This window comes from Dunckerocampus dactyliophorus, chromosome 4 (genome assembly GCF_027744805.1).
Source record: "Dunckerocampus dactyliophorus isolate RoL2022-P2 chromosome 4, RoL_Ddac_1.1, whole genome shotgun sequence".
NCBI classification, from domain to species: domain Eukaryota; kingdom Metazoa; phylum Chordata; class Actinopteri; order Syngnathiformes; family Syngnathidae; genus Dunckerocampus; species Dunckerocampus dactyliophorus.
The window spans coordinates 10,651,620-10,795,798 of NC_072822.1; the positions used below are offsets into that span (position 1 = coordinate 10,651,620).

The 144,179-nt window shown below is 40.4% G+C and overlaps 1 protein-coding gene across 1 annotated transcript; it reads left to right on the top strand.

Annotated features, from left to right (window-relative positions):
- The first annotated feature begins 35,857 nt into the window (after positions 1–35,857).
- Positions 35,858–106,038, top strand: rtn4r (reticulon 4 receptor). Its single transcript, XM_054773125.1, has 2 exons — positions 35,858–36,316; positions 99,050–106,038. The coding sequence occupies exons 1-2, from the start codon at positions 36,295–36,297 to the stop codon at positions 100,429–100,431; spliced, it is 1,404 nt and encodes a 467-aa protein (XP_054629100.1). The 5' UTR covers positions 35,858–36,294; the 3' UTR covers positions 100,432–106,038.
- Positions 106,039–144,179: the final 38,141 nt, after the last annotated feature.

Here is a 144,179-nt window from a genome sequence, read left to right on the forward strand (position 1 = left end):
ACCTTCATGTCCTCTTTCACTACATCCATAAACCTCCTCTTTGGTCTTCCTCTAGGCCTCCTGCCTGGCAGTTCCAAACTCAGCATCCTTCTACCTACAGTATATATATTCCCTCTCTCTCCTCTGGACATGTCCAAACCATCTCAGTCTGGCCTCTCTGACTTTATCTTCAAAACCTCTAACATGTGCTGTCCCTCTGATGTACTCATTCCTGATCCTATCCTTCCTGGTCACTCCCAGAGAGATCCTCAGCATCTTCATCTCTGCTACCTCCAGCTGTGTCTCCTGTCTTTTCCTCATTGACACTGTCTCTCGACCAAACAACATCGCTGGTCTCACCACAGTTTTGTACACCTTTCCTTTCATTTTAGCTAAAACTCTTCTATCACACATCACACCTGACACTTTTCTCCACCCGTACCATCCTGCCTGTACACGCTTCTTCACCTCTTTTCCACACTCTCCATTGCTCTGGACTGTTGACCCTAAGTACTTGAAATCCTCCAGCTTCTTGATCTTTTCTCCATGTAAGCTCACTCTTCCACTTGGATCCCTCTCATTCACACACATGTACTCTGTCTTACTGCGGATAACCTTCATTCCTCTCCTTTCCAGGACAAACCTCCACCTCTCTAGCTTCTCCTCCACCTGTTCCCTGCTCTCACTGCAGATCACAATGTCATCTGCAAACATCATAGTCCATGGAGATTCCTGTCTAACCTCGTCTGTCAGTGTGTCCATCACCATAGCGAACAAGAAGGGGCTCAGAGCTGATCCCTGATGCAGTCCCACCTCCATCTTGAACTCCTCTGTCACACCTACAGCACACCTCACCACTGTCTTCCAGTCCTCATACATGTCCTGTATCGCTCTAACATACTTCTCTGCCACTCCAGACTTCCTCATACAATACCACAGTTCCTCTCTGGGCACCGTGTCATAAGCTTTCTCCACATCTACAAAAACACAATGCAGCTCCGTCTGACCTTCTCTGTACTTCTCTATCAACATCCTCAAAGCAAATACTGCCTTTGTAGTACTCTTTTTTTTTTTTTTTTTTTTTTGGCATGAAACCATACTGCTGCTCACAAATGCTCACACATGCTTACTCTTTCCCATAACTTCATTGTATGGCTCATCAGCTTTATTCCTCTGTAGTTGCCACAGCTCTGCACATCTCCCTTGTTCTTAAAAATGGGCACCAGCACACTTCTCCTCCATTCCTCAGGCATCTTTTCATGGTCTAAGATCCTGTTGAACAACCCAGTCAGAAACTCTACTGCCACCTCTCCTAGACACTTCCAAACCTCTACAGGTATATCATCAGGACCGACGGCCTTTCCACTCTTCATCCTCTTCAATGCCCTCCTCACTTCATCCTGACTAATCTTTGGTACTTCCAGGTTCACAAAAGTCACCTCTTCTAGTCTTTGTTCTCTCATTTTCCACGTTCATCAGCTCTTCAAAGTACTCTTTCCATCTTCCCATCACACTACTGGCCCTTGTCAATAGACTTCCATCCCTATCCTTAATCACCCTAACCTGCTGCACGTCCTTCCCATCTGTGTCTCTCTGTCTTGCCAACCCGTATAGATCAGTCTCTCCCTCCTTACTATCCAACCTAGCATACAAGTCATCATAAGCGCCTTGTTTGGCCTTTGCTACCTCAACTTTCACCTTACGCTGCATCTCCCAGTATAGATAGTAAATCTATACTGCCATACGAGATGTACACTGACTATTCTGACGTGAGTTTCATTTCTGTAGTATTGTCCATTGAGAAGATTTACAGTCATAAAATGGTTGCTGAAATGTGAGGTATGTAATAATATTGATAAGACTAGAAAAGCACTCGGAGAGCGCAGACCTCCGCCAAGCGCCATAGTTCCCCCCCATATTTTGATTCACACCAAAATAATAATCCAACATTTTTTGGATCAGACTTTGCTATTTTGTAGAACATTTTGGAAACTTGTACTGTATTTTTTTTCCAAGTACTCTGACAATTTTTTGTGGAGACAAATGATGAAAATGGTCCTATCTCGCAATGTTAAAGAATCCTTAAAAAAAATTCCTGGATCTAAAAGACGATCCGGATCACCCCCAAAATTCCCATTTCTGACAATTCCTGAACATTTCATCCAAATCCATTCAGAACTTTTCAAGTTATTTTTGAACACAAACAGATAAACACCGGCAAAAACATAACCTCCGCGCTTGCATTTGGCGGCGGTCATAATAATTCGATTTTATAGAGCTTTTCAAGGCACCCAAAGCGCTTCACAACAAGGTGAACCCATTATTCATTCACTGCTCAGTCACAGCGGTGGTGGTAATCTACATCTGTGCCCACAGTTGCCCTGGGGTAGTCTGACGGAAACATGGCTGCCAATTCACGCCTACCTGATCACCGCCAAACATTCATTCACATTCATACACAGCAGCACTGGAGGTAAGGTGGGTGAAGTGACACGACAGTGACTGGGTGGTGGGAGCAAGGATCGAACTGCCAAGCTTCCAGTGTCTGGACGACCTCCTGAGTCTCTGATGGCTACTGCTACACTGAAGGATATACACATAATGGTATATATTATAACTAAAAGCAATTGGGGGGTAATAACAGTATTAAATCATAGAGGTGGTATTTCTCCTTGGTTCCAAATGACAATTTTTTCCACTGGCTAGCATATGTTATCAATAGTGGCTTCAGAGGACAAACTGTACAAAAAAAGTCTATATTTTTCACAATTACAAGTTAAACTGAATGAGATTTGTCGTTTGACCTGAAAAGGGGGAGTGGCGTTAATGTCTGTCAGTCACTCACGACTTGTGCACAGGCACAAAGACATACACCACACAGTGTCAGAGAAGCTATTAACAATTAGCAGTCATGTCTGAGTAGAAAGAAGGCGGGATATACAGTTGTAGGTTTGAACTCTAGTGCCCCCATTACAGTCCCTGACCAGGACAGACAGCACGTTTAAGCCTTGAGGAGAATGGAGGATGTATCCTTATAATATCTTAAAGGGATAGTTTGGATTTTTTTGACATGAAGTTGAATGACATCCCCATCAGTAATGTAGTCCGTTAACAGCGACTTACCCCCCACTTGGCCTGCTAAGTCCAGTTCTGGTCAGATTTCTGTGATGAAGAACATAGTTCCGTGTTTTGTGAGGTCAGATTTTTATTTGAGGAGGCATTTTTGTGATGTGTAGGTTAATATTGTTTTATTAACTTGTTAGCTGAGTGGGTAAATAATTATTACAAATAGATATTAGAACAACTGTTTGCATTGATGTTTATTGATTGAATTATTAACTGAGTACCTTGATATAAGTACAGTATAAACATAACTGTTTTATGATTAAATGAGTGAGTGATTACAAGTAGTTTATAGAAATAATGCTTATGGAAATAATTAGCTATGCTCACACATTGTGAAGGTCAGCCGGGACCAGCAGCCAAATATGGTAACATAAACAAGTCATATAGACTGGGAAGTATGTGATGTTTGTGCTAGAAAAGTGTCAACAACTCAGCGAAGGCTCCAAATATCACCTGCTGGCATCACACAACTTCGTCAAGAATCCGGGGAAAAGTTATCTTTGGAGAGACTTGCGCCAATGGTCTGAGGAAAACAATTATAAAAAGGCGTAAAGGACCATTGATCGGGACCTGTCTCTCTTCCTTCTGAGAGGAGGCGGAAGTCATCCATGGGAACAGACAGTGATGTGAAATTGGCTTAATTAATTTTCTAAAGTGGTCCTTTTGACCTTCAGTAGGTTGCGGAGAATTTAATCTCCAACAGATGCAAATGTATGAATCTTTTGAACGCATATTGTTTTGAGAAGCCAAACTCTTCACTTAATTGTCCTGAGCAACTAAGCGGAAGTGCTTCATCACAGAAATCTGACCAGAACTGGACTTAGGAGACCAAGTGGGGGATAAGTCGCAGTTAATGGACTACAATGCTGATGGGGATGTCATACAACTTCATGTCAAAAAATCCAAACTATCCCTTTAAGACCTGGCTTCGATGATGTCTTGAATTGTCTTGCGATATTAAATTATTGCAAGTTGGTGTCCCAGGACAATAATTTTCTAAACTTAAGTCAGCGATGCATCCACGTCTGCTTCCACGTCTTCGAATCACAGACCATGTCAGGTGTTATCTCGAGAGCTCTAATGAAATGACCATTCAATGTGAAAGCCAGGCTACACCATCCAGTAGCTATAGCAGCACAAATGTCAATGGCTAATTACTAATGGTAGCCTTAGCGTGGTTCCCAAGGTCCCAGCTAATTGGCTATTTAGACCCGGTGAAATGGCACTGCCTCGAGGCCAGTCACCCCTGGATACCTGGGAATGAACATTGTTGCTTTCACGAGTAGGAGGCCAAGGTGGATTAATCAGTCAAGTGTGAGACAACACCGTAATGGGTTTGAAGATTACAACATAAGTACGATATATCTCCCAAGGTTACAGCGCAAAACCTAATGACCCATTAAAATAGCAAAAAAAAGGGGTTAATGGAACCTGGTGTTGTAAAGTTGAGTTAAATCAGCATGATGTTAATTGCAAAGTTCACGCATTTAATTTAAAAAGGCGTCCAAACACATAAGAGGATTTATGGAGACGGTATCACGGGAAAACAGAGCGGAAGGAGCTGACGTGGCTGGAGGCAGGAGGTTAGGGTGGAAGATGTTTTCTTTTAATGCACCAACTAATTCTAAACTAGAATAAGAATAATTCAAACCTAATCACATTTCACCATGCTGTAGTGCCAAAAGAAATAGCCTGTGATCAAACTAAAGTCACTGCTCCGAGAGCTTATTTTGCTATATACACTGTCAGATTTTCAAACCACAGACAAAATATATTAGATGTGATAGCAAGCTGCTTGTGATGTAATCAGTTCTTGCTCTGTGGTGAGGATTATGGATTAGCCGTCAAGTAGAGGAGCGCATTCTGTATGCAGCTCCACGGAGATAAGTAAAGCATGCGCAAATTTTGTTTTGACTATTTATTAACGTTGTCAAATGATTACAAATTTTTGTCAGATTAATTACAGTTTTCAAATGAATTAATCATGATTAATCACCATGTTTTCCCAGGACATCACCTGTTTTCACTTCCTGTCCTGACCTGGGGTGTTTCTTAGAAGGTGGTGTCAAAAGACAAAGAAAAATCAAAACCTATGCTTGTTGATATACGCTTGCCGAGTTGAAGTCTTGTAAAATTTGGGACGTCATGCACAATCCATCCATTTTTCTTCCACTTATCTAGGTCTGGGTCGCAGGAGAAGCAGTCTCACTAGGGAATCCCAGACTTCCCGGTCCCTGGCCACCTCTTCCAAATCCACCGGGAGGCCACCAAGGCGTTCCCAGGCCAGCTGTGAGATCCCCCCACCGTGTCCTAGGTCTGCCCTTGGGCCGTCTTCTGGCTGGGCATGCCCGGAACACCTCACCAAGGAGGGGTCCAGCATTTACCCGTGGGGCCCGGCCGAGCCAGCCTGAAGAAGCCACACGGCATAGCCCCCCCCCCGTAGACCCACCACCTGCATGGGCAAGCATAAGGGTCCGGTGCAATGTGCGTTGGGTGGTGGTTGAGGGCGGGTGCCTCGGTGACCTGGTCTTCGGCGGCAAAATCTGGTCATGCACAATGGCAGTTGAAATTCCCATGTTCTTTCAAATTTCGAGGGAGCGCTTTCCGCCAAAATATTGGTTACATTCCAAAACTTAACTATCATTTGACCTCAGGTTCCTGAGTCATTCTGTTTTTGGATTCATTTTCGTGCAGGTAAATTTTCTATCCATACAAAAGAGGCATGCGTTAAATGTATTGAAACTATAGGGCATCCTTGAGTAAACATCCAGTATCATTTGAGTATCTCATTGCTGGGCAGAGTGTCCTGATTTTGGATAATCAATATGGTCGCCCTACTCTACTATAGTTTATGAACAGAAAGTCAGGTCACGATTGTATATGTTTGAATGTATTAACAGCTTCAAATGAACTGAAAATTTAAATCAACTTAAAAGGTATCACACATGTCACACAAAATCTATTTGCTTAACACTCAGTCTAGTCAGTCTAGTCTACACCAGTAGCAGAACATTTGAATCACCCTTTTTTTGGCCCTTGTCCTGTCCAGGCAATGGAGCAAATAGTATTGTTGATCGAGACGTCCTTACATGCTAAACAGATTTGCTCTGTCAGGGAAAAGCGTAAGATACTCTTCTCCTGTTTCATAGTTTATATTTGACTTTATTTGATGTTATTGTAATGCAAATTTGGAGCAGCCGGACCGGAGCAGGGGGGTATAGAGAAGAAGCGAAATGGAGACAGAGAGGGGAGTGTGGGGACAATACAGAGAGAGACAACAACACCAACAGAAACAACAATTGCAAGAACAACAACAACGGAAACAAACAGGACTACATCAGGCAGAAACAAGACGCCCCTTCTCCCCGAAAACACCAGCAAAGGTCTGCGAGAGGGAGCCCCGATCAGAAACATTGTGCCGGTGGGATGCCTATCACGATTCATTTTTGCCAGTACGATTCAAGGATGATATTGGTTCATTTACAACGATACAATCCGAAATGATTCAGTAATTTTAAATCAATTCAGTAACGTTTTAGCCAAACATTCAACCATTGTGAAATAAATACCTGGATACTGGACAGGTGAAGTCTTCTAGATTTTTGTAAGGGAATCACGTATAAATTATTAATAATGCTGACATAGTTAACAATAAATTATCAATGAGTAAATACATTTAAAAAAATGCAATACAAAATCAGGATGAACAGAGGGTGGTATAGCTTGCCATGATTCATTATTTACTTTAAATAGTGCAATCCCAACCTGCACTTTGCAGCCTAAGGTGAGGGATATTCTGCTAATTTCTAAGCAAATGAATGTGGTATGGTATCTTCAATTAGGTGTTGAAACTTTCTCACTGTACGAGCCAATTAAAGCAGGGTTTATTTTGTGATGATAATCCTCCTGATCAGAGCAGCCATTTGAAAGAACGGTGCAGCATCTAGCAAGTAATGTAGCCTCCTTGAACCTTTTGCCGCTGAGAGGGTGCAGATGCGTCCTCCGTCTTGATGACATGCTTAACAGAGCCACTGAACAGGATACCGTGGTGTGATGGGTTCAAGATAAGTTTTAATAATGATGAGACCAAACTGGGAGAGCAAATATTATTTGCATATGAAGTGATGGCAGATGGCGTGCAGCAGTGTCAGGAAAAGTGGTAATGCAAAAGAACAACACATAAACGCCAGTGTAAATGTGTGAGAAAAGGAACAAAATGTCAACAAAAATTACGGCTTCACAGCTTTTCCTCTCTCCTCCTTCCTCCCCGGCACAAGCAAGCGCGCGCCATTTATTCTTTCCGCGTACGTAAGCGTATGTTTTGACCTGGACATGCTGCGCTGGATGATGACATCCGTAAACTACCGTCTGTAGGCGTATAAAACATCCTTACTTTGCATATTGTACCCACCTCCGGGGAGCACCCCATAACCCAGCCCCCGACCCTGGACTAGCCCAATGCTGGACGAGATACGCCCATTCACACAATACTATTCAGTGCCATAAGCAGAGATAGGTTGACTGGATGGATATTTATTTATTTATTTTTTATTTTTTTTTACGTTTAATCTATCTAAAAATAAAAAAATGTACACCCTAAAATTGCTATACATGATTTGTCTTTCTTATGGTCTACCACATTAACATTGTCATTGGGTCCGATTCTTAACTTTCAGATGTTTATAGAATGTTTGACTTTACATGTGAATATATGGTCTGCTCTGAGGTCGGGAATTCATAAAATCTCAAAATCTCTGAAGGAGCAACATCACTTAATTTTATTGGACTGGCTTGATTAAATTGAAGTAAGTAAAATATTGAGATCGTTACAATGTCTAGGACAGGGACCGTATTTTGATGATCAAAAACCAGGACACTCTGCCCGGTAATTAGATACTTAAATTGTATTCGAAGTCCACTCAAAGATGCCTTATAATTTCAATACATTTAAAGTATGCCTCCTCCGTATGGATAAAAACATGTTATATTACAAAATGCTATCCATAACCACAGACACAAATTCAGATATGCTTCTCGTAGGCTACTCAACATGTTTTATGATGCCTAAAATAATATATCTTTGATCATTTTCAATGATGCAAAAATAAAATCTAAAATAATATTTGCTATATTAGTAAAAACAATGAAAACCAAATCACTTTCTACAAAAACAAAACAGAAAACAGGACAGGACAAATCCTGGGAAAACAGGACGCTTGATCACCCATCACTTGAGTTGTATGCGGTGTTTTTACACTAAAATGTGTAGACAATGTTACTTTTTTTTTTTAGACTTTTTAAGAGTTGTCAGTCAAAGTTGTGAAAATAAGTGGGCAAATAAGTGAACTCTTATGTTAGAGTCCACTCCCTGCTTAGCATGTGTTGTTACAGTAATTAAGCTGGTTGCAATCGGATACTCAGTGAAGTCCATTATGGTTGGCAAAGGAGGACTTATGTTACCACAAAAGGCTGCTGCCCCATCAATAGAGAAATGCTAAATATGGGCTTTTAGTGTGAAATGATGTGATGCAGTATGGAAATGTACATTAACACCCAATTAAGCTCAGTCTTATTGGATGGCCTTCACTTCACAGATGGATCTGCCATCTCATGCTACAGGGTGACACCTCACATGGCGCCAGGATGAGGCTCAGAAACATTAGACCTGCGCGCAAGTGGAGCCCTGCAATCTGGTTCGCGTGGGGACAAGAGTGACAACAGATCGATACCTGTGATTAATTAACTTTTAATGAGTTCAGCTGAGCGTTGAGAGACTCTGAACTTTGGATGCGCCCCATCCTGTCTAAGTCGGACCTGTCTCTATTCATCCATCCTAATATCCAATCATTTGTGGTTTTCCATTTCTGGTATGTTTTTAATGAAGGGTTACACGACAATAAACTACAATAAAGTAAAACCCACAGTTTGAAGACCTCTAACAAACACGTAATAGAGGGGGAACAGCAGGTTGTTTGTGATATTGTTTTATATGTATTGCTGGAATTAATAAGTGAGCTTTGTGTTTGCTTTGCCAAAAGTTTATACTTGCACACTGTTGATTATGAAATATTAAAAACAAAAATATTAGGTCTCCTGTCTGTAAAGTAAGAATGTGTCATTTGTTGCTTCTCATCATTTTCATGCTAGTCATTAGCCAACTATTTTGGCTGTGTTGAGTCATTTTCAGTATACAGTATTCCCTCATTCAACACAGTTAATTGGTTTCAGACCCAACCACGATAAATGAATTTCTGCAAAGTAGGATTCCTTATTTATAAATCTAATTTGTTTGTAGTTAGAGCATAGCATACCTGTTTACGACCTTTTATGTTTTTGTATGTTATTAGAGCCCTCTAGACATACAGTAACACCCCTACAGTCACCTTTACACTCATATTGCTCAATATATTATGTAATCAGAGGAAATAAGCCATTTAAGACATAAATAAAACTCGCGCTTGTGTGTGTGTGTTTCAATAAATGTCGTATGGAAGTGTAGACAGGAAGTGACGTCGGGGATTCAGAGTTGAGTTTTAGCTGGAGTACGGCCACAACAGTACCCCGCATTATTATTATGATTATGATGATCATGGTTATTGTTACTATTGTGCCTGTTTGAGAAAATCAAACCTGCAATAACTGTTGTTGACAGTGGTGAGGGATGACTGCACTGACATACACGCTGTACACTGGCTACTCTAAAGTATGTATATCCAAGTTTAATTTGTATAGTATTGTCCCTTGAGAAGATATACTGTAATAATGTGAAGGGTGTACTCAATTTTTTGATATACTGTGTAATAGAATGACTGTCGATGTTTAAGCTCTGTAATAACCCTCAAAAAACTGTTTCCAATTTGTGATCAATAAATGTGGCAGCACAATGGAGTTGCTTCATCGTTCACCCTTCCAATTGTTGGGCATCAAAATGGTGACTCAGGGAAGAGCAGCTGCTGTTGAGCTGCTCACCTGATTCTCCTTCGCTGCTGCAGCCAGGGCTGCACGAGTCGTGATCAAGTCAGTAATGGTGGGCACACACATTCCCACGTCCGATTCCCTGACCATCGTTATGTGAGTGCAGTGAAGGAGAACAGCGTAGAAGCAATGGAGATGAATGGTCATGTGAATTAAGAAGTTACAAAATGTTGCCCACGTTTCCTCTTCTCGGCTCAGTTGTTGGTTGGCAATCACAGCGCCATCCATCATTGGCTGACCCGGCATTGATCGCTGGGGGCACCTTCTCTTTTTAACTAAATTATATTACAAAAAAAAAAGAAAATAACAAATGCTCACATGCTTTTAACTGGTCCGTACTTTTGCACTTCTCAGCAGAAAAAGAGCCTCAGAACGAAAACAAGTTAAGTCTTGTGTTTCTTTTTTCTGCTCACCCAGATTAAATTGCTGTTTGGAAGGTGACAAGTGTGGAGCAGGTTGACACACGGGGGATTTCATCTGGCACGCCTTGTTATACGCCAGTGACACTTCTGTGACAAATGTTGTGGCTGTTTCCTTGTTCTAAATAATATACAGAAAGGAACATGCTGATCCCAGCATCTGCTTGTAAATGTTTCAGGGGTGAGGAACATGACCCCCCTTGCACAAAGAATCTATGCTAAATATAAAGAGTTGCAGCTGAGAAAACTTAATGTGCAGCAACATTTTTTAAAAAGCCTTTTGCTCGTCCGTTTCCATCACACAGACAAGCTTTCTACCACTCATGTGATGATTAAAACATGCCCTGTGGTTCTTTTTACAGTGGAACTTTGGTTAGCATCTTTCATTCGTTCAAGAAGGTCAGACTCTAATGGAAACGGATGCTAACCGAACAGAAAGCCAAAAATGTTAACACAAAACACGTTTTTATAGTTTTAAATGAGGAAAATAATTTGAAATGCATAGAAATACATAGAAATGATGAATGAAAGGGATAAATCAACATTTAAGGTTACGTTTACCTTCATTGAAGACATGATTCTTGACGTGACGGAAGTCAGGAAGGTGGTGGTAGTTGACCTCGCTGCCACATCGTGTTTGTCACACTTAGAATCCTGTGTGCGACTGAGTTTGGAAACCCTGGACTATACATTCTGTGATAGCTAACGTTAGTAGCAAAACTGTCATTGGCAGACAACAAACATAACTAATGCGTGCGTGTGCGTCACATGGGGCATGGCTTACGTGCTCTGAGCAGGAAAAGGGCGGGATATGGTGCTTGCAGCTTGCAGTAACTGTTGCAAACAGTCCCTTTTTAAGTTCATTGCAACAACAGTTGTAAAGGTTAAAATCTGATGTTGCTGGGCACATTAGCGCTACAGTACATGAGCTGTGCATTAGTGGACAAACTGAGTAATGAGTGTAATTCACGTATTAACACTGACCCAAAGCACTGAGGTACAATCCCTTTGCTGTTTTGTATCTTCCCAACAGGCTTCTTTTGTTCTCATTTTCCTATTTGCAAATTCCTAATGTGTAGCACCAGAAATGGTACACGATAGTGAGGTTCTCCATCATATAATCACAGCAAAGTCATTCTGCAGACTCCATGTTCGTTCTAGTGAGGCGTACATGTTTAACACACAGCTCATAAGCACCGAAAGGATACTCCATACATCATGGCTCAGCCTTGAACGCATAAACTTTCTTCCCTATGCAGGTCCTGTTTTATCCCGATCAGAAACCTTCAATTCCTCTTCTGGCTTCACATCCCTGTGGATTATACTTTCAGTCACAGTGTCACTCATCTTCTACCCTTGCAGTGCGCCCCTGGCACTCAGCAGGGACCTGCGAGGGCCTTTGGCTTGGCCTCCCATTTATCATAACTAGCCTGCAGCCATGAAAATACTGACTACTGTACTTCCATCCAGCACCATGTTAGACTCCCTGCATTGATCCCATCAATGGGCCTTTTAGGTCCAGTTGTTGCCAAGCTGCCAGCAGACAAAGTTTACATATCGAGAAAAACTCCTAACATGGATTGCACTTCCAGTGTATGGTATACTTATGAAATTACTTCAACAAGTCAAATATAAGACTTTTTTAAGACTTTAATGGATACATTTGAATACCCATTTCACATCCATACTGGCAAAGAAGTACAAAAGACATGAAGGCAAATCGGAGGCCCGGAATCGATGCTCCAGATCCTGGAACAACACTGGCTGATTGAAAATGTTCTGGTATAACAATACTGGCATTTTATAACCGCTTGTTTTTCTGGTATTCCATACCATTCCAGTGTGTTGATGTCCAATGTTCCAAATTTTTATGTTCTCTTGTAAAAGGTGCAGTGACTTACCCATCCACCAGCTTCATCCATGCATTAAATTGTTTGTTCTGAAGTCACAAATCGCTGAACTTGCACTTACCCATCTTATACAAGTAATTCGGCTTTGCTGTGGGCTTTCGTTAACTTTCCTCCACTTCTCCGCTCTCACACACGCGTTGCACGCACAGCACACTAGCTGGTTATGTTCAATAAATTCTGACCGGGCTGCACAGGTACTTTTGTTCCGATATTTTGTTATGTTAAACCATCTGAAGCTTATATATTTCAAAATCATATTTAAGACATCTGATGACATTTTAAGATCATTTGTCACGACACAGCGGGCTGGGTCTCAGGATGCAGAGACAGAATTCGGTTGCAGATGCACAAAAGTTCTTTTATTAATAGCAGCAGGCAAAAAGGCAAAAAAGATGGCGTGCTCCAAAAGTGGGAACGAAAAATCACCGGCAACAAAAGATGGAAAACATGGATAGCCTGGAGGGGAACACTAGAGAGGGAGGCACTACGAAGCAGACGGCGAGAGTAACAGGGACATAAAGACTTAGAGAAGTTCAGGGTATAGGCTAGGCAGCAGCAACAATTGGCGTACCTCAAGAATGCTTTAAACCAGTGGTCCCCAACCTTTTTTGACCCACGGACCGTGGGTAACACGTGGGTAACATCAAATGAAAAGCACAAAATGAATGCTGACCCACCATCCACCAGTTCAAGTTCCAGCCAAGTTTTTCCAGAGAGATTATTACATGGCTGTTTGACGTGTGTGGTAAGAGGCAGTCTGCTAGCATGAATTAGCTTGAGACAAATGTGCACATTAGCACTCAATAAGTCATCAAAACTTACCTTTATGCATTCCCACATAGTATCAGCATTTGACACCAAATACGAGGTGAAAGAAAAATGCTAAAAATACAGTAGTAGTCTATTTGTGTGGCAAGAGATAAAGTTAGCACAGCAGAGTGGACATGCGTCAAGTGAGATGGATGTAACAGAGAGAATCCGGCCACTTTTCAAAATAAAACATAAAAAAAAAATGAAATAATGGAAATGATTTTTTCTTTCTGTGCGGCCCGGTACCAAATGACCAACAGCCCGGGGGTTGGGGACCACTGCTTTAAACGACGAACTTGCATCTACAGCTAGTGGAGTACGGTGTTGATAAGTACGGTGCTGATAATGTGGACCAGGCTTGTCCCATGGTGCCACCCACGATCAGAAGCTCATAGATCTAAAAAAAGGAAACACATTTAGAAGTGAGACTCAAAAACAAGACAAGGCAAACAGAATGTGACAATTTAAGAAATTTTAAGGCCTTAAAATTCACATTATTGGATTTTAGACATTTTAAGACGGCAGAAATACCGTATAATATGTCTGTGACACGCTTCAGCCAAAATACCCCAAGAATCAATTACAGCGCAACACTTAAACCCCCCTCAAACAGTCTTGTTTAGGGCAGCCGCTTTTTAGGGGTGTTGTCCTGTCACATGCAAATGAGTCACTGCTCACCCCACCAGAATTGCACCACTCCACAGTATTTTGGATTGCAGTAGGAATGTAAAAGTTATATCATATGAAGGTTTCACTTCGAGAAAACTCAGCCCAATGGTATTACTACACCTAAGGGAAAGAAAGGATTAGCCCTCAAGTCAAGACATTACAGACTTTATCCTTGGAGCAGCAGATGCACTCCCCATCAGGAACAATTACCATTGAACCAACTTTTCTCTGATCTTCTCTGTAAATGTTATACATGTGAAGTTATGTGCATTAATCATTTTCATTCAAAATTTTATTCACAATTCGGTCATTCAAAAATGTTCATCCTGGTGGTGGAACTGCAGACCAACAGTACACTTGCTGCAGGGTCCTTGAGGGTGGATGAGAGTTTGCCCAACCAGTCTACATGTGTTTTGTGCAATGGAGAAGGCATTCAATCGTGTTCCTTGAGGAATCCTGTAGGGAGTACTCCCAGAGTACAGATGGGCTAATGTGGGCGGTCCGCTCCTTGTATGTGTCAGAGTCGGACTCGTTTCCTGTGAGGGTTGGACTCCGCCAGGCCTGCCCTTTGTCACCCATTCTATTCATAACCTTTATAGACCAAATTTCTCGGTGCTGCCAGGGCGTTGAGGGAATCCAGTTTGGGTGGATGCAGGAGTGGGTCTCGGCTTTTTGCAGATGATGTGACCTGCTGGCTTCATTGGGCTGTGATCTTCAGCTGTCACTGGATTGTTTCACAGCCGAGTGTGTAGCAGCTTGGATGAGGATCAGCACCTCAGAGTCCATGGTTCTTGCCTGGAAAATGGTGGAATGCCATCTCCGGATCGGAAGGTCCTGGGAGGTCCTGCCCCAAATGGAGGAGTTGAAGTACCTCAGGGTCTTATTCACAAGTGTGGGAAGGATGGAACGCAAGATCAACAGGTGGATTGGTGCGACATCTCTAGTGATGCCGACTCTCCATTGGTTGTGGTGACGAGAGAGCTGAACTAAAAGGCAAAGCCTCGAGGAAGACACAGAACATGATGGACACTCTACTTTTGTCAGCTGGCCTGGGAACACCTCAGGATCCGCCAGGTGGAGCTGGACAAAGCAGCCAGGGAGAGGAAAGCCTGAGCTGTCTTACGCTGCTGCCCTCGCAACCCAGCCTCGAATAAGTGGAAGAATATGGATGGATATGAATCAATCATCACTGCAGCTCCGCTTAGGTTTTGGTTTAGGCATGATAGTGGTTCCATGTAATTGCTTACTAGAAGAGACAATGGCAAGTCTCCACTCAGGGAGCTTCCAAATCATGGGCAGAGGAACTTAGTGAGGGCAGTGTAAATTCCTATTGTTATGTCACAAAGGACAAACATCTGAACAGCTTGTTGGAAGACAAGTTTTCTGACGCAGGCAGCTCACAAAAAAAAAATCTTGCTTGTGTAATTTCACACTTGATGATTGGCCAGCCACTTTAGAGACCCAAATATATGCATAGAAGTACTCTAAAGGTCAACTTTCCATAATGTTCCACCTTTAAGATATATTATTCAGCTTGGTTGATATTATCAGCTGTTAGCAGTTGCCAAGGTTTACCTCCAGGAAACACCTAATTGGTCGCATTGCTCTTAACTGTACGAAAATGTATTTTTATTTATTTTAAAACGGGAAATTCTCATCCATTTCATGACTTTTTTTTTTTACTATTCCCAAAGAGCACTTTATAAACAGATGGGAGATCACATTATGATCATGTGTGATTTGTTGTGGTTTGTTGAGGTCAGTCAATCAAGCCAATCAATTCAGTTTCATAAAAGAAGAAGGGGGGGAAATAATTCAAGTTTTTGTTATTTTATTCATATATCTATATATATATATTTGCACTGCGATGATGTGAAATATAAATCAGAACTATTTTACCATACTGTCTCTGAGAGAAGTGGCCCTATAACAATTATAACTTTGCGGCATTACCTTATACTTGTATTCCTACCTAGAAAACTCAATTAGAACGTGTATACAACATCAGAGTCTTATAGCTAAGTAAAATGATGACTAAAGATGATTTCATACAGTGAATCCTCAATCTCGAAGGTTGTCCAATATAGAAACACCTCTGAAGTCACACAAAAACTGAGATGGTGAACCCTCAGATCGTCAGACTTCAGCCAATCTTGTTTTCTTTGGTGTTTTTGTCCTGATGATCATGCATCAATGATCATACAACCATAAATGGAAGTTATTGCGATGTAGTGATGAAAGCGGCACGCATCATCTCTGTCCTGGCTACTCAGTACATTGTGGCCAAAGCAGCAATAAGTCATAAATACTAATAAAAGAACAAATGATACACTGCAGTGAGCCGTGTTTAGTTTTAATGTGAAGAGACTCCCAGGCACACAGAGCCATCAGAATTAATGGTCAGTATGAAATTTGTTGTTTTTGAGCTGTGCAGTCTTTGAGTGTAGAGTGTACACTTGTAATGCAATATTAGCTAGAAAGCTAGCGAGATAGATAGATAGATAGATAGATAGATAGATAGATAGATAGATACTTCATTGATCTCCAAGAGAAATTCACATTAGAAAGTGCAATACTGCGATTGGCAGGCAATGAGGCCAGAGTGTAGCCCGTGTCCAAAATCAACTGGAATAGACTCCAGCTTACCCGTCACCCTAATGAGGACAAGCGGTATAGAAATGAACGGATGGATAACTAAAATAGAAGAAATCTCTTTTCCCCTGAAGTATATTTGCTTAACATTTAAATATTTACACACCGAGAAAGTGTCAGGGATGTTCTGCTGATGTGCCCTCCAGTTGCTAAATTCATGAACACAAGAGAACTGCCCATCTGTTTCCCGCCTCTGTATGTGGGCGAGTGCACATTTACCTTTTCAAGGCATCCTCCAAGTCAACGCTGGCAAATTACAAAGACAGAGAAAGGCAGCGACTGATGGCTGAAACCATTAATTTCCCTGGAGTGAAGTGTGCACTCGGCTTGGAGGGTAAGACTGACCTTTTGCTGACAAGACAGGAGTGTCTTACATAGGCGCACTGGACAAATGGCAAATTATAATACAGGCAGTGGGTATACAGTATACACTTATCATTGTATGCAAGTATGGTTGTGACTCATCTGCATTAAGTGCAATAGTATGTCTTAGAGATGTCTTATCATCTTACATTTCTTCAATTCAATATCTTACCTCCATCTTTTATTTTGTTTGATTCATCGGGCACTACTCCAAGCTGTAAATATAAGCGAGCAGGTAAATTGCCTTTGGCACAAGTATTTTACTCCAGAGCGTTTGATTGAAAGCAAAAATATTAGGGACCAGCATCCGTTACGAATAATGCATTTTTGCTGAGTACGAGCATGAAACAAATACAGCTCATCGCATAAACAGGGTGGACCTGGCACTGCTTCCCCTTTCTGAGGCATTGGACAGTTTGCCAGAACCTTTCTGAGGCCGATCGAAAGTCGTGCTCCTCCCATACCAGAGTTTTTGCCTCGACCACCGTTGAAGCCACATGCCTCTTGGGCTGCCGGTACCTGTCAGCTGCTTCAGGAGTCCCACAAGCCATTCATGCTCGATAGGACTCCTTCTTCAGCCTGACGGCAGTCCTGACCTCTGGTGTCCACCATCGGGTACGCGGCTTTCCGCCACGAATGGCACCAAGCACCTTGCGGCCGCAGCTCCGATCGGCTGCCTCAGCAATGGAGGCACGGAATACAGCCCATTTGGACAAAGTATCCTTGTCTTCCCCCAGGATGCAGGCAAAGCTCTGCCGGAGGTGAGAGTTGAAGACGCGATGAACGAGAGACTCTGACAGACGTTCTCAGCACACCCTCGCTACACGTTTGGGTCTCCCAGCTCTGCCCGGCATCCTCCCCCACCATCCAATCCAACTCATCACCAGGTGGTGATCAGTTGACAGCTCAGGCCCTCTCTTCAACCGCATGTCCAGAACATGCGGACGCAGGTCTGATGATACGACTACAAAGTCGATCATGGACCTGCGGCCTAGGGTGTCTTAATAATAAAAAGTTTCATTTAAAAACTGCATTTTGTCTCCAATTGTGTTGTCATTGACTAATATTTAAATTTGTTTGATGATCTGCAACATTTAACTGTGACAAACATGCAAAAAAAATAAGAAATCAGGAAGGGGGCAAACACTTTTTCACACCACTGTACAACCGCTATCCTACACACATATACACAGAAAATATCGACACCAACCCACAGTGGTGACTAATGACTAACACCCACTTATTTGGTCGAAAGCACCCTCTGGCCACTTCACTTCAGTGGATATGATGTACTAATGCACATCACTCTATTGTGCACAAGAAATATATGAAAGCAACAGTATGTAGGATACTCAAGTGCAGAATTAATTAGGTTACACAACATTAAAAAGCAAGCACATACTGTACAAACACACAACACAGAAATTAATGCAAAGACAGACTACAATGGATTTAACCTGACCCTTCCATTTTAAAGTTTGCTGATGAGAAACCTATTTCAGTTTAGTGGTTGTTTGCAATAAATTGCTTACTCCACAATTTTTTTTTCTTACTCCCATTTCTTTTTATTGCATTTTGAAGTTTGACTTAGAATCTCCTTAAGATCCAACAGTGCAAAATGTAAATTCTTGCAATTTTTGAACTGGTCTTAACATTTTTGATCAATAGTGTGTCATCTGATGGCTGTATCGACAAGGAAATCACAGCTCGCATCAGTAAAGCCAGGCTGCCTCCGTGTCTGTGTTTTGAACCACAAGAACATCAAGCTGGCAATCAAGACCAAGATGTAAATAGCAGTTGTACTCATAAGCCTTGTGTATGGCTGTGAGACTTGGACACAGAAAGCACCTTAATCAGCTTGAGTGTTTCCACATGAGAGCCTTGCATTCGCTTACGGGTAGGGATGTGGGATGTCCCGGTCCACATTTTTTAGCTTTCGGTCCGATATGATCCGATAGTCTTGCTGATGCGATCCAGTACCGATCCTTTTTGTTGTTTGGTTTAATAATAATCTTTTGTTACAACCATGTAATTTGAGGAATTGAATATGGTTATGCTCTTCAAAGCATTAAAAACAATGCAACCAAAGTACTGCTGAATTAACTTTTTTATTAAATAGCATGACCAACAATACTGTTTGGCTTTTGTAACAAATCTCTGTGAGTCAGGTCCCTAAACCAATAAAAGATCCAATAAAAGTCCATCCAATAAAAGATAAAATTGGAAAAAAATGGGTGTGCAAAATCCTTTTAAGGTAGGACTAATCATTTGACATGGTTATAGATCAATTGTGGTGTGATTTAGAATATACAGGTATGACATTGTTTTAACAAACTCTCTTCAATGTAATTTATTGACAGTCCCTTGTATAAACAACCGGCGGTTCGAGCAGCACTTCCCGTGTAAGCTTCCTGCCAAATGACCCAGCAGCTGGGCACGGTGAGGGTGAACTACCACTGTAACCAAGGAGCCGAATATCCAAAGTCCAACGTGGAGCTAACTTCACCACCACGGTGGTGTTGCATTTACTTCTCCTTGCGAGTGGCAGGAGTCGAGTGGCAACCAGCTTTGAGGCGCAGTACCTCACCTACCATGTTGGAGTGGCCCAGAGTCATGTTATACGGCAAACGGATTGGCCTGATCTCGTGGCGGAAGCCGATATTATTCGATCTTCAAAATACAGCAGATTGGCAGCCGATCCAGAAGCTCGGATCAGGACATCCTTAATTAGAGGTATCAGATGGCAAGACAAAAATGATGAACCTGAAGGGTCTGGACAGAGCCAACCTGGTCAGCCTCGAGGCCATGATTGTTAAGGCCCAGTGCCACTGTGAAATGTGATCAGACTAGACAGCACCCGACTTCCGCACCAAGTACTCGGTGGAGTACTCTCCCAGGACCAGAGGAACACAGGTTGCTTGAAGAAGTGATATAACAACAACAACAAAGACAACCTGAAACACTGTACTGTACCAGCACAAGAGCCAGAATTCCTCTCCCAGGACAGGGTGAGCTGGCGTGCTGCAACGCAAATGGCTCGCACTTCCTCCACCTCAGTTACAGAGTCATTCCAGTGCCCTGACTTACCCAGTGCCTGTACCTCCAGGACTGAACTTGTCAATCACACCTGGGCCCACAACCGAAGACAGTTGCCCAAGTAGACATTGTTCATGATGAGTAATAAAGGCAGCACAGAATATCATTGGCTGCCCTCCCCCTTCCTGATGGACATGTACACCTCCCGCTGCATCAGCAACATCATCAAGGACAGCTCCCACTCTGGCTTTGATCTGTTTGACCTGTTGCCCTCAGGGAGGCATTACAGGTGCATTAGAACAAGAGCTAACAGACTACAGAACAGGTTTTTTTTTTTTTTTTTCCAAAAGCCATGACCACTCTGAACTCACATGCACTGACTCCACAGTCTAACCGCTGTCCCCCGGACTTCCCTTTATCCACCTGCTGTGCAATATTTAATGTGTTTGAAATACAGTGGCTGTAGTGATCGTGCTAAGGAGAAGCCAGAGCCTGGAGACCCTCTTCTGTCATTAAAGGAAGTGTATGCTCCTGGTTCCTCCAGCTGCCTACAGGGTGCAAACATTTAAATGTACTACAAGCATGACCGGTTCCTGCTTTGAGTATGTACGCTACATCGACGTAACACCGACATGCACACTAAATATGTTTGTCAGCCAGTGATAGCGATTTGGCAAAGTTTAGCTATCATTAACGGGAGCTATCATTGACTGCACAGTCTATGGTATGAACAACATGAATGTAAATTGTTGGTGGCTTTTCTGAGACTGCTTCTGTGTGTGTGTGTGTGTGTGTGTGTGTGTGTGTGTGTGTGTACGTGGACATGTCCGTGAATGCAAACAGCCGTATACTGTGGAATCTCACTACTCATTCCCATATCATTCTATTCTTTTATCTTTTTTGCACTATTACTTTATTCTATGTTGTGAATGTTTTACATGTCTGCACTGGAGAATATTGACATGTGTATATTGACAATAAAAAGCGTTCTATTCTATTATACACCGGTTACCTTGACTTTGCATTTATTTTATTATGAATGTTAAAATGTTATATGAAACATTTGCTGTAAAAGTTAAGAAGCATCTTATGCTATATGGACAACAATGTTTTGAAATAAAAAACAAGCTTCCTAAAACTGATTATTGGTTGTACTTTGTCAGCTGCGCTGTAGACGTGTGGTGTCTCATAAAAACGTACCTTGCAGATCTACATGAAGTGACCTCAACATCCCATTCCATAGCGTTGTTGCAATAACACACCAGTACCACAAAATCAATGCAACCTGGATTAATAATAAGCATACAAAATGTATAAACCTACATGGAAACTACAGGAAATGCATGAAATGCTTCTCAATTAAATACCACCTCTGACTGGGCTGAGGGGAGGAGGCTTTAATTGGATGTGAGCGTATTGACTACTGGCTGTGTAATGTGCGGTCGATTCACCAGAGGTAGTGGTCAAAGGCGAGAAGCCGGCCCGCCTGCGTTCATTTTCAGATTCATGTTACCATCCTTAGGTCATGGGTGAGTCTATCTGTCATGAGCAATCCTTTTACAAAGCAAGTCAGCGAGTTTTTTTCACATGTTCTTTGCTGGAGTTATCGCTTGCCTGCCTCCAAGGGGAGGTTTATTGCATTAAAAGATGAAAAACCGATTCATTTATCACCGTTCTAGTTGGACTGTTTTCTATTCTTTTTTTTAGATTCTGAATGTCACTTGTTTGAGCCTCGTTTCTTTGTCTTTTGCTTCAATTGGTCTCAACAGCCAATTAGCGTCTTGTATGCAGTTTTTTTTTTTTGTCTATTTAGTTCCACACTTTTAGTCCAGTTGAGTCATCTCCTTGCGAGTTGTCACTTGAGCTTTTGTATTCTGTGACAAGTTGCCTCTCGAGAAAATAAATAAATACATATTCCCTTGCCTACATTTGGCGCTTCCCATGTCAACATCCACACAGTTATTACATAATTTGTGCATGCCACTTACTTCAAGGAAATGAATACTTCAGATTACATTACACACGTACACTGTACCACATTAGATACTGTAGACAGAATACACCAAGGGTCCTTGATTAAAAATTAAAGAGGTCAGTTTTAAAAAAAATGTCATAAATGTCAATATTATAATTTCAAAAATGCATGATAATATAGTCTCAAATATTTTGTTTTCACCAACCACAAAGTCATGCAAGAGATCAAATATTGTAGTAATCCAACAATGTGTATATTTCCACACTGAACCTGACTAATAAATATATGCTAGATATAGTTTGCATGCTTTAAACAAGGTATCGTAAAGTGACGTACATAAGTACGTAAAACATACTATGTATATGCATTTGAATATGCATTCCATGTTGATGCATTTTCTTGGTAAAGTACATTTGTGAAATGAGTTCATATTTGCCTTCGTCAATATTAACTAAACGGCTTTAACCTGACATATCCATCAGTTCATTATGTTTGAAACATGAATTGTGTTTGCACATTTTGCTTTTCTTTGGATTTGTATGGCTTTTACAATTATTCCAAAAAGGGAGCATTTCGTGTTTCGCATTTAGTCCACACTTTTCACCCAGAAAACTGTCTGAGAGCAGCTCTTTCTCATTGGAAAAGGAAAAAATGCCACCCATATTCAACCCTTGAGAGAGACAAAAGCGGTTAACTTCTTTTTACACTTGGAAGACAGGTCAGAATATTAAAATGACTTGCCTGACCTGTGAGGCAACCCACCTTCTCCAAACACCTTCGTCAGTTGACGTTTACTGTAATTTCCGGATTATAGAGCGCATCTGTATATAAGCCGCAGGTGTCCACGTTGTAACATGGGATATTTGGTACACAGAAAGATGTTCGAAAGAATTTTTTTTACTTTTAATTAAATAAATCCTTTTCCCAAACAGTGCCAAACAGTGCATGTAACCCGATTAGCTCAACAGTAGCCTACCAGCAAAGTCGCTGTCATCGCAGTCTTCATCCTCCTCCTTCCGCACTAATACCACTGAAGTCATCTTCTTCAGCCCCACAATTCCCTGACCAACACCCCACCAGTGTCTCTCCCTCTTTCGCTGTCGCTCCCAGCGCCACCCCTGCCCCGAGGCAAATCAGCCCCGATTCGTGTGCTGTCCTCCCCACCACGCAGCAGTCCAAGAGTGCTTAGCTTATTCTTACACTTCTATGTGAACATCATCCTGGCATGTATTGTGCTCGACTTAACAAGAATTTGCAAATAAAGCAGCTGATTTGCCCCATCTGAGTAACCCTACCTAATTTTTTATTTGTGCCCAACAATGCCACTAAATTAGTTACACACTGCTAGTGTTGTTATGTTAACTATGATGTTTTTTTATTATTGACAAAGTAGCAGCGAATCATGCTCAAAATAACCTGTTTCTTCACAGAACATTTGTCGTCAACAACATCTCCTGATAAAAGTGTTTTTCCGAGGTGACTGCCATTGCCTCCTTCTCATCTGGAGGAGCACATCCAATCATGACATCACAGGCACATCACAACAAATTAGACGAGGCGCTTTTCCGTCTAATGATGTGTATCACCCGATGTGTAGATGCAGGGACTTAATCACATTTCCTTCACTCTGTGTGAGGCTAAGTGTTTATCCCTGAGACTGGATAACATGTTCTGGGTGTGTATCATGAGTGGAAAGTTATCTACAGAGGACGCTCAATTACATCTCCACAACAAAGCAGGTTTGCTACACTCCACACAAACGCTCTCCTTCTTTTAATTCATGGATTTTGACGAAAACACTTCTTTCATGATTCATCTGAAAGTGCGTCAGCCTTGTCGTGTAGATTTGTTCTCACCGCGATACAAGTACAGTTTAACATAACAGCCGTGTGAATAGTGAAACGTGACAGAAGCATAGATGGTGCCTGCACCAGCCCCTGCCGAGGATTTGCCCCGTGAAGATAGCCTGCTGAGCTGCTGGTAATTAAACTCCACTTTGCCTCTGATCTCCTCCATCTCTTCCTACATGATCCTTACCTCCTCCCTCATTCCCATTTTCCTGCTAAGGAGAGATCCTGAAGAAGTCTGGTTTTTGAGTTAATTGGCCTGTTTTTATGAGAGCAGAACGTTCTCACTGACCTTTTGCGGAGATCGCCAGTAGCCCGAGGCCAGACGCCTGCAGAGAGACACGGTGAGGAATGCTAGTACTGTACTGTAAAAGGAGCTACATTAACTGGAACAAGGACAGGACTGACATCACTTTACAGTACATCATCGCAAGCTTAACCAGCTGCCATATTACTTATGTTAAGTAGGTATTGTAGAGCCAACCGCAAATTAACAAAAGCAACAACTATCTTATTCTAGTCATCGGATCATTGTCATTGTTCAGTATGCATCACACAATATCAAATTCCAACCACTAATCAATCGCGTCCATAAATTCAGCCATGCTCCAAGCTGCAGTGGAGTACTGCATTCCTGCCTTGCTCCACACTGTATTTGTCTTAAAACTCAATTGTCTACTTAAGCGAGAGTCCATCTTACATTCTATTTTTGTTCTATTTTTCTGTTAGTTGTGTTAGTCCCTGATAAACAAGTATGCCCAGCAAATCTATAAATGAGATGAACCAAATTTGTGCAAGGTCCACACACTGCCAGCTGTACAGCATAAGCGGTAGAAGGCATGGGCTGAAATGCAATCGCTTTAGAGCAGGGGTCACCAACCCATCGATCACGAGTTACTAGTCGATCTTTGGGACTTTGCCGGTCGATGAACACACCCGTATGCCTTGCCGCTCTCCAGGCACGCAACCCGCAAGTTCCAGCCAGTAGTCCAGTCCCCAAAATCCGACCGGAGGGACTATGAGCGCACTCAGGTTGAGCAACAAGAAAAGGGATTGTCAGAGATTGCTCACGCAACAGTAATTATTGCACGTTGTAGCTCAAAATCAGCCTTGGTTACCTCCAAATTAAGGCACAAATATAACTCCATAGACATGCACCTCCAAAAAACGCTGCTTATTAGGACTTACTGTTGTAACGCAGCCCCTCTCCCCTCAACCACCATCGCGTCGCTTGCCCACGACACTGGGCCAACAAGCCAAATAGATTTGTAGTTTGCTCATAGAGCCCATGCCACAGGCCCAATACATATATATATTTTTTTCTAGGCTTATATATATATCCGGGGGGGCATAGATCTTGCGCAGGTTAACAACCGAGACGAGAGATCTTGGGCCCCAAAAGGTTGGTGACCGCTGCTTTAGAGTACAGTATTGAAAATCGTGTAACGTATTATAGCATACAACTAGCAAACAGAATAGTGACTCTTAGCATGAACAAAAGTTTAAATGAGCTCTGCCTTGACTATTCATGGCCAATCTGCTGCTGGGGGAATGCTGGGGGCATTTTGGATAGTGATCCATCTCTTTGTGAGGTCTGCAGATGGCAGGTTCAAGGGTCAATTATGCACTAGTATGACTCATGAAGTTGACCTTAATTTGGCATGTGTGCCATAAATGATTGATAGCTTACTTCCGTGGTGCAGTCTTAAAAAATACCCATACTAACATCTTTTTGAGACAGATTAAATACCAGGGCCCGTAGCGAGGAAGGTAGTGAGGAGGTGTGGTTGACCCCGTTGCTAGGTATGATGCAGTCTTCTGAGAGCTGTGATTGGTTGTTACAAAAAGGGGGAAAGACCAAAAAAGAAAGAAAAAATGAGCTCTGTGCTCCTCCTAATGAATGGACAGTAAAATCAACCAACTAACTTGGACTGTATTAAGAAATGTATAATTGTGACTTTAATTTTATGTCTTGATGATGAAACTCAGCAAAATTAAATGACTTATTACTAATAATGGTGGTACCACCTCATTCACATGCCCATTGTATTGATATGCTTATTGTTAGGTTTACTGTCCATGCTGGTCATTTTACTACTTAATGTATTTGATATTAATGGTGGACACAGACTCAGCTGTCAGCCATTCCTGTGATTGCTGACTCTTAGCCTTCTTAAAAGTCCTCCTCGCCCACTCCTTATATTTTGACGCATTAGGAGCTCTCTTAAGGCCTTAGATGCTTTGGGAATAACTTTTATCTTAGCAAGAAAAAATTCTAAGAAAAATCTTAAAATTCGAGGAAAAGATTTTTCTACGAGTGACGTCAGTAAGAGCTATTTTTAGCCCTAGGATGCTTTGTGAATACAGGCCCTGGTGTTCCGAGTCAAACATATCAGCCTTTGTGAAATGCACTGTACTGTACAGTAAACATAAACTCCTACTTCCAATTAAATCTGGCTATGATTTACTGTAGTGTTGTTTCTGTCTCAGCAGATACGCCTCAGGCCCATTGTAATGTTTCCATTCAGTTCATTTTAAAAAGAATAAAGAAAACGTAGCAGTTTCCTGTGTATTGGGCAGACTGCTGTCAAACCAATCCGGTTGGCCCCAGCTGCCTAACTCTTTGAATATCTTCTCTTAAAGCAGGAAAATCCCTGAAAGTTTGAAGTAGATACCTGATTTAAAGTAACTTAACTTCGATATTTCGAGAAATCTGCATTAAAATAAAGAAATAATCCTGAAAGAATGGTTGAAAATTGTGGCAAAAGAGTGCTTGTGAGGAACATACATTGCTGTGGATGACTCCCGAAACAGTAGCCCATGTGTTTATTAAAGATTTTTATTAGGGATTATTGTGCCTGTTGTGAGATAATTCAAACCTGCAATAAAAGACTGTTGTTCCGACAATCAAGGCTGGTGATTGTGTGTCTCAACAAACATTACTGACACCTAGTGAACAGTGTAGAATACTACATCAATGTCTTTGCATCTTTTAAATGCCTTGCTTGTATTTTAGATAATTGAAAATGGTTAATTTAAGCCAAAAAGACATTACATTAGCTTAAATATGCATATGATTTGACTAATATAGGCCATATTTAACCAATTAACAGTGTGATTTATTAATATATTTTTGAAAAACCGTGAGAGTGAAGCTGCAAAATTCAAGCCGTGAAGTGGTGAGGGTCGACAGTACAGGTTATTTGCACTCGTTCCGTTTAAGGAAACAATGTACATTTTTTTTCTATTGAACTATTTATGTAATTTCATTTCATAGACATTTTTTGTCAGTAAAACAAGGTTTCTGTTCAGGACGGACAGTTTTGCAAACCAGACTGGCAGATTAACTATAATCTTAGAGATATAACATGTTTTTTGGAGGGTTAATCATCATGTAGCGGCCATATTTAGTGTAAGTCGAAGTGCAATCTCGATGCTCATGGAGTGCAATCTTAATGTCTTATCCTCTTTGGTAATCTTAAAAAAAGAGACTCTTGGTAAGATTGATTTGTGTATTTTCACACAATCTTAATATCTGCCTGGTAAGGTTCAGCAGCAGACCTTATTTGTATTCCAACCCAGAGATTGGACCAGACTGCGTCTCTGTGCAGTGCATACAGTACATGTTGCACGTAGCTGATGTCATAGCATGATAGCATTCTATATATACTGTACATCTAGGCACCTAGCCACATCTCATTATATGATCTGACATAACAAACTCAGTAACATTGTTCAGGGGTTACATTTGAATTTAAATACAGGACTCCGGTGGATAGCCTGAAAGATGATCAATCGATCGCTCGAAACTACTTTGCACGTTATCACGTTACAACTCCAGTGACACAATGACTGTAGACAGTAATTGTTGCCAGAAATGCATCCAATGTGATTGCGCTGGGAGAAAGCACAGCATCACCGCGCTCCTTGCCAACACTAATACCACAGGAGAACAGAAAAAAAAATACCTAAGCTTGTAATCCAATCTGATTCACAACTTCAACAAGATCTACCTGCTCTCAGCGTGTGAACAAAAAGCAGCCTAGAATTCACCAGTAACTCATAAACCACCTTAATACCGTAATTTGATTGGTGCAATTGAGTGTGCTGTTTCCTTTGTTGCAGCTGCCGTGTGTGACTTTTAAACAAGCCACTGTGTCTCTCTCACCTTCAGTTTGGACTCGTCCCAAACAGTTTTTCAGGTTCTAATAGCAGAGGAGAAGCATTGTCGAGTGGGAGGCTAGTTCAATTGTGTTTGACGGTGTAGATTACTCTAAATGAAGTGAGGCAAATTGTCTAATTCCATTCAGAGACCGCATCTAATCGGCTTTATCTATCACAGAGATAGTATTAGGCCACTAAAGAATCTAGAACGGTAGCGATGCAAGAACTGGAAGAGCCTTCCTGAACCCACTTTATAAAAATGATCTGAGTTGACCTGGAAGCTGCACAATGAGGCGTCTTTTTATAAAAAAAAATAAATAGTGCACAAATTGTTGTGTCATGTGTGTCGAACACAGGAAGGCAAATTGGACTATATACCAGTGTGCTGTGTAGTGTGCTTTTCAAATGCAATGGCCACACACTGTTAAATAAGGGTTCATAAATCCCTCTTCCTCATGAATAAATAATATTGAATATGAGACTTCCAACAGTGGGAACGAACATCAAACAAAGATGTGTAAAAAGGAATATTTTTGGAGATCTGCATACGGCTATTTAAAACATTGTCCACACAAAGTCTAACAACTGCTGGTAAAGTTAATGTTATTTTTGTTGTACAGTGGAAGTCTGCTGAATAAAATTGTCCCGGTCATGATGAAGAAAACCAGTGGAACTCAGAACATGTTGTACAAATTTTGGAGATGGCTTCTTTTTCCATCTTGTGCAACCGCTCTTAATTTGAATGTGATACGTTTCTAATGGTACAATTATGGTGAACACAATGGCAAATTAGCCTTTGCTAACCTTGTATTAGCTTTGAGAGATGCTGACAGTTGTACAGCATGTTGGAACTGTAGCATGCTGTAGCCTGTCAGCCTTTGTAATCTTGTGCCATGGTTCCCTGTCGAAGAATATGAAGCTAACAAGAGCAGAGCACTGTGCCAATCACTAAGCAGGACTTGTTGTACCTCAAGTAGCGCTTCTTTCTTTGTCGTCTGTTAGTGAGTTAGCAGGATACTTCCTGGTTCAGGGAATTTGCAAACTGACCGCATGATGACCATTATGATTTTGGAGGGTGGACAATTCTTTTGAAACCATAGTAAGTAAAATAAGCAATTTCTTATTTGTATTGGCAGCGTTATCCAGATCCCTGCTAAACTATAATACTGTATCGAACTGAAGACAAGACAGTATTTTTTCCAGTGAAAATTGTCGGGTTGTCTTTATATTCTGGGGCAAGAGATTCATACAGTCCTGATCAAAATTCTAAGACCAGTTAAAAAATTGCAAGAATTTACATTTTGCACTGTTGAATTGTATGCAGGTTGTCAGTACAGCTTCAAAATGCACAAAGAAGAAGAGTGAGACAACAAATTTTTATGAGAAAGCAATTTATTGTGAATAACCATTAAACTGAAATGGGCTGTTCATCAGCTGATGAAACGTTTAAGACCATAGCTGAAAAAACATACCCCCCCCCCCCCAAAAAAAAAGAAATATCAAATTTTCAAAAAGGGCTCAGTGGATGCACCATTCTTGGTAATCACCTTAAAAATTAATTTTGCCATGCTTGATGCCAGTGTTTCCAGGAGGCTAGTGGGAATGTTGCTTCAGGTGGTGAAAACCCCAGTTATTACCACACATACGAGGGCCTTCATGAGTGACAACATCTCCACATAGCCACCTGCCGTTTGACGCCCCTGCACAACCTGAAGCTCCATTGTTCCATTGAAGCAAAAAATATCCCAGACCATGATGGCACTCCTTCCACTTTGCCATGTAGAAAAATCTCAGGCGGGATCTCGTCAGGCGACTAAGGGAAACCATCAGGACCATCAAAGTTCAATTTTCTCATCATGATGGTAAAATGTGTTATGAAGGGTAATATTTGAGGATAATAGGAAGGTTAAGTGAACGTCATTGCACCAGAAGTGGACAGATTGCAAAAAAAGATATTTTCCAAAAACAGCTCAGGTCAGTGTGGTGTAGGTTTCCATTTTTATGCCCATGCACCACTGCTTGTAAGACTTTTGTATGTATTTTTTACAGTACATGCCGGCAACAACTCTTAAACTAGCTTCATTTTCTCCCCATTTCTCATGTCAGGATCCATTATAAAAAAATGACTAACACTGAAGAAAAAAAACAGCACGAATGAAATAAAAGGTCATGAAAAATCAATCACCGCAACTGCTCACAAATGCAGTCCTCTTTTCTTTTTTCTTTTTTTATTCTACAATCATACAAATTATGGACCTGGATAAACACACACAATAACAATCTTATGTAAGATGTTCATTCATCTTGTGCTGCTTCCCATTAACTAATTTTAGAAGTACTATTTGTGTTTCCACCGCTGTTTAGTGTAAACGTCACCCGAGAAAAACATGCTTTTCCACATCAATCACCAATATATGATTGCTCAGGGGTTGATTTTAAAGTAAAATTTTAAATCATTGCAAATGATTCCCACAAATGGAGCGTTTGATGATTGTATTCACTAAAAAAGCCGGCATGAGGGAAGTGGTGCCTGACATCTGCTATCGCCGCCCGTATCGGCTTATAGACGAGAACAAATCCCACCCGTATGAGACAGATGCACAACGCCGTGTTCACCCAAGCATCATTCTTTGTCTCTCTATCTTTATTCCCTTTCTCTCTGTGCGGCTCTGACATGAAAAGGAAGAGAGAAAATCAAGGTCAGGCCAGTGCGCACGTGACTTTGCAGGAGAATGAATTTCCACAGACTTTCTCTCGACTCAGTGACAGACTCAAGTAATGTAGCCTTGTCAAGCCAGCTGATGTATGACCAGTGAAGGCACATGGCAAGTTTTTGTGGTGGCCCGCCACCTCCACCCCCTTTTGTCCCCGTGACACTTGCACCCTCAAAGGAATTGATGGTGACTAAGTGTTTAATTCATGAGCGGAGAGTCAGTCGTCTATGTTGTTGCTGTTTGAATGGTTTAGAACCTCATCAAGGCTGCAAATAGAATGAAGTGAGCGAGTGCGGTAGAACCTGAGTGAATCAGCATAATTATAGCCTTAATGCAAACAAGTCCTCGTTGTCTTTATTCCAATGAGTTAATGAGGTGGGGGTGGGGGGTGGATTCCATCATGTCTGTTGTGCTTCTGCAGGCCTCTGAGGAAAATGAGCTGTCACCCAATCTTAATGGAGACAGGGTTCCAACCTGGGCCGGAATTAATATATCTGACTCCCACACCTAATGAACTAGAGGCAGGAAAGCAGCGGGACCCTTTTGTCCTGCACATTGAGAGAAGAGTGAGGGTAAAAAGGGCCGTCGTCTGCCCAGAGAGGCTATTGTCTGCTTACCAATGGCTGTGACAATGTGGCAGTTAGTGGATTAATGTTGCCTTTAATTCGTTTGCACTGTATTCTGCAAATAAAAGAAACTTCATTGGGTCTTATTTGGCACTGACTATCCTCCAATTGGGAAAAGACGAAGCAGAACATTTCAGAAACAGAAAATACAGCAGAAGAGACCCTACAACCTAAAACATAGAACTTGTTCCAGTAGGTAATCATGTAAAGTGAATAAATTCATTCTCGGGTCAAACTGCCGTCTTCTTAAGCCCAAAGCTATTTGCGGCCAATAAAAATAGGAAAAATAGAGCAAAAAGTCAGAATGTGAAGACAATAGGCTGAAATGTTGAGACTAATAACTAAATACTGTATAGATGTAACATTTTTTAGCCCTTTTACAAAGTACTTTACATACACTATATATACTGTACACTAAAAGTATGAAAGCGGCCCCCTGCATTTTTAGATTTGTCAGAATGCCTCCATTACAAAAAAGTTTGGACACCCCTTTTTTAAAATAGCTAATAACTCTACGCAATGTTTTAATAAATAATCTTTTAAATAAAGTGACATCACAACATTTTTTAAGATGCTTGACAAATATAGAAAGAAAAGGCAACAGGGATGTGTTTGCAGAGCAGTTCTGCCTTTTCTAAGTATAGCATTGTGCTAATTTTATATCTTACTGAGCAGCCAGAGCCCTTTTCTTTGTCACAATAAGTTCCAGTTCTATGGTCATCATCACACCTGTCCTCATTGCCCGATACCTTAACAAAGGTACAGTACATTTTTGGGGTGATTGACTTTGCAGGTTGTACTTGTTAAATCTATTAATGTTTTGCCGGAATGTTGGAACCAGTACAAAAAGTCCAAAAATGATATCTCGTCTGCAAATAGCATGGGTGGGATAAATGTTAAAATCAGCAGTGTTCTGTGAAACTGAATGAGTAATACAATTTTTAGAATTTGAGAGTAAGTGAGTGGGGAGGGTGGGACTATTTTTAGTTTTACTGTTTTTGTGTAACATGTGCCGTCTTGTGCTGGATATATTTGAAGTTATTTTAAACTCTGGAGTATATTGTGGGAGCTGGGTGGTTTACGATATCGCCAAGCTAATATACAGCAACAGAAAAAACAGGACAAAATCATATAAAATATGTCAAAATGGTATTTTAAACAATAAAAAATAACTAAAATGATAACAGCTGAAATAAATGATTAATTATTAGGGCAGTCAAAAATAGCGTTTAACAACAGTAACTAATTTATTTCAACATTTTTACAGTAATTAATGCATGCACACCATGCCAAGCCAACCCTCTCTGTTATGACGGCAGACGAAGGAACAACAGCGTCCCCACAGAGTCTGGCTGTTTTAGAACTTTCTTCTGACCTGAACACACCAACACCCTATACTGTATGCATCTCCAACTCACACACACGTTTCTAGTCACCTCGTGCTGGGAGCGACACTTCCTCATTGTCACTACACCACTGCGAGGAGCGTTCAGGGGCCCTCTGAACATCATAACAACGTCTTTATTATGCGTGTTTGTGTGGTCTAAATAAACAGAAAGACAAAGAAAAACAGTAAGTGGATATTACTATTTAATTAACACTGATCCTACTGTACTGGCAACGAGCCTAACATTCCCATTAACAAAGGAAGTCATTTCTGCCCTTTCTGATCCATCAGAGTGCTGGCATGAAAAGAGTAGTATAGAGCCTCAGCCTAGGGAGTCGAAGCCTTTTGAGACCCAACAGCTTGACTCATTTCATTACAGTCATGAATTAAAGATCTTCAATCTCCGTCTTCCTTTGGCATGACAATGATCCCCGCCTTGGTTCATTTACAGTCGTTCCTTGTGCTGGGCCTGCACGGCAATTTACCTGTGTCCCTTTCACTTTCTGGTGCAAATAATTGTGACGTACTCCAAATGAATGAGCTGAGGACGCAGTTTGCGTGAATAGCTATGTTGGATAACAGGTGGAAGAAGGTATTGTAATCAGACACAGGGCTTCCCGTGGAAACATCGTATTCCCACAGACACACTCCAACATCTCGCAGAAGGTCCCCTGAAAGGAGTGGACGCTGATGAACGACATCCTGTATTTTATCCATTTTCATTTCCTGAAAGCATCATGACCATGTGTCCAAATACTTTTGTCCATCTTGTGTAGGGACTTCAGTAAATAATGTCCTTATCATTCATACTTTATGAAGAAAAGCATACACGGAATGCTACACTACATGTATGTCTGTTGCAGTCGGACACACAGGTCCAACATGCGTGACAGGAGTATGCCAACACACATTTATACATTCACATAGACTTGTACACTGTGGAAGGTGACAGCACTTCCTCCACTCTCAGGATGGCCTCGTTCCCAGTGGGGTCACGGCACCAGCTTTAGACTGTGCCTCCACCGACCATCTGGTGAAGCCCGGCCCCAACTGTGAGCGAGTAAGGCCAGGTCAGGTGGCTCGCTGGGCATACTGTATTTCTGACGTTGCAGTTCAATGCTAGTGTTTATCGTAAATGTAGGGATTATCTTGCTGTGCATGCCTCCATCCCACCTGGCTGTCTCTTCCATTCATGACAGTAATGTCAGCCAGTGTATACATTAAGCCTCTAAAGGGATTCTATGCCAGATTGCATTATTTCACACACACAAGACACACATCAAGACATTTTAAACATTCAGTGCAGTTCATTAAATATACGCCAACCACCCTTTGCATAATCCAAAGAGATCCAATACAAGACCTGCCTTTACAAAGATAATACAGTAAACCCTCGTCTATCGCGGTTAATTGGTTCATTAATTCATAAATGATCACTGTTTCGTGGTTGACTATGGTCTATTATCAGTAAAAAATATTGAAAGACCAGTTATCTTAGATTGATAAGACATGCCATTAGATTAGATTACCTTCACACTGCATCTAGCCAGCCATGGCATGTCTGACATGACAGAGTGAAAAAAAAAAAATCCTCTCATTCCGTGTGGAAGTGGTAAGGTTTTGGCTTCTTTGTCCTTCTTCCCCACTTCGTTTGAAACACTTTCTTAAATTCAGAATAAGTACATTGGAGAGGCTAACTAGTTAGCTTGGTAGCTTGCTGTGCTAGCGGTGGCCATCTTTTATGTCCCTACAGTGATCCCGCAGCCTGCGCAATGTGGTGTAAACAAAGAATAATAGGAGTGAAAAGGTGACTAGAGGGGTGTTAAATAAAAAAACTTATTTAGAAAGTCAAAGTTTTAAATGACACAGCAGGTGGCGCTGGGGAAAAGTGTCTCAAAGGTTGTTGCTTGCATGTCAGCAAACAACAGAGGAGTTATGGTGCTAATTTTAAGATAATGCTGACCAATGAAGCAGATTCATCATACAACGATGCTATTATTTCACTGATATTGAAAACATGATTTGAAAAAATTGAATAATTTTGTCATTGTGTCTTTTTATTGTGCTATCACGTTACAACCACAATTACGTTACGACTACATTACAATGTCTTATATTCACAATTAATATATTGAATGAATACTAATTAAATCAAATGAAACGGTTTCTAACCTTAGTATTGATTGTTCTATCTAAAAAAAGAATAAAAGTACTCAGTATAAAGCAGTGTTTTTGTACTCCACTGCAAACTACAACCTCAATAACACATCCAACTCAGACAATGTCAACCACATCACAACATGATTATCTTTTAAAAAGGCAGCATCTTTGACACAACTCTTGCAGTGGATTTCATTAGACGCTGCTAATGGTCAGCAGCCGTTCTTGTCATGTACAGTGTTTCTGTTCCTGGACCGGAACAATGTGTTCCTATTTACCGGTAGGGGGAGGTGGAGAGCTAAAGATAGAACACTGCTGAGCTCCCGCCACACTCACCACAGGTTCACACCGGCGCCACGACGTATAAGTCTACATTTATCAGCCTGCTCCTAGGTGTATATAGCGCAATGATAGTTTGCATGAGAAAACTTTCAGACATGCGTTTTAATGGCTCTCAGTATTGCTTTATTATGCGTTGCAAATGGAAAATGATCACAACACTTCTTCTTATTCTCTTTATCCACTCCATCAGTCCGTGTTCCCAGCAGGGAGGATGCTCCGGGTCCCAAGAGCCGGGTTAGAAGCCTTTTGTCGGTTCTTTTTGCATGCAGGTGCGTGCCTGCCTTGTGTCCGATCCACATCAATTCGCCTCACGTCACCTTCCTATGCAAGCCACCCACCCACTTGCACATAAAACATTCATCAGAGAGCATGCAGCACTGCGCAGCAAGACATGTCTATGTGAATAAGCAATTAAGTGTCACACTCACTCTTCAAATCGTCTCCAGCCTGATGTAAAATAAAAAAAAATGTGGCCGGTAGGGATTAGTCTAAAAATAACTTTAGGGATTGTGTGAAACCAGGCAGAAAATACAGGCTGCAGGACATTATGATAATAATTTGTTTCTTTGCTGTGAGCGTTGTTTGAGATTATAGGATGGACATTTTAGTAGCGTGATGCAGACACATAAAACATTTATCTCTGAATTCTCTACCCCTGTCTCCTCCTTCACAGCCCCGCCCTTCCTCCCCCCACCACCATCATCCTGCACAGTGGCGCGCACCATCCATGCGCATCCACACACTTTTTACTTGGGAAATACAGGACAGGAGCAAGAGGATATGTTCTTTAAAAAAACATGGATTCAATCTTGTTTTTCCGCCTGTGCTGCTGATCTCTACTTTTCCCCCTTTTCCCTTCCAACTCCAGGTCTTCCTTGGAGCTGTTTTTGAGCATATTGTGGCTTCGACTGGTGTCTCGATTGCGCTGAATCAAAACTGGATGTTTATCTCCTTGACTATTGGCGTCAAGTCGCCCCAATGACTGAGCTCGGGTGCAGCCACAGACGGGGCTGCCCACTCGGCAAGACCCGCGGCTAAAGTTTGCAGGGTGCCCTTCTTCCTGGCACCTTATTCCCTGGATATCTGTCAGCAAAACTGCTTGGATTTACACGCTTCAATACACTGAGCCCCGTCTAAACCATGAAGACCATTATTACTGATGGTGAGTAGACACAAAGGCAGTGTAGTAAGTTTGCACAAAAGGCAGACGTGATGGATTACTGCGCATTGCAAATGTGCTACTTGGAGTTTGCAAGTCCTGAGGGTTGAGGATGGTGTTTTTATAAACGACCTCGATTCATAATTAAATCATGATTGAAATAGATGTTTTCAAGCGCCCCCCCCCCCCCATTCTATTAGTAATGGATGCAACTTAAGCAGGACGAGCACCTTTATGATGAAGTTCGCAGACGCTCCACTTGGCGGCTCAGTAGCACCACACACTGCATCAGCTTCAACTCCTCGATAATTGGTGATTTTATGTTGTGGCATCGTCCCACTCAAGAGTGACAGGAAATTGGGTCCTCCCAAGCTTTCACTAGGCAGGACTTTGAGCAATTCTAATAAGCACAGGATTGCGCCCCCCCCCCCCCCCCCCCCCCCCCCCACACACACACACACACACACACCACCACCACCACCCTGCGCTTAGTCCCACCGGAAAAGGCCAACAATCTCATTTCTTGGCAGGCAGACGTGTGCACGCACTGGCATGGGTCAGTGAAGAGGGGTACATGCTGGGAGGAGGAAGCACCTGCCATGTTTGTGTGTGTGTGTGTGTGTGTGTGTGTGTGTGTGTGTGTGTACTGAAAGTGCATAAGACAGTGAAGACACAATAATGCATAACAACTCATTTAAGGTTCATCTGGAGCTTTTTGGAAAACTTGAATATCCACCCTGCTCCACCCTCAAACACACACACACACACACACACACACACACACACACACACACACACACACACACACACTGCCAGGGCTTATGCAACATGCTCCCACTCCTCCTCACACTGCTCATTACGTGGCTAAAACTGCAGGATTACGGGAAAGAAAGCTGCAGATTATTGCGGGTCCATCTTTGCATTTCCCATCAAGCAGAATCAAAGAGACACACCTACTTGTGTATTCTCTTTGATAAGTCACACCGTCATGCATATGCATGTGCAGACCCATCCGCTGGCACAGCCTCCCACAGACCAGCCCTTTCTTCCATCCATTTGCAGGTTAGGGCAATGTTGAAAGGAGGAAGCAATTAAGACAACAGGGTTGAAGTCATCGTGTTGCGTCGATGAAGTCAAAACATAAAGTGTTGGCACTACAAGACACGTTTATTTTGAAGATCTATTTTTCAACATTTTTTCTAGTGTCCAAGGTCCCATGTAGTGTACTGGAAGTGTATTGCACAAAATATAGCCTTGAGGCTGAAATTTAGACCTGACTTTGGAATTTCGATTAGCCCTACTGGGAACACGCCATTTTGTCTGTCTGTAGCTTTATTGCCAATGGGGTGTGTTTGTCCACGCCTGGCTCCGACACAGTGTGTGGCAAGAAGCGCTGTGTGCACTTTATCCACTCTTTACATATGGGTCATACTCTTGAAAGGGGTACCAAAAGCGTGGAATAGCAAGCAAAAATTCAAGTTGTCATCTTCTAACCATTTTGTATATTCAAATAAAGTATCACTTGTTCTGTTTCAGTTTATGCAGAAAAACTTGCAAGAAAAGATCACCTTTTTCTATTTTTCATGGCAGAAATCTCAATTGTGCTATTTACATTAAAATGCTATATACTTATTATTATAATTCTTTTGATAAATGCTTGATTTGCATTTTATATGAGGAAATAAATGAGTTGTAAGTCAAAAGTTTTGGGGAAAAAAAAACCCAATGACGACATTTTTACATGTGCTTCAGTGTGATTAACAAGTGCCTCACCGTTTCTTTGGTTTGTCTGTGCATGCACATGAACAGTAACGGAAAGATGATCTTGTTCACTCTATTTATTTATGATGGTGAGGCTTTTTCTGCGACGTTTTTTTTTCACAGCTTACCATTTTCAGTGTTGTCGGGCTGACCAGGGTGCGACATAATGGTGACGTTTCTTGCACGTGACACAGAGCTAGTGTTACAAACTCTGTGTGAGACTCAACACTATGTTCCTCCAAGTATTGTTAATTAGCACAAGAGTAACACACTTCACCTTACACGGAAACATGATGTTAAAAAAACAGTTCCCCAGAGTGTATCGATTAGATAAAATAGATCAGTAGAAAACCGGATCTTAACACGTATCATGGTCACTACACCGTATTTCTGATTTTGAACCGGTGTCACTTTTGTTGTCTAAATATTGACGGAAAAACGGGGAAATAACCCGGAAATACTCTGAAGTTCACAATGTGTGTCAAGGCAGACGTCAGCTCATTTGCATGTACATTTCCTCAAATCAATTTTAGTTATATTACGTGTGGGCTATGCTGGTTACGGAAAAGACTTGTAACGTTTTGACGAAGTCTGGTCGAAGTACATGTTTTGGATGCCGCAAAATGTGTTTGGTGCACAATGAGGCGTTGTACTTCGGAAAGCACAGCGGCTGAAATATAAGTTCCACCGTTTAGTATTATTTATTTCATCGTCTTTGTGACACACTTTTGCATGTCACGAAATGGCCATGTGCAAACGGGCTGTTGACATAAGGCCGTGTTTTATACACAACAGACATGAAGAACGTATTCCATGCTGTTTAGTCAATGTATTTGCAGTATATTTTTATATGGTTATACTGGCAAACCACTGTAGTTTGTGCATCATGCCCCTTAAAGTGACAGTACCAACACTGACTTTCCCTCACTTCGTCCCGTGAGCCGAGTTCTGGTCGGTTTCAGGTGTTGAGGAAAGTAGTTCCGGCTAGTTGGTGGGGTCACTTAAGTAAAGCGTTTTGCTTCTCAAAACAATATGAGTTCAAAGGACTAATACCTTAGCAGCACAAAACCGTTTCCCACAAAAAAGTCAGACCTCACAATTGCTGGGTGTTATTTTCTCTCCCTTCGCATCACTGTGCGCTGCCGCCAGCTGTCAACTGTTGCACTCCGCAAGAGACAAAGTAAACATATTTGACGAGGAAACAAGTGAGGGCGACATTCCTTTTAGCACAAAGCCAAAGGATACCTTTATGAACAGGAATACACTGTTGCCGAACTCCGTCAGATGGAGTTACAAGGGGCAGAGAGAGCGAGGAGGGATAGCTGGTCGAAGCTGAAGCTGGACACACAGCTGTAGATGCAAGTAGACTATACCTATATTTACTCTATTCCATGTTACTGTAACTGTTTTACAAATGACACTGGACATCGATGTCAGGTTTTTTTAGAAACTCACATACAACTACAGTAACATATATTGTGACTGGAAGCATAATTAAATACAAACGTGGAGACGATCCACACTTTCACAAAGCTGACAATAAAAACAATATAAGTTGTTGTTATATAGCGGCTTTACTGGTAATATGACATTTGGTGATTTGCTGCACACAAAGTTGCTTGCTGATTCTTGATAGCCTGTTCCGATTGCAATGCTTTAAACGACATGCTAATCGGTGGCATCTAATTAGCTGGTATAGCTAGTTGTTACCTGGGGTGCTGGAACAGCAGAACTCTTCAAAACATGTTTCTTCCTCTGTCTTGGGCATGCAGGAACGTAATTGTCCGCGCTGAAGTGTGGACTACACACATGAAGCTGTTTTATCCTGGCCACTTTGGTTCCCATATTAGAGCCAATATGGCAAGAAGTCAAGGTTGTGTAATAGCAATGTCCGTGACAGGAAAACGATGGAATATATAGCGCGATTCAGACACATTTTTGCTGTTACAGCCCAGATAATTGCAAGTTCCCATCATTTTTGTAGATATTTTCTTTTGTGACAGCACCACTTTAGCGCTCACTTCAAATACAGTATCTTGCATCGCAGCAGTCGTCATCCGCGCTTGTAAACAACATTAAACTACGGCTGGCCGACATGGGCCAAAACTCATATCCCGATATATTTCCGTTATACATCGATACACGATATATATCCCGATATTTTTAAGCAAAGTGAGTTTAGACAAAATCAAAGCCAAATATGCGTGTCAAGTGGTTTTATCAAAATAAATACTTAACATGAGAATGTGTTTTAAATTTGAATGCGTCATGCCAGATCCACATAAAAAAATCTTTGCTAAAAATAGCTTCTAAAATAAAGTCGACCATTCTCTTTTTGAAATAAATATAGAAAAAGTCAAATATAATCTTTCTTTATAACAAACCTTTAGCTATGCTTAAATCTTCAGGTAATAACAAAAGAACAAAATATGAAGGAGTGCCCGCGTCAAGAGGACATTTTTAAATGTCAGCAACTCAAAAGTAGTCGTATTTTTTTAGATAAACATTTTTAGAAGACTCAAGCATGTCCTTATCTTGAGCCAGGAACACCAAACTGTTAATTGAATCAGGCTTAGCTGCTGTCTAACTTCCTTGCACATTTGTGGAGGAGCTTGTCGTAAATAATTGGGGCTTTTTTTCAGCAGGTTTTTAAAGCCGCTTTTTCCACTGTTGCAACAAGGACCATATCCTAGCAAAGTGATAGGACACCTCTGTATAATAGCACACCACTTGGCGTTGGCTTTCATGAGGAACGCAACAGGAGCGCGGCAGATAGCGCGCAGCTTCACACATTCCTCGTATTGGAGTTTGTGCCAAGTTTTAAGGTGGTGAAAAATACTTTTTTTTATGCTCTGAATTTGAAGTACCTCCACTTTTCTGGGGTACCGCTAATTCCTTGCTAAATAATTCTTCCACTGCAGACGCTGTCGCTAAGCTTCGACTGGAGCCGGCGGGCTTCTGCTCCGCCCCTCCTCCCATGCAGGGATGATGGAGATACAGCCTAAATCCGGTCTACTGTATATCGATATCAACAATATGGTTGGTTTTGATATTGTGCTTAAAGTAAATATTGATATTGTAAAAATATCGATATATCGCCCAGCCCTATGTTACACACATACGCAGACGGCAGCGCACAGTGATACGAAGGGAGAGAAAATAACGACGAGCGATTGTGAGGTCTGATTTTTTTCATGGAAAACTGTTTTGTAATGCAAATGTATTACTCTTTTGAACGCATATTGCTTTGAGAAGCAAAACGTGACCCATCAACTAGTAGGAACTACTTTCCTCAACACCGAAAACCGACCAGAACTTGGCTCACGGGACGAAGTGGGGGGAAAGGAGTGAGACAAGAGCACTCAAACGTTAGCAACAGTAGCATAGCTATGTGAGACAGTTCCATTTTAACAGCATGTTGATTGAGAAAAATAAAATGATCCAACTTCCAGCTTCCACATCTGTAGCTGACTGACAGATAGTTGGCAGAGTTCCAAGATTTTCAAGATGTGTAGTGAAGCCTGTCTCCCCCAAGCTGCCCAGGGGCGGGTCAGAGGTGGTATCATATCCATGAGGAAGGAGGCTTTTCCTTCATGACCCCATGAAAACCCAGAACTTGAAAAACAACTGTTTGAGTGCCTCTTCTCTCGAAAGTAGACAAGATGATAGATTGTGTCTCATGTTTGGTGCACATAAACAAGTTCTCGGGACACATTATTGCTGTCATCGCGTCATTAAAAAGTCAACTTTGCATACCAGAGGACCGTTTAGACAAAAAGACAATTGGAATATTACGAGAAGTTGTCCTATCACAAGAGGAGAGTAAGTAAAGGACATGTGAGAGAATAAAATTGTAAAATTGCATTTTATATTTTTCATTACATAACATTGCCTAAAAAAATATTATTTGATTCATGTGAATTTGAAAATAACACGTGTCTCTGAATATTTGAAGTATATTCTCCTAACACTGTGACTTTGTTTCTCATAAATTACTTTATTGTTCTTACTTTTTTTTTTTTTTTACTTTGGACAAAATCCAACTTTAATATTTTTTTAACATATATTACGACTTCATTCTCATAATTTTGCAGCTTTTTCTCATAACAGTGCTACTTTATTCCTGCAAGTTGTACTTTTCACCACAATAAAATACAACTTCATTATGAAAATATAAAAAAAAAAATTGTCCACACAACATTGAAACTTTGAGCTTGCAAAATTGCAACTTGACTTAAATCTGACGCCTTTTGTGTCATAATATTGTTTCTTTTTTTGTCTTGGAGAAAAGCGCTGCTTGTCGTGTTTTGTTTTTGCTAGTGTCACATTGAGAAGGGACTCTTAATTTACTACTTTTTCACCCAGTCACAATCCGATCAATGCCTGAGTGGCAAAGCTTTTGCTCGTGGGTGCTTTTTCTCACTAGGCAAACAAAACCAATAAAGCTCAAAGCCATTACTGTGGAACCGAACACTTTCATTTTAAACCGTTATAAACCACGAGGAACTTGCAGCTTTTTTCTCCTTTAATGAGTTAAGTGTTTTTTTTGTTGTTGTTTTGGCAGTGTCAAAACACTGCCCTATTTTTAGGAAATAGGCCACAGGATGCAGCATCTGAGGTGGAGAGATAATTGTCTGGGACTTATCACGCCGCAAAGAAAACGAGGACGCGCGCAGAAAGAATAACAATGGCTGATTTGCATAGCGACATTAGGTGGGATCAAACATCCTGCCTTAAACTGACAATGAGAGGCGACATCTTCTGCAACCCTGAGTGGAAAATGTGAAATAGATCCATCTTTGTGTTTGGGTGGGTGTGCGTACTGTATAAAAGAAAACCAGGTCTGTGTTTGTTTGTGCATTCATATGGCAGTCTGAGTGGAGGGAGGCGTATAGGATGCTTGAAGGTTATGTGAGTTGTCCTTTTCCTCCGCATTTGGTCTTAAAGTTCACGTCTTTCAACATGTGTCAGTTTGTCAGTACGGACGCTGCTTCGAAGTGCAGGACAGAAAAAAATCTCACTTTTCTTTGACGTCAATGTAATCAATATGGGAAGCTTGTAGCATTTCTATAGCTGGGCTCTAATTTTTCAAGAAATCTACAGCAGTCTTCAACAGGAGATCTATGGGATTTATATGTTGGAGCAAAGTGACTGCAATATGTCCGATGCTCGGAGAGCCATTGACCTATTGATCACACTGACAGAGACGGAGATTTCTGGTTTTCATTTCCAGCTTTTTGGTACCAATTCTAATTCACTCCTTGCCCCACTCGCCCTGTTTATTCAACACGTCCATTTAACAGTTGAAGGTGTGTAGAAATGAACCTTTTACTCTATGACAACTAACAACTAATGCTGAAGCATCAACTGGACTAAAAGCCTTGGTTCCTTGTGTCTTTGTTAAATCTGCAAAACACTTCTTTCAGCCAGACATCTAGAGGTCTCTCAGGGTCTTTATTTTGCAGCATTTAAAATGACAAAAATAACTTTTTGATATCGCAAAGCCCTCTAAGTCTCGTCTTTGTACAAAAGACTGTTTTGAGTCTTTGCAACCTTTCAGCATTACCCCCAACATTCAACTGGTTTGTCCTTGGCTCTTTTCGATAACTAAACTCAGTGCAACAAAGCACTGCATTTTACCACGATGACTTCTTGTTGGGACTAGCAAGTCATTGTTTTTTGTTTCTTTCCCATAAAGTTGTTTATACTATGTGTCTCAGAGTCTGTGGTGCAATTGGATGTCAGTGCTGCTCCCCGTGCTTGGAAAGTCCCGTTGTGTGATAGAAAATTCACTTGGCAACATTCAGGATAATTCCAAAAGTAGTTGAGTGCAAAAAGTAAAGTTTGTGTGTTTCTGTGAGAACAAGTTAAACAGCTGAAAGACTTTCTTCTTCGCTGCGTGTGAAGTCAGCCACTAGCACAACTCTGTCCACTGAATGCCCCATTTCACATTGCTAAACTAAATGAAAAAAAAATGTGTCTACCTTCCCCACGATGTGGTGCAAAGTTTCCTAGTTAAAGGACAAAAAAAGCTTCTTGTAACAGTGATAACTTTGGAGGCAACCTGACTTTGTTGATTTAGTTTTGAATAATACATTTTAAGAATTCATTACACGTGCCTGAAAGGCATTGTAGTCTTATTTCAAACAGATTAAAGGATGAAGACATCAGTGTTCGGCACAACGGTGCCTTGGCGCTGTTAACGTTTCAGTAACGGTGATGGACTGCGGCAGGCGGAGGTGGATTTGAGATGTTCACTGCATCCTGATGAGCTTTCTCCATTAGGGAATTCTGTTAATTGGCCGCACCCCTCATGTAGGGCTGGTGCGCTACATACATATACACTTGGTGCACGGGTGTCAAACTAATTTTTATTCTGGGCCACATCAGCGTTATGGTCTTCCTCAGTGGACCGTTTGTAAATGTAAAATGGTGCAAATGTATCTTCTTCCCCTCATAGTATTACCCCTGGATTTGATTCATTGATTTTAGTGACAATGCAAGCAGATACAGCCAAGTAAACTCAATAACTAAATATGTAAATGGCACACACAGTAACGTCTTCATTATAACCTATATCCCAGTTATTTATCATACTAATATGTAGTCTGTAGCAAATTAATTATGTTCCAGTAGGGACTTATGTTCTAGCTAGAGATTTCACACCATGATTTTTGTGACCAAAATTGTCAAAGTTATCAACATCATCCCAGAATTGGTAAAATTTGCTGCAAATATGCCCACCAAAGTTGATTGCTGTCAATTTGCCTTCTGTTGTTTTGCTATTATTACGTTGAACCATAACACACATGCACAACTGACTTCTTGGTCTTACGTTTGACGTGCGGTTGGCTACAATATTTGATTGTTAATAACACAGTAACTATTAGATGTGTCCTGATCCAATGTTGATATCAGGTATTGGTCTGGTTTCAGCAAAGTATAACAATATCGATTTATATCGGCCTGCATCTAAAATCTTCGATGTTGGCACACTGAGGCAAACAATCCATTCTAGTGTCTGCGCCAGTAGAGTCCAATGCCATTACACAATCAGTACCACAAACGCAATCTGTTCTACGCATGTGCAGAATGCCTCTGCATCCGGTTGGCCTATTTTTCATCAGTCACATGTTAGGCATGTGTAATCTACACCATCTGTCTATTTTACGACAGCAATTTACGTCACCCCCGGCCCTCCCACTGCCAAAAACGATTTGAGAAATTACAACAAGTAGTAAGTAAGTAAGTAATAAGTCTTTTTTTTTAATATCATATCCATCATGCAAGTGGATAATTTATAAGCCCTCTTTTCTTGGTTCCATAAATTATTTTAAGTTTTCTTCACCACAGGAAAAAATATAAACAAGAGCATTTGCTAGGAAGATACTGTATGTTTAGGTGGATGGTATTTCTCCGTTTAGGAAAAAAAAAAAGCTGAATCCTCTAGATTAATCCGTCATTGCACTCTGCTTATGGTTCTTTACATTCAAATATCCCTGCATTTTGTGTGTTTTATCGTATTTATTTATGTATGCTATACGTAACCAGGTATGACGTTTATGTGCATTGCCTAAGTTTTTACGTAGCTCAGTCTTGGTGAGTAAGTACGATGGAACATCCACATGCTAAGAAAGTCACTAATAAAATACACCTCAGTATATTACATGTATGAAGTATGGTTATTGACCATTTATGTTCATACATTTAAAAACTAATAACTACCGCAGCACGTGACGTCGCAGAAGCGCTGTCGTAAAAATTTGCAAAAGGAGGAAGTGACGTAGGTCTCACGCATGCGCAGATCCGATCACGTTTCCAGGATGCATTGCGTAATGACACCCACGTGATCACAACAACAGCGTTTGCTAGCATGTTTAGCAAATAGTAGGAGTGACATCGGCCGTGTGGCAATACCTTTTATTAATGTTCAAAAAAGACATTGCAGCTGAGTGCAAAACTTGTCATGCACAAGTTTCCTGTGGTGGCACAGAACTGGGGAAGTTTTATACGACCAACCTCATCGTGCATTTGAAGCCGGATTTTCGAAACACCGTGGCTTCCTGAAACATCCACTGCTGATTGAAACATTTGCAAAGCGTAAACTCCCACAGGATGGCAAAATGTCATTGGCTGTAGCAGCAAAGAATCAGCCCCAGTCGGAGGTGAGTAATGCCAGGGTTCAAAGCTTCATGGAGCAACTCAAGCCCCGCTACAGCATGCCCATTGCTATACAACTATACACCAGATGCATCAAGAAGTAAATGGCACAGTTTTTCTCATTCCTACTGTTGCTGACTATTGTTCTCTGTTGTATGTATTATCCATGCTGATATTGGATTGATATAAGTATCAAAGCTACAATATCGGAATCGTATCGGAAGTGAAAAAGTTTTATTGGGACACCCCTAATAACAATAAACACGATAATTAGGATATTTACATTTTGATATTGTCATTAAAACATATACCGTTGTAGCATGTTATAAACATTGTAGCAGTGAAACTTGCCTTGCTGCACTGAACGAGTCACGCTAATAAAAAACTATGGCGGGAGAACAAGTCTCTCCTGTATTCACTTCTCAACATGTTTGAGAAGAAAACATTTTTTATTTAGGAGGAGACTTTGGGCAGTAAGAAAATGGACCGCTGCGGCAAAGTGGAGTCGATCCAAGTAGGTACTGTGCAGTGGGATGATCAACTGACTGGCAGGCATGTTGGCCTCAAACATAAAAACATTCATCAAGTGTATGGATAAGAAATCTATTTGTTGTTTTGTTCCCCGGAACATTTGTAGAGACAAGACGTTGTTTGTTCTAGCTCTTGACTGGAGGATGGCGGATGGCGCCCTCCGTGATTTAATATGATACAACTTCACCACAGTGGGGCGGATGCAGTCTCATAGAGGATTTCTTAGCGTCTATTTACCAAAATCCACTCTGACACTGTATCATAATCCTTTTAAAGGTGCTTACGCATGACAGAGCAGGTCAAGCCTCTCAGTGTGCCTGAGCGCAGCCTTTTCAAAGTACAAGCAGAAAATGTGCAGCCCCGACAGAGAAGACATACACTTCACTGCCTGAGCCAGCACACGACACCAAAGCAACCTCGTGCAGCGAATATGCATGTTCCAGCATGGCTGTACTGTACAGTATAATGCTATATGGTGGTGGTTATACCATGCGATAACAAGTGGCTGATTTGTCATCTATCTTTGTCACATAATCTCTGTGGCCACTTTTCTGTAACCATGAAAATTGCAACTATGTAGGAGCAAAGCTGCAAATGTGCACCATGCTGATGACACTGATTACACCGCAATGGAGAAGGCTGACTGATAGCCCAGTTAATTGTTAATCAGACAGAAGAAGCTCTTAAATTAGGTGCATGAATGGAGCTCTTGTCAGGGTAGGGCCTCAGACTCTTTTTGCAAGGAGCAGTGCCACAGAGATGGATAAATGAATGGACGGATACATACATGAAGAGAAGGCGCATACATTGCATCGCCATTTGTTGCTGGGCAGAATTCAGTTTAGGTCACAATCAGCTGCTCCCTGAGGCCCAATAAAAGTCTGCTAGTCATACTCACTATGGAGTATCCATGGCAACTTGAGGTAGAGTGCTTCATTGCACCACACAGCAAAGAAAGGACAAGGAGAGAAGGCAGTTGCCATGCCACAATAATCAATAAATCAATTAACCGTACGATAAGTAAAAACAAAGTTGATAATTTTGCCCGCCTCGATATATTGACATGCGCATACAGAAAGTTTGCTTTCCTCCTCTCTCTCTACCAAACTGGCTGGATGACAAGAGGTTTCACTGTGTGCATCTGTCCCAACACCGGGGCGTGTTGGTTCTATAGCGGAATGAACAGAGTGAGTGAGCCCTCCAGGCAGTCATTCAGTCTCTTTGTCCCAGTGAGGAGAGGCGGGGTTCTGAGCGAGTACACACACAGCAGCAGCACTCTGCACTCGCTAGCTGTGTGTATCGTCTTCTACATGATCGAATACTTTCTTTGTGCCTGTTGTGTATAAAACATGATCTGATGTCGATTTCAGCTTGTTTACACAATGTTATTTTGTGACTTGAAAAAGTTTGATTGACATAAACAGCGCATTCTACACACAGAGTTGATAAAAGTGAACCAAGGAAATGTATACAAATGAGCTGACATCTGCATTGACACACATTTTGTCAATATTCAGACAATAATGAAAGTGACTCCGATTAATTGTGATTTTTATTTAAGTGCAATACTTGTTGGCGTGGTTTGGAGAAAACTGATGCGGAATTACCCCAGTGGAGTGAGGAAGAGTAGAAGGCAAGACGGAAACGAACTGTTTATTTAACCAAAACTACCAAAGGTAGAAAGCCAGAGGCTCTTGACAGCAGCACAGTTGAGAAGAATGCAGCAGTTTTAGGAATGAAGCTGAGAGTGACACCTTTCATCACAAAGATATGGGTATGAAGGCGGTAAACTACATTAAATGTTAAATGATCAATTACATTAAAAGCGTTGAGACAAGGATGTGTAGGGCCCCATTGGCTGTGTTTACCTTGGGCCCCCACATGACTAAATGCACCGCTGGTTGTGTTCCTCAGCTGTTGGTGTGAAACTCGGGCATGTTACACTTGCCATGCTGTTGTTTACAATAGACTCATCACTGGTATTAAAGCTGGTTGAGCAGTTTGTCTCTTTCTGCTCTTACAACATTGCTTCTGTTGCTGCTGTGTTGTCCAATATACTTAAATGACCATGTGGTCAAATAGAGCTATGTTTTCCTGTCTATTTTCTCATGTACAGTCGTCCCTCGCCACTTTGCTCTTCAAATTTCTTGGCTTCACTCTATCACGGTTTTTAAAAAATATATTAATGCTGTTTTTTTTGGTTGAATACGGCCTATTATTAGTATAATATGCATATTGAAGCAAGTTCTTTGTATTTTTTGCCTAAATTAAGTATTTTCAAGCATAAAAATGGTTAAATGAATTAAAATACTAATATAAGGCATTCAGAAGATGCATTCAAACAGACTGTGAATGATATGTAGTATTCTACAGTACACTGGTCACTGGGTATCAGTAATGTTACTGGATTGTTTGGTGAGACACACAAGCACCAGACTTGATCACTGGAACATCATGCTTTTATTTCGCTTTTGAATTATCTTACAACAGACACAAAAATCCCTAAAAAAATCCTCAGCTCATCCTCAGCTCCTGTTGCTACGGTAACCCACGCCCGTTGTTCCTGCCTGTTCCTCACTCAGCACTCAACACATCAATATCAACACACACAAGCACAAATCTTATGTCTTACATGGCCTCTTTACTCTTATTATGTCTACTATATTGGACAATACGAGTGTAAAGGTGACTATAGGGGTGTTATTTCATGTCTCGAGTGCTCTAATAATGTTTAAAAAAAAGGATAAAAAAAACAGGTTTGCTATGTTCTAACTGCTATTTGATTTATTAATAAGGAATCCCACTGTAACCAATTAACCATGATAAATGAGGGATTACTGTATTCCAAACCATCATTAAACAACAGCCTTTCTCCGATTACCCCTTACTTCTAATTAAGGGCCATTTCTCTTGTGATTTCGGTAAATAATATGCAGTTTATAACTTTTTGATGCTTGACTGACCCTTTAAATGTTGCCAAAGACAAAATTGGTATTCAGATCCCTGACCAGAAGCTCGGTATTGCCTGTGTGTCCATTTTCCTTCCTTCTTTCCTTCCTTCCTTCCTTCCTTCCTTCCTTCCTACCAGTCCAGTCTGTGGTATTTCATCATTCCTGTCTGCTGTGGAATGAGAAAGCGACTTGACTTGGAGCAAGAGATCATCATTCTTTGCTGAGCTGTCTTATATTTTCCAGACCATTTTTTCTATTACGCTGCAATGGCTGCAGCTGAGAAAGTAGCAAAGTAAAACACGGAAGAGTGAAAGCCAAAGCTGTGATTTCTCAGAAAAAAACGACTTCCTTACAGTAGAGAAGTGTGAGTGAGTGTAATTGGTCACTTGTATCCCTGGAGAGATGGATGGCTTAAAAACAGGCAGCGAGTCATTCACAGGAAATAGGTTGTCACTTCTTGGCTCGGGAGAAATTGATCTGTTGATCTTTAAACAGGAATTCTGCAAATGTTTGGCGACACATGTGACTTTCTTTCATACACAAATCAATATCCTTAATGGCAGGTTGTTGAAATGCACAATTCTTCACTTTGAAATGTGGTGTAGTGACGGTACCGGCCTGCACTGCAGCACAACATAGTGAGATCTTCCATGTTCAGGAGCTTTGACGTGAATCTAGTTCAGCTCTCAGTAATCTCCGTGGGCCAAAGTAGGTTACTTTTTATTAAAATGCAAATCTGACTTGTGAACTCTCTCACTCTCTTTTGTAACTGTGCTCTCTGTCTGACGAATACATTTCTCCTGATTCTTCACAGTTGTTCCTTCCCGCTTCCTCAGTCTGTCTCGCTAAATCTGTCGTTCACCTACTAGGCTTGGAGCCTGCCGCTCATCGGCTCCACTAGCAGGTGTAAAATGCTGATTGCCTTGTGTCGATACCAGGCCATGGCAAATTAAATGTGACCGCAGCTCGCCTGTCAGGACTTGCATTATAATGATATCTGTAATCTCCTGGACTCAATGGGGAGCAGTAGGAGAGGCTGTGGGACGGTAGGAGTATGATGGCCATGAAGGGGGATTCAGTATGGCTCTGGTGGCTCTGGTGAAGAGGAATGGACATGGATCCCGCCCTCCCCCCGATGCAGCCATACTAGAATCCTTTATATATATATATACAGTATATATATATATATATATATATATATATATATATATATATATATATACACACACACTGCTGTTATATATAGTATGTTTTTTATATATTTTATATATATAAATATAGTTTGGATTTTTGAGCCACGAATATTAATATCCTACTTGTTTATTGTGTATAACTTTTTTGTTTGTGTATTTTGCTCTTTTATTTGTTGTCTGTCCAGCTGGCTTCAGGCCCAGACCCACCAATTTTGACTACATTATTATTATTGACTACATTATATACATTTACTTTAATTACAACTAGAAACTCAGGCCACTTTTTTCTCTCCAGGTGACTAATATGTATGAGTGACAGAAGGAAAAATAAAGCTCTGAGTGTGGATGTATAAATCTCAAGACCGCAAATATAAGACGACCCATCGTTTTCAGACTCCTTTCTAGGGAAACAAAACATCTCTTATATGAGGGTCAATTTAAGTTCCTACTGTGACACTTAAGACGCTGATAAATTGTTAATTACAGCTTGCTCTGCTGACTCTTCAACTCGACCAAGTTACGTTGCAAAAGTGTCGAACTTCAGCAACAGTTTGGCAGATAGTCCAGCTTCGTATTGGCCCATATTCACAAAACAGTCCCGTGTGCCGTTGACAGATGAGCATATTTTTCTCTTGCTGGCCGGGATCAGCAACTCCAACCACTGCCTGATGCTTGCTTCTTTAGGCACACCCGAAAAAACATTTCCTGGGAGCATGGTAAACAGAGCACAGTGAAGCAGAGCGGGGGGAGGGCAGGCCTACAGCATTTGCCTGGGCATGCCCATATAAGAAAGTCCGGGTTGCATTGACATCAATGGAAGTCTGTAAAAAAAACAACAAAAACACAGCGTGCAGAGCCGTCCAAAACTGCTTTCAGGTCTCACTTCCAAATGCGCAAACCTCATTATCTGACACGTTGGCATCGTTTAACACGACAATACAACATCGTAATAACATTTATAGCTCAGAAAAGAGGAAAAGCATAATTGGTCCCCTTTAGGGGTGTCATCCAACTCACGAGACGAGACGATGTATGAGATTGTGCCTACGACAACAAGACAAGATGAGACAAGATTTTAAGATTCATTTTAAGAAAAGTACAATGAAAAAATATGACTGGATTAAAAAACAACATTTATTTAACCGAGTCACAAAACAATGCAGGTGCGTATTGAAATGTTGATTGTCTCACAAATTGTCACTAAACCATATGAACGTCAACATTTTGAGACCAAATAGGCCACTGTTAGGTTAGTATATAATAATAATAAATAATAATATGTCATAATAATGAAACATTTCCTTTAATATGTCATTTTTAATTTGTAAAGGTGCAGAATTGGCATTCATGACATGTATGTTCTCACAGGTCATTTGTACTTTCTGTCAAATGTTTGCAGCATTTCCTGAAATGCAACTGTATTAATGCGCAGCATTTCTTTAGCCCTGGCTTGGTGCAGACTTTTTTGCGCTGCTGTGATTGTATATACGTTGCCGACCAAATGTCTCAGTGAGTGTTGGCTGTCAGCACAAAGTGTAGTGTTTTTCTGGGTCGGTTGGATATGTTTGAGGTGGGCGAGTTGGGTTTGTTGCCTTTTTATTTTGCTACCACTTTCGAATAAATTTGGCCTAATGGATGGCTCATTAATATTCCCACACGGGGGCTGCGGCATTTGGCTTTGCACACATCTTTTTCCCTCCTATTTTCTACTATGTTACTTTGCATTGCTCTCACGAGGCGCCACTCTTTGACGATGTGAATGCTACTGGCCCCTCCTTCCCCACAGAGACAAAGCGACTGTATGCCTGACAAGAGGTCTCACTCTGTTTGCCGTTGTCCTGTGAAGCGTGTAGCAGCTGAACCAATGCGCAGGGTGAACTCTCTCCCTGCCTGTTTGGAGGCGAGAGACTAGGAAAACAGACACGCATGCACATGGCAATATATGGAGGCTGGCATAATTATCAAGTTCATTTTCATTTATTGTGGTAATTATTTCTTTTTTATTGAGTTTTTTTTTTCTGAACAAGAAATCGTGTCATGTTTTAATCTCACCCCTTAATATTTGCCAAAGAGTTCAGGTGAGATACACCCGCCACTCGAGATTCTTGCTTCCCAAACATATGTCACAATCATTTTTTTTTAATGGAAGTGCATCCAATATGAAACTGTTCATGATTGCATCACGGTGAAAACACTGGGATTCTGCCTGAGTAGAAGTGCGGGATATGAAGTCCCATAGGCCGCCTTTGGCATCAGTATCAGTACGCTTGAAGAAATAATTGAACTGATGAGGAAGAAGAAGGGAAATAAGAAGAATGTGTCGATGTTGCAGGCGCTGCAGCTTGACTCTATTTTCCACACACCTTCTGAAAATGGTCCTGTTTTCTCATGTCTGTATGTGTTCCCTTCAAAACTTCCCCTATCATTACAGCAATTATTCCAGTGACTGAGATGACGGTGTCAACACTACGTCTCAGAGCTGTAAACAAATTATGATGAAGGGTTCTTTGCGATGACTATGTGAGGAAACCAATTCTTTATGGTCTCGCTGTGGCATCCTGGGGCCTCCGCCAGCATTGGAGTTGTTGACAGACATTAGAGCTTTGACAGATCAGCTTTTTTTTTTTTTTACTCCATCAGAGGTGGTGAGGTTTAGTGTCATGATTTTTTAATGAGTCAAACAACCAGTGGCGCGTTTCCATTTATTGCATATTTAAACTCATTTGTCTGCTGGAAATTTCCGGTGGTTTTGCCATAAATCCTTTAGTGGTTTTGCCGGGGGTAAATGACAGGTTATGTTTTCTCTCCCTCCATTGCTCCCTGGGAAGACATTAGCATATTGAGTTTCGGGCCTGGCCGTGAAGCGAATCCCACCATGCCTTTAAAGGGCGTCACATGAATAGGTTGTACATTATGCTGAGAAATATGAGACAGGAGAGAGAAGGAACAGTCTTCTTCCACTTTTATCGCACTTCAGCTTGGGGAGAGTACAGCACACATGCATAACATGCACACACTGTCTTTTCTAACCTCCTGCTGCTTGCTGACTCATACTTGGTTAAGGAAGCAGACTGCAACTACAAATGAGGCGAATATTCATAGCACCCACAGTTAACTTTGCAGAAAGAGCCGGGGGATTGGTACATCCTCCCCTCTGATTTGAACGCACTATCGTTGCCCACACTGGAATGAGTTGAAAAATGCTACAAAAGAGTCAACTATAGACAATCAAGACATCTTAATTATGCTCCTTTTCCACTCCAAGGCTTGGCATTGCTTGAGCAGAGTTGCCATTTCTGTAACATCTGAGGATACATGGCTAGAAATGCCAAAACAAACACACATGCTATCATAATCTTAGCTCATTGCTGTGCCCTAGCTGGACTTTGCTGCTTTTATTGTCTCCCCATTTTGCATAAGGAAGCATAGAGAACAAAAAAAAAGGCAAGTAGTCTGACACAGCGCTCATTGCTGTAATGACTGACAGCACAGCAACTGGCAGAATTCACCCAATCACCTGTCAGGCCCTCGTGGTGTAACGGTACAGCTGCTACCTTGTAAAGCAGTTTGGATCCCAGCCCGGACAGTTTGTTTAAATTCTGTTCATTTGTCATTTTGCACTAAAAATAATTTCTTGAACAATTTGTTTCCCATGTATTCATATTACTCCAAAACATGCATCTAACTAAATTCAGGTTCAATTCAAATAGTATAAAAATTGCTTTTAATGGGTCAGTTAGGTACTAAATATGTGGTGACCACAGCAGCCCATCGTTGGCTCAATGTGATTATTTTAATGGGGCCCAGATATCCTGGTGGCACCCCATTTGTGATACAGTCATATTGTAAAGGAGTGTTCATGGGGTGACTCTATTGACCTAAATTTAAAATGACCAAAACTAAATTTTATGTTTTTGGACAAATGTTTTATAATTTATAATATTAAACAATATTAAACAAACACAAAAAACTTGCCCAATCTACTGTATGGGACACTTTTTTTTTTCAAGCAGGTCCGTGTGCTTCGACTACATCTTTATACAGTAAGTCAATTGTGTGTGTGTGAGTGACAGAAAGAAAAGCTCGGACTTGCTTGGGAATAAGTCATTGGTTTGCTTGTATAAATGTCTACACAAGGATGATACATCTTTGTCAGACTGTCTTTTATGCAGGCCAGGGCAGTATATTGTTGGATACGTTATTGTTGTTCCCAACCATGTATTCTAAAAATATTTTCCCACAATCCAAAGTATTGCTGTCTTCTCTCACATCTCTTCCTATCAATGTTTGCTTGATGTGTCAATTCCGCCTTTATACCTCTGCCAGCCAATCAGCTCCCCGCCTGTCCTTCCACTCAGCTTTGGGTCTGTTATTTTTGTTCTTGCCCACGCTCTTTGTATTTGAGTTACATACAGTATGATTATTATTAGTTTCCTGCCTGCTTCGCGCTATTTTTTAGCTCTATTCGGCCCATGCTGCTAGACATCCCGGTGCAACTAAAGTAAATGCCAGAAGGTGCCTGTTGATGTCAGACACAGAATGCGGTTGACAAAATATTGGTATTAGACTGAGAACAAAGCAGCCAGGTTCACTCTTTAGATCTCTTCTAAAGGCTATGTAGTTTTCCCATCTAGAGATTGATTCTCACTTAAGCTATGATCCACTGTTATCTCTCTTAAATCCAAATTTTGACACAAAACTCGTCATGTTGCAAAGGCCCTCTGCTTTTTCACCGCATGACTTTGGGTTTTTAAAAGACTTCCTGTCTGCGGGCCCTGCATAAAGGTCTCTGTGTGTAACAGCCAATCAATGACACCAATCACCTGCCATTAAACCATTAAACCGTCTGGAAAATTTGCCTGATTTATGAGCGCTTCCTGCTGATGACCGCACTCCTCAGCGGAGGTAGTCTTCCATTAAAAGCGAGTGGCTATGTCGGTCAAGACTGTATGCATTTGGAAATTCTAGGAGGTCACTTGTGGTCCAACGTTTCCCGTCAATGGAGTCCATCTGCACACAAGCTCGTAATAGAAACCTTTTATTTCAAAAGCATTGCGCATTAGGAACCATGGCCATTAGTTTCACCCCGTCAGAGAGCACTACTGAACATCAGCGCATTACTCAGCAAATAGAGAAGAGGGAACTTTATTGTGGATGAGCAGATGACATCTTTTATTGACATGGCATGAAGGGATTATGGTGCTTAAAGTGGCCCATTTGTCATGTTCATTGATTGATGGTGGAGGCATTATTGAGAAAACATACATTTACTGTATGTATGGTAGTGATTCTGCAGCTGTTCTTCCTGGGGCTTTCAGCAGAGTCCCCAAGCAGTTCCACTGGGGTTCTCCTACCTGATCTGAGGGACATGTAAACAATTACGTGGTTCAATCGTGGTTGACCCCTCTCACTGATCCCAGTTAGTATCATACGCTAGTTGAAAAATGGTGGAAATCTTCCCAGCAGCTCCCTGGGTTTATTCATTTTTGATGATTTTCAGTCAATAATTTCTAACATGGCAGAGTCTGACCAGGAACATACCACCATGCTTCTATTGGACCGTTCAAACACTTATTATCCAGGTCATTGTCCAGTCCTGTAACCTTGGACAATACAGATATGCAATCTCACAAATCTAACTAGCCAACCTTCACACCACTAAGATTGGCTGGACCAATCTGTGTCTTTTGAGCATATGGAAGTTTGTAAAAAAATGATGTGCCCCCAAAAATGTGAACTACAAGAACTGTAGTACACTGTAGTATATACAATATTGAGTTAATCCCTGGTTTAAACACTTCCAGGAAGTCTTTCAATATAATTGTCTTTTTGTGAGGTCAGAGGTCACTGATGTTGGACCTGAGAGAAGGTGTCATGGCTCACAATCTCGGTTGTAGCTCATTCCAAAGGTTTTTTGATGCACTTCTTCCACACAAAACACATCCATGTCTTAATGGACTTTTCCTTTTTGCATTGGTGCACAGTCAGAAAACGTACCCAATATGTTTTCACATAGTTGGAAAGCTGTAAGTATCCAACCTCTAGTTGGATAATAATGGATTCATTAAGGTGCATCTTAATGCTGTTGTACATGTATTTTTATATACCGTATATATATAAAAAAGAAAACGTCCAAGCACTTTCTATTGTATTAGTTTAGAAAATAAAATTCACGCCAGGTGAGTATTCAATTAGTCAATACTGATACACTAGTGTCAGATATTAAGACTTTCTTAAAATAAAAAACAAGCCTACGAGTAAAAAAAAAAAAAAAGAAAAAAGAATGATTTTACATTTTACTCCTGTTGTGCCATCTTTGTAATGTTTAAGCATGTACATTGTTTCAGTTCGGCCGCACGGGGGCCTAGTGGTTAGATTGTTGGCCACACAGTCAGGAGATCGGGAAGATCTGGGTTCAAATCTCTGTTGGCCATCTGTGTGTGGAGTTTGCATGTTCTCCCCGGGCGTGCGTGGGTTTTCTCCGGGTACTCCGGTTTCCTCCCACATTCCAAAAACATGCATGCTAGGTTAACTGACATCAGGTATGAATGTGAGTGTGAATGTTGTTGTCTATACGTATATGATTGTCTGCCGACCAGTGTACTCTTGCCCAAAGTCACCTGGGATAGGCTCCAACATACCTGTGACACCTAGTGAGGATAAGCGGCATAGAAAATGGAGGAGTAAACATGGTTCTGTTTTAGAATTTTTCCTTCTTCAGTTCCATAGATATAGTTCATGCAATGTATTGGTTATTGCACATCGCCGCATCGTGACATTGTTATCAGGAACAAAATATCATCATAAAAAGTTATTGTGACTTCCTCTGTGAGTCCCACCTCTGGTATAGACGAGGTTCCCTTAAGCTCACTTGCCCTATGACAAGTGCCGTTTTTCTTACAATGAGAGGGAGCGTCTCCAGTAGTTTTTTTTTTCTTATCCTACCCATACAGACCTTTTGCTTCTTCTCTGATATTTTGTCCACTATTCCATTTTTATTCATTTTTTTACATAATTGAGAAAGAAAAAGAAATCCTCCATCAATAGCGAAGCAGTGTAATTACGCTCAGAGTGATACCCTCTTTATCAGTGAATGGGCTCATCAAGCCCATCCTGTGCCGCCGGCGCACAGGCCACCTCCCTGTCGCACCACCTTCCCGACTAGATAGACGTTGGGACATATGCATATTAGGGCTGTGTTATGGTATTGACTCTTCAAGCACTTAACAGGAAAATCAGCTCAATTTACAGCTAATTAATGTCATTAAAGGGGGCATATGCTAACACGTTTACGCACAGATAACAGACACACAAGAGGCAGTGGCAGCAGGGCTCATTTTATCAGCAGGGTAAAAGATGAGAGTAATTAAGTGGGTATTAAAGCTGCGGTGTGATGTGTTTTCCAAACTCTTGGAGGCGTAAAGAAGGAAATCGGGGTGCTCGGTGCTCATAGGGAGGTTTGTTTTGTTCTCAGTACGGTGGAACCTCTAAAAAACTACAAGATTAGCTTCTATTGTGATGGCACCACATCATGGTACCTGTGATGATAACCACAAAACAGGAAGTGGAATTAATTAAGTAGAAAAGCATTACACACATATCTGCCCTGGCTGCTCAGTACAATATGACTAAAGGTCAACATCAGGAATAAAGGAGGTGACCATACTAGTCAACCCTCCAAGTTCCCCCGGGAAACTCACGTATGTTAGCCTTCTTTCCTGTTACCCTCTTGCTGAAATAGTTTCTGATACATTTTGTCATATTTTAACTTTCATTTAAAAAAAAAAACCCTCTGGTACTAGAGGTGATGATGCTCCTTATTTTTCAGAAAATGTTCCGTATTTTTAAGTGCAAATGTTGCCAGGTATGGAGGTGACCGTAACGGTCAAAGTCAGCTGTGTTAGGTGTAAGGAGACTCTAAGGTAAACACAGCAATCCACCCTCATTCATCACCATGTTGGAGTGCTTCAGGTGTCATCCGAGTCAGAAAAGAATGTCAAAAAATATGATGCACAAAATCGACTTGCATCTCTCACCACTTTCCTAAACCTTTCAAAGAGAAAGTATTTTTTGTGTATTTTAACCTAATATAGTTTGATTATACTGTACAGTGGTTAAGTTCTTTTTACACTTGTGTGACAGTTCAGAATATTAAAATTACGGCCCTATGAAATCTGTTGTGTTTTTTCTGTTTTATTTTATTTTTTTCCAAATTCTGCTTATTCCGTTTTTAAAACATTTGTAGAATTGGTTTTTAATGTTTTTTGCTTTTTCCACTTATTTCACCACCAAAGCGTGTGTGCTTTCTGTGTCAATTATTCAAATGTCTGTTAATTAAATGCAAACATCCTTACATTTATTGTATTTCAGTATTCCAGTATTTCAGAAACGGATGTATTCATTAAGTTTTCATATGGGATGTCAACCTCTGCACACTCGTACAAAATCCTCAACAAACTGTAGTATCTGTGCTTGTGGTTAAGGAAGAAAGTTGCCGATGCTATTCAATTGTTGTATTGCTTTATTGTCCACTGGGGAAATATTTCCCCACAAAAACGTTCAGTCTCCTCACAATGACAACATTACATTTACAGTTTCTGCAAGATTCCACGTTTAACAGTATATTCAGTTTTTATTGGCCAATTCCGTGATTCCGATCATTGGGCCCTATAAAGTGTTAATGAAAACAGTGCTTGTTAAAGGTTTTATGATGGAGGCAGCTTGACCCTGGAACAGATTATTGTACTTGCTGCAATTACACCTGATAACTGCAATGAGGTCAGGTTGGTAACTGGAAGCAAGCGATGATTGGAAAGCACGTCATGTTCCACATGACAGTCGTACTTTCATTGTTGCATTTCTTGTCGGGTCTGTGTTTCCTCCCCAGGTGCCCTGACCTCTGGGAGGGGGCTGGACAACGAGGCACAGCTGCAGCCGCTCAGCAATTAGCACCTGTCTTAGGCAATTGCAGTCAAAACTTGCCGTTTCGTTCATACGAATGTCTTTTTTCATACCTGCAACCTTGCATTTCCAAAGTGCTTGTCCATATTTCTGAAATTACCTTCTATTATGCAATTTTCTGTGCATTCCTCTGCACGTCTGTACACCCTTGAGGTGATTAGTTCTCCTCAGCCTTACCTTTCTCTTTTTTTGTTTCCATTTTTGCGCCTACCTGCGTGTCTTGTTGTCCGCTTCAGCCTCCTTTCTTACTTGAGTTGTTTCCTTTCTGTCACTCTGTTTTTTTATCCTGGTGTTCATTACTTTTTTTTTCTCAGTCTCTGCGTCCAACCCTTTAGAGAGCCTGAGTCATTTTTTTTTTTACATTAAAATGGCTTTGAGTGCATGAGAAAGTGGAAAGAAAAACATAGGTATCTTTGACCACTCATGATACTTCAAATGCCTACAGTGTTGCATGCAGCCACAGATCATGTGTTAACCCAGCAGTAATTTGACACCAGAGGTTATTGCTTTTGTAGACCACGCACGTGGCGACTATAGGAGACTCTGCAGTTATTTAGATGAGAGTGTTAATTGGAGCATTTAGGGTACTTATGTTTCCATTATTTTTTTCTGGATTGTATTGGCATTTTATGGTTGCACTGTATCAGCCTTAATTTTATTTTTAACAACTAAATCTTAAATATGCTCCAGGTAAACGCGGATACATGACTTGATGTGGATCTTTCAGGTGGACTTGATTTTAATTGGTATTTTCCTCATTGAGAAGCAACTCTCCCACTTGGGAAGAATCAGTGGTTACATCAGCGATATTTGCATAAAATTGTCTCACAATTAAACGAGTTATGCACTTCAGCGTAGCAAGAGGTTTCTGCTTCATAACATGGTCATTATCTGCAATTCAAATAGAGGCTTATGCAAGTTTTAAGCGCGCAAAGGACTTGCATAACGGCACAGGACCGCACACATGTACAATGGTTATTCCTGAGCAGCCGTTATACCAGCCTGTAAACGCAGACTTTTACAATGCAGATTTAATATATCACATCCACTGAGCATTTCTATCATAAAAGTAATGGGGGGCGGGGGCAGTCCATCTTTTTGAGAAAAAAAAAGACAAAACTAAGCAACAACAAGCAGTGGTTTATTTACCTGTGGTGACTGTACTGTAGCTTCTTGCCACTGTGCTGAAAAGGGAAGAACATTCTGTCGCCAGATTGACTATTACTGTATCCTCAAAGCAATATTAGCAGTTTTCCCTGTATCTTGCTTCATTTCAAGGATGCTCGCCTAAATTGAGATGCAGTGCAGCTAAAATGAATTCAAACTATCCAGGAGGCAAAAGGAAAAAAAAAAAAAACAACATTATTGCAGATTAGAGAACACATTTTATTGCAACAGCCTTAATGTCTGCGGATGATTGCATTATACCCAAATACTGCTGAACCCTTGTAAATATTCCCTTTGCAAAGTTTCAATCACTATATTGTCAAGATCATTGACATTCCGCTTGAAAAACCGTGAACAGACTTGCAGGAATTTGAGAAAATGAGACACTTTGGGGAAATATTATTAGGTGATTGCATCAGACAGTAAAGCTTAACAACACCCGATAATTTTACTGTTTACTAGGATGCACTCCTTTTTGTGTATTCACACGATTTCAGCGTGTCAGCACCATTTCACTGGCACGCCAAAATAATGCTCCACAAGTACTTCAAATAACTTATTTAATGATGTTTTTCTACTAAAACTCCAGTCTTGCAGCTGTTCCTTTCTTAGTTAAAAATTAGCTTCTGGTGGGGTGAAGCTGCATCCCAAATGTGGTGTGGAAATTTAAAAAAATGAATGTGCCATATGCAGCTCTGTATTCCATCACTGCATATGGCCCATCAAAGGCTGTTTCCATTAGTAGGGAAATAGGAAGAGCCCAAACAAAACTCCCTGTCACACTCTATCACCCCGACTCAAGCTACACGATCAGTCAAAAGTTTGTGTCACAGCGAGGCATGGTGTGGTGTTGGCGATGACCTCAGGATGCAGAGACGGGAACCCAGTGCAGGTAAAAGTGTTTTAATAATTGTTAGAAGCTGAGCAGACAAAGGAAACAAGCAGAATGCATGAAACAAGTACAATGCTCCAACCACAGGGGAAGCTGCCAGCTGAACTAAATAAACAGAATTAGCGTCAGGTGCACTTAATCAGGAAAGGCTGCAGAAACAGAATGGAACAACACAGGTACAGGTACAACACAAGTATTACAAAATAAGAGCATGAAAACCAGAACTAAGGAAATAAACTGAAATAAAAAAGCTGTCACGCCAGAAGTAATACGGAGCGTGACAGTACCCTCCTTAAGGAACGGATCCAAAGTCACACAGGGTGGGTGGAGGGAGGATAGGCTGTGGGTTGTCGGCGGGACTCCTCTGGGGGATGGCCAGGATGGCATGCCCAATGAAGGAGCCGGCAGGACCCATTTTGGGGGACCGGTAGAAGAGACCCAGGTCCCAGCATTAGGTGGCGCTAATATAGTACTTGACTCGCTCTGGGCACTGGGAGGCAACCTCCTCTAGACAAAGTCAGACTAATGTCGCACTCTTCATCCTCATGCCCCTTTTTCTATTTTGCATAAGGGTATCTACAGTATTTCAACTTTTTCCAACTTTTCCAATACACTGTCCTCCTGTAACGATACCTCCTACACAAAATCCCTGTTTGCATGCAACTTTTTTGGCCTGAAGCATCCATGAATCACGCAAGCTGGAGATATTTCCCCTCCGTGCCATAAATCTGTCATCCGGATTGCCATCCAGTTACATGCACCTTGGTGTCGCACTGAAGGAGTGTGCAGCATGTAAAAGTAATTTACAGACAGTATAATAACGATAATAACGGAGACTGCATATTGATTTGCCTAATTGGCTTAGAAATGACGTTATTAAGAAGATACATGGTGGTGTGACTGTGCAATATGTGTCATTAGCCACATGGGGAATAGCTGGGGTGTTCAAACCTTCTTCTGGATGTGAAGGTGCTAAAAACACATTGAGGTGACTCAAGCTTCTGTCGTCACAGCTTGGAGGGGAGGCAGCAATATGTAGCTATATGCATTTACTTCATTTTTTTGTCACCATGTTTTCAGCAAAACTACAAGCCATGTGGTGAAATATGTAAGGAGACAGACGATGATACAAGATTTAAACACGCCGTCAGGTTTCAAATAGCTTATTTTGAGGAGAAAACATGGACGACTAGTGAAATTATTCAACAGCTCATCTGTTAGTTAGCTCTGAGTGAGTTTCTGTGCACCCTGTTTGTCCTCAAAGTATCCAAGGCGGCTTTGTTTTTATCGACACTTGTTTGTTTGTTACAAAGCACAATTATGCATCAACGACTGGACAGGAAAAAACCTAGTCCTAATAAAGAGTGAGGAAAAAATATTGTTATTGTGGTTATCACGTCCGCTCTCATTGTACAGTATTGATACTGCAGCATCTGATGTCAATACTGTCACTGCCCAACTCCCATGAGTGTTCAGTTGCTCAATTAATGAAAACTTTTTTCATATGACCTCTAAATCTCAGTTTTCTGACTTGTGCTGCAATTAACGATTATTTTCTTAGCTGATTAATCTGATGATGTTTTGATTAATCAAGTAATCCGTTAGATGGACCAAATCAAAATGAACCAAAAATAGTTAGTGGTTTCTCTGAAATATTTGAGGATATTTACATTTTAAAATCCAAAATCATTACTTTGATTACCAAAATACCTATCGATTAATCTTTCATCGATTAATTGTTGCAGTTCTACTTCTGACCCATCTTTTGTCAACACAATGCATCTTAAAAACCACTGAAAACATGTTTTACAACTGATTTTACATTTTTTTTAATGAAGAACAGACAGTCAGGACATTGTCAAAAATGGAGCCAATCGATACTCTGTTTTAATAAACCAAGTGCTGACAATGGTTGGTTTATTAACCTAATATTTTGAGTAGATGATTAACATTGAAGGAGTCATTTTGCATATTGATGCACTCAAGTCCAAACAGGATGAGCAATGTAGCATTAAAGTACACATTACGTTGATAACAACGTCATCTGTTGTTATCAATGTATACTATAAAGGCAATCCGCTGTTAAAATCATGAACTTTATGTAAAACACTGACTGGAATGCAAGGCAAAAAAATATTTCCATATCAGGGATATAGCAACTGGTAGATTATAATAAAATATTTATCATATTTCTAAGCTGCCTGTCGGTGACTCTGCTAACTTTGCTTCATTGTTTGCTTACTTGCTAACAACCTGGTGTGTGTGAACACTGGTGTGTGCACGTGTGTGTGTGTGTGTGTGTGTGTGTGACAACTTGGGGAGCTGTTGCTTTGCATATACAGTATAAATCTCTAGACCTCGAATATAAGACAACTAGCAAAATATATATATATTGTGCTCAATATGAGAATTTAAAAAATTTTGTTTTGTCAAAATCTGAAAGAACATAAACAGGACACATGCACGTTCACTGGCCGCTTCTCTGTGTGCATTTTAAACATCTAAAAACAAACGTACAATGTTTGGTTTTATCAAACAACAAGCTTTGTACCTATAAAGTGGTTCAATTTGGTGCTGACCAAATTAAAATTGTCTGGCCTTTCCTGGTGCAAGTTAGCATGATTTGTGATACGGCATAAACTAAAACGTTGGATTTTTTAAATGTATTTTTAACGAATTTATTTACATAAAAATAAATTGCTTAGATAAACATTCTGCGGCCGCAGACACACTTTTCTCTTCAGTGCAGCCATTTTTTACAAGTTTTTATGATGTCCAGACAACTGCAGTAAATATCACTAGCACCTGCACAAACACTGGTTTCTGAGAGGCTCTCCATTTTAAAAAGCACTTTTTGTTATCACTGCAACCCTAAATCCTAAATACAAAAAACTCTACTGACACTACCATGACACAGTCACAGTAATGATTCCACTGGATCAGTGGTTCTCAACTGGTTTGGCTGCGGCACCCACCATCACCCTTCAGCGACCCAAATTGCAGTAAATAGTATATCTTCTGGAAAGTCAAATCAGAGCATTTGGACCTGGATGAGAAGTGAAAAATCAAACGAGTCCAGTTGCTCGGATTCAACCATTTATTCTGTAGACCCCCCCTCTGCCTGGGTCAATAGATTGAATTGGGCATAAAACGCCTCCCAGTAATGTCATACTGTACTTTGTAGTCTTCACTGTGGGCGTAATTCTCCCATGCAACACAACATCTGCTCTTCTCCACAGATTTCAAGGCTATCTAGCTGGGTGTTGGACAGACGGCACGTTAAGCCCACACTCTATGTAAACATAAACATGGCACGCACCTTGTGGTGGCGTAGCAGGCGAATAGCACCGACGTGAGGTGCATTCACAGACATTGAGTCATTACATTTTTGAAAACCGCTCCTGTCGCGACTTACCAGTCTTGGTGGGTAATATTCGTTGAGCGGATGTTTAAAAAGCTCGGCATTCTATACGCATTTTCAACTAAAACCCTCTGACTTTTATTGAAGCCTGCAAAAATGCCGCTGCACTGCCGTCAAATTGAATTTGGAGGCATCAAGAAAAGATTGAAGCCGACAAGCATTAAGCAGTAAAGTGAAATCTTTAACTGCAGGGTTCATTGTTGAACAGGAAATGCCCAAGTAACAGTTGTGGTATAAAGGTCAAAAGAATTACATTCTGTCAATCCATTCACACTTGTAACACAAGGCCACCAAGCATGCCAAGGATTCCCTTCAATATGAAGGCGGAATGTGTGGCAACATGTTCAGATTTTGGATGACATCCGCACTTAACGTGATCTGCAGAACAACATCTGCTGCTCTCAAGTCGCCTTGGGGAACCCAGTGCCTGAGCTGGTTGGGGTTCATCCTGTTTGCATCCCTGCTTTACTTGCGGTGGCAAGGATGAGATGTGAAAAAGGCTGGCAGGGATGTTAAAATTAACAGATGGAAAAGGTGTTGGAAAATCTTATAAACACACTGCCAAGGAGGTGAAGGAGGTTTTCATTTGTTTGTCTGCAAACAGGAAATATTCAATGAAATGTTATGCAGAGGTGGGCTTAGGGCCAAGGAAGACTGAATTAGAGTTTTAGATCCAGGATTTTTATTTTTTTCTACTTGGCCATTTGTCATGTTTTGACAAATTTCTCCAACAGGAATGCGGCACTCTTTGCCAGTAATGGAAGTAAAACTAAATAATCTGTCACATGAATCCCATCATAAGCTACACTTTGTTTATATGGAGCCGGATATGTGTTCACAATTTTATACTGAATTTATGGATACTGTTATTGGACCACATTAGCCATTGTTCTTTGTGTGGAAAATAGAATTGCATGGATAAACTTTAGTAATTGCTGTTACTCACTGACATGAAATGATATCCTACGACTTGCTTTTTTGTGTTGAGAATTCAAAGTATCTATGAATGAACCCTCCTGGTAGTGTGGAGAATGAGGACGTGTTGTTCCGAGGATTAACGGAGACACGTGTTTGTTGAAGATACATACATGTATATGGTGTTGGAATGACACTGCTGTTGATGTGTTAAGGATACGTTAAGGAATAAAGATAGGTGTGGCTTGCTATGATGTGCATGCATTAGGTATGATTAAAATTCTAACACAGCCTTGAAAAAAGATACATTTTTGTCACTTGTTTTCCCCAAAGTCGCGGAAAAAAGGGATCATTCCAGGTTCCAGACCCAACCGTGATAAGTGAATTTCCGCAAAGCATGATTCCTTATTTATAAACCAAATGTTTATATATATTAACCTGTTTATCACCGAATACGGTTTTTAACATTATTAGCGCCCTCTAGACATAAAATAACGCCCCTATAGTCACCTTTACCCATCATAGTAGGCATGATAACAGTAAATACGCCATTTAAGACATAAATAAGACTTGTGCTCTTGTGTGTTGCTATTAATGTATTCCCTAGGGGAGCGGTGTGGCGGGTGGACAGGAAGTGAGGTTGGTGGTTCACAGTTGAGTTTTAGTTTGCCGTGGGTTACCACAGCAACAGCAGCTGAGGATTGTTATTAGGGAGTTTTATGTCTGTTGTGAGATCATTCAGAAGTGTCGTTAAAAGCCTGTTTTTCCAGCGATCAAGTCTGGTGCTTGTGTGTCTGTTGCAGAATACAACACATCATTCACAGTGTTTGAATGTATCTTTGCCTTGTATTTTTATTTTAGTTCATTTAGCCATTTTAATGTTTGAAAATGCTTAATATAGGTAAATATGTACAATTTGCTTCGATATGCATATTGTTTGACTAATAATAGGCCGTATTTAACCACGAAACAGCATTAATATATTTGTGAAAAACTGTGATAGAATGAATCCACGAAATTTGAAGTGCGAAGCAGCAAGAGACGATTCTATTGTTAAATGAATACTTCTTTGACACTCTCAATTCAATTATTTATTAATTATTATCAAAATATTTTATGAAACTGTTGTATTGGATCTCACTGAATGTTTAAGTGTACCTAATGTTGTGTGTTGTAGTGAAGACATTAAAATGTTGAAGAGTCCAGTGACCTCAGTGCATTATACATATTGAGGATCTTCATTATGGACCCGGCCTGCCCTCCATGTATTATCCTAACAGCCAGCCAGGTCCACGTGATTGATGTGGTTTCGTCTTACAGCCTGTCACGCTCTCCTGATGAGCAGATACTTTATCGACCTCGGACCCGCAGAGTGGATCTTGTGCCACCACTGGCGAGGAACTAGAAGCTCTTTTAGGTAATAGATTCCAAATGGAGCGTCGAGCTGAGATCTTCAAAATGTCGATTTCAGTGCAAGGTCCCATCAGATAAGGTCCCCTGGTGGAATATTAGGCCCGAGGAGAGGACGGAAAGCAACAGACTGTCGCTCACTATCAGAGCTGATTGGCTGAGGAGCAATTTGTTCTTTTATTTAGTTTTTTTTTTTAACACTGGTCTCACACTGCAGACAATGTTTTCAAGCTTGCAGCATTTAAACATTGCCTCAGGCCTTTTATTTCATTTAGAATTACGAGCCGATTGCACCCTGCTGATCTTGGTTGTGTGCTATGATACTCAGTTGAGAGGGAAATACAATAAAAACTTTAATCCACAAAGTCTTCCCCTCCTGCTGATAAGAAGATGACTTTGCATTTTCCCTCCTAAGCTCTGCAGGCTGGATCAGAGGGCAGCACCCACAAAGGAGACTGTACACCCCAATGCAATAGACTCGAGGTCAGGTACTTATCTTGTCCAAACAGGATCTTTTACTCTGAATGATTTGATACTGAGACCTCAGGTCAAGACCTCAGTGTCCCTTTTTGTGTTGGCTGTGCCGGCTATCTAAATTTGACACATAGTGTCGAGAAATCCTTTGAATGAAAGACATTATTTGGGACTTATGTCTTCCTCTGGCCCCTTTGTCTGTGTCATGCACTGTGTAAAGGAGCCATGCTTTAAACAACCAGTTTGTTCCACAACAAGAGGCAGATATGCTGGGATAATAGGGAGCAGGGCATCGGGGGCTTGTCAGCATTGTTTTTTTGTGGTCTGTTTCACCTTAATGAAAAGACAAGAGAACTACGTCTGAAAATAACAATTGGACTGATTAGAAGTCATAGCCTGTGCTCACTGTCGTGATGTACCTTCATGTTCTTTATTTTAGTTACACCATTACAGTGTGAACTCAGCCTTGCATGCGGAAGTCACATCTGTTGGAAAACTTGCTTGCAAAAATGTTGGCTTTTGTGTGTTTTCTTTTTTTTGGGCTCAGCTTGCCTGGTTCTGTTTCTTCCCTGCACTAAAACATTGCAGCACATGATTTAATCATAACTGCTGCTGGCAAATACAACACAGACACAGATGAGTGATGTAGTTAATGGGTCAAATTATTTATTTCTCTTTTAAATAATGAATATTTCTATTATTGTAACACTGACTTTGATGTCAATCCACACCCAATTACTCTTTCATCTTCCATTGTAATGGCATTGAAATATTATAATGGAAACAATAAAAAGGGTTATAAATGAGATCGTAGAACCGTTAACATATTGTGGCGAAGAGATAGTGCTTTATTTCTTTGGGCAGGTGGAGCAGAGCTCTCATCGACCTTATCAAACCCACTGGAAATCGCGGAAGGTCATCACTCAACACAACAGTCTCAGTCATGGTGCACAACTAAAAACATCACACAGCAACGCGGCAGATAGACAAAAACAGACAAGACACTACCGCCATTTGTGCAGAACAATAACAATTATGTAGCTCAAACATGTAACTTTAAGAGCATTTGCACCAAAACAGTACCGCAAAGCATGCTGGGGAACAGGAAGTGCTCCCAGCGACGCTACAATGTGTCAGTAACTTATCATTTCAGACTGAAAAAATTCCTAACAAATGAAAATAGCTAAAGTAGTTATAATCTTTAAAAATGGTGATAAACGTCAATTTACAAATTACCGGCCAGTTTCCTTATTACCCCAATTTCGAAAATTATCGAGATGCTATTTAATAACAGGTTGGACAAATTTATTAATAAGAATGACTTACTCGCAGATAGTCAATAAAAAATCACTCTTTACTGTTCTCTGTTATTACCATATATAGCTTATTGTGTGGAGAAATGTAATACCTATAAAAGCCATCTTCACTCGCTAAATGTACTGCAAAAAAAAGATCAGTGAGGATAATTAATAATATTATTGAAATCACAAATGATAAAATGTGCTGATTTTGTAAATTTTCAAACAGCTAAAGTTAAGAACGCATAAAGTTAAGAATAACCTGCTACCCAAACATGTCGTACAATTCTTTTCTACAAGAGAGGAGAAATATGATCTTAGGGAAAAACTAAACTTGAAACACTTATATGCAAGAACAACGCTAAAAACCCACATCATTTCAGTATGTGGAGTTAAATGATGGAACGGATCGAGTAAGAAACTCAAACAAAGCACTAAGATGAGCAAATTCAAGAAACAATACAAGCAGTTGATGTTTGCAAAATACAAGGCAGAATAGTCTTGAACTCGTTTTGTTATGCTGGTCTCTATTTTTTATTATTTATCTATGATTATACTGATTATTATATGATTATTATGAAAAAAATCGTCATAATTACATCGTCATATTGTTACATTACCTTATCAAAAAAATCACATATGGAATACAGGAAGTGAATAAAATGCACTGCATGAGATGTGGAACGGATGGGGGGTAGGATTAAATAAGCTTTGCAGTTTTGTAACTTGCATGCATGTTCAAATAAAATTAAACCATAACCATAACCACCATCTTTTTTTATACAGTAGTTTATACAGTTTTGTACATAGTAGTCATTTTTACTACAGTTTATCTTCTCCAGGGAAAATATGAGAGAAATTTGGATACTTGGATACACATAAGAGTAGTCAGTGTTTAGCTTGTATAGCAGTATAGATTTAATATCCACTGACTGAACACAGCAAATATTGTCTAAATAGACAATAATAAATGTCTAAAATAAAATAATTCACCTTGATTTGGATCTAATACGTGTATTAAAATATGTTCTATATGTGAATGTGTGGATATTTGTTTTTTGGTGCATGAAATTGTTCACATTTTTATCTTCTATTTAAAATAGCATTTATTCACCTAATTAAGTTGTGTGCAGAATCCTGCAAACAGGAAGGTGACAATGACATTGCTTCATGAGTGTTATGCGTGAAAATGACACTGATTTCTCTGCATTGTGTTTTGATTTGTAAAAAGCTATTAGGTCGGGGCAGACACTAGGGGGCAGATGTAAACCCTCCTGGTGCAAGTTTAGCATATTTATTGTAAACAGTTTCCCTTCTCTTCCTTTCTTCTGCTAAGCTTTGCTGCATGTGCTGCCTTCACGGTGGAATGCGCCCGTGACAGACTGTGAACTAACATGTTTTGTTTGTGTCTGTTTAAGTGTTGACCCGCTTGTGGCGAGCCACACATATTAATATTTATTCAAGAATAACACTGAGAGGGCCACTTAGCATTCCGATTAAGTCATCTGTAGACTTCTGGCATTTTGGTTTAAAAATGTATCGTATTCCAAATCTCTATCTTCCTTCCTCATCCTCCGCTGTGTGTTGTCTCTTAAAATACACTCTCGCCTCTTGCATTTCTCTTATAGGCCGCATTCTTGAAACCGTCACCTCACTATCTCCCGATGCCTCACTTGTATGAGCTTCACGGTGCCTCCATCACACTGCCTGCCTAAATTTGCATCATCCCTCCGTGTGCAATGACAGCTAAGGCCTCCTGATCAAATCCTAACAAGCTCTCATGACACATTTAGCCACCGCACTTCAATGTGCATGTCTCCGTGTTTCCCACAATTCATTGCTGGTGTGGGAATGGTGCCCGGGCCCAAGTCTGCTGGTCTGTCTGTTGTTTGTTGCCGGGGATCAGTGAACAGATGGTGTGTTACGTTGTTGCCTGCAGAGGATGAGTACAGCATCATGCGAGATGTGTTTTAGTGCGCACGACTTCCTCAGTGGATCTCTTAGTGCACAGATGAACACTGCCACTACTTTCCATATATTTTTAGTTTGCATATTACACCATTTGCGTGGTGGCGTTTCCAGCCCACTAGAAACAAATACGTGCAGAGCAGATATATTTTGTAAATGTACATACATTTTTGTCATTTTTTTGTCATATTCACCTCACCACAAACCACCTGCGAGTCGAAGCCACATAGTCAAAGCTAAACCGTGATGGTGACCACCGGAAGCAAAAAGGATGGTACAGTCGTCCCTCGCCACATCGCTGTTCAAACTTAGTGGTTTCACTCTATCATGGTTTCTCAAAAATATATCAGTGATAAAAAATATATCATAATAAATCATTCTGTTTCGTGGTGTAATACAGCCTTTTATTGGTCAATAAATGCACATTTAAGCAAATGTTATTATTTTTTTGCCTATATTAAGCATTTTCAAACATTAAAATGGCTAAAGGAATTCAAATACAAATACAATAAGGCATTCAGAAGATGCATTCAAAAACGTGATGCTATGTAGTATTCTACACTGATCACTAGGTGTCAGTAATGTTACTGTAATGTTTGGTGAGACACACAAGCATCAGACTTGATGGCTGGAACAACAGGCTTTTATTGCAAGTTTGAATTATCTCACAACAGGCAAAATAATAACAACATAATAATCACGATAATACTAAAAAGGGCTACTGTTACGGCCATAATCCACTCCAAGATAAAACTCAACTCTGAACCCCCGACGTCAATTCCTGCCCTCGACATGTCTGGAACACATTTTATGTCTTATGTCTTATGTCTTAAATGGCTTAGTTACTCTGACTATGTCTACTATATTGGGTAATACAAAATACAAGCGTAAAGGTGACTATCGGGGTGTTCATGTCTAGAGGACTCTAATAATGTTAGAAAACGTATTTAAAAGGTTGTAAACAGGTTTTCTATGCACAAACTATGAACATATTTGACTTATAAATAAGGAATCCTACTATGCGGAAATTCACTCACCACAATCGGGTCTGGAAGCAGTAAAATGTGATAAATGAGGGATTATTATACTTGCTAAAACAAAATATTGTGGTGGAGGTGGTGTAAAAAGTTTGACAACCATTGAATTAGGGTTTGCATTGCTTTGTTTTAGGCCTAGGAAATTGGGTTGGGACTCAAAAAAGGGTCAGTTTTTATTGGCTTGCTGATTTGCCAGAGTAAAATGCTGTCAGCTGTTTTATTGATCATGTCTGCTATGCTCTTTATCATTAGTTTACAAGCGGATATTGATGTTTTACGTGATGCATTTCATTAAATTTGTGTTGCTGGGGACACTGTCTTTGGCAATGAAGACATCATGGATTTTACTACTTAGCAGCAACCAGTAGAGGGTGCAATTAATCCAGACCCAATTTGCTGCTTAAATTTTAATGAACATTTTACTAGAACTGTCTGCCAGTGTTGCCAAAGCGGACCCGTTAAGAGATGTAAAGACTAGATCGAACTAGATCACACTGGCTTTGACCATCTCTCACTGAACATATATTTATATGTTGAGGACATCCCAGTGCAGTGAGAAGCAATGATTAAAGCTCTGCTCTTGCTAATGACAGCAAAAGCCACTGGATTAGTCACAGGAGACTGAGTCAAGGCCCTTGGCTCCACACTGTTAATTGAGCTCTTATCTTGGGCCCAGTCCGTTGCCCCATTCATCATAAATAGCATGCCATGTTCACAAGGAAATATGGAAGCTCTCTGAGCTCTTGTTGAGCTGTGAATGGGACACGCAGTGGATTCCCAAATAGTGTTCGTCATTGTCTGTCGATTGCCAACGACTGATTGTCCTTGTGAACATGACAATGCAAACACGGTGGATGTATTTTCTTGTTCTCTTTTACCGGAAGCAATTTCCCATAGATAGAGCCATCAGGAGAAAACAGAAGCCAGTGTTAACAACCGCACTTGTGTTATATCCGGGAGCCCTGTAGAAATGTTCTGGTGCCTGTGATGCTGCTTTCTCTTTTTATATGCCTAGAAGCGGTTTCCATCCTTAGGACCTTTTAATTAAAGACTTTTCTCCCATAGAGAGCGACTTTTCCACCCTCTCTCTTCTTTTTGTCTCAAGCCATGCATTATTTAAATCTATGAGAACGGTCTAAAACACGAGCACACCCATTATCACTACGTACCAGTAAATTAGCAAGACGCTAGCGTGCAGCTGTGGTGAGAATTACGCAGCTGCGGCTAAAAAGAAAAAAAAAGGTTACAAGCTCAGCGGAATTATTGAAATCCCTGCTGTCAGGTGATATGGCAACACTCGTGCTTCTCTAAGCAGAATTAACACTCAGGAGGGTTTGATATCAGGAAGGTTCTGCCCCCATTAAAGTAAAATACATTATATCAAGTCATATGCTTTCCAAAATATATAAAACAGCTCATATGTCATAGAATTTCAGAAGTACATAACTCAATGAATGATAAGCAAGTACCATAAATAATATAGAATTTAGAAAATGGACAAATCGTCACGTTAAATTGCCATATTAACTTGAATATTAAATACTATTTTTACCTTGGAAAACATCTCAAAAAGATGTGTTGTGTTATATTCGGTGTCTTGAGATATCTACAGTGAAACCCTGGTTTTCCGATGTATAAGCCGCATGTGTCGACGTCATAAAATGGCATATTGTGGTCCATGAGGACCAGTCAGTTCGACAGTAGCCAATCATGAGCTGTGAAAAAACTCACGACAAGCTGTCAACCCATTGAAAATTGCAGGAGATAATTACTCAATATAACAGTCTGACTCACGGTTTCATCTTACAAACAACATTAAACTCGTCACACAGCAACTTAACACTCAAAGTTAAACCTCAGAAATATACACTGCTCAGTAAAATAAAGGGAACACTAAAATAACACATCCTAGAACTGAATGAATGAAATATTCTTATTAAATACTTTGTTCTTTACATAGTTGAATGTTCTGACAACAAAATCACACTAAAATTATGAATGGAAATCAATTGTTGTTGTTGTTGTTATTGGGGGTGTGTTGCTGTCCATCTGTTGTCTATTTCATTTGCACAACAGCATGTGAAATTGATTATCAATCTGTGTTGCTTTCTAAGTGGACAGTTTGATTTCACAGACGTGTGATTGACATTGTGATTGATTAAGTGTTCCCTTTATTTTTTTTGAGCAGTTTAAAAACATGTATCAATTCGCGTTTAATATGAAAGAAACAACAACATTTTAACGTCTTCCTATAATGCATTTTGTTTGAAAAAAACATTTCATTGAAGGAGCATACAAAGCATAGAAAATCCTTCTGCAATGCTGCTTCTGTCCACCAGAGGGAGCCAAAGCCCAGAGGGAAGCTGAGGTCATTGCAGCGCCCCAATGAATGCTTGCTCAGACATAATGCCGTCTGGGAAACCTTCAAAATGTTGTTTTTTTTTAACTCACATTTGGACATGTTTGTATATACACATTTCTAAGTGTTAAGTTGCTGTGTGATGAATTTAGTGTTAATGAGACACCATGAGGCAGACTGTTATGTTGTTATACTGGTATATACTGTATACTGACCTCCTGTGACTTCCAGTGGATTGATAAGCTTGTTGTAACTCGTGATTGGCCCCTGCTAAAGAAAGAGCTATTGTTTCCTCACTGATTTGTGAGTGGCACAGTATTTAAACAATTAATTGTAGTTCTGAAGTAAAGGAGACGTCACGAGACGAGAATTTAGCCATACAGTTGTATCAGTAGTTGTATCAGTTGTTGTATCAGTAGTACAACAACTACTGATATACTTAAACATAATAATTATAAATCATGATGAAAACAAAGGCACCCAGAAAAGAAAACAATAAGGAAATGAATTCAATATGAGACACATATGAGACATATTACAGGGCCAAATGGACATATGAGCACATATGGCATGAGATTATGCACCAAGTGAAAATGCACAGCAGCGCAGAGCTAACATCATTAAACCTCACCTCTGTGCCGTTACATTCAGCATTAACATTTGTAAACAAGGACGAGGGAAAAGGAAGAATAGAAAATACATGATTGTGTGTGCAGCGTTTGAGAAAGTCATACACATAAGTCTCAATCTGCATCACACATGGCCGAACAAAGTGGCCGCAACACCTTACGAAGACACATTATTCGTGAAAGCATACATTTATTTATGCGTGCAAAATTGGGGGCTTTCTAACATAGTCGGTGCATCCAGTCAACAAACAAATGACAGGCTCATACAACTCAGAAAACACACTAATTAGTCACAGCACCACGTAAGAAGACCAGCTGTCATTTCGCACACAATATCAACGATCTTGAAAAATCTTCAAGATTAAACACGACAACGTCATTATCAAACGTATTTGTTCATCTAACGCACACAGAACAATGAACAACTTTATGCTGTCACCTTTGTTCTGCACTGTACTACCGGCTGTGGCTGTTCACATGAGGCGTTTGAGCGCATTACGTAAATCTAAATGTTCGGTGCTAATGTAGTCAAGCTGTTTTTAAATGTTATTCACATACCCCCTACGGCAATCTGTGTAACCCTAGGGCAGTGCTTCTCAAATAGTGGGGCGGGCCCCCCTACCGAGGGGGGGCGTGGTGAACTGTCAGTGAGAGGCAGGGAGGACTTTCAATATTAGTGCAGACCTGCCAACTTTTATGAATTTGTCGAACTCAGCATGCAGTTTGACTCTTGGATACGCTTGTATGCTTAACTGCTCTCCATATTCCGTCGGTACAGTACAAACAGGCCATGGTGCTGAAAGCAATGCCCAGAGTGAATCCTCTTCCTGCCTGTTTGGAAGTGAGAGATGAGGAAAACAGACACGCATGCACCTGGCAATAGTATATTGAGGCCGGCAAAATTATCAACTTCATTTTCATGTATTGTGTGATTAATTTAATTGATTTATTATTGTCCCAGGCCTAGTATCCCCAAGACAAGTCTTGTGACACCCTTCGTGTTTTATGTTAAGATTTTTGGCTGCCTGGAACGGATTAATTGGATTTTACATCATTTCTTATGGGCGACGTAGTTTCATTTAGACAGAGTCTTTAGAATGGATTAATAACAAAAGCCGAGGTTCCACTGTACATGCAAAACAAGTGGTGCCAAATGACTTCTCCCCAAGTGATTCAGAGCTTTTCCTCCAGTCACTTACACTCACTAACGACCTACTTGTAGAGAGATGCAGCAGTGACACAGAGACCCAGCTCTGGTTTTGACATTTTCACGACCCAGTGCTGGTCCACCGCCTGGATTATGGGAACCTCTGCTGTAAATAATGATCATTTGGAGTAATAATTGTGGTCAATACCAAGTGAAAACCTCAGGCTAGAAATCCATGTGAGGCATTGATAACATGAATCAGGATACTTAATATTTCTATGCAATAGAACTACAATCCCAGTCAGTTCACGGTGATATCTTAATCAGTGGAGCATTGTATTTTTACAATATCCTGAGATATCAAACCAATTAGTGCCGACTTTAGCAATGCTATTCATATTCCAAACCAGCGGGTACTTCCAAGATGGAGCTTGGGGGGAGAAAGAACAGCTGAAGGATGTAGTTTAAAAATACCAGATAGTTTTCCTCTGGGGATGGAATGACTCATTACCCGGGCAGCAAAGCAAGAAGTGTTGTCATATGCGTCATGCTGCAATATAGCCAGACTCCAATTGCGCCATTGTACATCACACATAAAACGCTACGCCTGTTTTGGAGCTGCAATAGCGACACATGTTTATAACACACACACACACATGATTTGGACAAAAGAAGGCTGGAAAAGGAGCTTTCAATTCAGTACTTTTTTGACAATTGTATGCTTTCAAACTTCTGGAAAGTGTTTGACAACAGTCTGATTCAACATGATTGTGTCCCAAAGCACAAAGCAAGGTCTACAAAAGTAGGAATTTGACAGGCCTTGAACACCAATGAACTAGATGGAGAGTATCTGCTCATAAATGGGAAAATATTCCCATGGACACACACCTTAAACAAAGCCTTTCCTGAAGAATGGATACTGTTTTCATTTCCTGTATGTATTACTGACAGGTTCGGCTGTATTATCGGCCATATATATCCGTATCGTGCAGCCAGGATTAAATCCTGTAAAGTTTTTTCTGGGAGTGACTGCAATACGTTACTGCTTGTCCCCAGAGCAGCAGCAAAGGCAGATAACCTGGCCTGTACTTGGCTCAGATACTTCGGCAGCAAGGTGACTTGCCACTATTGGATCTTTACTCTTGTCTTATCTGGTGCCTTCCATGCTGTGAATCGTGAAATGGGAAACGTCACCAGTTCTCCTCCTCCTCCGCTTTCTCTGTCATTGGATGCAACCCAAATCGTGAGGGAGGTGTTTCTGAGAGATGAGAGGGTATGCCAGGGGCCAGGTGAGCATGACACTCAGCCTCGGATCATCCCTCACCTGGGAATTCAGGAGGAGGAATGAAGACTGAACTGAGCTTTGGACCTGTGCGCGACCTTTACAGTAGCAAAGGTGACTGATTTACGGAGACCTTTGATGTAAAGAGCTGCCCTTATCAGGCCAACAGGGAAAAAGAAGGGCTGAAAGCACAAACGCTTAAGGAAGGAAATGTAGCTCATTTTCTGGCTAGGTGAAGACATTCCAAATGTCTTTCTGCCCTTGTCTCCACTTTTTTAAAGTCTTTCTCTTTATTCTCAATATAAGAGATCCTCTGCAGAAAGAAAAATCTATTTTCCTGCAGCAGAATGCTTTGTCTGCACAGGGTGAGACGGCATTGAGGCTCCTGGTAAATAATGCACATGTTTTTTTTCTCCTTTCATTCTTGCAAAGGAGTGAACATTCACTGTTAGACAATCTGTGAAGTGGGATTATTAAACCGGCAAGGCCACAGCTGTTTGAGCTGTTTGAGTCTCGGAAGCACGGATTTGCTTAAAAAAAACAACAAAAAAACACTGCGGCATTTCCACCATTGCCTTCTTTAACCATTAGCTGGTACAAGTGAAATATAAAATGTTAGGAGGTGCACTGAGCTCTTTGTTGTGGCGCACTAGAGAGTTGTGTTACTCATGTTGTGACTGAGCTACTGTCAAAAATAAGGTGGTTATCTTGTCTTTCGAATGTGTGTGAATGATGGCGTTACAAGAGGACTTTGTGTTTTGCACACAATTTTGAATGAGACTCACCAGCTTCTTCTAAACATGAAAGTCATCTTGTCTATTTTAGCCCCTCCTTATTTTGGGTGCCTCTTTATCTTAAAGTTGACATATTCTATCTTCAATCCATCTATCCATCAATCAATCCAGTCATAAAAGTAGTACCCATCATTCCATCATTCATCTCTCCACCTGCCTATCGATATATCATCCATCCATTTTTAACCCTCCATCCATGTTAGGGCTGGGCGATATGACCTCAAAAGAATATCACGATAAATTGGGCCGTTTTACCTCGATAACGATAAATGCACGATAACTCCCTGACCACTATATATATTTGCCATCTGAAAATAATTACAGAAAATGCAAATGAACTGCTTTTCGTTGATTTATTGACCAACTGGCACGCATTACTTTCAATAAAATATAATGCACGTAATGGGATGCGCCTATTCCGCCTATAAAGCCTTCTGAAAAAACCTCCAAAAAGCTCCAACAAGGCTCCATTTACATAATGCGCTTTGGGTGGTTACCCCAGTTTTCATACTGACTTTGCCTTTCGTGTTCTTTTGCTCAACATCATCTTTGGAACCCAAAATAAATCTCCCTGGGACTGCGGTCCTGGCATGCTACATCCTGTACACACATGTACTAAGCCACACATACACCACATAACATGACTGGCATCACATCTCATGCAATTACATTACTAATGGCCACTTATCACACTGCACAAGAAGAACGGTGTTGATATCAACCCAACCTACCACAACCATGTCAGGTAATATTTTCCAATTATAATAATACCATTTATAAAAATAGTGACTTTCTCATTTTTCGAACAATTCTATTCAATTCCAGACATTCCAACATCATGTTATTTGCCTATATGTGTGTGCCATGTTGGCTTTAGAAACTGGATAGATAACCGTCATCAAAATGATCATTTACACAATGGAAAGAGAATTTCCCATGTTCTTGTAGCCATGTGACCATCTATTAGTGACATCAAATAAAGCATGGAATCCTTAAAAAACGATTAGCAAACTAATCATGGTTTCCTATAGAGACGCTTTTATCATGTTTTTATTTTCTTGTTCTTTATTTGTGAGCACTATAGTACGTCACAGAGAGCAGTCATCTTTCCAGCAGTGAGCCAGCATCCAACTGACAACATAGCTGGTTAGCTACCTCAGCGAGTGCAGCTTGTACGGCTGAGATGTCATCGTGCGTCAACGCGAGTTGTCGATGTGAACCAAGAAAGGTTGTAGGAGATTTGTAGATTCATATACAGATGCGCCAAAATGTTACTCTAGGTTGAATGTCTTTGTATGGACTTGTTTCAGGAGCAAAATGGGAATGCAAGGGTTGAAAAACGTAGTCGCACGTGTGCTCCCTTTTTATTTTTTCTACTCGCACAGTCTATTTCTAGGCGCACAAGCGAGTGAAAAGCTGGTACTGTACAGCGGCTTCATCATTTGAACCACCAGCCGTTCCCTCATCGTCTGTTTCCCTTCTTGTTCAGGCTGGATTGGTGGAGTCACGTGACCATACACGTGACTCGTCTTAAAGGGGAACGGACACAGCATACCAACACACACAAACAGACAAAAAAAGACTTGTATTTTCTTTTTTATTAAAACACAGAATTTACCAACATGGGCAAAATGACGTCAGTTATCGTGGTACATTTCGGTAACGGTAGATTTTCGGTTTATCGCCCAGGCCTAATCCATGTTGTTGTTGACTTCAGCTTTTCCCGTCAGGGGTTGAGTCAGTCACATGACTTGTTTGATTTAGTTTTTATGCCGGATGCCCTTCCTGGTGCAACTCACCTATTTATCACGGGCTTGGGTATCTCCAAGAACAGCGTGGTCGAGCCCCGTGAGCTGTCTGCACAAAAGGTTGTATCCACCCACTCTATTGTTCCATAAGCAGTATTAATGAATCATCTCTCTGTATAGGCAATATCGAAGCATCATCAATCCACCAATTCACCAATGTATCACCAATCTCTCCATCCATCCACCAATCCAATGCATGATATCAACGTTCAATCAATGTTTATCTGTTCCATCTATTCATCCACCCATCCCCAAATTATCCCTGGACGCATTTCTCCATGCATCATCCGTAAGCTATTGATCCATACGTCCCTGTATCATCCATTTGTTGTGTAGTGTGCCATGCATCAAGCTTTTCATTACTTTAATAACACAATTGGTTATGTCAAAAACTAACGTGATGAAAGGCAGCATTCATTTAAATGTATAGACATTCTAAATAATGCTCTGGTACTGCTATAATAATGAACACTGTTAAAGATAAATACAGAGATAGAGATGGGGGGGTGACAGTGAATGAATGACCATAAATGAGGCACCATAAAGGCAAGATGCTACGCCTTCCTAATGCCTGCCATCACCTCCATACAGTCACTGAGTAATGCAGCAGCCCTGCAGATAAACACTGGCTTTCTATTGCTTTGATTGCACAAAATATCTCAAGGTGACAAGCATTTTAGAGAGGCTAGAAGACTTTAAATACGGTGGGGTCCCAAACACTGCTAACAACACATTTCCTGTTCGAGTGTGGAGCCAGCATAAGGAGGCTTCTTGTTGCATGAATGCATTGATTTAAAGGAGCTGAAAGAGAGGTAGAGATTTGTCTTATTCAGGTCAACATGCCTCCAGGGCTGCACACGCCTCAGAAATAGAATTGCCCGGAATTTGCTCACTTTTTCACCACGCTGCATGTGTTTATTTGTTGATTTGCTTTTATACAAATAAACAAATTAACCATTGTCCTTATTAGTCTGACTTACACTTGTGGGCACATGGAATCTGTGTTGCCACCACTGCATGTCTGATGAGTCACACACCCAAATGACATAATTACAATATGTTTCATATATGAGTTGAAGGGGAATATACATGCTGATGTTCCGATGTGATATAAATACCCTCTCATGCAAACACAATCCAGCCTGTCAGACGATAGACAAACTTTTACCTGTGCATCCCTGTTATCTCTCCCCTCCTGCACTGCTGTCAGCATCACAGATAGCAATCCAGTCACACCATATTAAAATGTCCTGGTCTCAAGGAGGAACAGACTTTATAGCCCACAGCATCCAATCCAGTGTGGCTGCTGTTGACACCAGCATGGCACATAACAGCTTGTAACAAGAATTCATGTTACAGCAACATTATATTATTTTCTGACTGCTTTAATGTTCAGCATGAGTGAGGAAATGGCTTCTTGCTGCTATACGTAGCTGCTTTTTCATGTGACACTACACATGTCATGCATGTCTGCAAGTCTGTCTGAAGGTTCTGCATTAAAGTCATTATTCTGCATAGTCAGCGGGCGAGTCCAGCAGAGTGGAATATTGCAGAACTGAGATTGAATATATGATGACAGTTAAAAGTGTGACAATAATGCTTTGTCTTGTCAAGTGTCATCTCTACCTTTTTATCCTTCACTGGCTACATTTACTGCACATAGAACGCAATTCCCATCAAGGCAGGTGTTGGTGTCACATACTTTAAGGTGTGCAATGTGGCAAACTGCTTCAAAAAGTGTATTATTTATGATTCTAATTAAAAAGCAGACTCAGGTGACTTGATGCAAGCAGATTTTACTGCACCGAGCAGTTAAAGGTGGTGTCTGGCACTGCATGCGGGGCGCTAACATTTGCTGCAAGCATTATATCCTGCCCTCTTCTTGCTCTGACATTGCAAGCCACTCCCCGTGTAACACACACACACACACACACACACACACACACACACACACACACACACTGTGTTTATTGTCAAGTTTGTTGTCAGCTATTGATAGCGATTCGGCAAAATTTAGCTACTAACTATAGCTATCTTAGAATGTATAGCCTATTATAAGCACACAATGGCTTCTCTATGTAAAACATTGAAACTTTTATTTTTAACCTCGACTTGTGAAAAATATAGACATATAATTGTTCAATCTGTTCTTTTAAACCACTATTGGTAACATATGTTCTTATTACTGGTTTTAAAAAGTGTAATTTTGAGCCCAAGACATACAGCATCTTTAAAACATTTACGGCCATAGAATAAAAGTTTCACATAGTAAAATAAGGTTTTGGCAACGGAAAGTGAGAAACAAAAGGTCACCAAAGGAGTGGTCTTAAAATTGCAAGAGGATATCCTTTTTTTTTTTTTTTTTTTTTTTAGCAAAACAGGAATATCAAGGAACTATAAAAAGGTGATTTTCTGCCAACTGCCAAGCGAAATCAGGGATATACCTTATTGACCCGAATATAAGACAGTATTTTTCCATCCATCCATCCATTTTCTATGCCGTTTATCCTCACTAGGGTCGCGGGTATGCTGGAGCCTATCCCAGCGGACTTCGGGCGAGAGGCGGGGTACACCCTGGACTGGTCGCCAGCCAATGGCAGGGCACATATAGACAAACAACCATTCACACTCACATTCATACCTATGGACAATTTAGAGTCTCCAATTAACCTAACATGCATGTTTTTGGAATGTGGGAAGAAACCGAAGTACCCGGAGAAAACATACACACGCACGGGGAGAACATGGTAACTCGACACAGAAATGCCCAACGGAGATTCAAACACAGATCTTCCCGATCTCCTGACTGTGTGGCCAACATGCTAACCACTCATCCACCGTGCGGCCCACGGTATTTTTCCAAGAGAGAAAAATAAAAAAAAGACTTACATATTATATTACATATTCTGGGTGTGGAAATGTATAAATGCAAACCTACAGGTGTCGCCAAACAACTTCTTGTCCAACTGACTCCGAGCTTGTCTTCCTGTCATTCACACACACACCAGGTAGCTGGATAGATGCAGTTGCGACAGAGAGCCTCTCGCAAAAACTCAAAGGTTGGGCAAACTGGCAAACAACAGGAGAAGCGTTATGATGCCAATTTGAAGATAATGGTGATCAATGAAGAGTCATCAAAACAACTGTCGAACAGCTAAGAAACATGATATTTCATTGCTACTGAAAACTAATGTTCATAAGCAGGTTCATTTTGTTTTGTCAAAAAGACATTATACTTAACTGTCAAATCGGAAAGAAATATTAATTTCAATTTCAAACACTTTACTCAGTTCAATTTCAAAGACTTTATTTGTACTTGAGGGGCTATTTAAAAGGCAAGAGCTTATACAAGTTAAACAATTACAATACAATGTGATACAAATAAAACAACAAATAGAATCGTATTAAAGTATTATGAATTAAATATGATTTCACTGATATGCTGTCTTGACCTGATGTTTAAAAACAGTACGGTTTATCTTTTCCATCTATCAACATTCCACCCATCTGTCAGTTGTGTGCACACGACATTTAAGTATCATGACCAAGATTATGTACGTTGGGGAATGGGCACGTTTGTCTGAAAAGTGCATAACTTTGATCTTCATTCAGTAACATTAGTGACACTCTGGAGTTTTAGGAAGCTTTTCAGCAATTTTGGAGCTACTATTTTTGACTTTGTTTGCTGGTTAACCTCTCAACCACAGTGCCACAGAGACCGGACTTGTTTTTTCTTTGCACCAATTGTATCCCAGTCATCTCTTCAATCCTCTTGGATGAACACGAGTGTCTTTCCCAGAGAGAGCCAGTGCTGCCACAGTGGGCATTTGTTACAATGAACCTGCAAAAAAAGATGTAATGTCCACCCTTTTCACATCTTCCTGGAGGCCTTGAATCAGAGTCAAGAGTGCAGCTTTTGCCTTCAGCCAGGGACACAATCCAATCCAAAATGTTTCAACACTGATTGCAGCCTTTCCTTCTGGCCAGAGAACCACCTGCGTGTGTTTTTCATCATCTTCATAAAACCATCTTGGCTTCATGTGTGAAGGTGTTAGCCTTATCTGAAGCTACAGTGGTGTGAAAAGGTGCACCCTTACTGATTTCTTTTTTTGTTTTTGCACGTTTTCCACACCCAAATGTTTCAGATCATCAAACAAATTTAAATATTAGTCAATGACAAGACAACTGATGACAAAATGCAGTTTTTAAATGAAACTTTTTATTATTAAGGGAGAAAAAAATCCAAACCTACATGGCCCTGTGTGAAAAAGCGATTGCCCCCTAAACCTAATAACTGGTTGGGCCACCCTTAGCAGCAACAACTGCAATCAAGCACTTGCGACAACTTGCACTGAGTCTCTTACAGCGCTGTGAAGGAATTTTGGCCCACTCATCTTTGCAGAATTGTTGTAATTCAGCCACACTGGAGGGTTTTCCAGCATGAATCCCCTTTTTTTAATGTCATGCCACAGCATCTCAATAGGATTTAGGTCAGGACTTTGACTAGGCCACTCTGAAGTCTTCATTTTGTTTTTCTTCAGCCATTCAGAGGTGGACTTGCTGGTGTGTTTTGGATCATTGTCCTGCTGCAGAACTCAAGTTGGTTTCAGCTTAAGGTCACCAACAGATGGCCGGACATTGTTCTTCAGGATTTTTTGGTAGACAGCAGAATTCATGATTCTATTTATCACAGCACACACCTGAAGCAGCAAAAAGCCTCAGATCCATCACACTACCACCACCATATTTTACTGTTGGTATTCTTTTTTCTGAAATGTGGCGTTACTTTTACGGCAGTTGTATGGGACACACACCTTCCAAAAAGTTCAACTTTTGTCTCACCAGACCACAGACTATTTTCCCAAAGGTCTTGGGGATCATCAAATTTCTGGCAAAATTGAGACAAGTCTTAATGTTCTTTTTGTTCAGTTGTGGTTTTGGTCTTGGAACTCTGCCATGCAGGTGGTTTTTGCCCAGTGTCTTTCTTATGGTGGAGTCATGAACACTGACCTTAACTAAGGCAAATGAGGCCTGCTGTTCTGTGGATATTGTTGTGGGGTCTTTTGTGACCTCGCTGCGCTCTTGGGGTAATTTTCGTTGGCCGGCCACTCCTGGGAAGGTTCACCACTGTTCCATGTTTTTGCCATTTGTGAATAATGGCTCCCACTGTGGTTTGCTAGAGTCCCAAAGCTTTAGAAATGGCTTTATAACCTTTTCCAGACTAATAGAGCTCAATTAATCTTAAATTGTGTTTTAACGGGGGTGCAATCACTTTTCACACAGGCCAATGTAGCTTTGGATTGTTTTCTATTTTGATGAAAACAAGCCTTTTATCTGTAGGTTCCATGTTTACATGGCGATACAACATAATATTCTGTGAGCCTTGAAAAATCAGTCAAAATCGTGTAAAATGGTATTGAAGGGGTTGAATTTAGAAAAAAGGCTGGGATTGAATGAGTTAATAATAAAAAGTTTCATTTAAAAACTGCATTTTGTGCACGGTTGTGTTGTCATTGACTAATGTTTAAATTTGATTGATGATCTGAAACATTTAATTGTGACAAACGTGCAAAACAATAAGAAATGGGGAAGGGGGCAAACACTTTTTCACACCCCTGTATAGCTGATTTGTTTACTGAAGCTTTTCAAATTTAATTGCACAAAAGCAAACAAGTCTCGCTTGTTTCATGACTCAAAGGCAGCATTATTCTTTCTCTAACACTATTAAATATAATGCCTATAATCTGATTGTGGTGGTTTTACAGTATTTATAGTGGTGTGAAGCATAATTTATTAGTGAAATCATTCATCCTTGAAGCAAGTCTCCATTCATACAGTTAATTAGATTTTGAAAACCTCTGGCAGAGAAAGACCCTGACTTTGTCAAAAATGTTCCATATGTGTTCATGGAAAAGTGCTTAAAAATATCATAAATAGCTTTGCTGAGGCTGCCCAAAGAGCAAAGCAACAGCAATACTGGGGGACATGCAGTGAAACAGTCTCATCTATTTTCCTCAGCAGCCATATGCAGATAAGATAATGCCTTAAACACTCGATGAGGCATAGTTGCTTTGCAGCCAGCACACTAAAAACCCTTCAAAGTAGGGCATTTGAAATTGTTGCTTCTCTGTCGCTTGGGCAGTCCTTCACATACTCATGTAAGGTAGACAATGTAACTGGAGTCAGCTCTGCATCGTTTATGGTTTCACAGTAGTAAAAACAACAAGGTGCTTACTGTACAATAGAAATAGAATTTTACACACTTGGGTCGTGTTAATTGAATGAAATAGTAAATGAAATAGAAGTAGTCCTTGGGTTATGTACGAATTCTGATTCCAGACTGGTGAAAGTCTAATTTTTGGTGCAAGTCAGATCTTATACCTAAATGAACTCCTAAGTCACTCACACAGTACGCAGAACACACTTTACTTTTATCCCTGTGGTTGTCTTGCACACTTGGGGGCTTTGCAAGGAGAGAGGCATGTAAACATGAATGAGTGTAAAGGTGAGTATATGGGTCGAATGTCGAAAAGCATATTTCCTATATATTTACTGCCATAAACAAGGAACGACTGTATTAATAATTAATAGTGCGTACGTAACTACAAAACAGTGAAACTCATCACACCGTAACCTGAGGACCACCTGTATGCTGGGACTGCTGAGTCCATTGTGTTGTTATTCAAAACAGCAGCACCTACCAAAGATAGATAAAAGTGTGGAGTCTTATCGGCTTCCACTGGGATGTTGTAAACAAGTTGCCTATGCCGTATTAATGACTGTGTTACGTTGTGTAGAAACTGTCTTTTCGCTGGTTTAGTGTTCTAGTTATCTCGCGCCGCAGTGTTGTGCGTGCCCACTTTTATTTATGCCTTTAGTTCTGTCTTTGTCAAGACTGCCTGGGTTATTGATGTTTGTCTTTGCCCATTTGTTTTAAATTCTAGTTTCACCTGACATAAATTGATATCCCAGTCAGTGCAGTATATGAGGAAACACGGTAGCTTTAAAGGGACAGTACATTTTTGATAAAACTGCAACTACGGCAGCATGTGTACACAGAATATATACTATATATATATATAGGGATGACAGTGATGTGCACATTAATGAGAACGTGGCATAGTTATTCAGTGTTATTCTGATGGTTTTTTTTGTTATTAAAGAATTTGACCAACTTTTTTTATATAAAGTATCTCACAACAATTTGTACACCCCTAACATTTCAGCAACATTTTATTATCTTCAAGGGACAATTGAAATTAAATGTAACTCTTAAAGTGGTCAGTGTATGCAGTGTAGATTTACGACTCATAGACGATTGCCAGCTATTTAGACTATTTGGGATTCCTAGTGGATAGTAAATATATGCAATATACGCTATACAAGCTGTACACTGACTACTATAAAGTATATCCAAGTTTCATGTGAACAGTATTGTGCCTTAAGAAGATATACTGGAACACAAACGATTGCTGAAATCTGAAGGGTAACCTCATTTTTGAGATGCACCAATCTGTACTGTATGTCGTGCATGACGTCCCCGGAGATGCCTGTGTACTTCAAGAGCTCTGTAACTATCTGTACTGAAAGTATCCAGACTACAGATGCTTGATATGCCTGCAGCGTTGTGTATGCAGTATTATGTTGTTACTCCTAACAAATTATAGTAGAAGCAGCAACTTCAGGTTGAGTTGGGGCTAGAAAGTGATAACAACGTTGTATAACTTGGGAGGTCGGCACGGATCACTCAGGGCTTGATGATAATGTGATGGTATTTGCTGAAGGGGGAGAACTCTTCACTTCCACTTTCCCATTCAATTTTTCACCAGTCAAGAGGGGATTCGATCAGACAGCCCTCTGATTGCGAGCTCATTCTCTCGCTGTCGGGACATCGCCATCCCACTGCCTCTTCTTCACCGCATCCATTTGAGCGGTGTGACAAGATAACCTATCTGCCTGCCACCGTCGTCCTCAACTATTTACTGAGCATTTGTTCTCATTGATTTTCATCTTCTTGTGGAACACTTGCATATGTGCATGCACATGTGCATGTGTGGGTATCTATGAAGCCCTAGACACACACACATACAGCCTGGTCCTACTCTCAGTTATTAATGAGCCCATCTGCTTGAGCCAGCACTGTGCCACATGTGTCGAACAGGACCTCATCTGTCCCCTCTACTCTCCAATTCGGCCAAATAGTTGTGTCTTGTTGTTAACGAAGGGACGGCGGCTCAACCCTCTGCTCCATCATGCCCTAAATAACTTGTTTGATCTAATGTGTGTATCTTCATTTAAGATCTGCTTCATCAATGTTGCAAAGTCCTGCTGGAGATGAACCCTATCGCGCTGAGATACAAAAGCACCTGGAGCATGTGCAAATAAAGTACATTTCTCACTATGGCTAGAATGCCATATTAGTTAGATGCTAAAACCAGCCGGAAGTGAAAAATGGAGTAAATGACTTCATTTGAATAATGGATTAAAAGGTGTTACACCATACTCTGGAACAAAAAAATATCACCAAAGCTGCAACCTTCTGATGACAAGCCTCTCTATGGAAAAGTGACCTTCCTATAAACCCTTCCATTTTCTGGAAAGTAGTGCATTTTTTTCCCATTATATGACATTTTTCACAGCTTTAGAGTTCAAAGCAAACTCCTTTTAGAATATTTTCCAGTTCTTCCACAGCTGCCATGCTTTAATCCTCGCCCTAGTGTCAAAAAGTTTAATTTTATGTCACAAGAGTAGTACTTTTCATCTTTGACAAGATCACTCTGCAGAGCTAAACGCCAAGGCTTAGCGAATCCTTAAATAAAAATGACCTTTAAGCTAGAGGCGGGGTCAAAGCAAAGTAGCTCAGGATGCAATATTTGCCCAACAGCATTGTTACAATAATCAATACACACTGAGCCTTCATTTTCTGCAGACTTCTTCATTTTTTCCAGACTTGACCGTGATCAGAGAATTTCCACAAGGTAGGATTCCATATTTATGGATCAAATATTTTTGTACTTAGAGCGTAGAAAACCTGTTTGCGACCTTCTACATTTTTTAATATTATTAAAACCCTCTACAGCAGACATGAAATAACGCGCCAATGGTCACCTTTACACTCGTATTACCCAATATAGTAGACATAATAAGATAAAATAAGACATATAAGGCATAAATAAGGCATATCTTAGCATTGGGAGAGTTCTTAGGTTACTTGGTTTCTATAGTACTTCCTACTGTCTCATCAATGTAACATTGGGGACACGTAGTGACCAGTGTAGAATACTACGTCTTTGACTGGGTCTTCTGAATGCCTTATATTTGCATTTTAGTTCATTTAACCATTTATTTTTATGTTTGAAAATGCTTATTTTAGACAACAAATACATATAAATTGTTTAAATATGCATATTTAATAATAATGGGCCATATTTTGTTCAAAAACCGTGATAGGGTGAAGCCACGAAATTCGAAGTAGCCACAAAATTACTGTACACGTTTTAAAGAGACATCTGTCATCTATCACAATATCTTCTAAAAACGTTTGAACTGTTAAAACAAAATTATAAAACTATGCTTTTTTCTTGGCCATGTTTTGACTGAATGAATGAATGAAGAGGCATGTAGCGGAGCAGCTATTGTAATTTTCAAGGATGTTAAGACAACATACTTGGATGTCAAACACTGATAGTATTGATATCTCATCTGTATGTGTATTGATACTGCAGCATTAGATATAACAGTGTGATACTGATATTTGGTCATTCATTTCCAGGGTTCCTACGCAAGTATTTCAAGTATGGGAAAATATGGAATTAGATTTTTATAAATTTTATAAAGTATGGAAACTCAAATGTGGAAAAGTATTCATGTTTCCATGACTGTTAGCACTTTTCTGTTTTCTAAAAGATGAAATTATAAATAACTAAAAAAAAAATCTGTTTTTGTAAGGTGCTTCCTTGGGCAGCTAAGATGTTTGTGTGAGAACACAGTGGACGACGCATCCCGCACTCTGCTCTATTATTGTCTTCCGACCATTTGTATGAACTACATTACCTTGCTATAATCTTCCGGAAATAATATGGTGACATAATGGTATACATATTCAGAATAATGAAAACAAACGGTTAATATTTACATGATACAAGGGATGCTACTAACAAATATTTTCTTAGTCGATTAATCTGAAGCTTGTTGTTTGATTAACTGAGTAATCGTTTAGACCCTAGATGCACCAAGTCAATATGAACCAAACACAAACAGTTAGTGGTTTGTTCCGCAACATATCAGACAATAATGTCCATCATTGTTTTCCAAAATCAAAGCTGATGTGTGTGAACATCTTGTTTTGCCTAAAACACAAAGATAATAGGTCTGTTTTCATGAATGACTAAGGAAATTTAAAAATATTCACATTTGAGAGGCTGAACTCAGAGGATATTTACATTTTTTAATGAAACTATTAATGAAATATCAAAATAGTTCTGATTTTATTGGATAATTAATTAATCATTTATTCATTCATTATTGCAGTTTTTATGATCTGGAAAAAGTGTGGAATTTTGAAATGTCAAATCCGTGGGAACCCTGCCCTTTCTTTGAAACACAAAATGCAAAATCTATCTGCACGTTTTACAAACAAATATTAACCTAACTTTATTGAAAAACAAATAAATAAGTAATACAAATAACAAACATGCACCAGGGGATAGGTCGGTCTGCAGATATTTTTCCACCGCACTCAAGCTTGGATTTCAGTTGAAGTCCTGTTGCCCTGCATTATTATGAAAAATGTATATTATAGGGGTATACATCGGGGAACAGGCCTCCCCAAATGTTACAAGGAAGGGAAGCAAATGTACTTGTCTTCAGTATTATGTTTGCAATTTCCAAAATCGTCTTTATTCTTTGAAGCCAAATGTTGAGTGCTAAATTACAAATAGAATCTTGTATGAGTGTTTGAATTCTATCGGTAACAATCTATAGCCTTTCGAATATCGGATCGGCCAGATTGACAGCACGCCGTGTTTGTTTGCAGTGAACACCAGAAGGCAACGAGCCTCTGTTGATATGCTGGAACAGTGGCATGTCTGGCTTGACGATGCCCTGCAACATTTGAGTAAATACTTTCAAGGTCTGAAGAGCTTTATTGAATTGATTTTATTGAATTTAGTAGTCGGTGATGCTATACTGAAAAATAAAATACATATCATTCTTAGATTTAAAACAAAACAACCAAATAACTATTACTGCTACTAAAATAAAACCCGTTAAGATCATAACAGACAATATTAGGTATGAAAAGAGCAGCATTAAGGTAGCAGCAGATATTTCTACATACACCTGAAGTGTCAAAGTGATTTCTGTGGTGTCGTGTGTGACTGAGGAGGGCGTATACAGTAGATGGCACCTCATCTTGGCTACCCGCAGAACGTGTTCCAATCTCCCCTTAATTTGCGTTTTAAATGCGGTATATTATTTAGACCAGTGGTTCCCAAACTTTTTACAGTCGCGTCCCTCTTCAGACATTTGATCTGAAGCCATGTACCCCCTAATCCTGCACACTTAAAACATAAACCTTTTTATCTGAATTAACTTGAAATAGTGAACATAATTCATTGTTTAATTTTTTTTAACAGAAATTCCGGGTCAAAAATGTGTATTTTGCATGGTCACATTTTGATCAACTTTCGCGTGAGCACTGAAAAATAGATACGTAATCATCATTCATATATTTTATTTCAGGGTGAATGGGTTGAATTTGAGCTTCACTTTTTGTGTCCAGTCACGATGGCTATGGTTTAAGTCTGCATATTAATTTAATGCTAAATTGAAGGGGAAAGTCACGATAGACAGTCATGATAAAGCATTAGCCGAAGTACAAAAATACATACAACCAACCATAAAGCCTCATTTTCAGGGGAATCCCCACTCAGTGACAGGTTTTCTGTGCCGTGTGGGGAATGGAACACCAGTATAAATGAAATCTGCAAGATTAAACAGTCTTAATGCACAAGATAACCATGAAACTTACTTACTTTGCCCATATAATGTATCCATGGGGGTACGCGTACCCCACTTTGGGAACCTAGGTAATTAAAACTTAGTCAAGAAAGCTTAGCTTATTTGATCACATCCATTCCATAATGTTGTATACATAGAGTATAGCTCCATACCTTTAGCTTTGGACCTTTCTCCTCTTCTTCTTTCCTCTTCTTTCAAAATTGTGACCCTGATGGCTTCGCCTCTCTTTTTTTCCATGTTTTGTTGACACAAATTAATGACACTTAATCGTTATTCCCCAATGTCAGCACCTCAACTACAGTCAAGGCTGAATCATCTCATATTGACTCACAATTCCCCCGTTTTTATTTAACATTTTTGTAGTGAAATAACATGTTTGAGGCTCTTGGCCTGCGGTATATTTAATATTATACAATATTAAGAATGAAATATGTTTTATTTTTTAGCAATGACTTTTGTAATTTACCTTTTTACCTTGTAATTAAACTGAGGGCTGAGACCCAGCAGTGAACTCGCCCCCCTCACTACTCGGGTTAGTTTGATCCACTACTAGGTCTGAGCAGCATCGGGGTGCCAGTATCTAACCTGTAAAGGGATCCCATCTGACACACGTATCCTGACTTGATGGGCAAATGAGCACTGAGCATCCTTGTAGCGCCTCCTAGAGAATGCTGCCTTGGGCAATCGCCCATGTGGCCCATAGCTACAACAGCTCCACTGTGCTGGAGTGAGAAACAATTGCTCCCAAACAAAGCACTTAATACAATAACTGATAACAACAAATGTGTTGGAGTCCTTATAAATACCTGGAGTCCAGGTATAAATGTCCAACTCCAAAACCCCTTACAACCGGAGGGTCGAAGCGCCATTTAAAATAGTCAGTGATAGCCTTATCAGCAAAACACTTGGTCTCAAAGCTATGCAAATGATCCAAACAATGTGTGCATGCAGCAATGGATTCACAGAGATACATGACCTCACAGAGAGGGATCATGTCTATATTAAATTCTGTGCAGCACAATAATGTACAATTCCAGAAAGAGGCCAGGGGGTCCCAGTGGAGAAGAATGCGTTTCATCTCTGACAGAGACGTCACTTGCACTCGGTTGGGTGTTCAGGGGGACGAAACTGTCATGTTAGCTGTCCCTGCCTAATCCCAAGGGAGTCTAAGTAAAGACACTATGATGGATTGGAGGCTCTATGCACTGTCCTGAAATGACCTTTTGTCTGTTGTTGTGGGTTGGAGGAAAGTGCTTGTTGTGTTTTTGCAGTAGGAAAAATTAATGTTTTCACGGGACTACAAACTTACCAGGGACACATGATTGACAAGTCTGCACCGGCTCATATAGTTTAGGCTGTGTGCACACATACAGAATTATTTTTAACTCATTTTTCCTCACTCCGGAGTAAAATAAAAATCTGTCCACACCAGTGGTGTTAAAAAAACCCATGAACATGCAGTAATGCGCAATAAAATGCAATAACAGGCTGCCAGGTGTATGTTACATTGCAAACAATGTGTGTTGCTGTCACCCCTAATTGTATGGTCATTTCAGCCAATCATAGGAAAACCATACAATGGCCGGAGGAATAATGGAATAACACATGTGGACTGATAGTCAAGTGGAACTACTTATACATGTCACATTTGAACACAGCATTGACAAAATCAAAATGTGGCTTTACTGTTATGTTGCTGCACCTGCTGATATTATTACTTCTCTATAGAGCTGGAGCATTACAATTAACCTCAGATCCACTGAAATGTTTGGTAACATGAAATGTTAGTATGAAACCAAATTCATAGTTTGAAGCATTTGAAGGCTGAAAACGGAGGTATACAACTCTTAAATGCTGCAGGGGTGGTATGATTGTGATTCCATTGCTCACCCCTGCAGCAAACATGATGCATTTATGCTGTTCTCCGCAGGAAAGACAAGGAGCTAACATTGAAAATTCAGCGTCAGACATATTTTATTGGATAGTTAAGCGCTGGAAACAGACAAACCTCATTTGCTGCTTTTACGCCATGCATGTACCATAGATTAAAAAAAGACACAAGGTGACTAATCCTTTTTTTTTCATCAAGCGTTGAGATTTGGCATCGTGTTCGGCGAACTTGCTGTGAGACACAGACGTAAAATATAACGTCTACCCCGTGACTTCGATTCCACCTGTTCACCAATCATCTTACATAATCATTCATTAGTGATGAGTACCTATACATTTTATCATTTTGAATGCCTTTAATAAGTACGAGAGGCATATTGAAGAGAGACGGGGGAGGGTTCCGGAGCTGAATCTAATCTAACAGCCACTCTTATTGTGAATATTGAGTCTAAGTCTTAGGAAAATGTCAAGGGGTAGGAGCGAGCCGTGTTTAAAAAATCTACATTTTTATGGGTGTCTCAATTACTGGCGGATTTTCGCCATTCTGTGGTGGTCCTGGAAAGTAACTGCCACGAAAAGTGGGAATCTACTGTATACCATAAGCGCTGAAAAACGACGCCTCTATTCAATTAATTACAGAACCCCCTACAGTCGCCGGGTCAAAAAAAATGCCACTGACAACTGGAGCAGACCTGCCAACCTTTTTCGCTCATTAGCGGTATTAGTGCTGGTTGAGCAGTTTCCTCCTGAACACAATTACAACATTGGTTCTGCTACTATGTTGTGCAATATAAACTGCCTCCACAATTATTACGCTATTTGCATTGTTGATTATTAGTTTTATTATTTAATAATAACAGTGAATCCAAAATGTTAATAAACCTTAAACTTGAATATTTAAGGAAGTGAAAGGGAGGTTTTGTTGAGAATATCTCTGTGTGCACAATTATTAGGAACCTATTAGTGTGCAGAATTATGAGGCAACTGAAAGAAAAACAAAAATATTCCCATCTGACTACTTTACTTTTTTTACTTGATGAACAGTATGAACAAAACTCGATTGTTATGCAACATTTACATTACTTGGGGGCCACACGGTGGTCTAGTGGTTAGCATGTTTGCCAACACAGTAACAGCCTGGAGATCGGGAAGATCTGGGTTCGATTCTTCCTTGGGCATTTCTGTGTGGAGTTTGCATGTTCTCCCAGTGCGTGTGTGGGTTTTCTCCGGGTACTCCGGTTTCCTCCCAAAAACATGCATGTTAGGTTAATTGGAGACTCTAAATTGTCCATAGGTATGAATGTGAGTGTGAATGGTTGTTTGTCTATATGTGCCCTGCCATTGGCTGGCGACCAGTCCAGGGTGTACCCCGCCTGTCAGCTGGCATAGGCGCCAGCATACCCCCGCGACCCTAAAGAGGAGAAGCAGCATAGAAAAGGGATGGATGGACATTACTTGGCAGAGAACGCGTTCCATCTGATCACGGTAACATTAATATCTAATGCTGGTGTATGATAAATTGCGATCTTGCTACATTATCCGACCCCTACTCTATAGGCTGTTTACAATGGCCCTATGATTAATAGTTGAGTTTTGAGACAAATTAGTGTGTCACTCAAATTGAGTGCAAACCCTGCAATCTGTTGAGCTGTCTTCCACTGTCAGCATCCAGTTGTAAATAGTGATAAGGGTCTAAAGCTATGTACTTTAAGCTGAGGGCCCACAGTGTCAATCAAAAGAAAACAAAAGAGGCTTCTCTGCTTCCACTGAGTGATGATGGCTGTAGTACATGGCGATATAGCTCTCAGAAGAAATCCAACTGGCAGGATCTTGAAACAGGGAGCCTCAAAACCATGTTTTGACACAGCGGAGAGGGGGAAGATTCTGCGTTATAAACAAAACTGGGGAAATGCTGCTTTGATAATGTCAAAAATTGGACGCAACTCAACCAAATAATACCCTCTGCGGAAAGGTGTCTCAAGACGGTAGCTCACAGTGGTGTAGGGATGCAATGACACCCGGAGTTATGCTTTTAGTATATTCTAATGCAATCAGTGTGGTGCAGATATGAGGATGCTGTTAGTTCGCAGGAATAATTGGGATGGAGTTGACACACCATTGTAGGGCCAACACGGTCATTCAAGCAAATGCTAACAAAGACAGGACACATTACAGCGAGAGCAGAGGGAAGCTGACTTTGACATGCGACGCATGGGTGAAAATAGCCTGTTAATGAATAGACAGCAGAGAGGGGACAGCAGAGGAGATACATGAAGCGTTCTGTGTGGTAAAATATTGCTATTGTTAGGCACTGCTTGGGGAAAATGTGCTGCGATGCAGAAAGAGTGGAAAGTCTTGACAGCCTTCCGGTGGCAGTCTGACGGCTGAGCAGGGCAACTGAAGGGAAAGTGCAGTGGAGGGCCTCTGTAGGGCGACACCGGGGCTCGCTTTCACAAGTCAATAGATGAGCTGCACTGCAATGCATGGCAAGGAAATGAGAATAGATGGACAGAAGCTGAGTAAGCCTCATGCTTTTTCCCCCCCCTTTTGGGCACCTGTCATGGCTACGATGTTGGGATTCAAACACATGCATGGTAGCCAAGAATGAGAAGTCTCAGCTTCTTGAAGAGGAGCTTGGGAGGATTTTGAGATTTGGATGTCGTTCCTGCAGTTATATGCTGATACTACGACATGTGTCTGACACTTTGGCATTTTGTCTTCTTCATGGGGACTGTCTAAGCCGCCAATGATGCACTTCTGTTTTACCTCAGCAGTTCCCACTCCTGCATGGGGAATGCCAAAACATTATTTCCATCGTAATTTTTCCATTTCATTTATACTTCTAAGCAGTTAGATAATAAGATAAGTGGAAAAAAAGAGACAAGAATAAGATATTTATTTAACGTGTATTTTTAAGGAAAAAGGTTTACATGAGCAAAATTGTAATTTTAACAAGATAATGTAAAAATTCCCACTTAAACCCAACAGACGCTGTGCCTTTTCACCCTTTACAGATACTATGGGTATTTTGTTTTTTCGGTTTTTATTTTCAAGCCGTTCTGGCTGGGTTGAATGAACATACGTCTGATATGCTAGAGAATATTAATGTTTGGAACATTTTAGAATTGTCCTCTCTATTTTTTAAATCAGCCAAAAACATGAGCGACAATATGATGGACATAATACGTGTCACAGTAAATGTGCCCCAGTGGACCTTAGACAGGAAGTGATGTCAGACCTTCAGAGTCGAGTTTTAGCATGTTGTGAGTCATGGTCCCAACAGTAGCTTGTGTTATTATAATGATTATTAATCTTATTATTATCGTGCCTTTTGTGAGATGATTTAAACCTGCAATAAATGCATTTTCTGCCGATCATGTCTGGTCCTTGTCTCACTGAACACTGGCACCTGGTGGCCAATGTAGAATACTACATTCACGTCTTTATGCATTCATTCACAAGGCTTCTTCTGCCTTGTATTTGCATTTTAGTTCATTTAGTTGGGTCATTTAGCCATTTTTATGCTTGAAATGTTTAATTTAGGTCAAAAATAAGTAAAATTTTCTTAAATATGCAAAAAAATATTTACTAATAATATGCCAGCGATCATTTATTAATTAATTACTTTGTGAAAAAACGTGATAGAGTGAGGGTGCGATGTTCAAATCGAGATGTAGCGAGGGATGACTGTAACCCTTTATTTTAAGATTTAAATTTGGGCGACTGGTTGTCCATTTTACATTTTCAGATTTGTCCACCAGATGGCACTACTTTTTCCAATACAAAGCATGCAGCAAAATTTGATTTGCTGGTGAAATGATAAGTGCGGAACACTACTGATATTGGATAATGTCTATGCAGAAGAAGTGTTTGTGTGTTGTTATTGTAGTTACTTTCTGGGGAAGCTATGTAAATATGGGTTAAAATTCTGAAAATATCATTGATGTCATATATATGAGCAGCATTTTTTGTCGTTAATTCAGTCAGTGTATGTATTGTATGTAATGTATTTTAAGGAAATTGTTTTATTGTTTTGTCTCAATGGAGAACACAATGGTGATATGTAAACATACTGCCCTCTAAATAGTTGAAAATACAAACATTGTATATGCATATTTCAGGCTGAAGTAGTTTTAATATATAATAATAATAATCATAATAATAATATATTGACTTATTTAAAGTGACAATTAATATAGTATATTTTTACAGCAAGCTGACATTTTTTGTCCTAAAGGCCAAATGAGTGAGGATATGAAAGCTCACCTCCCAGCAAAAAAAAAAAACAACCACAACACTATTATTGTGTCGGCCCTGTTAGAGTAGGCTTATTCCACATAAAAGACACCCACACAGTATTAAATGACTTGACAGTTAGGTCCTCACGTCAGCAGGCACTTGTGAGGAAATTGGTCCCTTGATCCAGACACTATGCAGATGACTACGACACCTTAGGAACAAAATGATTTGTATTACATGTAGAACATGTATTTTCAAATAAAGCATCACAACAAAAGAAGCGGATTTATACATTTTCCACTATCTAACTGTTGTGTATAAGGCAGCAAGTCAAACATTGTTGTAATAAGTGTTATGTTTATTAGATGGAACATCTTTGTTCAGCCATATTTGCTAATACACTGATGTGTTTTGTCGTGTCTCCTTAGGAGGGCGGCTCCTGGTTCTGATCGTGTGGTTGAACTTTGCACCTCAAGCTGACGGCTGCCCTGCCAAGTGTGTATGCTACAGTGAACCGCGGCCCACCGTGGCCTGCCAACAACAAGGACTCTTTTCCATTCCTACTGAGATCCCAGTGCGGAGCCAGCGAATATTCCTCCAGAGCAACAAACTGACGGTAGTGAGGTCTACAAGCTTCAGTTCATGCCAAAATCTCACCGTCCTTTGGCTCTATTCGAACAACATAAGCTACATTGAGGCCGGTGCCTTCTATGGCTTGGAAAAACTGGAAGAACTGGACATTGGGGACAACAGCAACCTGCGCACAATCAGCCCTACAGCCTTCCGAGGTTTAACAAAGCTGCACACGCTCCACCTGCACAGGTGCGGCCTGTCAGAGCTGCCAGTTGGGGTTTTCCGAGGAATGTTCTCCCTACAGTACCTTTACTTGCAGGATAATAACATTCTAACCCTGCATGACGACACTTTTCTGGACCTTGCCAACCTCACCTATCTCTACCTGCACAATAACAAGATCAAAATCGTGACGGACAACATGTTCCGTGGTTTGATCAATTTGGACCGCCTGCTGCTACACCAGAACCGTGTCATTTTTGTCCAACCAAGGGCTTTTAGTGATCTGGCTAAGCTTAAATCTCTCTTTTTGTTTTTCAACAATCTCACCGTCTTGACGGGGGAAACTATGGACCCACTCACGACCCTCCAGTACTTGCGCTTAAATGGCAACCAATGGATTTGTGACTGTCGGGCGAGGACCTTGTGGGAATGGTTCAAGCGTTTCAAGGGTTCTAGCTCTGAGTTGGAGTGCAATGTTCCCGAATTCCTGGCAGGAAAGGACCTGAAACGACTAAAGAGCGAAGACATGGAAGGATGTGTGGAAACTCCTCAAATCCAGACCAATCTCTTCAGTTCCAAGGCCCCGTCTGGCAAGTTCCCTTCTACCGAGAATCCTCCAGGGGACACAATTCCGAGATGCTGTCTTGGAGACAACGATAAATCCTCTATCCTGTCTGGCAAGAGTCGCCAAATCACTAACAACCCCCTGAAAGAAAAGGAGAACATGTCCAAGACAAAACATAAGGATCAAGAAAGAATGAAAAATGAGACCCAGAACAAGCAGAATGATGGACCACTTGGAACCTTATCCAACACCCTGGACAAGTCTATGGAAAGTATAAACCCCGAGCTTCTAGACAGTCTAGAATCCTCTACAACCTCAAACAAAAAGAAAAAGAAGTGCTCCAAAAAGCCCAGATCAGACACCCACTGCATCAAAGGCAGCGGCCCTACGTTGCAAGTTCTGCGCTTTCTCCTCATTCCCACCATCTGGATCTCCCTAGCCATGTCTTAGGACTCCTGATATAGTTCTCAAAGCAGGACTCAAGATTGTGAATGCTCATGACAATGATAAGAGATGATGCAGTAGCATCTACGACAGACAGTGACGGGCCAGTGAGTTGCTACGACAACAACAACAGGGACGATGATAAGAGTACATTTAACAAAATGGATGCCTTTACAGAACACTACAGATCTGATGTATATAATGAATCGGTGCCCAGAATTGTTTGTTCTTTATGTACTGAACTGTACCGTGTCTAAGCTGCCCCCATTTCTCCACCATAAAAAGCTTCTACTGTTGAAAGAGAGCACCAAGAGTTAAAAAAAAAAAGACCTACGGAAATTCCGACACAGTAAGCACACAAAGAATGTTGGGTCCGTTTAAAGAAAATCAAAAGAACCCCCCTCTCATTATTTATTGAAAGTGATGCATTTGTTGGGTAATGTTGTTTTTTCATGTTTTTAAAAGAAAACAACTGTTTTATTGCGCCCCCATTTTTACTTTTATTTTCAGGAAGGAAATGTTATATGGGTAGCATTTGCCAAAAGAATGCTGACGATTTGTTAACTGCAATGGAAACATAGAAATGCATTTTATTTTACTTGTGTACAAGTATGAATATATTATGAATAAAAGTTCTTATTTCATAGATGGTTTGGATAGAGTGTGTTACTTTTTGGGAATATATTATATTTACTCAAATGCCTTTCCACAATTAGTATTAAAGGGATAGTACGGATTTTTTGACATGAAGTTGTATGACATCCGCATCTGCAGTGTAGTGCATCAACAGTGACTTAACCCCCACTTGGTCCTGTGAGCCCAGGGGCCCGTTGCACAAAACTAGAATAAGGGATTAATAAAGAGTTCACAGATGTTACTGTACGATGCGTTTTTTGATATGCTAAACAGGTAACAAACAGCATTAATGATTTGATTTTAATTATGATATTTTCAGCGGAGCGTATTTGTGCACTACTTACGCACACAGCATTGCAAATTGTCTCTGCAATACTTTGCCACGCTTTGTGTCTTTGTTTTATGACTGTAGCGTTGTTGCCTTTCTTTTTTATTTGCTCTTTTGCATCCTCGTAAGCCTCTATGAGGCTTCATGTCAACAAATCCAAACTATCCCTTTAATATTTACAGTATTTTTCAATAGACAGTTAATAGCTCCACACAACTACCGGTAATATTACAAACAATCACTGTTTACTCAAATTGTCAATCTATTGAAAGTTGGTACATTTTGCCAATAAATGTAATTCACAAAGAGGAGATTAAAAATTGTAATTGCAACCGCATGACTATAAAAATGTATTTGTACAATAAAAACCTCCTCCCATAGATGCCTGATACGGTCTTCAGTTGAGTGAATAAAGTCATAGTTATACGCAAAATATTAGTATAAATTTATTTACGGTTGCCAGTCCGGGGTGTGCCCCGCCTCTCACTCAAAGTCAGCTGGGATTGGCTCCAGCTTACCTGTGACCTTAATGAGCACAAGCGGTGTAGGAAATGGACGAATAGAAAGATAAAAGTATTTATCAAGCCATTGTATTAGTTTGGGAAAATCATGTCTGCCCAGTCATGGTGCTTTAGGGTCATAGTGATGTCTTCTTAATATTTAGTCCCCTCTCTGGCATTCTGTTAATAAACAAATAATTGATTGATTAAAACAAGTTACGAACAATAGTTATTAAAAAATGCAGTTCCTGTCATAACCTTGATTTTGGAAGAAGCAGCTCTCATCATTTCATAACAAGTTTTCGTTATTGACATATTTTGCAGCCTGCGACTTCACTTCTGGATTTGGGTGGGAGCCAATATATATAAGATATACAGTATATCTTATCTATGAAATATCGTGACATGACTATGGATTATCGATAAGCTCTCGGCATGTATCGTTTTTTTATTATTATTAAAATATAGCTGCTATAAGCGTCTATCGCCGTTCTTTCTCAGTGGGCCAAGTCAGAAAATCGGGTGGACGTCACAGAAGAAAAAGAAATGAAAAAAGAAGACATAAGCAAACCACGCGTAATAGCGGACTCGGCCGGTGAAGTTCGATGGAAACATCCGCTAGCGTAGTTAAAATCAAAAGTGTAGACTCACTTTGGCTTTTATAGCGCGGATGAGACAACGCTGACTTAGCAGTATGGAAGACAATACGACCCACGGGCGTGCCTTCACGACAGCAACCTCGTTTGCCACCACGCTCGCAAACTGTGCCTCGTAAGAGAAATGTTCGTTTTTCTATTTAAATGCTAAATGTTGTGTTTTTCAATCAGGAGACGAGTGTTTACGGTAGTTTATGTTTTACATTGTCGTGCTGTTCAACCTTATCTGGTCGTTCTCTGTCTCTTTCAGGTGAATACCTCACTACTACGTCACTACATGTCTCTCGTCTACTTGAGAGACCTGAGATGTGGTGTTGTTTGAATGACTTTAGCTTTAGCTTCACTGTTTGTCAGACACCGAAACTAAAATCCGGTTGATGCTTATGTTGCACTAAAACAGTCTCATTCTTTTTGCACCCTTGCTGGTTGTATCTGGTTAAGGTATGCTGCAAAAATTCCATCCATTTCCTATCCCACTTGTCCTCATAAGATCACAGGTAAGCTGGAGCCTCTCCCATCCCGTACTGTATATTGTATTGTAAACAGATATAAGACATTGCCCATAATAAGACAGTGTGTCTCAATTAAATGCTGTACGCATACTTAATAAATGCCTCAGCTCACATACGCGCCCAATTGTTTAACCTAGGGAATTTATTTGTATCTTTACTATGGCGACATTTAAGTATGTACCACAAAAAAGGGCTCTATTCTTCACAATAATTTCCAACTGTGGGTCATTAAACACAAGTGGGTCACTGACCTACTCTGGGTGGGTTGCGGACATCTAGTAAAAAATGTTATTAATATAAAGCCATTGTGTGACTTTATTTGAAATAAAATATATTTTGGATAGGTCATTTTGTGGTTTCATTCAGTGCAATTGTAATGATTAATTTACTTTACTCGTTATTTCTATCCATACAGTTATATCATGTCGCTCATCATTTCCTCATAAATGGACATGTAATTATGTTTAAAAAGACAACATTTGGGGTGGGGGGCAGTTTGTACTAAAAGTCAGTTGCAACTTAAAATCATGGGAATCTGACAGTCCCAGGTTGAGATCAGTTGAGAACTCTGACTTTAGAACAAACAAAAAAAAGAAAATGAAAATAAAAATGTACATATGGTAGGAAGAAGTATACACATACTAAAAATACCACTAACAAAATAGACATCAGCATGGTCTTACGGCCCTGCAGCAAGTGCAACCCTAAACAGTAACTGGCGAACACTAGTTCTTGCTGTGCTTGCCCATTTTCGGCAGGTGCATCTCAAATGCACACCTTACTTCAAATAAATTTGTGGTAAACTCTGCAAATGAGTAAGTAAATACCCCATACGTTATTTGAGGATATACGGTAAGTATACAATGGCGGCTCAATGTTGGCATAGAATAACAAAGAGTAAAACAGTCCTCACTGTATCTTGCTCAAAGAGAAAAGGATCAGATAGCGGGGTCTCCACATATCCCTGGAGCTTTCCATTGTCGTCGATTAACTTGGAAAAAGGAAGATGCCTGAAGGAAACCTGAGACGATATTGATCTTGAGTGAGACTCAAGTGGGAAAATCAACAAGGCCCCTCCAAAAGAATGTAGCTATCCTCAGCTGATGGACACAATGGAGCTGTAAGCAGTTACAAGCTGGGTAGATTTTCACAATGAACTCCGAGAGTAAAATAATTCACAACTTCTTTTTAGGACAGTTGCAGCCTCTTTGTGTTATATCCACACAGAATATGTATGAATTGTATGTCCTGACAATTTTTACATGTAATGCAATTATTAAAGCTGTCCAGATTGCTGAGCCTGTCACATAAACTGTGCTGACCTTGCATAAATCACACATTCAATCATTCCTGAAAATCTTATTTCCCTCGATCAACGTGCATTTTACATAATGAGGTAGGTATGCTATGTGTATTCATTCCATTATATTTTGCTGAATGCATTTGATTTTGTAGAAAACTTTTTTTTTTTTAAAGTGGTGCATATTTTAAAAGTTTGTGTTATTATTGGTTGTTGGTGTCAACATTTCAGCTTTTTCTTTCTTATTGTGCCTTTTGCTCTGTTGGCGTGTGCCGGCACCTCCGGCTGGGCCTTGAGGACCGGGACGGACATAAACCGAGGTAACACTGAATTTATTCTCTGTAATCCAGGTCATGGTAATCCACAAATTTACATGATAGTCAAACTCTGTCCTGAAATCTTTTCCCTTATGTCCGCGTGACCTTTTACCATGTCAAGAGCTAATTCATTATGCAACCCTGATAGAACTGAAATAGCCTTTTAGAGCCGTCAGTTGCGTAGTAGTTCACATAACTGACTTTTGTGCAGTTGGCATGAGATCATTCACTCATTATTTTTCTATCACTTATCCATTTCAGGGTCATCGGTGATCTGGAGCTTATCAAAGCTGACGTTGGGTGAGAGGTGGGGTACACCCTGGATGGGTTATCAGTCAGTCACAGGGCGACATGGGGTTGATTCTCACTCAATGGGGTTTTCTATAGGATATCCAAAATAAGATGACTAAGTTAGCTGAGGACAAAGGTCATGACTGGTAGGCTACGTGATTTATAGTAGTTTCTACATATCCCTCTGACTCTTGTGACATGTATCAGGTTAAAAGTTCACATGGAGAGCATCCTTAGAGTTCATGTTAAAGTGTGAAAGCTGTCTTCAGGGTAAAAGGAGCTTAAAAGCATACAAACAATGAATCCTTGCATGTTTCAACATGTCTCGTCATTAAAATGACCGGTCTTAAACCTCCTAATGCAAATTCTAGCAGACGTTCCATGTCTCCTACCTTTGATCATAAGTAATATAGCATTCCCCCCCCAAGCTTTAGTGAATGTGACTCAAACATCTGAGCTCACAGCTTTAGGCAAAGGCTTATGAGAACGTTTCAACTGTTCACTGCAGACATAAGAAATACAAAATACATAAAATTGCAGGATGGGACTAGAAAAGACGACAGTGTGCAGTTATGCCTCATGAATAAAAAAAATGACCCCAGCTACCGTTTGCAACTTTGATTGCGTATGATTTTTATTGATTTTTTTATTTATTTTACTGTCAAAGAGAAGCAAACCTTGAAAGTTGCCCAACGATGACATAAAAAGTGGACAGTGAGGTGACTTTGACCTTTCTTTATCAGTAACCTTTTTTTGCTTCTGGCATGCTTCTGGCTGGTTCATGGTCTAGTGGTTAGCATGTTGGCCAACACAGTAACAGTCTGGGGATCGAGAAGACCTGGGTTCGATTCTCCCTTGGGCATTTCTGTGTGGAGCTTGCATGTTCTCCCCGTGCGTCCGGGTCCTCTGGTTTCTTCCCACATTCCAAAAACATGCATGTTAGGTTAATTGGAGACTCTAAATTGTCCATAGGTATGAATGTTAGTGTGAATGGTTGTTTGTCTATATGTGCCCTGCCATTGGCTGGCGACCAGTCCAGGGTGTACCCCGCCTGTCGCCCGAAGTCAGCTGGGATAGGCTCCAGCATACCCGTGACCCTAATGAGGAGAAGCGGTATAGAAAATGGATGGATCTATCTATATTGGACAATATATGAAATAAGAGCATTGATAATACACAGGATATATACTGTACATGAACATAAATTCTTATAATACCCAGACTAAAATTCAAGACAAAGAAGCAGAAGACTACTAAATTTAAATAATTAGCAAGACTGTCAACATAAGGACATGCCTTTTTGTGATTTACTTTTAGGTGTCTTTGCTTTGCTGGTGCTGGAGCCCTGGCTAACATGTGCACTGCAGATGTTGCATCGAACATAACGGCTGTTGAGCCTTTTGTAACGTGGCTCCACACCTTCCCCTCTGCCTGTCAAATGAAAATATATACATAACAATATGAATTATATTTACTAGCTATTGAACAGTTCCATCTGCAGCCACTGAGTATTTTTGCAAACAGCTCAAAAACAAATGTTCAAGCAAACATTAAAAAGCGGGGAAAAAAAGGTGAGCAAACAAAATAAGAACTAAAACATTCATCACGTTTGTAGACTTAATACAAGGGACTAGACTACATTTTATGTAACATTGTAGCTGCTTTCAAAACATGCAACATAGAAAATTACAACTAAATACATTACTTGAAAAAATGTCTAAATTATTTTAAGGAAGTCACATACTGTAACATTCACATAACTTGTGAATATATGAGCCCCTTTAAATTCTGCATGGAAGTATGAAGTGAAGTGGGACGCTGTGTAAATCTGCACATACAGTATCTTTATTTCACTTTAAAACACTGTATAATAGTCTTCGATAATGGTGGACAAATAGATTAATGTGACGTGATACGCTCTCGAAAACTTGCATGACAAAAACTACAGCGTTCTCTTTGATGGGCCCTGACAGCGTGGCAATAAAGTGTAGTGTTATTTACAAAGTCACAGCTTACCATGGTGTAAAAAAATGCAGTTTCTTTCGGCGTTTCTGTCATGCAGCCGAGTGAGTGAGGCAGGGAGAGCGCTGCTCTGTCCGTGTGTGTGGGGGCGGGGCCAGGGATCAGCACGGAGAGACACACAGGAACGGAGCGACAGAATCTCTGCACAGCAAAATAAAGTTAATAAATCCTTTACATATTTGCCGATATTGATCAATCGGTGATACGTCATAATCGGCCCGCCGATAAATTGGTTGGGCTGTAAAAAGAGGCTACATTGTACCCCCAGAACAGTTTGAAAAAGATGACTCATCTTATGTTCGTGGTTTACAGATTTATGCATACATTCAAAACAGCGGGTAGTGCCAAATTATTTCCACCTAAGATTTTCTTGCTGTCACTCAGACACACCAGTGAACTGGTGATGGTGGTTAATGATGCAGACTCATCAAACAGTTGTCGAGCAAAAAAATAATCGTGTTATATTCAGGGATGTCTTATATTCAGGTTAATACGGTAAGGTTTATACATTTAATACAGTGACAAATAAAACACAGACATTACGTTAGCTTTTTAATGTGCCTTAGATCTGGTCGATGCTATTATATACTCCACAGTCTCCAGTCAATCGAGACCCTCATTCTTCTCCAGTGTTGTTTGTTAGACTATAGACTATTATTGCATTCATTCAGTATGTTTCCCGTTGTACCATTTTGAAACCATGTCAAGAAGAGATGGTAATGTGCAGTGAAAATGGCCTGTAAAGTTAACAGATATTATTACAGTTCAGGCCAGAAGTGAGGTAAACAGTGAAATGCAGACAGGATAATCTTTTGAACCATTTATGAGGATTGAGCTACTCATTATTTTCCGATCCTGCTCTATTTGGTAATGTAGAGTGGCAATTTGTTGCCAATCCTAATTCATCCAAATTAACACTGTACATATGTTCACAGCCATGACTTCACAGAGGGACACACACCCCATGAAAAAAGGCATCTGGAAGCCGCAGAGCTTTTGCAGCAGATTAGGCCGATATCCAATAGGATTTTGTCTCGTTCACCTCATGAAAGCGCTGTGTAAATGGCTTCATCTAATGTTCTCATTTAATATGATTAAAAAGAACAAAGCTAGCCATATATACATTGCTTGTTGCCGCTCAAACACAGCTTCAATAAACGTGTTCTTCACGTCACCTCGGTTATATGCTACCTCGTGCAGTGATCATTGCTGAGCAGCGCATGCAGCGTCTCGTAATCTTCTTCTAACCAAATGTCCACTAAGAGAGAGGGATGCACGCAGACGTACTACTGGCACAAAAAAAAACAGTAATCTGAGAGGATAATCCCCTCTGACAGAATACACAACACACACCAACGAGGGAGGACAAATGTAATGTGTTATTGTGAACATTTATGACCTTGCTTAATTTTCTCTTTTTTTATCAGCTTTTTATGCATTTGTGATGGAGAACTGTTATTGTTTCGACTTGTGTTATTGTAGATGTTTTTGGAGGTGCACCTCAGGCAACGTGGGAGTGTTTGGAGGGATGAGGAAAAGGCCGGCGTTGTGGACGCTTGTGCCTTTATGCAGAAGCATAAACCAACTTAAACTAACTTAAAACAAACCCTAAACAAATCCTAACACCAAGACAAAGCCTAAAACAAACCCTACCCAAACCTTAAACCAAACCCAAGGCAAACCCTAACCCTAAACAAAACCCTAATGTTACATCAAACCATAACGCTAACCGGAACCCTAACCCTTGCCGAAACAAACCCTAATCACTTAGAAGAAGTGCCCTTTAACCCTAAACTTACTTTTATCGTTTCAGCCGCTCATCCACACGGGAACGGTGCTCTGCGTGACCTGAAACGTTATCTTTTGAAAACGGCTTCCAGAGTGGGAAAATCTGAAAACGCAGACTTGCCATTTGCGTATGGATGAGCAAATAAGCTACAATTTCAAAACGATGACGTTACCCGAAGTGAGCTTTGACGACAAGCCAACATATCTGAATATTTAGAGTGTCATGACTCACTGCAGTCAACATTCTCTGGGTATTTTCTTGTTTTATACTCCCAAAATGAGGCACATGTTAATCCCACGAGCCTTGAAAAGCTGGACGACGGACTTAAGTGCATCCGATCTTTCTTCTTCTTTGGTTTCGTGTGTCACACGGTTCCGTCCGCGCATCTGTTTACCAGCGCTCCACGTAGGTGTGCCTTGTGCATTACATCATTTTCATTCAGTTATTCGTTCCCCTCTGGATGCAACTATTTACTAATCAGTGTGGACGTGCCTTTTTTTCAACCCACCGAAAATATATCCCCAGAATGTTCCCGTGTGGACAGGGCCACAGTAAGTACAGTTAAAACAGGCAATACAAGAAAGGTTTTGTGACAGCCACTGTGTGATCCTGAAACAAAATCACTGGCAAAGTTCTCTACACAAGCACAACATTCTCTTAACTGACAGCCCTTGGCAAGCCAGCATTTGTGGATGTTCCTCAGAGTCTTGGGAGGGCTGATGTCCAATTCTTCACACTTCCATGGCTCCAATTTTTTGCTCTCTAATGGATAAAAACATGTTTCAGTGCTAAGTAGTGAAGTGGAGCCTCCATTCCCAACAGCACTTCATGGCTTTAGCGGTCCAGTCGTTCCTCGCAATATCACTGTTTGGTGATTGCGCCCTCGACTTATCGCGGTTTTTCAAACATGAATGAATTAATAAATGATCGCCGTTTCGTGGTTGACGATGACGTATTATTAGTCAAAAAATATTGAAAGATAAAGGGTGCTAAAGATAAAGATGATAAGAAGTTCTTGAACGCCACTGCTGCCTCCACCGCTATTTGCAGTGGATTTTTGGGAACGGATTCTATCGTGTCTGCGGCTATTTCCACATTTTTTTACATTCCCGCTACCCCCTTCACCATTGCTATAACCACCACGTCCCCTCCTGCCACCCCGAACACGGTGAGGCAAAGCATCGGCTCCATATGTGCTGCTTGTGGATGGTCATAGCGAGCGGACTCGATGTCGCCAGCACACGGGGGTTCAAACTCTAGAAAGTCACAAACTTTGAATAGCAACACGTACACAAATTTTGCTCAGATTGACGTTACAGATGTCTAATATCTCCTGGTGTAAAGTAGTGACTACATGAGGCGCCATATTTGCAGATATAGCTTGTTAAATTCAGCAATTTTGGGTCTGGAACCAATAAACTGCAATAAACGGGGGATGACTACAGTAAAAACATGGATATGAACTATGCATTTATGGAATGAATCAAGAGCATGTACTTTTCTGACCACGGGGTCACTGTTAAATAATGAAACCTCGTGTCGTGCAGGTTCATGGCTGGTAAAGCACTGACTTTTTAAAAAATCTTAATACAGTTTGCTCATTAAGAGGATAACAAGAAAAATAATTCACTTTTGTTAAAAAGATTGTTTTCAAATACTTATTAGTCCCAATGATTTATTTTTTATTAACTGAAAAACATTTGTGGTCTTACCTTTTGTATATGAAGAACCCTGTAGCCTGAAGTTCCCTATTCTTCTCCATGCAGGGAAAGTTCTGATCACCTTTTGGTGAGCATGCATATATAATCCTCCATCTGGCCAGTCAAATTCACTCATTCATTCAGCAGAGCATAAAAACATCTTTGATGCATTTGACTTGCTGCTCTCCAGCTGGCGCTGCTGCTGAAAAAAAAACAAAACAAAAACTAAACGCTGGCTCTTCCTATGGTAAGACGGCAGTGACAAGCACCTTCCAGCTCATGCATGCCCCCACCCCTTCATGATGAGGCGGGGACTGCGGCGCCTCCGCGTATGCCATTTCTCTGTATTTTATTGTTCGATTAGCAAGAATAATGATGTGACATTTACATTAAAGACATTACACACGCTGTACAAAGTCATTGTGTCTAATAAATGTTTCTACAACATCGTATTATTGGTAACATGCTGACAAACAGAAACTGGCACGCCCTATGAGCCAACTCAGTGCACTTACTGAGTGCACTCAGATGGTAGGCATAGCTTGCGCACACTCATCTTAGGTTTCTGCCCTGTATTTGATCAGGAAATGTGCAAATTCAATGATTTTTATTTAAGAAAACTTAAAAAAATGATTGGAATCATACAGACAATACATTTACATATATACAGGGTGACACAAAAAAACAGGAACTTTTTAACAATCCAATAAAACCAAAAGTTGATGGAAGAAAAATATTTTATTCATAGTAATTGAAACATTAAAACATGACATTTAAGAAACAATGATGGAATTTTCATTTATTTTTAATTACGTCCTGTATATGGCGTCCTCCTTACGAATGCGTTCTTGGAATCTGCTGTTGAGATTCCTCGTTGAACATCGCTGCAACATCTCAGCTGGCATACTGTGAATTTCATCCTGAATTCCCTGGTTTAACTCATCCAGAGTTCTTCGTCGAGTCGTGTACACTTTACTCTTGAGATAGCCCCACAAGAAAAAAATCACAAACAGACAAGTCTGGTGATCTGAAGGGGCCAGGGAACGTTACCGAATCATGAGATCACACGGTTACCGAACAATTCTCGCACAGCCTCCAATGATTGCCGCGTGTGTGATGTCGCTCCATCCTGTTGAAACCAAGTTTCTTCAATGTGTGGAAAATAGGTGTAATGAAGGATTGTAACATCTCCACGTAACGGTTTGCAGTGACAGTGTTGTCAAAAAAATAAGGTCCGATGAGTCCATCCATCCATCCATCCATCCATTTTCTACGCCGCTTCTCCTCATTAGGGTCGCGAGGTCCGATGATTCATGTTTTTATAAAACATTTTTTTGGCAAACGCATGCTGTTGCCCGTTCCACTGATCAAATGGTTACTAAAATGGCTTAGTGTTTAAATGGCAAGTGTTTACTTGCTCAAGGTCACTGTCTCGCAGTGCTGCCACTTTCTCATGTCTGCCAATACGCACTTCAAAAATTCCTGTTTTTTTTGGGTCACCCTGTATATATACCCTCCAGGTCAAAATCTTAAGACCAGTTGAAAAATTGCAATAATTTATATTTTGCGCTGTTGGATCTTAAGAAGGTTATAAGTAGAGCTTCAGAATGCAAAAAAACAGAAATGTGAGAGAGACAAAAAACATTCTTTGTAAGCAATTTATTGCGAACAAGCATTAAAGTGAAATTGGCTGTTAATGGGTTGATGGAAATTTTAAGACCACAGCCTTTAAAAGCCAAAATCTTGGCATAAATGCAGATTCAATGCCATTTTCTGTCAGGTATTCACACTGACATGATCTCTTGAAGGCAAAGTCAAAAAAGCTTTCTCTCTTAGAACGTGGTCGGATTGTTGAGCTGCATAAGCACGGCTTCTCGCAGTGTGCCATTGCTGCCGAGGTTGGACGTATGAAGTCATTTTGAATTTTGAAGATCCTGACGGTTATGGAACAAAAAAAGTCAAATGGTAGACCCCAAAAAATGTCACCAGCCCTGAGCTAGAGGATCTGATTGGCTGTCTGTCAAGACACGGGACCATTCTTGACCCAAATGAAGGTTGCTGTGCTGAGTGCAGTCCAATAATCATCAGACGGCATCTGTGAGAGAAGGTTTTAAAGACGAAAAAACGTCTTCAGAGGCCTCATCTTCTTCAATGCCACAAAATTGTCAGCACCAAACATGGGACATTGAAAGGTGGAAGAAAATGGATGAAGGACAGAGAGTAGATGTGTGATGGTTATGTTTTTTGCTGTCCCGACTTATCTAAATGAATATGATTAAACTATTCCCAAAATGCAAACTTTAACATGCACACACAAGCATACACTGTCTCAATAACAACCTGTAAGAAGAAATGAGCTTTTATGTGGGCTCTGTAGTCACTCAATGTAATCACACAAACATAACTAGGAGGGATGTGCTTATAGAGACTATGCACAAGCGAGCACCCAGAGAGAGACCACCATCAAGGCTAAAACATTCATCACATGTGAAATCAATGAGCGAATGGCTTCTGGAGCTAAGAGAACAAAATGTAATAACATCCTCTATTTTAGATTTAAATGGCTTCCTCCTCTCAAATTGAACATTTTGAGTTGTTCTTAACCTAATTTGGAAGATAACAATTTTTTTGGACAATCTGATCAATGGATTCTTGCCAAAATCAAGACTACATAAATGAAACAAAACAAGTCCCAGTTGCATACAAAATGACAAGCTATGTGGTATTAAGGATGATGTTTTTGCACTTTAAAACTTGGTTATAGCCCTGCATTCATTAGAGCTTAAATCATTTACATAAGTACATTAAAATTAATCTCAAATTTGTTGAAAAAAGTAGGCCTCTAAGGATATACTGTATTTCAAGAGTTTGGCTCAGTGTAAATCCAAGGCAGGGTGTCCAAAGTCCTGCCCAGGGGCGATTTGCAGTCCTTGACTTTCATTGGCCCATGTTAAAAAACGAAAGAAAAGAAATAAGCTTCATTTTAAAAGATCAAGTTGAAATGTTAAATGTTAGAAGAAACCCCACTAATACTGGTCAATCGACAACCACTCTCTATCCGTAATCTTCTCCTAACACTTTTTAATAGCTATAATGTAAAAAGGTTAAATCATTGTGGTACTATTAATAAATAATTATGGCTTAGTTATTATGGTAATAGTTTTATCCTGGAACAGATTATTTGTTTCCATGATTTACTGGAGATACACCTTTTACCAGTAGCCACAGAGGTATATGGGTGATTATTTATTAACCTATAACAATGGCATGCTTACCCTTTATGATTATTATTATTTAAAATTATTATATAGAAGAAAACCACTTAAAGCTTAAACCTAGCAAATATAAAATGTGGCAGGTGACAAGTGAGCTAGAAGCAACACGAGCATTACTGATTTTGGTCGTAAAGTCTTTGAGAAATGTGCAGGCCAGAAGGGAAAAAAGCAGCATGGATGGATGTTCCAATCGTGCAACTGGCTAGTATTTGGCTCTTAGGTAACATTAAAATAGCCAGCATTGGGGGTAAAAGAGGACAATTGCCATCTATCAGCGATTATGGTGGGATCTAGTACTTCTCTACTGTCAGCAATTATAATCCCCTCCTATGTTCCCTTTATCTGAGTCAGTGTGAGATTACAAACATCTGGCAGGTCATCTACTCTCAAGCTGTTATGGTAAATGAGGGGGAATGGGAGGGGAAATTTAGTGATGGAAAATCCCACGCAATACAATACAGCCCGAATGCACACATGCATGTCGCAATGCCATCCACCACTTGATGGCCGCTGGTGTGGAGATGTGATTAAAAAACAAAATTGGAAAGGTTTTCATGGGCCAATATGCAGTATATCACTTGATAGTCACTGTTTCTGCTCTTAGGAGGATATACTTTCCAGACTAAAGTCTTGTGGAAGACTGCAGGGTGACAGAATAACATATACAGTCATCCCTCGTTTATCGCGGTTAAATGGATAAGTGAATTTCCTCGAAGTAGGATTCAATATTAATTAATGGAATATTTTCATAGTAGAACATAGATAACTTGTTTATGATCTTCTAAAAACATTCTTTAACTATATTAGAGCCCTGTAAACATGAAATAACACTCCTATGGTCATTTTTATACATGTATTGCCCAATATAGTAGACATGATAAGCAATAATAAGGCATAATAACTCACTGTTACCATTGAAAGTTCCTTGTTTTAGTATCTCGAACGTAATGTGGGTGGATCGTGCATGGCATTAAAAAAAGATCATCCATCCTCACTATGACGTTTGTTACTTGATTAATGTATTCATGCCAGTCTGACATGAATCTGACATGAATTGGCAGGCTACAGGATCGCTGAAGTGACACAAGAGACGGCCGCCACTTTAAGCTTAGCAATATACCAAGGTAACTAGTATTGTAAAATGACTCCTTTCCTGTGAACGCCAGATGACTCTTTCTTTTTTGTGAACGCCAATTGAACTTAAGAGGGCTACGTGACTTCGGGAGCTCAACGTGACCTGACTTACACAAGATGTTCTCCAGCTGCATGCAGTCAGAAAGCATTTCCAAATAAGGACAGAGTTCTGGTAATCCACGTCATTGTTACTGTGCAGAGGGTCTGTTTAACTGGGAGCAAGTAAACAACGGGGTTCGTCTCCCTCGAACTGGAAACGTGTCTTGTTTTGCTTCTCAGTTATCCACAACATTAGTTAGCCTCCAATTTATTTATTCTAAAGGTAAGAATGGGTTTGAAACTGAGCGGGGAAAACGGACCAAATAAGCAGCCAAAAATGTATCACTTTCGATAATAGGCCACAGTCAACCACCAAACAGCCATCATAATCGATCATCATTGAGTGAGGGAACAATATTCAAGCTGTGATGTAGCGAGGGACGACTGTACTACTTGTGGATGCTGTCGTCCAGAAACAGTCATTGCCATCTTGAATCTCTTTCAGAACATCTGAAACACACATTTTGGCAAAAGATCAGTTTGAGCTCCAATTGGAGAACAGAACCATATGGCGTTTTCAGGGTTGGCCGGTTTGACATACTGGAATTGAGAACCTTAATAAAATGCTGGTATCTACAACTCACATTTTATATTTCATAATGCATTTCTTTCTGTGTTCTCACATTATTAACTGAAAACCTGAATGAACAGCAGGCTTGCGGGTGCCTCATGTGCTCGTGGGGTCTACCTGGTGCCTGTGGGCACCACGTTGGTGACCCCTGGTGTAGACCCCAGGTTCCCAAAATGGGGTACGCGTACCGCTAGAGGTACACCAATTGTGATAGGGGGTATGTGAATAAAAACATTCACAATTACGAGTGTGCCCGAACACCTCACGGCACGAGGAGAACGGAGCAGAAAGGAGACAGAGCATGAAGTTGTTCATTGCTCAGATTCAACCAATTTAAACAGAAGGATTCCAACATCAGACTGGAATAAAAGATATGATGATTACTACCTATTTATCAGTGCTCATGTGGAACTTTATCCAACTGTGACCATGCAAAATACACATTTTTGACCTGGAATTACCATACAATTAGTGAACCAATTAATTATATTCAATATTTCAATTGAATTAAAAAAGGTGATGTTTTTTTTAAGTGCACGGGAGTAGGGGGTACACGGGTTCATATCAAATGTCTGAAGGGGTACGGGACTGTAAAACGTTTGGGAACCACTGGTGTAGACCATAACTTGTGGGATAAATATTCAGACCTTTAGCTCAACATTGACCATTAACAAAACCTAACTCTAACCGAAACCCTAAACCTAGCCTGACCCAAATTCTAACTTTAACCCTGGTTCTCATGCTAGCCCAGATCCTAACTTTCCCCCGCCTTTGGATGTAGACATCTAGAACAGCAAACACACTGGTACCAAATAATATCATATCGCAGGACAATAGCAAGTAATTAAGTGTAGCTTCGGGTAGTTACTGTAAATTCTGGACTATAAACCGCTACCTTTTCATACGCTTTGAACCCTGCCACTAAAATAATGATGCGGCTAATTTATGGCTAAAAGAACAACAGTTCCCATGATGCTTAGAGTGCAGATTCAGGAGTGGTAAAGTGGATGCTAATATCATGTTTTGAAATCTTATGCAGCAATTGTGTTTTGATCTGACAAATCTTAAGTAAGATTGATGAAATGTTGAATTACCGTAATTTCCGGTGTATAAGATGCTACTTTTTGTCACGTTTTGAACCCTCCGACTTATACAGTGATGCACCTTATTTATGGTCATGTACTAATCTCCCGACATCACACATATTTTGTGTATTCAACATAGCCGCCTCGTTAGCAGTTTTTCACTAACCATGCACGTAATAGGGCGTCACCCATTTTGTCTATAAAACCCTTTAAAAAAAACCCCTCCAAAAACAGGTAACAACTCTCCGTCGCGATGTCATGACCTGCATGTTAACCAAGCTATAACCACATTGTTGTTGTAGGAGCTAACGCCGAGGAACATGTAGTCTGCCATGTTTAGTGATAGCAAACACAGGATGCTCTCTCTATGCTGTTGTTGTTGATAGAAGTACTGTAGCGTTCGTTGCTATGGGCTCTGTGAAATCAATGCGCCCATGAAAGAAATTCCGATAATGTTGAAAACGGCCAAAATAATGTAAGTATTACATTCACGAATGTGCCTCTTACTGCATGGTCACGGCATGTACCGTAATTCCTGGTGTATAAGCCGCTACTTTTTTTGTCATGCTTTGAACCCTTCTGATGATGCGGCTAATACGTGGTTGCGTTCTGGTCTCGACACATCTCGTGTGCTTTGGAGCAGTGCCCTCATCATGGAGAATGCGTGGATAGGTGTCGGGAGTTGCATGCAGTAAACTGTAACACCAAATGTAACCAATAGATGTAGTTGTATCCTCACTAATGTTGCAGACACTTGCTACCAGTATTGTGGCACTAGAACATGGTGGCAAAATGTGTCTGACGGATGAACGATGTTGATCCTGACAGGGCTCCGAGTTGTACCCAGGTCAAATGCCAGGGCAATCGAGAACAGAGGAGAAACAGATGCAATGAATGTTGCTTCAACAGAGCAACAAATTGCCAATTTTCTAAAATCAAAGGAGGTGGATGTAGATATAGACCCCATCGATAAATGCATTCCAATATGTGTCAGAAACAACGCCACACCTGTCATCAAGGGCAGGAAGCTGAAAGGTACAAACGTCTACATGAATAAGCATCTGACAAAACGCAACGCTGACATCGGCAAGAAAGCATGCGACTTGAGGAAGCAGGGAAAGATTCAAGGTGGATTCAAAATCTACGTCAGGCTACATGAAGGAGCCGAAGAGGCCACGGTGCTTGTTGTCAAAGTTATCAAGGATCTGGATAAATATCAAAGATAACATAACCATGACAAGAAAAAAAACAGAAGAGTGGAAGGGCCTGTTCACCAAGAAGTACTGGAATTAGGAACCCGTGTATCTACATTTAATGACACACACAATACAACATGAAAGATTGCAGAACAGAAACACCTGGAAGTGGATCCGGGCAGCAACAAAGGAAAAAGGAATTTTTATTAGAAACAACTTCCTTTTTATTACACAGAGGTGGGAATGTTAAATTATATATTGACCTACAAACCTTAACTCTACCGTAACACATTGTTATACATCCTGGTCATTTTGTTACGTTATTTCAGATTTGATAAAGGGTTCATGTTGAATACAGGAAGTGGCAATTGACGTGAAACGAAGAAGGGGTACTCCTTTTCGGACATGTGGAATTGTGAATTGCAATTAAGTATTCCAATGTAACCTGCATGCATGTTTCAAGTAAATTAAACCATACCATACTATAACTTGTGGGAACATTTGTTTCAAATATATATTTTGATAGCTGGTAAATGTAATATTTAAAACGGCAAGCTCTTAACTATATTTGGTCTATTCACGAAACCCTGAAGTCTTGCAGCAAGTAACTATGGAAACAGCAGCAGCCACAGGATCGTCTCTTATACCAACCAGCTTCAATATTGGTGCATCTGATTAGACTGGAATAGAGGTGACAGACATCGAACCACCTTCTAGGTTGCCCTTTATAAGACAGCTTCTTTCCAGTTCTTGTCATATGGATGAGTCAAAATTTACTCTTTCTTCATCACCCTATTCGGTATGTCAGCTTAGTGTGACCATATATTTTGTGTATTACAAGTGTTGGTATAACAGCTCATAAAGTCCCATTGGACACCACATGATTTCTTTTACTTACATTTTAATTAAGGTTCAAATTACTTCAAGATTTATGTATTTTCTGCATGTCCCCTCATGTTAGCAAAGGTACCACATGCTGTTTTCCATCGAAACAATTATTGTTCCATGCATTCTCATAAAATCTAACACAAAAAGGCTGTTTTTTATTGATGGCAGCTTAAGTTGCATCATGCCGAACATGAATTTCACAACGACTGCTTCTAGCTATGTTGCAATTCCATGGAGGGTTTTTGTGGAAGAATTTAGCAGGCGAAGGAAGGTCGTCTGAGAGACATTCACCCCACGAGTCCTTCTTGGAATAGAACACATTAAAGAAGGATGAGACTGCACTCAGAGATGAGATTTTTCTGTTTTCTTATTGGTGGGCTCAAATACAACACCAGTACAGTTGTGATCACTCTTAGTCTATCTTAATCTATCAAGTGCTGGGCAGTGTGGCCGAGTGTGAATGAAAACAAAATAAAAACAACTAAAACACATTTTTATACACCTGTTCAAATGAATATTCTCTTTTGTTCATCTATTTGAATCACTCAGTTAACCTAATAATAATAATGTATTGAAAGCCTACAGTATATCTTGGTCATCAAGGGATGATTTCGTTCCATTATTCGGGGGTGTCCAAATTGCAGCCTGGGAGCCATTTTTATTGGCTGAGATGTTTTTAATTGGCCCACAGCTCATTCTAAAAGTATATTTAACAAGAAAATGTAAAAAAAAAAAAAAAGAAAAAAACATGGAAAAATCAGCAGTAATTTTACAAGAATAAAGACAAAATATTAAGCAAAAAATGCTGCAATCTAATGAAAAAAAGTTGTAATTTTACGAGAATAATGCCGTAGTATGATGGATGGATGGATGGATGGATGGATGGATGGATACATAGATAGATAGATAGATACTTCATTCTAAAAGTATATTTAACAAGAAAATGTAAAAAAAAAATAAGAAAAAAACATGGAAAAATCAGCAGTAATTTTACAAGAATAAAGACAAAATATTAAGCAAAAAATGCTGCAATCTAATGAAAAAAAGTTGTAATTTTACGAGAATAATGCCGTAGTATGATGATGGATGGATGGATGGATGGATAGATAGGTAGATAGATAGATAGATAGATAGATAGATAGATAGATAGATAGATACTTTATTTATTTCCAAGAGAAATTAACGTTTCCAGCAGCTCTGCAAAAGTGTCATCATAAACTTAATAACTTAAAAAAACAAACAAAGCAAAATAGTTTGGATTTTTCGTAAGTTTGGTTGCAAGAACTTATAAAATAACTTATATCATACTGTAACTTATATTATGGGGATAAAGTCATAAGTACGGGAAGAAAATTTACAAGACGAACGTTGAAAACTACAGCAGAAATGGGTAAAACAGCTGTCATCTTACAAAAATAAAGTCAAAATATGAAGAGATAAAAGTCGTACGAGAAGAAAAGTTGCAATTCTACGAGAATACATTTGTAATATTAAGAAGAAATGTCATTTTAGTAGGGATGTCACAAGACACCCAACTCACAAGATGAGGCGATAAATGAGATTGGGTCCACGAGGTGAGATTTTAACATTCATTTGAAGAAAAGTACAATGAAAAAATCCTTCTCTCTGAACTACCACCTTATCGTGGTGGAGGAGTTTGCGTGTCCCGATGATCCTAGGAGCTAAGTTGTCGAGGGCTTTTATGCCCCCGGGGCCCAAACAGCTCCGAGGTGAGAGACCAGACAAAGAGTGGCTCAGCAGACCCTTATGAAACGAAAGACGCTCACGTTGGCAGTGACAGTGACACCTGGAACGGCGTGATTTAGGAGGAACGCCCCCCCGATCTGAACCCGAACGGTGCTTTGTTATTGGGCTTCTGTGCTTGTCACAGATTGTCCATAACGATGAACTCCGGCCGGAGTTCCTTATGCTGTGGGCATGTCTTGTTCGACACGACTCTGCAGCCTCGCGTGGACATTGGGGGCGGTGCCTCTGGATTGGCAGACCAGGTGGTGGTCCCCCTTTTTAAGAAGGGGAACAGAAGGGTCTGTTCAAACTATCGTGGGATCATAGTTTTCGGCCTTCCTCGTAAGGTTTATTCAGGGGTTCTGGAGATGAGGATCCACCGGATAGTTGAATCTCGGATTCAGGAGGTGCAGTGTGGTTTTCGTACACTACATTCTCGGCAGGGTCTGTGCATGGTCTGTGAGAGGGTGCATGGGAGTGGGTCATTGGACCGTGTTGCTCGAGGAATTCTGTGGGGAGTACTCCAGGAATATGGGACCACCGGACCACCCAATTCAGGAGGTTTGTTCCCCATGTGACCGGTGTCAGAGTTTGGTTAGCATTGCCAGCAAAAAGTCGAACTCGTTTCCAGTGAGGGTTGGACTCCGTCAGGGCTTCACTTTGTCACCGATTGTCTTCATTATTTTTATGGACAGAATTTCAAGGCACAGTCAGGGCGTTGAGGGGTTTCGGTTTGGTGGCCGCAGGATTGGAAAAACAACAGCAAAAATGGGGGTAAAAACAAAGACTAAAGTTCATACTAATACACTTTTTCACCGATATCACAAAGCAGAGATGCAGTTTTTCTTGAAATATATATACAGTAAGATCTTAGCATATCTACATGTTGGTTTACAAAATATCAAAGTGGACCTTGCATCCTTTAATTTTTCAGTATGTAGCCCTCAGTGGGAAAAAAAAAAAAGTTTGGACACCCCTGCATTATAACATACATCGAAATGATGAGGTGTCTTTTTTTTCACAACTGTGAGCTATCCAGGCCTGCATCATTTATGCCAAAATAGACTCAGTCAAGCTGGACTCCAACCTTGAGTGTCAATGAGAGTGTAAACGGTGTGCCTGTCAGCTCATTACTGAAGCCTCAGCTGTTTCTGCCATGGACAGCAGTTGCCATGCGGCCAGGGTAAATAGCTTGGCCTTCTGCTCCACTCCCACAATTCATTATGCTGTGCACCAACACACAGGGGGAGCCGTCAGGAGCTAGCACGCCCATTACCAACTAAATCCTTTAACAAGGGCTTTAACTTGTTGAGCGAGAGACTACTATTGATTTAGGGCGCGTGTTGAGACTGGGCAGCGGTAGACGGGTCGTTCCGTACTGCTTTTACACATCGAAGACTGAAATAACATTCTATCAATAAGTTAGCTATTTTTCATATTGTTTGAATTGTCAATTGTGTAGTTGTGTAACTGTGTCATGAAAGCATCATTTAAATATTTATTAAAGGAAGAAAGGAAGATGTCAAACAAACGCACAAATTAGGTGTAGCAGAGTCTCATACTTTGGTTTAACCTGATTAAGCCACTCCAATTACATGCCTGTTCATTATATTTGTGGTGTCCTGATGGGTTGTTCTCAAACTACTTCGGAAGAGATGCTCCCATATATGCTTTTTGTAATCATTCGACAAATAGTCAACAGCTGAGTCCCGCCTCTGCCCCTTCAAAGACATTTTGCTTGCTGGTGGCCATGTTTTTCAACCAACCGTGCTCAAATTTTAGACATGTGCTTGTCAGTCCCCTAAAGGTGTGTAGTGCTTTGTATAAACACCCTAAAGTTACATTGGGTGTTTTGTAGAGGGCATTGAGCTGTGGGAAAAATTTCAAGTGAGTCCGATTTATGGGACTTATAACAGCCACAGTGTGCTGTATTTGTCAGACAAATTATAGCAGAGGCAACACAGTAGGGGGTGTGTGTTTTGACATATTTTCACCCTTTTGTGTGCAGCAGTTCACAAGTAGAAGAGTTAGCTTACACAAATTCATACAGACGGTCGTGTCAAAAAAATGAGGACACCTCACGGGGTGTGACAGGTTTAATGAGATTTCACAAGAATATGTATTTCACTTTTTCCACCATCACGCTCTATTTTTTTTCTGTCCACACAGTTAACATTTTCACTGACGATATTAAAAAAAAAAGGTGCCGTTAATAAAGTGTCACAGTCAACTGTGACAATATCATAACACGAAAAAGATGTCATTAGATGCTTTACTTTACTTTGTAAATATTGGAATAAAATCAATAAAAAATGATGTTCATTTCACGTTGTATCATGTGCCAGTCCCAAACAGAACATTTACAGTACATGTGTATCTTGAAAAACATTGCATAAATCTATTGTTATTCTCAGTCAATTAAGCCCTCTGTACCTGTATGCTTGTTTTTCCAGCATTTTTAGAATAGTAAAACATGGTAATTTTGCAGTGAATTATCATACTACAGCCTCCTTTTCAATTTTTTGTGAGCAATAAGCACCACATAATGTCAATGACAATTTAAACCGGCTACACTTTTTCCATGTATATAAATGTACTCACATACACTTGAAATAAATCCTAGTTTCATGCGTGTGGGAGAGAGCGGTGTACATTCATGCGGCTTTGTCATTTCCTTTTCAAAGTTTGACACCTGTGGGAGGAAGGATAACCTGTGATTCTCCTTGTGATTCATGGTCCCCCTCATACGTTCTTGAAAACCAATTTATTTTGATTCTGAAAGAAATGTATTGGATCTTGTATATTTATTCCGGTGATTGATCATTTCACATTATGTTCTTGCAGCACATACATGATGTGAATAGCAGCAAGTTTATATAGGTCAGGGTTTAGCAATTGTTAGCATCAAAAGAGCCATTTTGCTTCCTCTTCCAGTAGGAAAAAAAATAGTCGGGAGCCGCAAAACATGACACAGCTGCTTGAACCTAAACTTTTAAAAGTTGGCATCTTTTTTAAAATTTGACTTTGTCACGCCCTGCGGGGACATCAGCTGGCCTTGTGCTGAGGTTTTCTGTATTGGTGCTGTATTGCTCGCTGGTACCCCCCACTGCTTCTGCTTTGTGTCTCTCTCAGACGCTGGTTCACCTGAGTTGGGCGGAGCTACGGGATGAGCACAGCTGCGCTCCATCTACTCAGCTTCTTATTCCACTCAGCTGCGGCAGGATGGTGTGGGATTATTCCTTCATGGGGACGCTTTGCCCTACAAGACTCCTGTTTCGTGCCTCTGCTAGTTCCACACGTTTTCTATCTTTGCTCTCCTCCTCCTGCTGTATTAGTTGCTCATCCTAGTAGCCCGCCTGACCTGCAGGTAGTTTTTTGTTCTCCTTTGTGCAAATTAGTTTATTCCTCTTTTTCGCGGTGCAGCTCGGACTGCGTAGTGCCCTGTTTGTATTTTTGTTTTTTTTGTCCTACAATATTAAAACTTTTTCCTACCTGGGGTTGCCTCGCTCATGCATCTTGGGATCCACCTGCTCTACTCCACGCTCCCATCCTGACAGATAGTGATGGTGAGATGAAGCCTCATGAGGCATCGAACCACATGAGCCAAATGATTCGAGAAAGGGTTCATTTCTCGAAGCTTCATGTGCACACGAAACCACCTACTGGCCAGGTGTATAATACAGGCAGCTGTATCTGAACCACATTGTGTAGGATTCATTGAATTGTTGTGTCCATGAATAACAAAAACTGTATGACCAAATCATGTCTCTACATAAATGACCACATGTATGTAGAATAAAATATGTTTTGAATATATTGTGTTTGTGTACATTTTCCCCAAATGGTACTATCATACGACATGGCGGGTTGTGTAATCATGTTTCTCGTCACTTTAGAAAGATGGCAGGCAGAGGACAGTGGAAGTGCTTGTGGAACCATGAAGGAATTGAATATGCCTGTGTAACTAGGACACTGATGTACGGGACAGGGTATATTTTATTCATTTTTATTCAGAAATAACACTTTCTCAACAGTTTTTGGTTTTAAACGATTTCTTTTAAATAACTTCTCCAGCCTTTGAAAACACCCTTTCACAGGGGACAGAAGACGCTGGCGTGCACAAAAATGTAATTGCCAGTTCATCCATCCATCCATTTTCTATACCGCTTCTTCCTCATTAGGGTCACGGGGGCATGCTGGAGCCTATCCCAGCTGACTTCGGGCGACAGGCGGGGTACACCCTGGACTGGTCGCCAGCCAATGGCAGGGCACATATAGACAAACAACCATTCACACTCACATTCATACCTATGGACAATTTAGAGTCACCAATTAACCTAACATGCATGTTTTTGGGAATGTGGGAGGAAGCCGCAGTACCCGGAGAAAACCCACGCACACACGGGGAGAACATGCAAACTCCACACAGAAATGCCCAGGGGAGAATCGAACCCAGGTCTTCCCAACGTGCTAACCACTAGACCACCGTGCGGCCCTTGCCAGTTCATATAAATGAATATTTAGTTTCCATGTAACCAGCCCGCGCTGGGGCTCGAATACAGACCTTCGCAATGGGAGCCGAGAGCGCTGACCACATGACTAAAAGCCCGCACTCTGAACAACGTGTCTATCGAAGGTCTTAAGGTAGAGGGAGTGAGGTTTACCAACGTACACTTTCACAGCCTCACAGGCTAGCATCTGTTACACCCACACAGGGGAAATCCTCCTCTTCCTCACTGGCTCCATCCTCTCTCCAAACTATCTCCTCCAAACTATCTACAAACTATGCTCTCCAAACTCTAGTATCCAAACTCTATAACCTCTATCCAAACACTGAAATGACTACAACTCCTCATCAAAAAGCCACATTTTGAATGGAGCCTGAGGGGTTTATATTGCTGTCAAACCTGGCGCCAAAATGAACCACTGCCCGAAGCAGTCACGTGGTACAGCCGGGCAGCGAGGCTTCAGACGTCATCATTTCAGCTCCTCCCCAACTAACAGAAGTGCATGTGTGGGCTACTCTGAAATTATTTAAACACTGACTCACCCTAAGGGACTCACCCTAAGAGACAGGGTGAGGAGCTCGGTTATCCGGGAGGAGCTCAGAGTAGAGCCGCTGCTCCTTCACATCGAGAGGAGCCAGCTGAGGTGGCTCGGGACATCTAGTCCGGATGCCTCCCGGACGCCTCCTTGTGGTGAAGTGTTTCGGGCATGCCCAGCCGGGAGAAGGCCCCGGAGAAGACCTAGGACACGCTGGAGGGATTATGTCTCACAGCTGGCCTGGGAACGCCTTGGTGTCCTCCCGGTGGAGCTGGAGGAGGTGGTCGGGGACCGGGAAGTCTGGGCTTCCCTACTGAGACTGCCGCCCCCGCGACCCGGACCCGGATAAGTGGAGGAAAATGGAATGGAATGGAATGATAATTGTCCTACAAATTATTGCCAAAAAACAATATTATTGTCAACATTATTTTGAGACCATTTTTTCATTCAAGTAATGATATGTATGTAATATTGTCAAAATTATTTTGAGACCATTTTTTTCATTAATGTAATGAAAAAATATGGCATAATGCGAGTACACCATATCAAAAGCAATAAACTTGAATTTCTCAAGAGTATTTAACATTTCAATTGGAATGTGAAGAGCATTTAAATAAAAATAAACAGCATACTAAATTAAACAGACAAAAAAAGACAACACCCCAATGAATATAAAATGGATTCTCAGTCTTTTTTAGCAAAATTGTGCTTAAGTAAAAACCACAGTCAATGACAAAAAAAGAGAACACCCCAATGAATATAAAATGGATTGTCAGTCTCTTTTACCAAAAATTGTGCTTAAATAAAAACCAATCAAAATATTAAATTTTTAATAAGTGTCACTTTCGTTTTTAAAAAGGCAGAAATACTCTGACGTTCTCATTGTTTGTCAAACCAGACGTCGGCTCATTTGCAACTTGATTCAATTGCAACGTTGTGTGTGGAATATGCTGTTTGTTTAATGGGGTGTAAGGTTTCGTCAGAGTTTGGTCAAAGTACATGTTTTGGATGCAACAAAATGCTTTTGGTACACAAAGAGGCGTTAGATCGGGAATCACTGACAACGTAAGTTCCGCCGTTTTGTGTTATGTATTTCATTGTCTTTGTGTAACCCGCCCTGTTCGAACACAGGACCTTCGCAATGGGAGGCGAGAGCGCTGACCACACGGCCCAAAGCCCGGACTGTCCACTGCGTGTTCAGTGCAGCTCTTAAGGCAGTGGGAGTGAGGTTTACCAATGTACACTCGCACAGCCTCACAGGCTGGCATCCGTTACATTTGTCACAAACTTTTTCTTCCGCTAGGAAGTATTGCACTCGCTAGCGCGTAACAAAGAGACTGGATGACTGACACGAGGGTTCACTCACTCTGTTAATTCCGTTATAGAACCAACGCGCCCATGTGTTGACTCAGATGCATGGACTGAACCCTCTTGTCATCCAGCCTGCTTGGTGGAGGGAAGAGAAAAACAAACATGTCAATTTATCAAGGCCGGGAAAATTATCAAGTTTATTTCTATCGCACGGTTAACTGATTTATTGATTAAGGTGACAAGCCTACTTAGCCATCAATACCTGTGCAACTGCATGAAATCCATCTAACGTGTTGTCCTTTGGGGGCACTATTGTGATTAGGAAATGATAAAAGCCATAGGAGAAGTGGCCCATATGGCACAGATCATTTGCTGACACTCCCTGAGAACATAATTGTGTCATCACGTGTCTTTACATCCAGCACCTCGTCACCAGGTCGGAGGAGGTCCTCCTCAGTTCTTCGAGGGCGGAGTCAAAATTGACATTACAACTCATGAGAGGGCAGCTGATGTATGTGTTGTCACTCCCACGTACTGTAGATTATTAGTGTTACACGTGTGGGATGTGTCACGCTTTGCAGTGTATAGCCAGAGGCAAGGGAAGAATTCAAATTGTTGGCAGGGTTATACATTTTATATCCTGTAAATTAAGAATGAGCTTTATACTTTTTGTTCTGTCCACTGGTGCATAGCATCAGCACTGTTAGATTATTCTAGCTTAAAAACAAAACATTGTTGCACCCACTGACCAGTGAGCCCTTTAGTGTTGATTTTAGAGCCCAGCCAGCAGCAGCCACAAGTTGCTGCACTGATGTGGCGTAAAATTGTAATCACTAATCATGCCTTTGGGATGGGGAAAGTGTCCCAGATTCAGAGGGCCTCTAGCTGATGGATCAATGTGACATTATATTAGTTGGAGCTGGAGCGTGGTCTGGAAAGAAGTCACATCCAGTGTGCTACATGTAGAATAAAGAGAATAAACTGTCCTCCAAAAAATACTTGGTGTAAGAAACACAAAAAACACATTATGAACACTTCAACCAACACTAAAGGAAAAATAGATACAAACAGTAATAGCTGAATTACCCCCCTCCCCCCCAAACTTCCTGTAAAGGAAGACAAAGATGTGACAGACAGAACCCATACACATCATTCCCTCAACATGCCCTGGAGATGTGACACAGGGGGCGTGTTTCATGACAGCCAATAGTTCCATTCAAACCCAGCTGAGTATGAATCGGCCATAATAAAAAAAAGTTTGAATACATTGCCACAAAAGTCGATACAACATTAATGAAGTTTGTGAATGTTTATTTATTTGAAATCATGTACTGTTGGTGCCCGCTCTGCGACACAATGTTAAGATTTAGCCTCATACTAAGGCATTTCCCCATACAACAAACAGCCTTGGAGACAAAACACAGTAGAAAAATGCAACACAATCCTTTAAAAGACATCCTCTTAGAGAAAACACTCCCACTGCATGGGCTGGGAGGTGGTGGTGGGTGGGTGGGGGGTGAATGGAATAGCAATTTTGCACTGGATTAAAACGCGCACCAAATTGGGTCATGAAACTACCAAAATATGTGTTCACAGCTTTAGGCTTTGACATTGATGCTATTTAAACTTTGTTGTTTTGGTGAGGTATTTACCACTTCCCAGCAGGGTTGTTGGGAATTAAGCCAGCATTATCTATCAATACATGGCAGGATGCAGGAGCTTAGCAAACACCGGAGGGGGTCAAGGGCATGGTCCCCCGGGGAGTGCTCTTCTCATTATTTGACTACAGCTTTATTGTAGTATTTTACAAGCTGTCTCAGGTCATATAAAGATAGCAATAGGATACGAATTTTAGGAGACATGATCATACCCAGCTTTATTTTCTAAATTGTGGAAATGACTAATTGTTGCTTCATTTGCAACAATACAGTATTTGCAGTATATATTAATTCATTCTACCGCTTACCGTGTTGTGGGTCACGGGTGAGCTGGAGCCTATCCCAATTGATTTCAGGTTAGAGGCACTTTGGACTGGTGGCTAGCCAACCACAAGACACATACAACCAACCATTCACACCTATGGATAATTAAGAGTTGAGAATTAACCTAACGTGCATGATTTTGGGATGTGGGAGGAAGCTGAAATACCTGCTGATCCATCATAAATGCACGCAAGCACAGTTAGCTTTCAACCCATGCAGATCCCTTAACTGTGGTGGACCATATGCACCACCATGCTGTCCGTTTATATATTTATATAGTATTGGTACTTATTTGACATATTTTTTCTTGTGCTTGAATAGTCTAATCGTCTATTTCAATTAAAACATTAACATTTCATATTTGTTTTTACAACAAACATGTATAATTTTATATATTGTATTTTATTGCTGTTATTTTTGGGGTTTTTATACATTTTTATTTTCATACATTTTATTTATTTTAGTTGTTTTTTTTATAGTACTAATTTTACGTATATTCATTTTAAATTTAAATCTCCCAGAAAATTTCCTAGAGAGAATTAAAATATACAAGCAAATAAATAAACAACAAAGTTGTAAAAAGCAATCATTTAAATCAGCTCCATCCAGCCTCCGCGGATGTCACCTGGCCAAATGAGCACTACCAGTCACATAGTAACAGCTGCAGAATCATGAAGCTGAAGTAACATCTGTCATTGGGTCACTGATGCTATCATTGCTGAGCCACACTCACGGGATGACAGCTGCGGTTGGGTCTATCAAGTCCCCAAGTGTACTCTCTTCACCAGTAATAACAATAATAATAATAAAAATTGGATCTGGATGAAGCAGAAATTAATTAATTAATTAATTAATTAATTAATTAATTGTTAATTTTAAGGCTTGCATATACTGTACACTATTGTTATAGTCAGAATTCTCTGTGGATTTAGACATAATTCAGACCATGAAACTTCTTGTTCAATCATAATATAGTCCATTAACAAAAATATGATGTATACAGCTGAATAAGCATAGCAGTACAACAATGAAACAAAATATCTTCAAATAAAAGCCAGTCTACTTTCAGCTACCTCCAGTCCACTCCTTGGAGTCCTCCGGCAGAAAAGGTCAAGAACAATGTCAAGTCCTTGTTTTTATCCTTTTGGCCTCCGTTTGTGCGTCTTGTTACGAGACCCTCCAAGGTCTACCCCGTCCAGGTTTGTTTGATAGTCTGCCTATCATCATCTTCACGGCACTTTGGGTTCCTTGATGCCTGATTACATTAAAAGCTTCATTCATATTTCCTCCCTGAGGTGTCCTGTAATCTCTTCACACACCTACAGATCCATCCCATGTTGTTTCCAACTACATGACCAACCTATTAACTTATACATGATGTGTTAATCAACTGTATGCATGACTTAGCTACAATGATGATTACTGAGAATACATAAAATCAAGTTATGAGGCAACAGAAACAACAAAAGCCAAAATATCAACACTATCTACATGTGCTATGTCAACATTGTGAAGCTTGAAGCTTATAGGAGTTATACATGAATGTAGAAGCCAGCTGGGTTTGTCTTAGTGATGGGAATTTTGGCCCTTTTAATAGTGTGTCGGTCGCGGACGAATGCGCTGTAAAGAGCCACCTCTTTGAAATGAACGGCAGGAGGCGGTTCGTGTTTGGGAGCCAATTGGTTGCGGATTATTTTAAAAGAACCGGCTCTCTAAAAAGAGCCAAAATGTCCATCGTTGTCTTTTAAGGCAGTCGGTTCTTTTGGGTCTGTTCCCAATTGGCTCCTCAGACTTTTTAATGTATTCAGGACTTTGTGGACTTGTGCCAGCAAAACCACCTCCTGATAAATGCCAACAAGACCAAGGAACTGTTTGCGGATTTTCGTCAGCGCCCCCGCACCCCCCCATCACCAGTGAACATCCAGGGAAGAGACATTGAGATGGTGACATCATTTGTTCATCTGAACCATAAACTGGACTGGACTGACAACACAACAGCACTTTACAAAATGCGTCAAAGCAGCTGACAGGAAGAGGCTGGACAAGCTGATTAAGAAGGCCAGCTCTGTCCTGGGATGTCCTCTGGAACAGGTGGAGGAGGTGGGCAAGAGGAGGATGACAGCCAAGCTGTCCTCCATGGCGAACAAAGACTCCCACCCCCTCCAACATACACTCACTGCACTAAGGAGCTCCATTAGTGACAGAATGATACATCCAATGCGTGTGAAGGAGAGATATCGCAGGTCTATAGTTCCTGCAGCTGTTAGACTACATAAAATAAACTGCTCCAAAAATCCCGCGTAACCGTGCACTAAACCGTGCAACAACAAATAAACCTGTGGCTTGATCAACATGTACATAGCTGTAAATAGTGTATAAAACCTCTTGATTTTGCACTTTCTATGCTCTTGTATGTTTTTTGTACTCTGCTTTTGCTGCTGTAAACCCGGGAGTTCCCCTTGTGGGTCTAATAAAGGCATATCTTACCAGTTGTCCCTTGTTTTTTGCAGTTAATTGGTTCGAGACTCGACCGCTATAAGTGAATTTTCGCAAAGTAGAATTCAGTATGAATAAACAGAATATGTTCGTAGTTAGAGCATAGAAAACCTGTTTATGACTTTCTATATATGGGTTTTAACATGAGAGCCCTCCTATTATTACACTCCTGTTATTCTGTCCTATTATTACACTCCTATTATTCTGTCCTATTATTACACGCCTATTATTCTGTTTACTTGTGCAGGCCACGAGATCACTGCAGCGACGTAACAAATGGCCGCCACTAGCATAGCAAGCTAACTAGTTAGCCTCTCCAATTTACTTATTCTAAATTTAAGACAGTGTTTCAGAGTGGGGAAGAAGGACAAAGAAGCCAAAAACTTACACTTCCACATGGAATGAAAACCTTTTTTTCATTCGATCTCAGCCATGATGTCCGTCTCAGCCATGGCATGTCGGCTTGGCTGGCACAGGAGCCTTGGTCAACAACGAACCAGCAACCATTTAGTTTTTTTTATGCAATATAGTGAGGGATGACTGTATGTCAAATGATTATTATTTAAATGGCTTCATTTATAAGCTCAACATGGAAAAGATTACTCCAAAAAGAAATGATAAAACACAAAAACACAGACCCATCTCGATTAGACAAAAAGGTAAATCCGATTGTACATTTCCAACAATTTGCAGTGAAACATCAACAAAACTTTCCACAACCAAATACACATGAAAATGTGCAAAACAAAACAAAAAAGTAGCATCCAGGCAACAGTTTGTTGTGGTCTTTAGTGAAGATCTGCATTAAGAAACACAAAGGCTAAGTTCACAGTGCAGGTCAATTCCGACTTTTTTTGCTCAGTTTTGCTCCTGTGACTTTTTAATTAATGTCAATGTGAGATGTACAATTTTGATATTTTCAAATGCGACCCAGGCCTCTTTTGGATGCGGTCATACATCTGATATGAATCACATGCTACTGCAGTTTGAACCTTCGGGTCACATATATCTCACCTATTCATCACCGAAAGGCATGTTTGCCGTGCGAGAGTTGGAGACCATGCGAGAGGGAGAAAGGTGCTCAGAGATGTAGTCTTGTCTTGTCTCCGACTTCTCACACATATGCTCCTTGGAACAGACGTAGCAGCAAGTTCCCACAAACTGCCATAGCGAAAATTCTTGCCCTCTAATTTGGTTCAGAAAATGTTGACTCCGGTTGCACAAAACCCTTGAAATTGTCACAAATGTGACAAGACTTGAGACCCTGAATTGGGGTAATGTGTACTGCTGTAAACACACTGTACCAAGGGTGACATCCTGTTTGTGCAATGATGGTTTGCCTTCACATTATACACAAATACAAGTTGCATTTTTTTGGTACGTGAACGACTACATGAAAAGATCAGATTTAAACAAAAAATCCAAATTGGGCATCATACCCTGCAGCGTGTACGTAGCCTAGTGCCTCAGCTTATGTTTACTGCTGCTCATTTTCTCTCACCTTTGTTTCCTTTCCTCACCCAGCTTGCTTGTGTGTGTAAGCCCTCTCTCTCCATTCTGCTTAGGTTCAACACATATGACACTACACATTTTCACCAATCACATGCGGCTTTAACGGTCATTCACTTCTAAGATTTGCCTCAAAGAGCCATTTTGTTCCAGACCAACACATCACTAGTTTGTCTTGATTTACTTTAACCTCGGGACTCTGACAAGGATTACCCTTTCCCCGAGTGAGGCCACTGCCCTTTAAAGATCAGGTAAGAATTGGTCAGAAAAGTTGAACACTATTTGTTTGTGTACTACTCTTCTACTCCTGAAATGCTACACACAGAAGTTGACAATTTTGCATAACATGCAACCCTACTGTGTTGCGTGTGCTATTATTTTTTGGACAAAAAAAACTTTTGGGGTATTTAGATGAGAACCTGCAGAAGTTCTCTGATGACTCTGCAGTGGTTGGGTGTATCAGAGATGGGAAGGAGGTGGAGTACAGGACAGTGATCGCTAACCTTGTAGAGTGGTCCCAGGCAAACCATCTACGGCTGAACGTGGACAAGACCAAAAAGCTGGTAATAGACTTCAAGAGGAAGGTGACTCCAGTGGAGCCCATCACCATTCAGGTCCGGGAAGTGGCAGTAGTGGACCACTGCAAGTACTTCGGAGTCCACATGAACAGCAGACTGGACTGGAAGGACAACAGCAATGCTGTCTACAAGAAGGGCATGAGCAGACACTACTTCCTAGGGAAGCTTCGGTCCTTCAATGTGTGCAGCAAGCTGCTGGAGATCTTCTACCAGTCCGTGGTTGCCAGTTCCCTGTACTTTCCTGTGGTTTGTTGCGGGAGCAGCACGAGCAAAAAGGACATAAACCAGATGTTTATCAGCACTCAGTTGGAGGCGTTTGTAACAGTGAGAGACAGGAGAACACTGGACAAACTGCTCTCCATCATGGACAACCCCATCCACCCATTCCATCAGACAACAGAGCGGCAGCGGAGCTCATTCTCCAACAGATTCCTCCAGTTTCGTTCCCATAGTAAACACTGCTTGACTTCATTCATTCCACATGCCATCTAGCCCTACAATACCTTGCCTGTCTGTTAAGATAATTCACCACATTATTGAGCTATATTGTCTTCCCTCCCATGTATAAAGTGTAAATGTACTTGTATTTACCATATTCTATACACCATTTGTAATTATGCAAATATTGTTTATCTTGTCTTTATTCTTGTCTTTATATTCCTTTTATTTTATTATATCGTATTCATATTGCATTTAATTTTATGTTTGTCTTTTTTGTCTGCAATTGAACTACTGTAACTAAGCAATTTCCCTTGTGGATCATGTGGTACGCACGTTTAGAGGACTGACAAGCACGTCTGTAAAAAAACATGTCCATCAAACAAAATGTCTTTGCGGGGGCATGGGCGGGACTTCACAACTAAATGTCCAGAAGTTAGCAATGTTACAAAACCCATATTTTAGCAATGACAACATTTTGACAGTGAGCATGCACGCTCTGTAGGGGAGTCCGTACGGACGTCCTTAAAAATGCATTTTTTTATCGTATGATATCGGATGTATTTTCATTCGTGTACTTGTTAGGTAGATTACTTCCTCATCTTCAATTTCATATCAGGTTTATATTGAGTGTTGGACAACATCAAGTCAATTTGTGCTTGGAAAAATTACAACTTAGGTACAACTGAAATCCTTTCAAATTCATGGACCGGAGTTATGGTAGAAGATAATGGTAAATGGAAGATTAATTTACTTTAATATCTAGTTGCAGACAAAATTTCATTAAAATTGAACACTGACACTTGACTTTCTGCTCTGGATCAAAAACATGTAAATGGATACTCTGCTGACTTTTAAAATATATTTCCACACCCCAAGTTATTATATATTTTGCAGCATGGTTGTCCGTGGGTCAATCACAGCGTTTGTCTTGACTCAATGTGCATTATTTTCTGGTATAAAATCTGCTTGCCTTTTATATTTAGGGTAGAGAAGTCAATGAGGCATCAAATTAAAGTTCAAGTCATGCTTTATCAGATAGAATTAATGAAGACTTGATTTTACAAATTTCAAAATTTAGTAACATTGCGACATGAGTCATTGACTGTCTCGTGATTATAAAATGTTGAGGATATCTGTATTATATTATGTCAAGTTCTTTCAGCCAGGACTTGAAAAGGCCGAGAAGATCGTCGAGGACGCTTTATCAAATCAATAGAGTTTTATTCCACACTTCAACTATTTACAGGAGCTTGTCAGGTTAGGTTCATAACCTTGAATCAAAGAGGGATAGCATCAACCTATCACTCAAGATTTAATACAGTAATACGGAACAACATGTATGTAACTTGATTTGAAGAAGTTGTCTGTGGCAACGGTTCTTCCTTTGGCCATGAACCTTTCCATTAGCTTCATCACCACATTTTCCGATAGCCTTTACCAAGATATGGGATGACATTGTCAGTCATGTCAGTCCTGTCAGTCCCAACTTGTCCACTGTGCGTGTTCTTGTCATCGAAGCATGATGTCTTGGAAGCGGTTTCAGGCCATAATGGTGATGATTAGTGGTTGTCCCAGTTTTGCTGACCAAGGGTCAAGTAGCGATGGAAGTTTGATCACCCCCCCCCCCCCCCGAAAGAGGAGGATGGCAATGAACGGCATTATTTCAGGGAGGGTCATGAGTCAACTGTTATGCAATGCTATGCTGTTATGCTGAATAGTTAGAAGCATGTTGAGAGTGACGAAACAGAAGAAACTCTGTAAGCAACTCTACACCATTCTTCTGACCTAAGCAGTTGGCTCTCTTTCTGCAGCGTAAGATTCAGTTGGGCTGTGATGGAAAGGCCTTCCAACCTGTTCTTCACGCCACATTGTGCCGTCTTTTGCCTTCATTGTTGGCTCAGTGTGTCTCCAGTCGACCTCTCTTTTTTGGTTACGGTGAAGTCTCCTCATCTGTAGGGTGATAGTATTTTTCAGATCTGAGCAATGAAGTATCTAAACGAATGAAAACCTCAACCAAGGTTACAAATCTCCGCAAAGATGTCATTTGAATTCTAATTCCATAACATGTCATGTAGTGATTAGGATTCATCATGTATTGATTTAGGATTGTTTTCATCGTTTCCTAAAACACAACTTCCATAATCAGCAAATGAAAATAGTATGTTTAGGAAATCTTACCAGAAGAAATTTCAGAGTCTGAACTCGGCTGAAGGGCTATGTCTTCGGAGTCGCAAGGGTTGACTTTGCCTGCTGAGTGCTGCTGACGTTTGCATAACACTTCCCCCTCCCTGATCTGTGGATACTGGTCGAACCACATTCCAATGCCCTTTCAGACAAGCACTTAACGTGTGTCTGTAAACTGCTAATCTGGCAGGTATTGGCGGCGTTTACAAAGCAAAGGTGGGTAATTGTAGGCCACTGAGATGTTCATTTTACACCTCACAGCCTTTTGGCTGTCCTCTGGGCATGATAACAGGAGTAAGAAAACCCTGGGACTTCCAGTTTAACAATATATTCTCAAATAAGACGAATTCGACAGAACAATGTCTGCTCGTCTGTCTTCCAACGCATTTTGAGCAAAACCCATAGGGGGTACTACAAATTAAAAATCTATCTTTTATATTTATCCAAATAACTTATCCAAAGACTATTTGGAGATACATGCTTTTCATTGGGCAAACAGCTGATCGCCATCTTAATTCTTTAGAAGTATATACAAGAAAGAAAGAAAAACATAAGATTTCTCTTTTTCCCCTGGCCTACACTGTTCTATTTTTTATGTCTTATTTCCTATTTTTGTGCAGGAAAAACTTGGGTCAAGCAGTAAAGCACATGGGTGGAGCTGAGAAGCCAGGCGGCCCAGTGTAAATGTCCTTCCTGGCCAACATCCATAACGGCCCACAGTGAGTGCACTTAGATTGAGACAATACATCAACACACACAGGCCAGATCAATGAAAGTGACATGCACATCTATGGCGATGGCAAGGTGGGAGAGATGGCAACACCTTTTAAATTGTGATTCATTAAGCCATTAATGATGCATTTTACAACATGTCAGCTTGGCCGTGATTGACGAGGCTTCATCCTTCTACAATATACGGCATTATTTTCCAAGATCCTGGCTCCCGGAGCCAAATGTCTCTATCACAGCGGGTGGAGATTATAAGAAAGAACAGGACCATTAAGGACTAACTGCTGTTGGATGACTTTTTTTCTTCTATTCCTGGCCTATGTTAAACTGCAAATGATGTGCTGCTCAAAAGAAATACTATGACTTTTCACTTTGATTACTATAGCGGCTGGACATTAAGGTATCACTTTAAAGCACCCTTATGTGTTTTTATTAATCGTAAAAGACCAAAAGCCTCTTTGTGTTGGACTGATATGGGGCATAAAAAGTAATGTAATGGGCTCTTTTGTGCACAATTAAGTCTTTGTGAAACTGTAATGGCTGCGAGTCATAAAGGTGAAAGCGCGAGCCTTGGTCTAGATGAAAAGCGTGATGAAGTGTCTCTGCCCTTTGAGACAAGCGGCTGACATTTGATCCCGAACACACCTGATAGGGCACAAACTCATGTGAAGAGCGAGCAGACTGAAGCCAAACTCCATGGAGCTATGAATGAAGGTAGTTAGTTGGAAAAAGGAGATGAAAAACGGCAAAAATTGATTGTCGATTTGCTTAGACAGAGCAGCATGAATGCCCCGCAAATGCCAAGGAATCTTATAGCCGCACGGAAGTTGCTGTATGAGTACATCTGACAAGAGGAAATGCCACATCAGTGAGCGGGGTTGTGATTACAGCACTACAGGCAGCCGAAGTCCTTTGTTACACAAATTGCCGGTAGTTATCTAACATTCGGATCAATACTGCACCACAGCCTCCTTCTGCAGGAAATAGGCCGCTTTTTTAATCAAACACTGGCTTTGATCTTTGGACAATACACCCTCATAAATCTCGCAAAGTCCTTCTAGTCACACTAATGGGTCTAATTTCTACACTGTACATGGTAAAAGGATGATATCTAAGATTTATTTGTTGCATGAATAGAAAATGCAGTGGAAGCTCTAAGATTGAACACAGTGCTGGTGCAAGAGGGTCAACATCAAATTTCGAATAGATAGTCCCCATAAAAAGTCATCTGCTCTAGGGTGAAGCTGTTGCCATCATAATATTAACTGTAGCTGCAATTTTTAAGTGTAAAAATAATGAAGCCACTGTCAACACTTAAATATAAAATGAGTCTGAATTGTAGTTGTGCGTGACAAAGACGTAATTTGAAGGTGATTCATGCCAACAATTTGGCTCACGCATTTTCAGTTTTTACGAGTCATGCAAGTGTAAAAAGAAGTTTAACACTGTTAAACAATAATAATTAACACCTAAATGTGAGCCTCTTTTACTCAAAAATTGCCACAAAAGCAACAAGAGAAAGCGTCAGCATTTATCATATTTCCCTTTTACACAGAACCAAGCAAAGTGGGAAATTGCCACAACTGTTAATGGTTTTCACACAACGACACAGCCTCCTCTTACCAGATAATTCCATGTGTGGCTTTGTTGCTTTCAATACAACAGGGCAGCTCTGTGAGTGTCAGGTGTTAAAATCATTGTGCTGTCTTTCTGGCATGACTTTACAAACTTTGTTGCAGCTCTGTTACTAAATCCAAAGGCAGAATATTCACAAGACGTCCCCGCAGACATTCCATGTGACCCGGAACAAAGGCAGAAAAGTGCCGGCTTTTACAAGCAGTGTGAAAGGAGTTGTGACAACCAGTGATGATGTGTGTGGGGATTACTCAAAACCCAAAGAAAATGCAAGGATAATTGATCCTTTGATGCTCTCTGAACTTAGGCCTCGTGAGGCACGCTGATGTTCTCAAGTATGCATCTTATAGAGCGTATTTTCTCAATAATTCCTGAACTGTACAACCTTGGGCGTGTTTGTCTTTGTCTTGACACTAACAATCCAACCAACAACATCCAGTATGCTTTAAACTGTCCAAATAGAAGCATGCATATTATATATGCTGCCCTTATGTTTTCATCTAAACAGGTATGTGAGGAGGTACATTAAGCCAGAACGCATGGTGCACATATGGGTACAATGCTTAATATTTAATGCAAACTTCAGCCTGTGCCAAGTCCAATCCTCAAGGTTTTATTCAAACACTAGAAAAGAATGCTACAAAAATGCTTTCTCCACGGTTAGAATTTTGTGGCTTCATTTATCACGTTTTTTCAAAAACATGTCAATTAATAAATCATGCTGTTTTGTGGTTGAATATGGCCTATTATTAATATTAAAAAAGATGCATATTGAAGCAGATTTTATGTCTTTTTTTGCCTAAATGAAGCATTTTCAAGCATAAAATGGCAAAATAAAGTAAAATACATATTTAAGGCATTCAGCAGACGCATTCAAATACGTGATGATATGTAGTATTTTACACTGGCCGACTAGGTGTCAGTAATGTTACTGTAATGTTTGGCGAGACACACAAACGGCAAACTTGGTTGCTTGGTTACTGCAGTAACCCACGACAAGATCAAATTCAACCCTGAAACCCCAACGTCACTTCCTGTCCGCCCGCCACACAGATCCCCTAAGGAACAAATCTATAGCGACACACACAAGTACAAGTCTTATTTATGTCTTAAATGGTTTATTTACTCTTATTATGTCTACTATATTGGGTAATATGAGTGTAAAGATGGGTTTGCAAAGCTTATTTAATCTTACCCCCCATCCATTCCACATCTTGTACAGTACATATTATTCACTTCCTGCTTTCCATCCCATATTTTTATATAATACTCAGTGTAATAATAAATAATAAATAATAACAATAAAAAACAAGCATGACAGATCAATCATTGTGATGATCAAGACTCTTCTGCCTTGTATTTAGCAAACATCAACTGCTTGTATTGTCTTTTGAATTTGCTCATCTCTGTATCCATTCCATAATTTAATACCCATACAGAAATGCGGTGGGTTTTCATCGTTGTTCTCGCATATAAATGTTTTAGGTTTAATTTTCCTCTAAGATCATATTTCTCCTCTCTGATAGAGAAATACTGTATGAGGTTTTTGGGTAACAAATTATTATTAACTTTATGCATTATTCTAGCAGTTTGAAAGTGTACTAAATCTGCAAATTTTAATATGTGATTGTACAAATAAAGGGTTTGTATGTTCTCTATACTTGGCATTATGAATTATCCTCACCGATCTGTTTTGCAGTACATTGAGCGTGTGAAGATTGCTTTTATAATTATTACCCCATATCTCCACACAATACATTAGATATGGTAATACCAAGGAACAGTAAAGAGTGTAAAGAGTTTAGGGTTATTAGTTCACATCTAGAGGGCTCTACTAATGTGAAAAACAGACTTAGAAGGTCGTGAGCAGGTTTTCAAAGCAGTTTAGCAGTTTCAGTGCCACTTCCTTTTTATTAAATTACACTGGATCACTTTTTTGGTTTTATCCTCTCCTCACAATTCCCTCAAAATCTGTACACGGCATAAACAACAACAACAAACAAAACCCAACTGACATCTATTAATTTGTAAGCATGCTTCTTTGTGCACATTCTGGCATACACATCAAACAGGCAACCTGTTCAAAAGACTTTTGGATAAATAAATGCTTTCATACACCTTCTGGGTAGACAAATATGCAGATATGTGGTTTTTGTTTGGATTTTTAGATATTTAAAATATTGAAAATACACTTCCTTTACTGATGTACTGGTAATGCCATTTATTTCATTTTGTTTGTTGTCAATGCTATTTATAAGCAACAGGTAAAATATAAACAAAGCATAAAATATCAAAAACCACAGAAAGAAACAGGATTAAGGAAAAATGTCTTGGATAAGCGACATTCACTTTTCACCTACGAGATCTACAGTGGAGCACCCTTCTACTGGTAACGTCTACGTTCATTATAGACCGGATCAGACGAGGGTCTGTCCAGCAATCACCTACACTAGCTATGGCTCTTGTAAGAAGCACGTCATTGCGGTCACCCAATCATGTATCAGTCAAATGCCAGTGTTTTGAACAAGGATGCATCAAAGATGATTTTGTAATCCAGAGTTTTGTGAGATGAACTATGTTTAAGCCACATATTTTAGCCTCTCCTCTAACTACTTGGGTAACTGGAGTGGTTCCTAAAGAGGGCTGCTTGGTCGTCAATATACACTGTACATAGTTGCTGTGCTCAACCATCTCCAAACCTTGTGCAAGATGAGTGATTTGTAGTAGGAGCGTCCAGGTTTACATTCCTGCTCCTGTTGCCACACAGGACTTTTAATACTAATAGGAAAAAGCCTGTCCATAAATATTTTAAAGTGTGGAAACTGCTGCACGACAGCCACCACGCACAGTTGACGAAGATGGGCACTCATATCCAAGAGCAAGGAGAGCCTGCACAATTGGGAGTGCACCATTTGCTGCAACCCTTATCCGCCTTCGCAGCCAGTAGAGGAGCTGCCTATCTGCTGCCTGTTGGCAACAAAAATGTCAGTTTTCCAAAACCGCCTTCAAATTGACTTGCAGGACCACAAACTTTCCCAATATTTTTATTTTGTTCCTTCTTTTCTATTTGAAAATGGAGACACCAACACATCAGAAGAGAAAACAACCTCCTAACGACAAAATGTAAACACATTAATGATTGTATGTGTCAACATGTTAAAAACATGGTGTTAACGGATGATCAGTATTTTTTCTTGAAATGGTAAAGTGGTCAGATTAAATAAGATCTGCTTCTTCCTTCTCCTTTTCAGACATGTTGAATTGTGCAAGTGTAAACATGTGATTTTGCTTAGTGTACAGTAAATTAAGAATGTCCAAAGCAAATAAACCATGACCATGACCTATTGTTAAACCAAATATTGTAACCTATTAAAAAATAATAATAGTAATTATTATTATATTAACAATAATAATAATAACATAATTGTAATAATAATAATAATAATGTTATTGAAATTAAATACTATGAATAATAATAGTGCCGCACGGTGGCCGAGTGGTTAGCATGTTGGCCACACAATCAGGCGATCTCAGTACTCAGGAGATCTCCGCTTGGGCATCTCTGTGTGTGGAATTTGCATGTTCTCCCCGTGCGCCGGTTTCCTCACACATTCCTCCCACGTTAATTGGTGACTCTAAATTGTCCATAGGTATGAATGTGAGTGTGGATGCTTGTTTGTCTATATGTGCTCTGCCATTGGCTGGTGACCAGTCCAGGGTGTACCCCGCCTCTCGCACGAAGTCAGCTGTGATAGGCTCCAGCAGGCTCCCTCAACCCAATGAGGATAAGCGGCATAGAAAATAGATGAATGGATGAATAATAATAATAATTTATTATAGTAATTTTATTTAATTTCAAAGGTAGTCGTCAGTCTCTTAACATATTTAGGACGACATAATTTATTCTAGAAGGTTATCCTCTGTAATCCAAACAGTCAATGAAGATGACTAGGACTGTGATTTCTTTCTTTTTTTTTTACATTTTATTTTATCTGGCCTTTTGACGGCAGTTGATTGATCACCTGAGTCTTGCCATTTGGCCAAACCAAAGGCAAGCAAAAAGAGCTGCAGTCAGGGGTATCAGTTGCCTTTGAGAGGCTGACCTTCAAGGCTGTGTGGGGCCAGACAGCTCCTGCCTCCAGTGGGTTGCCATGCCACTTTAGCCTGATCGGGCTGATAACACTTTGATAGGAATTCGAGTTAGTCTGCCATCTGTTCATGTTGAAGAACTCAGAAAATGGCTTAGAATTTATGGGCTAAAAAAAGTAGATAATTTAGAGTGGAGGTTCTACGTTTACATGGGTAGTACTGTCAGTGGGAGTCTCCACTGTGTAAGTTTGCCCCTTGCGAAGATGTGAACAGTCCAGGATTTTAACAGAGAGAGACAGAATTGTCAAATAAAATCCTGAAAAATGACCATTAAATAGAGGTTATTAATTAAATTGTATTTGATTGAGGTGTCCACTGTATGGTTATTCAAGTCTTTATAATAGCAACAGTTTTACTCTGGAACAGATTATTTTAATTTCATGTGGGAAAATTGCTTTGAACAAAAGTTGAATGGTGTTTATAAGAGCTTCTTATAGAATATTCCACCAAAAATCATGTTCACTTCTAACAGGATATACTGTAACGCTAATATATTATACACGACCCAACAAGGCAATTTGCATTTACAAATACTTTATGGTCTGTCAGAATTGTAGAAAAATCCCAGGTTTATATCATGACTTACAAATTTACAGTCAGAGACCACAAAGTACATTCTGCCATTCTGCAGGATGTATTGTAGATACAGTTCACCAATTACGGAACTTGCTTTGCAGAGATTCATTTCCAATAAAAAAAAAATCCCAAAAATAAAACCAAAATGTATTATAATTGCTACCAATGGGAAAAAATAAAAGTAGTTACTACCGTCCACAGGGGGAACCTTGTAACTAGTACTGCTGTGTAAAGCCTGGATTATGTTCCTGCTTCAAGGCGCCAATGTACGCTAAAATGGCTTGCTTCTCTCCCTCCATATCTCGCGTCACACCATCACTTTCTGTCCGCCTCTCTTTCAGGTCCCCTGAGGAACACATGTAGAGTAACAAGCACAAGTCTTATTTGTGTCTTAAATAGCTTATTTACTTGTATTTTGTCTACTTGATTGAGTGTTATGAGTGTAAAGGTGACTATAGAGGTGTTATTTTATGTCTAGAAGTCTCTAATAATGTTAAAAACCGTATTTAGAAGGCTGTAAACAGGTTTTCTATGCTAAATAGAAAACTATTTCATTCAGAAATAAGGAATCCTACTTCATGGAAATTCACTTATCACAGTCAGGTCTGAGACCAATTAACCGCGATGAATGAGGGATTACTGTACTTGTGTCTTGACTTTAAAGACAAGCCTATGTGTTTGGAGACGTTATCAACAATGAAAGACTCCAACTTGAGGCGTCACTACCACACAGATCTTTAGGATCCGTAGTATCATGTCATAATTACTGCCTTCACTTCATGCTTTGTTGAAATTCTAATCCTACAAACCTGAGTACTAGGTGTGTCATGAGATCTTGCAAGATTGCAACTTTCTCATTGAGAAAAAAACAGTCTTGCAATAATAAATGAATTGATTACATGATGAATGAAAACAAACTCGATAATTTTGCCCGCTTCGATATATTGCCATGTCTGTTTTTTTTCTTCTCTCACCGCCAAACAGCCCAAAGAGGATTCACTGTGTGTCTGTGCTTGTTTTCAGCCCTTGGGCACGTTTGCTTCTTTAAAACAACAGCTCTAACAAAGTGAGACCTC

Excerpts from the sequence above, each read along its gene's own strand:
- rtn4r (XM_054773125.1), top strand. The coding sequence starts at position 36,295 with ATGAAGACCATTATTACTGATG. Across the intron at positions 36,317-99,049 it reads GAAGACCATTATTACTGATG|GAGGGCGGCTCCTGGTTCTG; the intron begins GTGAGTAGACAC and ends GTGTCTCCTTAG.